Source organism: Strix uralensis, chromosome 12 (assembly GCF_047716275.1).
Source record: "Strix uralensis isolate ZFMK-TIS-50842 chromosome 12, bStrUra1, whole genome shotgun sequence".
NCBI lineage: Eukaryota > Metazoa > Chordata > Aves > Strigiformes > Strigidae > Strix > Strix uralensis.
This window is the reverse complement of record NC_133983.1, coordinates 18,045,005-18,189,183: the sequence shown is the minus strand read 5'-3', so window position 1 is coordinate 18,189,183 and position 144,179 is coordinate 18,045,005. Positions and strand designations below refer to the sequence as shown.

The 144,179-nt window shown below is 39.0% G+C and overlaps 3 protein-coding genes across 4 annotated transcripts in view; all 3 read right to left on the bottom strand.

The window, feature by feature from the left end:
• The window catches only part of WWOX (WW domain containing oxidoreductase), a 531,587-nt gene extending 500,078 nt beyond the window's left edge, over positions 1-31,509 (bottom strand). For both annotated transcript variants that reach the window (XM_074882172.1, XM_074882173.1), the window contains exons 1-5: positions 31,327-31,509; positions 29,118-29,182; positions 27,805-27,862; positions 26,427-26,605; positions 3,063-3,169 (exon numbers count right to left, since the gene is read on the bottom strand). In XM_074882172.1, the coding sequence (XP_074738273.1) occupies positions 3,063-3,169; positions 26,427-26,605; positions 27,805-27,862; positions 29,118-29,182; positions 31,327-31,433 (516 nt within the window). In that variant the 5' untranslated portion in view covers positions 31,434-31,509. The remainder of the gene's footprint in view (positions 1-3,062; positions 3,170-26,426; positions 26,606-27,804; positions 27,863-29,117; positions 29,183-31,326) is intronic.
• Positions 31,510-51,973: 20,464 nt separating this feature from the next.
• On the bottom strand, positions 51,974-59,072 carry CLEC3A (C-type lectin domain family 3 member A). The gene is made up of 3 exons (XM_074881562.1): positions 58,891-59,072; positions 56,676-56,756; positions 51,974-53,536 (listed from the first exon to the last, which is right to left on the bottom strand). The coding sequence occupies exons 1-3, from the start codon at positions 59,003-59,005 to the stop codon at positions 53,145-53,147; spliced, it is 588 nt and encodes a 195-aa protein (XP_074737663.1). The 5' UTR covers positions 59,006-59,072; the 3' UTR covers positions 51,974-53,144.
• A 15,057-nt stretch (positions 59,073-74,129) lies between these two features.
• Positions 74,130-138,292, bottom strand: VAT1L (vesicle amine transport 1 like). Its single transcript, XM_074881676.1, has 9 exons — positions 138,008-138,292; positions 131,526-131,655; positions 127,331-127,546; positions 115,487-115,629; positions 111,839-111,942; positions 110,537-110,592; positions 108,580-108,774; positions 79,230-79,313; positions 74,130-77,175 (listed from the first exon to the last, which is right to left on the bottom strand). Exons 1-9 carry the CDS (start codon positions 138,235-138,237, stop codon positions 77,077-77,079), a joined length of 1,257 nt encoding a protein of 418 aa, XP_074737777.1. The 5' UTR covers positions 138,238-138,292; the 3' UTR covers positions 74,130-77,076.
• Positions 138,293-144,179: the final 5,887 nt, after the last annotated feature.

Below are 144,179 nucleotides of genomic sequence, written 5' to 3'. Positions count from 1 at the left end.
GTCACAAACAGACTCACTAACGAAACAAGCTGGATGGTTTTCCTAAGTACTGCCACATATGCTGTACTTTAATTTTAAATGCTGCATTACAGTGATTTGATTTGGGGCTTTTTTTGTTTTGTTGTGGTTTGGAAGTGCTGATTGTTTTGGTTTTTTTTAATAATTACTTTTCTTTCAATATATATTTCAGGCTTTAGTTAATACACACCATCAATCAGATAAGTGTATCAAAACTTGAAATAATAAGTTGTTTCATTATACATTTCTCATTATTTTGTCTTCTTGCACAATAAGCAGAACTCTCTTTTGCATCAGACAACGAAAAGAATGAAAAATGAAATATTGGTTGTCTGACATTTAAACCTTGAGTATGAAAGCATACTGTCCCACAGAAAAGCCAGCATAGGATACACACTGCTTTTACTAATATATATGTTATTATAGAAATACCAATTTTATTACCAACACACTACACTTAGGACATGTAAACACATTAGAGTTCAATATGGCAAAGATTTTTTTTCGCTATAAAAGTATAGTTCATGCAAATTAGAAGAAGAGGGGGATTGGACATTCAGTTGAAGAGTAGGAACATATTTACACCAAATTTCCACCCCACCCAAAATACTGGAGGAAGACAGTATTTGTAAGTGTAGCTCAGAGACTTAATCTCAAAAATTTACAAGAAAATATAAAACAAGTAGGTAGCACTACTGTTGCCAAAAATACTACCTAAATAACATGAACATGAGGCTTTGTAGGGCTGCAACCTAAAAAGCTATATTTTTTAAAAAATTTATTCTAAATTGAAAAGTAAACCAGTTTTCTTTCAATAATTTTGCTTTCCTTAGGAACAAGGGAGACAAAATACTGTGGATGCTCTGCAGTTCTTTATAGCAGGACAGTTGCAGCCACACATTCATCTGAATCCTATGCAGAGGTTGTTGACATTTTTCTTAAACTCTTTCATTTTAGGAAAGAATTTTCAATTAACAACTTCCTGCTCTGTAGTTATACCTATAAGCTAAAAATTAATATTTTACATCAGTATTTTAATATTAGTATCAATCAATCAAATTAATCTCTGTCTCTTTGTTTTCAGTAACTGACTTTGGGGCAGGTTTTTTTTTGTTTTCCCCAAGATTGCTTACAATTTGATGTAAATTTTAAGCATCTTGTAATTCATCAACTAATTCTCTCCTGGTTACACACTCGAAGTAATTAAAGTTCAGTAATAACTTATTCTTTCTGCTCCAGCACCTGCATTTCATTTGTTTATTTTCCCAGAGTCATAAATCTGAGGGACTGTCAAAGTGCCATAATATTAGTGCAATAATCAAAGTTAATTAGTCCCTCTCAATAAACAACAACAAAGCCATTACAAAGATGCACTGAAGGTTTTCCAGCTACCCAGTTTACAGATGAGATTCTTTTCTGAACAATTAGAATTTGAAAATTGTTAGTAAATAAATGTAATTTTTCTGAAGTAATTTGACCTTCAGTGATCTTCATTCAATTAGCAGTTCATTAACTTTTGGTGAGATAATATAAGTATTAAGACAAGTACTCTTGAACTTCCATTGCCTTCAAAGTGCTCAGAGATAAGCTTACATTTAAGGGGGTAACAGGATATTTCTGAAATAAAAAGGTACTTAGTATTGCCTTATTTTAGATGCATAAAAACCATATATATAACCATATTTAGCGGGACTAGGACTACTAAATTCAAAAGACATATCATCACCAAACCCACTTCTATTGAAAGAGAACATACAGATGAACTTTAAGCAACACACGCTATGCTTGCCCTTATTGGAATTCTCTCGGAATTCCACACTATTGAAATAAAAAACAAAGAGAGAGCTTTAATGTGAAGTATTGAAGGGGAAACGAAGATATTTTCCCCTCCCATTTATTTACTGTAAATCATTAATATCATCTGGGCAGGAGAAAAAGGCCTAAATCCAAAGACTGTTTCTTGAAGAAATTTGTGGTTAGAAAAATTAGCAATATTATAAGCATCACTTATTTGGAAATACTTACTTGTAAATAAGCACTGTTTGCTTTGCACTAATAAATATTATAATTATCTGTAGACTACTTATGTGTAAATATTAATACTATTGAGTGCTCTCCCATATCATCTGGTAGCAGTTGAAATACTTTCAGATCTTGGGAAATAAAGCTAAAACACTCATCATTAATTTTACCAAGAAAAAAATAAAATTCCCAGAATCTGATCCTGTGGTTTATTATTCAAGTAAAGTGTATAGGACTGTGTCAACAGATTATCTCCTGAAAGTCAGCAGTCATAGCAAGCTCAGACAAAAGTAGCCTGCAATCCTTACTAGCAAGTAAATGATTGTGGGCGGAATAAATTAAGAACACTGAATAAATTTTAATGAGTACCGTAGAAGAGAGAAAAAAAAAAAAGAGAGGGAAAGTTAGGAGTCAAAGAGAAACAAGGGAATAGACAGTACTGAAGAGCTTGTATTTGCATGACAAAATGGAAGAAAAATGAAAGAAAGAGGGAAGAAATAGGAAGGAAAAATTGTTGAGACAGACTGCCCGGTAGCAGTGCTGTTGGACCTGATGGACTAGGAAAGAAAAGGAGGGAAACATTCTTGATTTTGAAAGCATAAGAATGATCCTCTGAAATATCTCATAGTATAAAAACTATGGCCAAAATAGCAGCTGTCTCTAATATCCGAGTGTGTACATTCTCCTTCAGTCTAGTTATACACCTTGGTTCTGGAAATGTCCTGTCTTATGAACTATGAAACATGTCTCAGTGGTTCCTTCAAACATTTTCACCCTTACAAAGCATCTGTATGTAACATGGATACCAGCATGTCAAGCCTTACAGTTCAATACAGTCATATGAAAAGAAAAATTTCTATCACTGATTTACCTGTGACTGAACAGGATATGACAAAATAAGACCAATGCATTCTTCCTTAGATTCTTGCATGGCAATGTACTATCTATTAAACTACTTGTACTGCAGAAAAGACTTCACATCTTGAAAAAAAAAAGCTTGGTGTTGGACACTATTTACTTACCCATTCCACAAGAATGCGTTGTACAGCATCGTTGCCTCTTGATGTATTTCTGCAGGCCAGGATAACATATGCCCCATGCAGTGCAAGAGACTTTGCAGTTTCAAAACCTAAGATAAAACATTTTCTTAGTCAGAAATAGATCTCACTAACAAAACAGAGTTATAAAATTACCTGAAAAGGTGAGCCATGCACTTAAGTACACTAACACTACCTGCAGTCTGACTACCTGTTTGATAGTCACCTGGACCCAGCTTTTTAAGAGCACATATGAAAAAAGGTGGACACCTCAATTTGAGCAGGTCTTTGTGACAATTACTGTATGTATTTTGTACAAAATGGACTTGGGATCTTCAAAAAGCAGACTCACATTTCTCTGCCTTGGTGTCTTCAGCTCTTAGAAAAGCAGGATTATACTTACTCCTTACTTGTTTGACTGTGAAGAATGAGCCTTACAGTGAGATTTCCAAACTATTATGCGTGGCAACATCACACTGAAAGTGAGAGAGTATTCTAAAACAGAGCTCTGGACTCTTCAGATGCACAGTTAGCCTTTGATTCATCAATCTGAGGACCACCTGTGGCAGGCGGGGATCATCCAACGGGATGTGCGAGGAAATAAGAATCTAAATCACATGGAGATAGCTACTCCTTTTTCCAATCCGAGCATGACCCTGCACAAAACCAGGGACCAGAAAATTATCTAAGTGTTAAACCATTCCTGGGAGGGGGTTGTCAAGCTCATTCTTAGAAAACAAGATTCTACCTAAGGAGATCTGTAATCTACATGGATGTTTTATTATCTACACACTTTAAAATTTTTGCTAAAGTTTTCCTTAAATTATCCATGTAAAATCAACTCGGTTTTTGTCCCATCATCAACTGATATATAGAGAACAATTTTTCACAATTGTTCTCATTATGAATAATCAATCAAATTTCATGCAGCCTCAATATAATGGTTACAGTATCATGGGGCTAAAAGGGTTACTGGATGTACCAGGTTATACAGAGCAAAATAATCCATAAAAAATTCTCTTTTGCATAAATCACTGATATGATTTAATCTGCAAGCACATTCTTTCTAAATCTGAAACAAGTGGACAGCCAGTTCACACTTTGCTGCAATTATCAAGTGCAGCATGAATACAGATCCCCAGGTTTTTTCTTTCATCCATAGAACAAAGTTTCAAAGTGAATCTCTAAACGACCGTACACAACCTTTTTTTGCAATACTGTTAATAATTTCTTCCCCATTCTGAATCGGGGCACTTTATTTCTCCTAAAAGGAGACTTCAGATTTCAGATTAATTTCAGTCTATTAATTTGGGACTACAGTGCAATTTAATGAGATCAGTTAAAATTATGAAACTGTCCACCAAGAGCTGTAACTCTTTCCAACTTGACATCATCTGCAAGCTTTGTAAGTGTACTGTTTCATTGTTCAATTCATTAATAAAAAGTTGCAGAAGTTGGTCCAAGGTAAACTTCATTTAAGAGGAAAAAATCTGTGAGAATTTACACCCGGAGATGATGAGTTCTTGGGCGTGCAGAATGCCCATAAAGTGCAGAGAGCTGAGCCAGAAACTGGGTTTCTATTAAGGGTGAGCTACTACAAATTTGTGATGTATTCAATAGTATCACAGGGTTCCCATCTCCATGCAGAACTGTAACAATGACAGAAATTTTCATCTAGCAGAAAGAGGCATAACGTGACTTAATGAGTTCCAATTAGACAAGCTTAAACTAGAAAATGAAGGCTCAAACTGAAATGCCCAGCAATTTGAGTATGTGAAGAAGTCAAAGAGAAGAGGTATTTGTTTTAGCTTTATGACATTTAAAGCATGTTCATGTTTTCCTTTTAAAAATTGTTTACCAAAAAGCCTATTAAGATGGGCTGTCTCACTTCCAAAACACCCTGGAGCAACAAAATTCAGTTACAGCACAAGACATAACTTACATTATAGAAACAACAGACACCAAGACAAATTTATACCATATTCTGCAATTACATACTTACAGTATTTAAGTCCAAGCAATTTTCCTCTATTTCTTTTAAAGCCATTCATTGTACCAAGCAACTTTAATTACCTGGGTAATTCATTGCACGCACATGAATTCGGCTACAGAGTATGCAAAGATTTCCCCTGTTCCTAATTCTACTTTAAGCGTATTTAACCATAATTTTTCATGTAACTAACATAAGACTTTAACCAGAGTACTATTAGCTAGCTGTATGTTTCTTGTTTTGCACAAAAAATACACTTATTTTGACCAACTTACCGTATTATTAAAACCTAGTTGGAATGCCTGGGAATACAGTTTTTCTACTGTTATACAAAGATCTACAGGTGACAGCCAGTTTAATTAGCTAAGTGTGATGATGTTTTGCTAGCTCTAACTCATGTAACACTGTGCAAAATAACAAATTTCATGCCATTCTCTGTTACAGTTAACTTAATTCTCATTATAAACTAAACTGAGAAAGATTAAAATTTAACCAAGTAAATTATATGCTGCAAATTTAGTTAATTTTAATAGCACCTTGGTTTTTCCTGCAAACTTGGAGATCAGAGTTAAACACTTCTCTTGAGGACATACTCCCTCCTTTCTGGGCTACAAAAGGATGATTCTTTGCCCTTAGCCAGACATGTTCTGGATCTTTCCATGAAATTACATGCTTAAAAAAACCCCTCTTTTCAGAGGAAATTTAAGCAGCAGTCCATCCTTCCATTCAAAATACTGCCACAGGTCAAGTGCAGATGTGTCTCCCCATCAGACATATTTTAAATCACTAACTCATTCATGAATGCTCCTGCACTGTATTTAGGACAGCTAGATTTATGCAAAAGGAGAAAAACAAATCCAGGTACCCCAAGCCACATAAAGGTTCCAATTCAACTACTGAATTACTGGCTATAGGTAAGGATTGTATGTAACTATTACTAATTGATCTTTCTATCACTTTGCATGGAGCGTAATTTGTAAGACACCTTTTCAGACCATCTACCAGATGAAATATAACAAGAAGAAGAGGTAACACAATGTCATCTTCATAGAGCTCACTGGGGTTTAGGTATGATCTACCTACCAACTTGCTCACTCTCACTGAAGCTTTTTTATATATATCCTTAAAATAAATCTTCATGGACCTGAAAATCCTCATTAAGCAGTACAAGTACCTTCACACTTTAAGAAACGGCTATGCAGGAGCTTAGAAGAATGCAACTTCTAAAACACCTGAAGTAGGAGTTTGGAAGCCGCTCAATATTCCAGCCCTTGTTCAGCTTTAGCTCTTTGTTTCTTCTGCAAAAACTAATGCTTCTTTCCTCCCTCAGTGTCACATAGCTTAAACAGGTGGGGAAAGCTTCTAGCAGGGTGGAAAACATTTTTAACAGATTCACTGTGTTAAACTAAGTTTGCCAACTACATTTGTTTTTCAGCAAAACATAGCCATGTTTTTAATATAGAGTAAATTTTAAAACCTCAGCCTAACACAGGGATTGAGTATTTCAAGTACAAAACTATTTAAACTCTGTAAAGCAAAACCTTGCCTATCTGTAAAAAAATACATTGAATCAAAACCCACATTGAATGTGCTTTCATACACCAAAGTTATACCACAAAGACCATAAACACCCAAACCGTAAAACCTTAAAAAAAAAAAAAAAAATCACAGTAAGGTTAAATATAAAGAGAAATCTAAATAACTATGTTAAGGACACACATAATTAAGAAACCAGAGCAACCTTAATTCTACCCTCAAGAGCAACTCTGTGGACTTAAAAAAAACAAAAATTTCTTTAAAACTTCACTTAATCTGAGACTGCAGCCACCAACGTGCTCTCTTACAGTGACACAGCCCTTTCACAACAAAGGAACATTAACAGCAGTGATACTAATTTCCTTCCAAGGAAACAAATCATATCCTCCGGTAGTGAATCTTCCTCCTACCACAGTGCTAGGGTATTGCAGCAGCAGAGCTATTTAACCAAGGTAAAACAGACAGCAGAGCCTTCTGCCAACAAGAACTACTGCCATTTATATTCTGCCTAGCTGCAATGGCTGGCAAAGGGTGCACATGGCTGAAGGAAACTGTGCCCATGCTCAATGTATTATTGTTCTGTGCTTCAGTTTTCAGATTTCAAAGTAGGCAGCTCAAAGCTGCATAACTTGAATATCATCTTATAGGAAAATCACACGTTATATACTAGTTGTGGTTTTTTTAAAGTAGGAACAACTACATTAGAAAAACACCATAGGATAATCTACTTGAGTGTCAAGGACAAAGAATAAGATAGATACTTCCTCCAAATGTTGACAAAACAACACACTTAAATAATGTATACTTTGGAAAAGCAATCATAGTATATTTAAATAATCTATACAATACAATGTTGAGTTAATGCTTTATAAAACTAAAATAAATTTCAAGTGATTGCCCTGGAAATCTCAAGAGACAAGACTGTCCTGAGACCAACTACTCTTGCTGCTGTTGCTCTAGCTGGGTGAGCTCTAATCTGACACCCAAAAGTGAAAATCCTGTTTAAGAATAAGACATACATGAGGATAAACATTGTGGCACAGCTCTCTACATCAGCAGCTAACCTAAAGGACTGGTACCAAAACTAACAAGAGCTGTACAAGTGCTTGGGATTTGATACAGACATTTAAAACCCATCAGCCCTTTACTTACAGCATGCTTTTCATAAAGACTCAGAAATTAGCCCTCAGTTTCCTTCTTCATCTTCTATGATGACTGTTCAATTCAACACTTTCACATTCTTGTCTATCTGCATTCAACTACTATCACTGAATTTTGGGACAGATTTTCAGCTAACCATCTCAATTAACGAGCAGTTAGTATCGCTCAATTAATGACAACCACACTGTGTCAACATACACCAGATGAGTATATGGCTCTGTCAAACAGTGCAACCTCCTCTATAAAACAGAGAAAGGGATTCACCAAGTGGAAAAGTAATTCAGGAATTTCTTGTTTAAATAAAGTAGACAGCATACAGTCCGTTTACCATTGGGGAACATTTTGTAAAGAATTTGCATCAAGCATTTACATGTTTTAAAACATTCCTTTATTTCAAATATAAGAAAGTTTGAATACATGAGAAGAAATTCAAAAACATATCAGACAATAGCAAGTTTTCTTCAGCTTCTCTACCTTCTCCCAAACTCTCCAGGATACCTTGGATCTGTCATTTACAACACATTTGAAACACAGTGATGCTATCTTTCTTTGTTACAGCTTAGTCCTCAATGTAAAAGCCTACAGGGTTTGTTCACATTTAGTTTCTTCAGAATCATTTCTTCCTTTCTCTCCACTGACAGAAGAGCTCCGGAGGCCCTGAGATTCTAAAACATCTTCACATGTGCTTGAGTAATGACTTAAAGCTGTCATGAGTCCAGCCTTTCTTGAGCCCTTTCACAGGCAGTTTGAATGTAAACTAAAAGGGAGTCCAGAAGCAAACCTTCTTCCTTTCCACTACAGCAAACATAGCAAGAACAAGTAAGTGAACAAAAGTGCTCTGTGGAATTGGAAGTGAAAAGTATTAGTCTGCTTGTGTTACGTATTTCTGGCCTTTCATACACTGATGGGATTACTTATGGACTGTAGACAGCAGAAACTAACTCAGATTTTGCAAGCACGACCGTATTGTATCACTAAGTGTGTATTACTTTCACAGCTGTGTTAAGGTTTCTTTTTCCCCAATACATTGTTCTCAAACTTCCAAGCTGCTTTCTGAATTGCAGCAAATGTCTATTGCAGCAAATGTCTATTCTTACAGAGAGACAGATGCCCCATTTGCAGAGTGAAGTGAGTTAATTTTCAGAATACATCTGGGGTTTTTTGGAAATATTTATATTTTCTTTCAATATAAAATGGGTAAGAGACTTCTACAAAATCATTCTTTGATAAACTAGAAGCTGGAAGAGCAATTTCTTTTCCATATATGGTATTATCATATTGCTAGTAAAAATCCAACTTCCAGTGAATAGGAAGTTTTTTATTTGTACAGTTTGGTGGTTCTTGGGAAGGATCAGTAATTTTATATAACCTTCATAACATAAAAGCAACAGCTTTTTAAATTAATTCTGCAATCCAGAAAAAATGAAACTTTAATTAAAACATTCTTGGCACTGAACGTAAAAGAAAAAATACTTTCTGGCCTCTTTCACTCAGGGCTGTACAGCCACTAGTTCAGGAGTTCACATTTAAACTCTGGTAGTGTACAAAACACAGGTTAAGAGAACTCCTTCCTTCAGGCAGAAGCAACCCAAAGGAGAATGTAAAAAGAAGGATGCTATTGTCTTGGTTTGAGTTCTTTCCAGAAAAAAAATAATAAACTTCTCAGACACTTCCTCTTGAACTAAGCATAGGCCAATATGTAGCACTTCCATTTTACTTTGGTTTAAGATCTCTGAGAGAAGAAAAATATTCTCACTGTTTGGCCAGTGTTTCTGCAATACAAATCCAACACCTTACCTAGAAAACCTATAGCATGCACAGAACCACCAGTCTTGGCAGTTTCATGCCATCAGGAAGAGGCCAGTATGTTTTTAAACCCTTAACATTCCAATAAGGTTCAATTTTTTTTACTCAACCATCAGAAAGTTCATCTGCAACATCTGATCATCATCCAAATCAACTTGATTTTTTTTTTAATGCAGAAATAATAAAAGCATCACAAAAATATTTTTTCCAGGTAGAAGATGTTGCTCCCTTCAAATGCCCTTTCCTTTGAAAACAAAACTGTATTTCCCTGGATCAAGGGTAAACTTGAATTTTAGCTAAAAAGGAAGGAAATGAGAAAAACCTTAAGAGCAGAACCCTGACACAATATACAATACTAACACTTCTTTTTTAAATACAACATGTAAATTGCATTTCATGTAGATTAAGTCCAGTTTTACTACAGAGGAGAGTTGTGAAAGGGTTAAACACTCAAGAACTTGCAACAAATGATCTTTATAATCCAAAATAGACTCTCATCCCAACTGCTGCATCTCACAGACTAGGTATGTTTTGATTTTTGGTACCCAAGAGAACTACATATAAATAGAAAAGAGACTTGTCTCCTAGACATCACTACATTTATTTCAACTTGGAAGACCTAAACACCAGTGACAGTGAATCAGATTATCTTATTTAACACTTCCTCAGAAAAGGAGTAAAGCAGACTCAAATGTGCTGAAGAAAGTGATGAAGAACTTTGAGTTACATAAGCTTATTTTCAGGTTGAAATACCGCAACAATGACGGGTGATTTAGGGAAGAATCTTCTGCAATTAAGATCGCTGTTGCCTGTGCTGGTGGTTTAAAGGGACAACATCCATCAGATCTTTCACATAGAGTGATGGCAGCCATGTGCAAAACACCACATCATTGACAAATTCATACTTTTCAGAGCTCAAAAAGCACCATGCATTCTGTATCAGGATTGCTTGGCCACAATCACTCCGCTTCAATACAGATATTTCCGATAAAATCTTGGTTGTTTTATTCAAATTGCTCCAAATGCAAGTTTTCTAGCAAATAAAGCATCAAGATATTTTAAAGAGACTAAATTTAAAATACACAATTCACATGAAAATACCAATGCTGCCCTTGTTTCTGTATGTTTGCAGGCACATGGTAATGACACATACTGATATTTTCATTGAAAAGTTAGATGTTATATGAAAGATGCATCCTGCTTCTCCCTTTGTGTGTAAATTGAACAAATGTGTTTTTCTTGGAGCCATGACCCACAGAAAAAGCCAACCAAAACGAAACAGGATGACTAATGCATTGGTTCTGTTTTCCATCTAACCAACTTAAAAATATGCACTCATTACACATTACACTTCTTTGCAATATACTGCTCTGGGCAAGGCAAAGTTATTCTTAACAGTAAGTGCATTGCCACTGTCACTGACAAAACTCAAAATATTTTGTTTCATCTGAAGGGATCACAACATTAAACAAGTATGAAAACACATCTGTAAATTGATGGGATTATAAAATCTGTGACTCATTATTCCTGTAAAAAATTAAAAATGCATTATTTGAGTCAAAGAAAGCTAAATTCATAAGTGAAGACGCTGCAAGCAAGCAAAAATACAGAACAGTGACTACGTCAGGCACATACATTACAAAGATGCTGTGTGAGGAGCCACAAAGTTGCGGTCAGATCTGGTATCTAGTTTGTACTGTCCAAAGAACCCCACCACCTCACTTTAAAATGCAATTACACAAGACATGAACAAAGCTTGGACTTCAGTCCTTTCACCTCTGTTAAAACCAAACACAGACAATTCTCAGCTATCCAAAAGGCACAGCCTAGCAGCAGATTCAAGCCCACATTTCCTATCCTTTATGTTGTAGAGGTGCTACTATGCAATATAAATATTGCAATAACAGTCAGGGGAATGAACCCTCTTGTAAGATGCAGCACATTAAACACAGAGCCAAGCTACTTATGCCCCATGATAAGATGTTTTAATTGTGTAAAGGCAATTCCCACCAACCATTAAAAGTCTGTCCCCAATATACATGGGGATGACTACTGTGAAAAACTGTGGTTTTGAAATAAGTTAGATGTTCTTAAAGAAGCTTTATTAAAACATTAGGGGATATAGAACCAAAACTGAAATTTATACTAAACTGCACAGATCATCCCAATCAAGATTTTTTGGTTTTTTAGTTGCTAGGTCATGTAATGAAAACCAAGTCCTGTTAGGTGCCTGAATAGATGAACAGTGGCCAGGGATTACAGTGAAGGGAAGAGAAGGAGAATCAAGAGATAAGAACTGAATTTTCAGTGAAATCTCAGTTTTATCTTTCATATCTACCCCTTGCATTAGACGTACATCAGCAGCCAAAAATCCCAGTCAAAGAGGATTCAGACACGCATCTTCCATTTCAGCTAATCCCAAAGCTCTGTTTAAACAATATACACTCCTGGGGGGGGGGGGGGGGGGAGGGCAGTCTCAGCTTTCATGTTTCATCTTGCTTTTCTTCATCTATTAAATGACAGGATCATGCTCCTAACAAATCCCAAACAATTTTTCCTGAATTTTTTAAATATATTGTATCAGTCCAATGGACAGTGTCAGAGTGGCATTTTACCAATACTATAATAATTTGCAGAAATTAACACTAGTCATATCTTAGCATCACATCTGCAACTGAAGATTACTCTGTTTGAACTTTTTATTCTGTGTTTCTTCAAGCATAGAATAAATCCATGTTTTCTTTTGATTGTCTTTAAAAATGACAGCGTGGTTTATTGCAAGCAAGTCAGCCAGTTTTCCTAACACAAAACAATTATTGTATTTTTAAAAATATATCAGAATTTAACATTTGGCTTTACAATTTTATGTCTAAGGAGAATTTATTAGAAAGTTTATTTTTCTGTTTGCATATCATTTTTCCCTTGTAACAGACAACATATCACAGAGGAAGATAGGCATCTGAATATGCAGCAACTCAGCATACAGCTTCATATTTTCTAGACAAAAATAACCTTTCCACCTGAAAGTGCCTCTACATGTATTATTACCAAGTCAAACACAAAGTTGTATACGTTTTAAAAGAAACCTGAACTACAAACTTTGTCTCAAAATGAGCAGAACTCATTTTAGTGTAATTCATATTCCTAATTTTAGTAAAAAACTAAATTACTGTATTCAGAATTATATATGTTTATATTCATAAGGGATAAAAATATCTTGTTAGGCTACAGTTATATTAATACACTACTTCTATTTTTATTGCAAAATAAACACTTCCAGAATAAACACATAACTGAAATCTAGAGTAGCCGAAAACAATAAATCTGCCCACAATGTAAGTCAACATCTCAATGAAATCTAGATCAGATCTGAGTAGTCAAAGTTGGTGTGACATTTAGGGCACACTATTTTCCAGTAAGTAATCATTCCTGAATGTTTAGTCACTACAGGATAAGTGACCATTTTTTTTGTTTATTTGTTTAAATAAAGCCAGTCTATTTATAAGTACCATTACTTGAATACATTGTTAAGGAAATAAATAACAACATTTTTGTGCATGATACTGTAGCTTCATCTCTATTTTACAGCAAAAGGGGAGACAAGCTAAAAAGAAGGAGTGGCAACAAAACTTAACAGTCACACACACACACACAAAAATCATTAAGGATTTACCTAACATCAGTAGCAAGTACCAAAGGCTAATGATAAAGAGACTCCAGTTTCTAGCTAATCCACACACCCTCGAAGGGTTTGTATTCTGGAAAAGTGCCAGCATTAAGAGCATTCATAACTGGGTTTATAAAGTCTGATCAGATATTCAGTATCAACTAGGTTTTAAAAGCTGTTTTGAGGGGCATATGGTTTTTTTCCAACTCATCCACAAAACTTTGGGGCTTTTCCCCCCCCTTATTGTTGCTATTTTTAACATACCTTCTTAGACAAGCTTATTCAAGTGACTGGAAAACAAGCCCAGAGAATTTAAAATTTATCTTCGACTGCCTCTCTCAGGCTTTTTTTTTAATCATATAATTTTAAAAAAAAGTTCCTAGTTCAGAGAAATGGGGTTGGCTCTCCTTCTCTAAAGCTGCTCTTTGCATCAGCAGTACCTTTAGGCAACACAACAGCTTTTCCCACCAAAGCAAAATTGGAGAAAAAAAGCCAGTTGTCTAGTTTCTTTTCAAGTACACTTCTGTTCTTCTGTAAGCCAACAGTATCACAGGTTTCTGTACTGCTGAGCTGAGCCCTAATTAAACATAACAAAAAAATTAGTTGCCTGTTTTGAATCTCCTTTTGGCAAGTACAACAGTGCAATGTTAATAAAAAAGTAAATTTATTAAGGCAGAATACCTCATCCAAGGCAGAATAATTAAGAGACATACTGTGCTGTCAGCTAAAGTGCGAGATCCTCCAAGTCTTAATCCTTATTTCATAAGAAATACTCAGTTATGTAAAGATACCAAGAAAGTACTACAACATAAATCAGATCAAATTTTTTCTTAAAACAAACAAACTCAATATTTATTTATATCAGTTATACAAACAGCAAAGGATTTAAAATGTATACTAAGCATTTTACAGATAAATAATAAAACAAGGTTCTGTGCTAAATAGCTCACAATTTAGGTTACAAAAAAAGATGTCTTAGAGAGTCAAACACACATCGTGTTCTAAAGAGCTCACAGTTTGTGTCATGGGGGAAAGGAACAGACAAGCAAACTGAAAATTAAAAGAACACTACTTGATTTCTGGCAGTCACTACCCACCTCTGCCTTTGGGCAACATGAGATAAGACAATTTTTTAGTTAGGCAGCAGAGGAAGATTTTAATACAAGAGTCATTTCAGGATCCCGTGAAAGGAACTCAATACAGGGAAGATGTAGTTCATTGTTCTTTCTAGCACAAGCAAATAAAAACAGCAGATAAGAGACAGCTAGCAAAGGGCAAGATAACAAGACACGGAGGTTTGGGAATTTATACAGTCCTGGGTTACCTCCTTAAATTCTAGTTTTTCTGGATTAGATGGTATTCAGGATGGGTACCAACCTCCCAAGGTTCAAAACTGGCAAACCTTTTGGGCGTACTTTAAACTACGAAGGAAAGAGGGAGATGGGAAGCTGTTATGTAACTCAAATGATCCATCATGTGGTTCCGACATACAAAGTAAGGCAGGAGATGGAGTTCTGAAACAAAAGATGAAGAATAAGAACAGTATTAACAAAAAGCATCTATACACAAAAGCAGGGAGAATGGAAAACAAGCAAGAATTAGAAGTCGTTAAAGTATAATGTAAGGCCATGGGCAAAAAAAAAAAAAAAAAAAAAAAATCAAAGACCTCTTTGCTGCACTTTCAAGAAGGGCATGAAAACATATCATGCATCTTCTCACACCAAAACTAATTTATATGTTTTTTAGATGACATTTAAGGTCTACCTCCTAACAGCTGTAAACCAGCAACCCGCCAAGAGCTCAATGACACCAATCTTCTAAAGCAAATGACTGCTTACAGCTTCACGTTCTATACCAAGTTAGACCTCGCCAGTTTGGGGAAGGAGACATTAAATCCAAAAATACATATGCCTACAAAACTTTACATCTGTAAAATAGGAAAATCTGCCAGCTGAACAAGCACACTAAACATTTTCTAAAACCTACTGGTTTTGTGACAATACTGTACCCTAAACTCGAGTCACAGTTTGCAACATTACTGTGAATTAGGTAAAAAGCATTAATTCTACTGATAGTCAGAATCTAGTATTGAATAGTTCAAGATCACTCAGAAATCAGGCTGTAAAATTCCTGATCTCATTCAGTCTGCCTTGTCCATGTCATGTCCTCCAGTTAAATGACCAGATCTTAGTTTGTGTGTATAAAGTCTAGTAAGTGGTATTTATTCATCAAATTATATCATATACCATTATGAAGCATATCTCTGCCTTACATTCTAGATAAATAAATTTTTGTTTTGCAAGAGACAAGTGTTTAAAGTACCAAATACAAAGAACAGGATCAGGAAGTCCAGGTCTCTATTCCTTTGACCACAGATTAGATTCAGGAACAGAGACAGTAAGATATCTTCTCACAGATCACAATCTTCATTCACTCAGGATGCCAAAAGTGTGCTGCCAAGTAGGTCATGCACATTTTTATGTACTCTTCATTGCCTATCTTAGTAAGGCACAAAATAGTCCAAATTTATCTTCAGAGTTAAAAATCCTTCAACAAGATTTATACCCCTCAGCAACTGCTCACAGCTGGACACGGACCCAAACAAATACAGCACTTTTTAGAAAAGCTTTCTTTACACATTTCTACTCGCCATATTTCCTGCTCTTAATATATCTTAATTATTCCTTCTGCTAAAGAATTAGAATAGCTTTCAGAGGAGTTTTTTTTTTTTTTTTTATCGTGTGACAGAACAATCCAACTCCCACTTTAAATTGCAATATGGACACGGGCATAACCTGTAAACTTAGGTTTACAGCCGAACTGCAGCCATATGTTGCTCCAGAAGTAAAATATCACACATTTCTCAAAATCTTAAGTAACATAGTTAATGTCTGCGATGTCCAAATGTATAAAAGCAAAAAATGCTGCTCATGCTTCCCAATGGCAGAAGAGGAACACAACCAGAGCCTCTCACAGTCCCTGGATCTCTGAATACACAATATAATATTGTTTTCTTCAATTTTGTTGTGTTAGAAGAGAATATAGATCCTCCTCACAAACTTAAGCAAAACGTGAATTTTTGCACAAAGGCAGTTTTTTGACTAATCGTCACAAGAGGAAAATGCCCCACAAGTTTTATGAACTTGAGTTTAGATGTACAAATAATACATTTACCAACCTCCTCTGTCCCTACCATCTAACAAGCATTCCATGAAAATACAAATGCACAACCCCTGCAGCACCATTAGCTTTCAAAACATGAAGACACAAGATGATGCAGAGTAAGGTCTGTGTTGCAGCAAGATAGACTGAATCATGCAAAAGGTCTTTTCATCTCTGGACTATGAAATATGTGTAAAATAATGAGAAAAACTTTTGTGAGATTCAAAAGACAGAAAAGCAATTAAGTTATGTAGCAGCCCATTGAAAAGTCTTTTTAACACTTAGATAACAGACAAAAAAGTAAGCACCACATATGAAGGCTCCTCTTCTACTAATATGTTATTCCCCTGTAACAGCACTACCAGAAAGTGCAACACAGGCATATAGCTCAATCCCATCCTTTGTGAAGAGATTCCATTACAAGTAGTAATCATTATTGAACCTTTTAGCCCAGATGTAATTTCTTACACGTTACAACAAGTTTCACATGCATTGTGAATTTCAGCCAAGGTTGATGAAGTTCAATAACTTGGCTAACCAACCATGTGTACTACTCATTACAGAAGTAATAAATAGATTCATCAAAATGGACATGAAAAAGCAGTACGAACATCTGACACCATTTTCAGCTTACTCAATAAGAAAAATAAATTACAGAAGTCCAAGAGGACCTTTTAATATTTACAGTAGGTAACAAGTAGACATTTGGAGCCTTATGTAAAGCAGAGTAATATTAGTATTCCACAATATTAAGCCTGAGTTAAAACAAGAGTGATGGCACTCATGGAAAACTCAATCACTATGACCTACCATAAGTTTCCAGAATACAGCACTGCAAGTTTAAGAGAACCCTCTTCTATTAACATTATTCAGTGTTTGAAAATAACAGCTTTTAATAGTTTTTTTAATTGTTCAAATTACTTCAAGTACTAATCCCTGACTGACAGCTACTAACATCCCACAACAAAATGAGTTAAAAGTTCCACCCCACAGGCACACTCCCCTCCATAAACTGTGCTCTTCTACATCTATTACCCAGATAATATACTCTGGCTAAAAATACACTTCCTCCAAAACCCAGGTTCTTCTGGAAAAGCACTGTACTCCCATTCCCCAAAAACACTGGTACAACAAAATTCATGCATGCTACAAAGTTTTGGACTTCCATGAAGAAAATGCCTGAAAAAAATTAGCAAAGAGTAGGTTTGTTTCTTAATGTGTGTTTAAGTAAGAAGCAAACAACAAAACTTTTGTGGCTTGAAATGTTGACACCATGTTGATGGTGTTGACACCAACATTTTTATGGTAGGACTACTCATGTGGTTTAAAATAATCCATGCCAAGTTTGGTCCATGGCACATGGATCACAGGACTCCAAAAAATTCAGCCTCAAATTTTTCAGCATTACTTTTCCCGTGAATTCTTCATTAAGCAATTTTTCCTCAAGAGAGTGAGTAAGTCTGTTGAAGCCAGAGTAACAACATGAAAAGAAAATACATAGCTGCATATACAATACCAAACTGTATTAGGCTGAAGGATGATTATTTTCTCCCCTCACCCTCCCCACCCACATTTTAAAAGGGCTTAAAACCAAACCTTCATTGCCACCGTTTTGCTGGCAAAGGATGGAAAGAAAACAATCCCTAAACAACACAACTGTGCTGGCAGAAGACCCTGCTGTAAAAGTTACATCTGCAAAACAATATTTTTATTGGGTAACTTATTTTTCTCATGAGAGGTTATTTTCTTCTACCAGGGCAAAGCATGCACACACTGGCTGCACCCAGGCCAGTCTGTTTTTCAGTGCTCCTTGTAATACTGAAACTATGGAACCTAGAATTCACAGAAAAATTAAAATATACATCAAGGAACAACTCTTTCATGCTTTTAAAAGCCCAGTAAATACAGAAGTATCCCATGAAAACAATCCCAGGACAGCTAGGACTTGGCCAAGAAAAATAACCTAAGGTATTGCTGATCTTTCTGTCTGCCTCACAATAAGCTTTCAGCCCAAACCTCCATAAATAATATCCAGATCTCCACATGTGAAACACTTCCAGCATGAAACAATACAACCGTGCAAAGGTTGTAATAGTTTGTTCACCACAAGTTATACTGGTTTAGAGAGAACATAAGATGCATCTCCTTCGCAAAACTCTACTATTTCACTTCTCTCTGTACCATCAAGCTACAACAGAATGACATGCAGAAATTTTTCTTAATGAAAACAGGCAGAAGTTTCAACTTATTAATCCACAGGAATTCATGCATTTTTGAACACTTGAGTCAGACAAACTCTTTCCACTCAACTGGGGAAAAGATCTAGATAGCAGGAAAAGACCATTCCAGAAGCATTATCACAAGCTTGCTCCCCCATGTCACATCCCTTTTTTCTGCTCTCATAAGAAAAAGGGATGCAAATAATAGACAATTACTGGAAAAGAAAACACCTTGCTGTTTATTCATCACAATAAAACATACAGAAAAGAAGTTTACACTTAGAAATCTTTGAGAAAAGTTAACATATGAGTAGAATTGAGAAAAATAACAATACAGACCAAAACCAGACTGATGTATTTTCTTTTAAAGATTATTTTTTCCAAAACAATCCAACAAAAACAGGCTGATTTTTTTCAAGGCTGACAAAATTCAGGTGTTACAGCGCAAGAAAAATTCCAAAACCATATAAGAAATCATGAAGTGAATCTGAAACAGCGAACTATCCTGAGTAGTTCCTCTGCAGAAGTGCCAGCTGTATAACCTTTAAATACTATTTCATCTGGAAACAGACAAGAGAAATTAGAAAATAAACTTCACGCTTTCAAAGAAAAATGTGCACATTTTTCAAGGAAAATTTGCAATCTAGCTCAAAAATAGAGCTGAACAATTCCTTACTGACAGATTCAGACAAACATCTGTGGGCTTAGACCACCAAACTCCATGCAATACAGTGAAAGACAATGAACATATTTAAGACAGTCAGACTAATACTATTAAAATGAGAGTTCTCAATGGTATTTGTAAGGGTCTGTTTTATTCCTCCCATATGATCCAAGTTTGACTTAAATGAGACCATTCACTGGTCTAATTAGGATTCAGCAAATGTTACCTTCTTTGTGAAGGCCGATAAAGCCAGGCTCAGTAAAAATACTATGTCGCCCACAAATAATCTCAGTAACTTCTGCAACTAGAATGGTTCCCCATATTCACAAAATTCTCTTCTCTGCAGGTACAGAGCAGTCAATTTTTAATTTCTTAAGGAGTAAAGGTGTTATTTTGCATCATACTTTTCTGGTCTCACCATTGCCAATAGACTTAGGGCATAGTGGTAGAAGCTAGTCAGCATCTATTAGAGACCTGAAATGGTCTTCATGAGAAATTTAGATAAGCTTTAAAAGTTTGATTTTGCTCCTCTTATAAGTAGTAGCTTAAATAGACATTACTCAACTAGCTATTACTCAACTAGCATAAGAAATACAACAAAGGCTAACCACACCTGCCTCCATCAAGGCTCTGAAGGTAGATTCTGCTTTTTAACTACCAGAAAGATTCAGAACAATACTAATATAGGAAGTGGTTGAACACTACTACACAACATACAGAAACAATAGCTCAGAAATCAGGAATTCAGAAATTCTGAAGCTATGCAATATGTCACTCCCCCAGTAAAACAAGTTTTCATTACCTTTCGCCAGTATGAAGCACAAAAGCACACAGTCACAGCACAGCAGTCTGGCCATGTGTCTTGTATAGTTTATGTACAAGTTTACTTATTTTTTTATACTCCTTTGATAAACAGAAAAAAGTAAAAAGCTACTGAAAACACCCTTTTTTCATACAATAAAATGATGACAGAAAAACAAATATCTTGGGATCTTTCTGAATTAATGTAAGCACTGTGCGCTTACTGAAAAGAGAGATTCGTAGCTTTCCAATAATTTAAAGTCCCATTTCCACCCTGACAGTATCAGATCTTAGATGCTGTTGGTCTTGAAATTAACACAGTTAATCCCACATACCAGACAACTTAAACTTTACTGGTTTTTTTCCAGTAAAGGAGACAGAAAAGTTTCTAGTATTTTGGGGTCAGAATGATTTAAGAGGGGTAGCCATTCTACATTGCTCACAGAGGTAAAGTGTTCATATAATGTCCCATACGAAAGAGATTTCTGAATTAGATGCAGGTGATACAGTGAAAGGCACATGATAAATTGCAGAGCTACGTAATTTGTATTTATCACAAAAACACCACCATGTGTGAACAAAATCTAATCATCTACGTGTTACCACGATGATTAATACTAAGTAAATTATCATGTTACCCATTGTCAAAATGTTACCTTCTACAGTTTCACAATGTTCAGTTATGTTTGTGGACATATACAAACCCACACTGCAATTAACTATGACATTTGATATTGGGAATACAGCTCATTAAATATACAATCCATTTCAAAAGCCGCATAGGCTCTATTCTCATAGTGGAGCTCAAAACAGAGTTTTAGGTCTAAGTGTCTTCCCCTGATTTCATACACCTGATCCTCAAGTATTGGCTACATTTATTTAAGGGGATGCAAATCAGTCACTGGTGTAGCATAAATAAATTTTAAAAGAAAGAAGGAAAGAATATAGCTGCTAGCTGTATTTTAGTAGTTAAGAGAATAAAAATAGGAAAAATTGTGTTGCATCTCTTTGGTTTGTAAAAACATGTTTTAATAAAACATGTCATCTTCTGCTAAAATTTAGTAATCATTTTTAGTTGTAACTTAATCAGACTCTTAGAGTTTAAAAACCTAAGTGGCATGCTACAATCTAACTTCCACAAGTTTTGCAGTAACCATTCTTTTTTTACTACCTCTGTCAAGCCAGCTTTCCACACTTAAAACATAATACACCAATAGAAGTCATCAGGAGAAAAAAAGCTATGAGAGGAATAAACGAGAAAAACTTCTGTTTATCATTTTGAAATTAAAGGGCCAGTTATTCAAAACAACTTTTTAAATCATAAAGCAGATGTTTAATGGCAATAAATTATAAGCATGTTTCCCAACCTTTGCATCAGTATGACAAAAGTTGCTAATACTGAAGTTCTGTACAAGAAATAAAAGAAATACGAAAACTTCTCACACCAAAAGTATATGCAGGCCAAAAGCTCACTGGAGCAGTGACTCCTCTTCTAAGCACTGATTAATAGTACCTAATATACAACTTTTCTCCTGGCTAAAGCCTCTTCATTGCATAGCAATAGAAGTGATAGAAAAAAAGAGAAATCCATTTAACCAAGCATTAACCAACAATTTTGAAGAAATAATCTAAAACATTTCCACAGTTATAAAATTAGATGCTTTACTCTGGTAAAACATAATCAAGAAAAGCAATATAGCAAGCCACATTATGACTGAAGCTTCTGGATTTTCATCAACATTTGAAAAAAATTAAGCTGCTCGAAGCCAAAAGTGGTTTTAATTTTCTTGAGATAATTTGTGCTTGTTCCGGGCATCCCTTTCAAAAGCAATTAACAGATTTCTTTTGACCTTCATATAGCAGAAAAATCAGAATTGCAGTTTGAGCTTTGGTTTGGTTGTGATTATCAATACAGTTTTGTGATAAAATCTTGGAAAAGCATGAAGAAAAACACTACTTTGTGGAATCTGCCTGACTGCACAGACCATACAGATTCTGCCCTTCTGTAATATACTGCAATATTACTTACATTTTGCTACTCATGCATACTCTGGCAGTCACAATAGGTTAGATACAACTGCACACCTGATACAGAAAACAGGACACATTGTAGTTTCAAGGTCATATAGCTATATGAATCTTAAAAACAGGTAGTAATATTTATACAAGTCATAGAAAATCTCATTAGCTACACAATTGTATTCCTGATATTAAAACCAGGTAATATTATTTTTTTTAAAATGTGATTTGAGGAGATTGCTTACATAGGCAGTTGAAAATACCACATCTCTTTATAAAGTTAAACCTAGATGAACAGCTGACATGGTTTTTAAAATTTCGAATTCTAGCCCTAATAATTAAGAACACAAACAACAACATTACAGAAGCATTTACTAAAACCAGGAAAAAGCACCAGGTCGCTTTTGTTTAGTATTTTCAAAGATCAACACAGCCCTCTAGTGGAAAAATTGTAAAGTGTGACTTTAGAAGCTCGTTAGGGCAGTATTTTCTCTGTAACGTAAGTAATGTTGAGAACTTTAAAACAGAAAAACAATGCACACACAAGATTACACACTATCTTCAATTCCTCACAGTGGAGTAAGTCTCACTGACTTTAAGAGAACAAACTGACAATTTACACTACTCGTGTTTAGATGTACATAGAATGGTAAGTTTTTAAAGATTAAACTGTTCAGTACATCTGTCTTACTTCTTTTTACTACATCAGCTTTACTGTGACCAAAAGTTACTGTGACTTCTAATGTGATACTCTGACTAAAATTTTGATTGAGTTTAAAAAATAGATGAGAAAAAAAATTGAAAGAATAGTTGGACCACTGTCAGAAAAAAAAGCTTCCAAAATAAAAAAAATAAGAAAAAATTTTACTAATAACTCTTGATCTGCTATGATCTCTTTATATTGTAGAAACAGAATAATTCATTAACCTTTTCCAAGTTACTAATGAAAACTAAGGAAGTGTTCATTAATCTAATTTTTTTAGTACATTTTTTCCCCCCACACTTTTCACAGCAATTGTAAGGACTAAGTTAAGAAAGTGGGTATGTAATCTAGGAAATCTTACAGTCCATATTTGTAATCAGTAATTAAGAGAACCACCACAGGGCAGACAGTTTCCCCATTTTACAGACATGTTAAGAGAAGTTAATGGCAATGAAGTAACATTTGAGAAGCCAGTACCTGTGGTACAACTAAAACTCTACCACTGTTGAAGTCATCCAAAGTATTCCCTCAGTAATTAAGGGAGCATCTCTATTTTTCAGAAGTTGAGGAGACTTTTCAGCTATAAGAAAAAGAAATAAAATATTCCTGGCAAGCTACACTGAATTCCCTGCATTAGATTCACAACTGAATTAATTAATATATCATTCCATCTTTGTTGATCTATTTTTAACTTTGCTATCTTTAACTGGTATATATGGATGAATAAAAACCTTCTACGTTCATCCATCTTTCAAGGGATTCTCAGCATTTTCCAAACTTTATCTTGAGCATCCAGCAATGCAGTAATTGAAAACGCATTTTTCTGCATTTTGATACACTGCAGTTTATCAACTTACACGTTGATCTTTGTTCTACACATCTTGAAATGAAAAATTTCTCAACAAATGTACAGATATCAAAGTTAGTTTCAAATATACCATTGAAACTAATTTTACCAACAGTGAAAGGGTTGAGTGATTATTTTTTTCTTACATTATTAAGTACAAATGCTCAACAAGTAATACATTCTTTTTCAATCACTTTCTACTTAAGGGACAGCAGTATTTCCTTGGAAATATTTACACTTACCTCTTAAAGAAAGCAGTGTTCTAAAAACACAGTAATTGTTTACTCCTCAAAATACTCAGGGAGGTAAATATTAACTCCAAAATACACAGAGAGTTTAAAATAAATATCTACAACACAAAGTGGAGCACAGCACTGAAATCCTAAAATAACTGGAGAATAAGTTCCAAAACTGGTAAGACTCCACTTGAGCTAGCTAATTAGTATTTCTACATGGAGTCCCAAAGAACTGCACAGACATATTAAAGCTTACAGGGATCTCTACATTACAATGTAGATGACACCAACACATTCAAAGCAGTTTTGCCAAGAGTAACAAAGCACAGTTAAGAGTTAAGATAAGACTGATATATTTTAAAGACTCGGACAACAGAGTTTCAAGAAAACTTCAAATTCTGCCAATTATGTCCAAATTAATTGGACAAGAACACTATTAGCCAACCTCAAAGGAGGAGTGTTCCCTTCACACAACACCAAGCAGTTTGAACCTTTGCTTTCTCCATCAGACAGGTAAATCAGAAGTCACAACCAGTCTAAACCCAGCTCAGATTATATCCTCTCTAAGAAGCCCTTAAAGCTAGGAAAAAAGAACACAGATTAGATAAAACCCTAGAACTGCTTTCTCCTTAACCCATACTCCATGGCAATTGGTAAGTAGTATCAGACACAAAGACTAGGACTACAGCAATTCTAAATGCAACATGGTATTGCAAGAGCTTTGAGTTATACAGGCCGTAACACCACCTTAACCATATATTTCCTACGTCACCTTCATAGTTTTGGACTCCTTGTGTCCTAACCTCATATAGCAGCAGCACAAGCCCAATGCTCCCACTCTTGGTGTGCTTCTAACCAGGGGTGATAGCCTGCCCTCACATACTAATAGAAATCAAGAAAGTATACACGTGTGTGCATATATGCCACAAACAAAGGTGCTCTGGTACAAAGACATGCTCACTTACTTGTGATCAATCTAGATTATAAAGTAAGGGAGAAACGGGAGAAAGAAAATCTCGACAAAAGCATCGTACATCTTGGATTAATCTTCTGTCATATATGAAATACTTTCAGCTAATTCAGCAAGTCTGAACAGTAGCTCTTCTGGTGAAGGCAAATCATCTGAGTCCCAGTAATTCTTAAATGTTCTGAGGCTGCACAGTTGCACGTAAAGCAAATTCTACTGCTGGATGTGATGTAAAGACATGCTGTACCAAGAATCTGGAATGTAAACCTCACTAGAAAACACTAATTCCTCACTGAAACAGATAACTACAACACTTGCTGCCCTAACTGCAATACCAATCTGTAGGAGCATATCATGCAATGACAGCAGGACATGTGCTGTTAATGCCTAAATTGCAAGCCACAGTAAAGCTCTAAATTCTTCATCTGACTCCTGTGGGATAACACTCCCTTAAATAATTAAGGGATAACGATCGAGAGAATTCAGAGTGGTAAGCCCTGCTATTAACCCATTTTCCAGAACATCTCCACGGTTTTCCAGTGTCCTCATAAATGCATTTAAGTCAAGATCCTGCACTAAAAAAAGACAACAAATAATTTGCATGAAGATCCTTTCAATATTGATGTAATCCCACCATAAAGAAAAATGCAAACCACAAAAGGGAACAAAACATTAACAGTTATCTAGGATTTAGGTAGATCCCTCATTTACCAAAAAAGTTCAAATCTAACATCAAACCACACCAGTGTTTTAATATTTATGGCTCCTCCAAACTTAAGCCAAAGAAAAAGACAGATCCTGTGCAGATTGCTGAGTGAAACTTCAAACTGCCTAGCAAATTAAGTTGGAGAAGAAAGGCAAAGCCCCTAAGCACCAAAGCTTCATTATAAAACTGAAACAAAAGCAGCTAATTAGAATCTCTCAAATACTCACTCGCTATAGAAGTAATACTATCTAACAGATACCTAAACAAGCTCAGTGTCTAAGGATTTATGAACCTGCTAGAAAATACAACTAACAGGGATTTCAGAAGGTCATAAACATATTTCTTTTGCCATAAAGGAACACTGAATATGACACTCCGACACAAGTTCATCATCAAGTTGACTTGAAAATACCTTCAGAGATAAAAATTTCACAGCCTCCTTGGAAAATCTTTACCTAAATTTACTTGCTGCCATTAGAAAGCTTTTCTGAATATCTGAACTCCCCTGCAGCCATACAAACCTTACTCCTTGTCCTAGCCACCAAGATCATACAAAGAAACTTTCCTTCCCCTGCACAGCCATCCTTTTTATATTTACATAATGTAAAATGCCTCTGTCAATATTTTTCTAGACAAAAATCAATTGTTTCAGAACTTCATGTCTTTCCTATAGCTTTCCTCTAAGCTCCAAATTCTCCAATTTTTTAAAAAGCAGTACACAAACCCGAACACTTTTCTAACTGAAGGTTTTATATAGAAATAATGCAAACCAAATTTGAATACCAAATGTACACAGATATCTAAACAACAAAGCAGCCTGTAAGATAAAGATTGCCATATTACCTTATCTGCAATGTGAACCTACCTATTCCTGAATTTGCTCCTGTGATTATAACCACTTTCCCACTCAAGTCACGACCCTGGAGTATTTCCATTGCAGTACTGTTTCCGTCATATTTTTGTCTTGTAGTAGGTTTTACTGGATTATCTTCAACTGTAAAGGCCAGTCTTGGGTCAAGGTAGGTAGTCCTTTTGTTTATGTGGCTGCAAAAGAACACAAGATTTCAACTGCTTGGACCCTTCTGTACCCTGCATTTAGATTTTAAATGTATTTCAACTACTGTTGTGTACAATTCCAGTGGATTATTGAAATTCCCAAAACTAATTTTTTTTTTTTTTCAGTTTTGTTAAAATGATTCCAATAATTGGAAAAATGTTTGATAAAAATGGTAGTGACAGCATCCATTAATAACTGTGCTCACACACTTCACAACACCATTCTGAACTTCATGCGAACCCCTGACACAGAAAGCAGAATTCTGTCAAGGGAAAAATCTCATTATATTAGGGAAGATCATGTTCTCATAGGAGGTCTATAAAAGGGGCCTACACTACTCCCTCGAAACAATATACCAATGAGAAATGTAGCTCAGTACTTTTTTCTCAAACAACTGAAAACAAATAGCTTCACATCAGCTCAGCAAATGGCACAATTTGGGTCAGGCTCACCTTTCTAAAACCGAGTTTTAGCTTTCTTCAGACAATTACCACAGAGACACTAGGCAACAACTTTCAGTCTTCAGCCCTTAATTATAGGATGGATAGGCTACACTTACTATTCTGGCCTGTGAATATTCGTCATTCTGCCAAGTCCCTTTAAGGTAACTGCCCCATTTTGACCCTGTCATTGAAAAGACACAAAAGGAAATGTTCCCAGAAATCTTCTGGCTTCTGTGAACTTCCTCCTCCCTCACCTTTCCAGAAATCTTTGCTAGCTCAATCCCTGTCCTCTTTTCGTTCTGTGCTTTATATTGCAAGTGAGTCAGAGCTGCAATTTCAGTTTCATCTTGTATGTTTAAAGCACTACTGCAATGTTGGCTATCAGCCACGAAGTTCTGGATATGTTTTCAAGTTGTGTGTACAGAGTTTATCCAAACAGGTATACAAACAAAATGAGCCTACATAAACATTGCCTGAGGGTCAGGTCACATTTTGAGATGTGGATATTCAAGCCACTTCAATCTGCCACCCAAGCTAGTATTTCTGGGCACATGGAAGAATTCAGAAAACCACAAATGGGTGTTTAGACACTGCTACAACTGTATCTGTATATGGATTCTGAGGTTGTACTTATTAATTTGTCTTGCCAGCTGATATTGTCACAGTACCATAACTCAGAAAGGCTACCCAACTTGAAACACAGTTGTCCTACTTGTCCATATTCTACATTTTGACATACTTACTCTACAAAATAGACTTGTCCGTTTTCATCAGTCTCCTGCTCCCATCCATATGGCAGACCTAGGAAACACATAAAACATGATCATTTTTCAGGCATCAGAGTACACTCAGATTTGACATTTAAGTGATTTCTCAGACAGACGTGGCAAAATTCTGCATTATTTCTGTAGGTAATGCAGCTACCTGCTGCATTTGAGTATTGGAACTTGAAAGAAGGATTGATTCCCTAATCACATGCAATTGCTCTCTAATAAAAGTACAATATACAGGAGATCTGGTACAACTGTAATGACTCGCATATTAAGTATAAAGATAATCTAAAAATTCATTATAAAGATTATTTCATGTTATAACACAAACCGGCAAAATGCAATTGTGCTTCCTAGTACATACACATTTCTGCACTGCACACAGTTTAGTATCCCTGATAAATATCAAAAACACTGAAGTAAATGTAGGAAAAGTTACATGTAACACATACGAAAAGTTGGAAGATCAGAACCCTCAAGTGGGTATGGGATACATTAAATCAAACCTAAATGATTCTATGAAGTTGGAAGGACAGATAAAAGAACAAATGTGACAAATCTTTACAAAATAAATTCATATATAAAAGACCCTATGGAAGTACTTAACAGATACCATTCCCAGTATTTCTAATCCTGACTGAAAAGTATTCAATTATAATTCAACCAGCTCAAAATCTACTGAAAACATTCCAGTTACAGTCACATTACCAATGCCAAAAGAAATGTGGCTTGCCAACAGTACAATACAACCCCTAGGTACGCCATCTAATTTAAAGCACTGATCCAAGATCCTTAAGAAGTCATATACCTTTGGAAGTGTCCTGCAACATGGGCTGTCTTCTGTTATGGAACAAACATTCAATTGGCTTAGGGAAAACAAGTAAAATGAAAACTAACGGGACTACTTTCTGTGTCAGGGATATTCTTTGAAGAATATAATCCAACTATAAATAATATCTGATGGACACCAGGCTATCAGAACCCAAGCAGAGAATTCCAGACTTTGACTATATGCTTTACAAGCCACAGTAAAACAATTCCTTTATCCTGGAATTAGTACTTCAGCTTTATGGAGCAAAAGAAAGCCATAAAACTGCAAAATAATCGCTCTGCGCAGACACAGCTACACAAGTAAAACCCCACTGAAACCACCTGTTATTTTGTAAACTCAGTTTGCCTAGGTGACTCGTGTCAACTAGAAGATCAAAATGAGATCTAGTTCCTGCACAAACTCCAACTGACATTTGTAACATAATTTCAGTTCATTACAACAGCTTAACACAAACCTCCTGCAACACGTTTTCTCTTCCCAGACTTAGGATGTTCCCACTGTGTTTTTTCTTCGAGGTGACTGTAGGGAAAGAAAAGCTTAAGATTAAAAAAACAGCCTAAGAATTTTTCCAATGTAACCCAAGATTTTTGTTTTCGTACAGATAAGTTTATCCAAAGACCTTGACTAGCAGACTGATTAATATGGGTGATAATGGTATCACATCTCTTCTAATTCAGAGATTTTATTCACTTAAATCCCTATAACAAAACTAATATACTCTATCGTAAGGCTTTCTGCTCTACAAACCAATAAGCAAAGTGATGTGCACATGAAAAAGGTCTTAAGATACCCAAAGTGCTGAAATCAGGCTGGATATTAAAATCTTCCATTAAATATTTTAAAATAATAACCAGGTTTTTAGATCGAGTCAGGCAGATATTACTTCAAAGAGTGTCCAAAATGACAGCTCCCCAAGTATGAAATAAAGACTGATGGCATTACTGAACAACATACACAAATAATCACTAAACTACAGATCTAGCACCACCAGCAATTTACACTTAACTTTTCCTTCTTATAATAACCACGCAGTTAGCCCACAGTGACAGCATATTGTATTATAAGAATCACAGCTGGTGGTCTGAGACTAAATAAGTACATATGTGTGACCTACAGTAACACTTGAACTTCAGGACGCTCATACACTAAAGATACAAGACTCTGAGTTACTCCTGGCTGATGCAAGATATATAATCAAATTATCACAGCTTAACAAACAAATGCATGCCCACCGAGCTTCAGTAGCTGACTGTGTGCATACCTAACTCATCACAAAGAGCTTTAAAAGTCTTAAACCAAAGTAACCCTATTCCAGCTAAGTTTAAAGTTCATATTGTTGATGAGACTTAAAAACAAATTTCAAGAATGTGCAGAGGTATTGCAGATATAAAGCTTACATTATGGTAGCAGCAGTGTAACATCTCTTCATGTCAAATATTTTTTAGACACACTGGGCAAGATTTTCAGCCAGTAAAGATATATTAATGTCACGTCATTAAATTGAATCAGTTAAGTTTCACAACAGTTAAAAAACAGACCTATTGAATTGTTTGTGTAAAAACTACGCTCAGCAGTATCTTATTGTTTTGTAGGTTTGCTACTTTCACCAAGCAATTGTTTTCTGAAAGAGCTTTTGAAGTCAAAGGAAATATACAGAAGCTTGACCTAAGAAAAACAAACATCTAGAGAGAATTTGCAGTGCTTACAAACCAAGTGCAGATAAACTAAAGCATTCTGTCCAGTGTTCCTAAAGTAGAGCTTGGGAGGAAGATGCCAACTTGCCACAGATGAGAATGCACTACACTTTTCCCCGTTTTTGTGGAAGGGAATAAATCTTGCAGCTTTAAACTGACTGAAACCAATTCCAAAATCAGCATAGCTACAGAAACCACAAGAGAGAAGATAAATAAATATATATTCCACTAAGTTAGTTAGCCCTATAGCACAGCTCCTTCTGTAACCTGTGAGGATGTAATAATCACTTTCAGAGTGGCACAAGTAGATGGTGCTAAACGCAAATTTTTGTCTCTTGTCAAAGCTGTGGTACGCTGAAGAGCTGAGGCCGAGCGTTTACAGCTTTTAACTTTCACGGTACCTGTTTCTTCTCTATTCCTACAAGGAGGAAAACGAATAAAACTACAATATTGGGTAAGGCTTAACTGTCCACGCGTGTAAAGATGACCCACAGACCCACGAGGCGTACTGCATCAGCAACAGCGGTGTGCCAGCTCACTCCTGCACCCGGAGTGCCTTGAGCTGCTCCAGCACCACTCCCACACGAGGCAGGCGGCTGTGGCACCGCACAGACCCACCTATCCGCTCCTCCCCAGCCCCTCCGACCTCCGCTCCCGCTGCCCGCCGACACCCGCGGGGCCCGGCAGGGGGAGGCTGCCGCTGGCAGCGCCCAGCCCACACTCGACGCTCCCAGGAGTCAGGAGGGCACCCCACGCGGAAACCGAGTCACGCGGAGACCAAGCCCGGCTCCGGCCCCAGCCGCCCGACGGCGGCAACCCGCCCCCCGGCAAAGGCCGGGAAATGGCGACTCCTGTCCCCCCTCCCGGCCCCCCACGCTGAGGGGGCAGCAGCAGCGGCGGCTCCAGGGACGCTGCCCCAGAGCGAAGAGCCCATCAGAGGGCTCCAGGGGCGCCCGCCCCCTCCCTTACTTCGCGTAGTAAACCCAGCCGTCCTTGGTGGTGCGCTCCTCCCAGCCCGGCGGCAGCTCCTCCTCGCTGTCCGTGTCCTCCAGCCCCGCGTACTTCAGCGCCGCCATTAGGACGGGCACGACGGGCACCCCGCACCGCTCCGCGGAGCCCCGCGCCGCCGCCGCCAGCCGGCCTGCGGGCGCGCGCCACACCGCCCCTTCCGGCCGGGCCAGCCAATGGCGCGGCGTGGCGGCCCCGGGGCACTATGGGTAATGTAGTCCGGCGAGCGAGGCGATCGCCTCAGCCCACGGGGGGCGTGGCTGAACGGCGACCCCGCCCCAGCCCCGGGGGTTTGACCGCCGCCGCCGAGCCGCGAACCGCTCAGGGGCTCTGGGCGGGCTGTCGTGGATGGCCCAGGGATCCCGCAGTTTGGGGGTACTCAGTGTTTCCAGCCCTCAGCTTTTGGAGACAGGCACGAATACAAGAAGGTGTCAGAAAGCAGTAAAATCAGAACTGTCTTTAAGCTTTTTGTCATTAGTTGTCACCTGCACTCCCGAAGGAGATTCTTCGTGGTGGCCATGTCAGTCAGAGCTCCTCCGCGCTGCTTTGCTTGGTGAGGAAGGCCTGGCTGGAGAGAAGTACCTCACTGCACTGAAGGCCTGCCTGGGAGGCTGCAGGCTGCCTCACCCACACGGCTGCACAGGCCCCGTGCCAGGCCTGTGTCACCTGGTGACATAAGCACAGTCAGCTGCAAAGACTGAAGCATTTCAGGTCAGTGAATTAACAGCAACTTATAGTTACTCCTCTCCTAGCAGCTGAGGCCCTGAGCTCTGACAGATGAAGAAGTACCTTGCCTGTTACCAGTACTCAGCTGACATGGCGTACACCCCCTGACCTACCTCAGGGATTTTGATCCTGTACCCATATGCTGACTTATCTATTTATATAACTAAACCCAACTGTCAGTATTTGTAACAGCATCTTCCCATTGCAGTCCTTTGGCAGGTGTTTTAAGTTAAAAAAAAACAAAACCAAAAAAACCTCAAACCAACAAACCCAGTGTTGGACAGAGACTGTAATCACTGAGGACTGCACCAGGTGGCAGTGCAACCCCACAAATGCAGTAGAGTGCGCTGACGCCTTTGGGTAACATTTTTATGCACTATTTGAGACACTGACCTATATGGCTCGCTCACTCCCCACTAATGGCATGCATATCTGCCTAGAAAAAGCAGCCTGAACTTTTTATGCCCTACTGCTCCCACTGCTTTACAGGTTCCCCTGAGGAATTATACCTACTAAATTATCTCCTCCTGCTAGAAATAAAAACTCGTGCATCATCAAGAGCCAGTTTTCATGTGAGTATTACTGGGAGTGTTAAAAAAGGCTGTGACCACACTCTCTTGGGTAAACATATGGGAAGGGAAACTTCAGTGACATGCTCACTTCTGGTCCAGGAAGCTGCTGAAATATTCCATAGGTGACTGAGGGGAGAGATGTGCCAGGTCTGCAGAAAATAGATTGTTTAGGTCAATATTTGAAGTACTGAAAAAGATCATTATTTTAGCAGTAGTACTGTAGGAAAAGGTAGTTGTTAGTTTTCTTCCTGTTGCAGTCTGTTAGTATTCAGCATAGTGTTCTATGAATTGTGTTCAGTGGGAATGTAGAAATCATTTGTCTGACAGTTATCCTATTCCAACCATCTGTATTGCATAAAGTGTGCGTTATGTTCTAAATGTAAAGAGCAGCATTACATTATTTCAGTGCTAAGGGTGTACAGTATACTTTAGATTAGAATGAGAAATAGAATCTTTGAATTACGTGTATGTTTGTGTATGTGTGTATACTCATTAAACAGAACCACTGCCTTTCACGTAAAAATATTTATTGAATGAAAAAACAAAGGCTTTTTTTTGACAGAGCAACATGGATATTAACAAATTGTCTTGAAGTCCTTGGTACATGAGTAATCTGATACCACAGAAGTCCTATGGGTTTATATTGTTTTCAGTGCAATTTCAGTTTCTACAAAAATATTTAAGAAACCCCACATTTCCCTCTTTGAAAATTCAGAATCAACAGAGACTCCAACAGTTATGATATTTTTCACAAATATTTCTTCCCCTCTAGTTTTAGCTACCTCCTACTTTTCAGGAAGTTTTCACTGGGAAAAAAAAAAAAAAAAAGTCACAAGTTTTGATAATTTGGTGACTCGTGTTATTTACTTAATTTTTACAAAGAATGTTGAAATTCGACCATGTACTTCAATTTCAAATTCTGGAAAATGTCTCTGTTCATTCTCTTTCAGAGTCAGAGAACTCCTTTCCCATCTTTTCCAGCTTTTTCTTTTTGCACAAATTACCTACATATCTTACCAACATAATCCAAATTACATCAAGAAACTTCATGCAGACATACAAGATTTAGGTATGATTTCAGTGGGGGTCCATGCAAGGTCAGGTTTCTGTCCATTTGTATTAAATTGCAGAACTAGTTCTGTTGGGTTTCTCAAATGGCAGAAAACAATGGCCATGATTTCTGTAAGAGCAGGACTGTAACCTTAGGACACAGACTGAGGCCTGTAACAGTTTTAACACAAATTAAGACACTTTTTCAGATCCTAAAATGATAGGAGTAATGCAGTCTTCCTCTTTATCACTTTTTCCCCATCAGCTCTGTTAGGAAAGCAAGCAAGCGAATTTAAATGGACTGAGTGTACACACTTATCTTTGAGGTATACAATATGTGCATTTTTCTGGTTGGGTTTTTTGGGGTTTGGTTTTTGGTTGGGTTTTTTGTATTGGCACTTGTATAAAGTTACTGTCCATTTTCTTGCACTGCAGAAGAAGAATGGGTCTCTGTTATTACAGTGATCTCAGTCATCATATTCATTCAGGCAGGGTGTTAAATAATCCATTCTGCTTAAAATCTTCTGTCACTTGCTTTCAGAGCCATATTTTAGCAAATAGAGCTTCAAAGATATCATTCTGATCCATTGCTGCAGCAATCCTGTAATTAATTCTTCTGATTCTAAGCATTGCAGACCAAGATTAATTCCACAGACTGCCGGAAAGTGGATAAATTGAAACGAGAAGACGTTTAGAAATGGTTGTTGATTTCACAATAACATAAATGTCAGTTAGAATCTTAATCTCATTTTCTGTTAGCCATACTTTAAACCATCAAAATCAAATATATTTGTCTAACTTCTCCATGAGAAACATTGACAAAAATTTGGTCATATAATTACACTGGCAAGACTAAGGCAGCAAAAACTTAACATTTCTTTAACATTAGTCACAGGTTTATACGTTTGCTGAATCATGGCTGTTGTATGTCAAAGATCTGAATACTGATTTAGCTGACAAGGGTTTGGGCATTGAGAGTTATCTGGGCAAGAGAAAAATAATTGTGACATATTGCAAAAGCATGCAGATGACAGCAAAAGGTTGATTCACCCTTTTGATAGAACATGTGTGTATTTGTTAGAAATCATGATTCAGGAATATGACAAAAATCTGAACAGCCCTCAGATCATAATTTTTCAGCAGCTGCCAAAACATGTTCGCATAGGTTACAGCTGTTTCTTTTCAGGTGAAAATCCTGCCTCCATGACTCATGCCTTTCTTACCTCAGCATTAGACTGAAGCAGTGTAGTCTGCATAAGGCTATGATTTTAATCCACTGGGAAATGATAAATGAATATTTGAGCTACTGCCTAGTGTGAATGTGACATGTCCTTCAAGTGCACAAATTAATTAATTTATTTTTTGTTGAGTTAAACTTAGCTTCCCATAGAACGTTTACAAGGTCACTTTTGAATTTCTTTCAAGTTATGAAAACTGTTTAAACCTTTAAAATCCCTGACTTTTTACCCAAGTTTATTTTTAGAAATGTCAATAATTTTGTCCTCCTTCATTACATATAATAACATCATTTTCAACATAACTTCAAAGTTAATAGGATTCAAATTGGCCTTGCTGTTGATGATCTTCCATTTTCATCTGAAAACAACATAAAGAACGTTTTGTATATGTAATCTATCTATAAAAACTCTGTGGGAAGAGCAGAGTTGGAATCCCAGTCATAAGAGTTTCTGCGTCCATTTTTTTTAAATTCTATTTCCAGAGTAAACAACATACTAGTGAGATGCAAAAACCTGTGGAATACAATTGTGCCTTGAAATGCTTGTGGCATCAGTAACCTCTGATAGGCTGCTAGGCCCAGAAGGCCAACCTTGTCCTGGGCTGCATCAAGAGAAGTGTGGCCAGCAGGTCGAGGGAGGGGATTCTGCCCCTCTACTCTGCTCTCATGAGACCCCCCTGCAGTGCTGTGTCCAGCTCCGGGCACACCAACAGAAGAAGGACACAGACCTGCTCGAGCGGGTCCAGAGGAGGCCACGAAGATGATCAGGGTGCTGGAGCACCTCCCCTGTGAGGACAGGCTGAGAGAGTTGGGGGTGTTCAGCCTGGAGAAGAGAAGGCTCCAGGGAGACCTTAGAGTGGCCTCCCAGTACTTAAAGGGGCTACAGGAAAGGTGGGGAGGGACTCTCTATCAGGGGTGTAGGAATAGGATGAGGGGTAACAGTTTTAAAATGAAAGAGGGTAGATTTAGATTAGACATAAGGAAGAAATTCTTTCCTGTGAGGTGGTGAGGCCCTGGCACAGGTTGCCCAGAGAAGCTGTGGCTGCCCCCTCCCTGGCAGTGTTCAAGGCCAGGTTGGACAGGGCTTTGAGCAACCTGGTCTAGTGGAAGGTGTCCCTGCCCATGACACGGCATTGGAACTAGATGATCTTTAAAATCCCTTCTTCCAACCCAAACCATTCTATTATTCAGTCTATGATATTTGAATATTGTAAAGTCTACCTTTTATATTTAATTTAATACTCATTTTTTAAGAACATGCACAGTGTGAAAATTAATGTGCGGGGTCATATTAGATGTCTTTACCTGCAAATTCTAATATGTTATTAATAGAAATACTGAACTTGTTCAAGATAATTTAAAAAATAATGGTAGGAAGTGATATATAACAGTTTTGGTATAAATGCTATAAAGGACAAGATTTTATCTTTTTATTCATCATTCAGGTAAGAACTTTCTGTCCCTCTCCAGGAGCAAACTTCACCCACTCCAGAAAAGTAAAAGTTAAATAATCCAAAAGATGAGGCAGTGTTCAGCCAAACTTTCAGCCTATGTATATGTTATTTCAAGAGCTTATAAGTTTTTGCCTTATACGCTAGTAATTTTTCATGCTATTTGTTTCTTTCTAAGCTTTCAGTATGCTTAGCCTCAAGTGCTCTGGTTCCACCAGTAGTGGCCCTTACAGGGACAAACACAGCGATAATAAAGCATTTCCTTTCTTGCATGTTGCATGATCAAGAAGTTTCTTTTTTTCCATATCTTTATATGTACATCAGCATGCATAAAAGCCTGTAAGAGAAATTCCAGACTTAGCAGTGTCAAAATTCATCATTCTGGCAACTTATTCTGCAATAACATTGACCCCCTCACTGGAGGCAGTTGTAAACCTCCTGTGGGACACCATATCTCAGCCAGTCCCCTCTACACTGGGTGTGACACGAAGTCAGTTCATTCAGCCTGGATTCTATAGCCATCCTGGAGCACTGAAAGATTGATGGAATGTTCTTCATGACCTGGTTAAACAGATCAAACAATAGGAAAGCCTCCCTAGGTACAAAACCTGTATTTGAACATACAGAGAAGTATTTACTTACATCTACTAAGTAATTATTCATCTTCCAGGCTTTAAAATTGGACACTGATAAGCCAGTAAAAAAAAAAAAAAAAGTGGAAGTCAGCTATCTAAACTCCTTTAAACATTTGGCTTTAATTGCTTTGCACAGGAAAGTGAGAGGTAAATAAAATTAATAGTGAAAGAACAGATTAGTGGTAAAGTTCTTATACGTCCATGTGATGAACACTTTTATTCACTCCTGATTTCACAATCTCTCTCTGAGTTCAGGGATACTACTCACACATCTAAAGCTAAGTTTGCAGCATCAGACCTGGAGGGTATAGGAAAACGTCTGGTTCATTTTTTCATTATTAATGCAGCTCCTACCTGAGGCAACAGTGAGAAAGATAGACTATGCGTGTGCAACATTACCGGCAATGGAAGAAGGGGAATTACTATTATATTTGAAAAAGAAGATGAAAGTTGATATTTGACCAGAAACATGAAAAAGATGAAGTTTTCATTCTGAGAGACTTAAAAACATTCAGATGACTTGTCTATAATTACTCAGGAGAAAGCAGAGATGAAGCATAACTAAAAGAAATAGAAAAATCATTATATCTGTTTATAAATATTAATCACTGGTGCCCTTTCTTAATCAAATTAGCTATCACTCCTGATTAATCTCATGTTTAACGAGCTTCTCCACACTCATAACAATGGATGTAGTCCATGCGCAATGAACACAGTTCAAACACAGTTGTTGTTTAGATTAAACTCTAGCATTTCTTAGAAAAATTGTTCTCTCCTAAAAATTGTTCTCTCCTAAAAATTGTTCTCTCCAAAAATTATTTCAGCACAATAATCCATTGTAACTAAGTAACTGCATGCTTCTTTCCTTGATCTAGTAGGTTAGTGACCAGGTCTGCCTTATTTATGAAAGCAACTCGTTAGAATAAGTATTGAGCACTGACAATGTGCAATCACTTTACAGCACTCTGGAAGAAAAGGTACTATTTAGGTACAGTATCAAGAAGATCAGATGGAAAAGACACTATCTCTGCTGAATAAAACGTTCTAATCCACATCAAACTGCCAGGAAAAAAGAGACCTGCTACAAAGAAAAACTATTTCTGATCAATTTTGCGAAAATATTGTAGTGGACTTTTTTCTCTCTTCATAGGTTGGCTGCTGGATTATGTCAAGAAAAAACAGGACTAATACGTCAGAGAAGTTAGTGCAGTATGGACTGCAGTAAACTTATTTTGGAAATACTCTGAAAAATCTTGAGCTGATTCTGATTTTGCTTAAACTATTGCTAATGGACATAGTGACCTTTCAGTTGTGAGAGATTTGAATCCAGCTTATATTTTAAAGGAATGTGTAATACATTTGCATAAAGTATCATAAGTCCTTCTACACCCCCCTCTCAGTTACCTTTGGATGACCATACACTGTTTGTTTATCTGTTTAAAAATCTTGCGTTTGTTTCCTTCTCTCTCTGAATCTCTAACAGTCATCCCAGTGAAGCACATCACATCTGGTTTGCGGTAATAACTTTATTTCCTTGGTAAGACTGTGGGAATTCTTCCTCAGTGCATGATACTCACAATCCTGTAACAGCATTTCAAGATGTCTGATAAGAACTTGATTTTAAAGGTGCTTCATCAGCCAGTTCAGGATCTCCATACGCTTGGTGTGAGTGACACTGTACCTCTTAGAAAAGTATCCACGAATGCAGGGGAAAGGGACCAACTATCTAAATTCATCTGGATTTCATTCAAAGTGCACATGACCTTCTGCAAAAAAATGTGTTATGCAAATCATGGTGGAGGGCCACCTATAACAACAAAATCATGGCAAAACAGTTCTTAGGGCTGGCCAGCAGGTTTAGACAGAATAGAAGAGGGCTCCTTATATGTTTACTGAAGGGATAGAGAGAAGCCTGGCAGCACAGGCTTGTGACACCTTGTTTTTGTAAAATTTCTGTGTCAATCATTAGTCCTGTTTCTTTGTTTGAAGTTAAATGGTCTACAGTCTCACGGAGCTGAAAATGTGTCCTGCAGAGTCAGCCTTGTCATCTAAATAAAATAAATTAAATAGCATGAGACTTAATGCATGTCCCTGAGGCATTTCACTGGGTACTTCTCCTCAGAGGTCTATTATCTTCTGTTTATGGTCCTTCAGCCAATTTTTGTTCTGCCTGAAAATCAGTCTGAATTCAGTAAAAGGCTAGCAGTACATTCATTTACATTCCTGACGTCTACTGATTCTGTAATTCAGTAACAAAAAAGCAGTCACAGTTGCTTAATCTACTAACAGTGTTAAGATGATCTAATGAGAACAAAAGCATTTATGGAAGTGCAAATTAATGGATACAATGGATTTCATTTCAAACGTTACATAATGACCTGGAAAACACAGTGCCTTTCACTGAATGGTATGTCCCTATTGGAGGAAAAAATTCAAATGGCTAAAATCTCATGTTGGCACCAAGTAGCTAGCTGGATTTTCAAAAGGGTTTAAGTTATTGAGTGTTCTATGCTGTTGAACCTTGGGCCGTCAGTCTGAATGTACTCTTAAAAACCTGGTCATGAGTTCCCTTGAAAGTCTAGCTTTTATTGTACAAGATGTTTGAATTAAGGTATTCACCTTTCCTTGCTGAATGAGAATATATGTTCTGTGGTTTTGCAGAGGGACCAAAGGGAAAGTTACTTCCAAAAATAGTCTGTGCTTGTGCAGCCTTTAAAAATGAAAAATAGATCTTTAAAGAGTAATGGTTAACAATGTGCCCTCATTACTCATGTTTAAATTGCTTTTCTTGGCACGAAACATTTCTATGCTGGAGCCTCTATTCTCTAGCTGGAGAGAATCCAGCAGTTTAAATCTCTGATCAAACTCACAAAACTCTTCACAATTACTCTATCTTAGGTGGTAAAATGAAACCCTCAAAATATGTTAATAAAAATCTTCAAACACACACTTTTGTATCCCTAAGCCAGATACAACCCTCTAATGGGGATCTTCTGCTACAAATATTCAACAAGTGTTTGGAATACTCAAATGTAGCATATGACAGTGTTAAAAAGCAGATCTCAGTCCTCTCAGCTAAAGATCATATTCCTGAATGTTTTTCACATTATTCACTAGCTTCTAATAACAAGTGTGATTCCCTTGGAAGCAGAGCTTGATGACATACTATTTAACTTTTTCCTCAATAAAATTCAGTTGTATCTTGATCTTACAGAAGAATGTGAGGATCCATCCTAGTTCCTGACACAAGAGGGGGAGCAGAGATGCCTCTGTAGTAAACACACCACTATTGAGCAAGAAGGTGGGAAGAAGCACAAGTAAGAGAAGCAGAGATTCTTACCTTACCAAGATACTTCCAGCAATGTTTACTGTATCACGACAAAAAGATAGTATTAAAATCACCATTTCATACTACCTGGTTGACATGGCACCTGAGGAAGACTTGAGAAACAATCACAGATTATGGCAGTTGGTGTGCTCTCGCTTTCTCAGAATTGAATTTAAAGACCAAAGGTGCACCTATAGCATCTGAGGCAAACAGTTGTCAGCTCCATTCTTATTGACTACATAGCTTCCAAAAATGGAACTCACATCTAGCTGTCTCAGGACATGTGTCTTAGAGGATTTGACACTGTAGACATACCCTATTTGTTCTGTCCTGAAAAGTATCTGTTCTCATCAGCTGTTTTGGGGACAATAGCCTGTACAATCACTACCAGGCAAAGCTGATCAGAGATTTTTATACTTTTTACCTATTCAGCTTTTCATATTTTTTGCTTCCTTTCTCCCTACCCCCCTTCCCTGTATCCACTTTCTCTTTCTTTTTCCCTCCAAGAAAATAAAATTTTAAAAAAACCTCAAAATTTTCTGCTTAGTTTGATCATTTTTCCCTTCCTGGTTTTTTGGTTTGACCACAAAACCAGACAACCCATTATTCACCCAGGTCTACTAATGAGCTCCTTTCTCAGAGTTTTTGTACCGGGCATAATGAAGAACATCTGCATCTTGTGTATGACTTGACATTTCCCTGCCTATTCACCAATGGCCTTTTTCTCTTTTCTTTCAATGACTGAATTAACACTGCAATACTACTAAGGCAATGTATGGGAAAGGAAACTGGCAGAGTCTCCAGAACATTCTATTCTTATCACCTTCCCTTAATATTTCAGTAGAATTAACCAATTCATATGGTAATCATTTCCTTCTAATCAATGTTTCATATGTAACCTTGCTTATTCACTCCTACTTATTCCTATTTGCAAAGAAAGCTGAATGAGACTACTGGGGGTATGCGTCTTTCATGATATTGAGAACAGATTAATAACGCTGACAGCATGCTAACAAAAAGATGTTTTTCATTAGTTAACACTTATAAATAATCTGTTAAAGGTTACAGAGTGCTTAATGTATGCCTTAATAAACAGCTATTACATGGACCAGCCAACCAATAAATTGCTTGTAACTATAAAAGCTTTTCTGATGTGCTTAAAGTACTTCTCAACCTTTCTAAAAACAAAGGGCCACCTACTATCCTGAAAAAAATGCTGACTGCCTAGTCCTGTAGAAATGGACTATTTTGTGCATCGCTGCCACAATGTGTTTCATATTAATTTATTATATTTTATTATTCACATTAACATATCTCTTTTTATTTTGCCTTGATGGCTTGGTCATGTGCATAGGATAGTTTAGGAGACCATTTTTTTGAAAGGGAAAGAGACCGTTTTGCAAGCTACCTTGTGATGTCTGGCAAACCATCAGTGATCCAGGTTGAGGCACAGTGATGTATGGTACACACTGCGCATGTAAGGTGCTATTAGCAGTTTCTTTATTAACTCTTACTGGAAGTGTATTCATGGACTTAGATTCCAGTCATTAACATTATTGAACAGCTGCATACACACACACGTGTGCGTGCAGATACAGTTTCTATTTCCTAAGAAACCATATGGTTTTAATTTAACACTAGTTAAACTATGGAGTTTCAGTAGGGCATCTAATGAAGAATGAAAAATCTGGATGTAAAATTTGAAAAAAGGCAGAAAAGCTTGTCTTATGGTGGGTAAGGACTACATTAAGTTTCCTGGTGTCCCTGCTATGTCAGCGAGATCCAGTGGATGTTACTTAATTGCCATATATTGGCAAAATATTGTAGGAAAAATTATAGTGCTGTGCAGACAATAGTTTGGGAAGATTGATGTGCTTATAAAATCCCTATGAGCCCATTTATCACACTGTCTCTATAGTAGAGTATACAAAAGAAAGCTGAAGCTGTTTTCTTTGTTACCTGTCTCTTATCTCAAAATCTGCATTTGCTCTGTCTGCATTCCAAGATTCCACAGTGTAATCTGGGCTGATCCCAAGACCTGAACTGGATTCTCCATGAGGTCCATTCACTGCCATGGGTTTTTTTGGCTAGTCCCAAGATAAATGCTTCCTTACAGAATCACCTGAAAAATAATTTTTTAAAAAGGATATTCATATATGATTATTTTAAATTTGCTAGGGAAAATGCATGAAGTAGTTTATGTTCTTTGTAACAGGTATACCAGCAAAATGACCTATGAAAATGTAGTCCTATGTCAGTTAAACTCATTAGGAATAAGTTCAGGAAAACATAAATAAAAACATTACACCTCATTTGAAAGATCCCTTGTCCAGACTAAACACACCTGCCAAATCTTTAGAAAGATCTCAAAGTACTGCAGCAGTATTAGTAAAATTTTGAGCCTGATAACACTTTGAACGAGTTATGTATGTTCCATTTTATAGACGTGGGATGCAGCCTAGGAGATTAAGCAGATAGATTTAAATTTCTTTTAAAGCACTGGAGAAATTCCACTGAGGTCTTTGCATAGAATTAGTACCAAAGTTTTCATGAACTGAAGACTAAACAATATTCACGTAGTTGTCTTTACACAACAGATTTTATGAAATGTAGGATTTATGTGGCCAAAGGGCTTCTTAGCAATGTCTTTCAACTATCTTTTATAATATTCAAAAATGGTTACAGTGATTCTTAGTAAGCAATATTCTCAGCAAATGTTGTGTTTTAATCAGCAAAAGAACATACTAGGTGGTTGAAGGTAATACGTATGATGATTAACAATAAGAATGGGTTGATAATGTCAATAACTCCAGAGCCAGGATAAAGTTAGGCATGAGTAAACATCTTTGAAGATAATGTGTGAACCTCTGACCTAGGTGCTTGGAACAGAGGAAGCTGTTTCTCCTCTAGTGTACCAACATAATCGTGCCTAGAGACTACAGACTACACAGTCTTAAGTCTTTGCATTAGCCGTATTCTTACAGGAAATGGTTTAACTAATGGTGTAGCATGTATGAAATTTAATTGCAATAGGAACAGAAGTAGTTTTCTCTTCATTTCTCTAATCAATTAAAATTGTAACATTATAAATACACAATACATATTTGAACCAAGACAAATATCTCAGTCTTCAGCAGACTACAGTGAAATTAACTGCAACAATACCTTCTCAAACTTGGACAGGTTTCCTAAAATAAATTCACCTTCAGTATCCCTGTTTGCACTTCCCCATATTGTTCCCTGCTTAATTAGACACTAGCCACAGTTTGTTTCATGCTTTTAATCTGGGTATTTTTCACATTGCTTTAGCTAGCTTGGACTGATTGCTCAGCTAAATATGTAAGATGATAATTAGATTAACAGCATGTTAGATTTATAGAGCAGTTCAACGGTAACTCATTATTGGCTACACTAATCACATAGCACACACTAACATAATTACTGTAGACATACTGGAGTAAATATGAAATATAATATTTGTCAATTGAATGCTTGGCATAGCATTACCTGTCCCAAGAATCAAAAATAAAGTTCCTTTGATATGGGCTTTTTCTTAGCAGGGAAATTTGGGATCTCTGTCAGAGGACAGGGTAGCTCTGGCAGGAACAGTCCTTGCCCTCCTCACCCTCCCAGCTGCCATCTTTGTTACGTGGCACCCGGATCCTTCAGCCTGGGCAGTCCCTGTGCTACTCCCACACCCGCACACTCAACTGCTGCACTGGGGATGGAGGTATTCGTTAGTTATAGTGCATCACACACCCCAGGTCTGACTCTTGGCAAAGAAAGATAACCTAGTGGCTGAGATACCGGGTCCAGAAGATTTCCTTTTCTTTTCCTTGCTTGACAGTGCTTTATTTCAATCCTTAAATTTTTAATGCTTCATCTTCCCCTTTGTAAAACAGGGATAATAATCTTCCTTCCGTCTGTCTAGACAGTAAACTTTTTGGAACACTTTGTTTTGCCATGTACAGAAGAAAGCCCTGAGCACAAGACATGCCAATATTTTAAGTTAGAATATGTAACTCTGATTACATATAGGGGAAAAGTTAAACAAATCTGTCATCTTTTGAAAAGGGCTGGTTCTGCAGCTGCTGGACGCTTCTGGTTAAAGCTGATTCTGCTCTGGGAAAGCAGCTTGGTTTTCTAACTCTTACCTCTTTTCTTTCTCAAGAGTCCCACAACTCATCCTTCTCCTCCTTCTCACACTCCTTTTGCACTCCATTCCTTCAAAAGCAGACAGCAGGACTAGCAGGGATACATTTTCCTACCAAAATGTTTAATCCGTGGTAAATACCTGTTTGTCTAGATAGAAACTGTGAGTGAAAACGCGTTTCAAGTGATTTTCTAGATGCCTTGAACAACACCGCACGGAAGAGCAGTGCCCCTGATATTGCACATTAACCCCAGCCCCACTATCTCCGCTCCTCCGCGGTGCTCCGCGGGGGTCTCGGCGGAGACGCGCTCCTCGCCTCCAGAGCCCCTCCGCGGGCAGCTTCAGCACCGGGCGCGGCGGACAGCGCCCACGCAGCACCGCCCCCCGCGCCTCCTCCACCGGGCACCGCGGCCGGGGCCGGGGTCGCCGCCACCGCCGGAGACCATGGCCGGGGACAGGGGGCCGGGTCCACCCCACCGCCGGGGACCGCGGCCGGGGACAGGGGGCCGGGTCCACCCCACTGCCGGGGACCGCGGCCGGGCACTGGGGCCGGAGCCGCCCTCACCGCCGGGGGCCGGGGCCGGGGTCGGGACCCGGGGTAGCCCCCACAGCCGGGGCCCGGGGCGCTGCCTACCAGCCGGAGCCGTCCCGGCGCCCAGCTCCCTGGCGCTTCGGCAAGGCCACGTCTCGATGGCGGGTGACCTCCGGGGACAAGGAAATGATCTTCCCCCCGAAAAAAAAAAAAAAAAACCAGCAGGTGGGCGGTGCGTGCTGTCTGCGTGCGTGGGGGGAGCGCGAATGCAGCGTGGAAACAGTTCCTCCAGCCCGCTGCGGCTTCCCCCGAAAATTGCCCTTGCTCTTGCCCACCCACAGCTCCCTCTGGGCCCCAGCAGAGCAGTCAGGAGAGCCGCTCTCACGGGGATTTCTGAGCAGGGACCGTCGAGGGCCAGCGGCGATGTAGCAGATGGCATCGGTATTTAGGGCAGCCAGCACTCACGGGCGCTGCTATGCTGGAAGACGAAACCTCTTGCTGCTGAGATACCCCCTTGGCCCCCTGAGGATTCACGCCTCTTTGGGGCTGGGAAATCATAGGAAAAATACCAGGGTTTTCTCTGCTTCTTTCCTTCTTGAGCTGATGTCTGGGTTTACTAGTTTAAACACCTCCAGAAATGAAAGCAGCGTAATAGCCAGTAACAATAGTAGAGGAATGACAAGTTCCTGTTTTGACCCAAAGTCTGTTGAAGTAAATTGAAAAACAGTCTTTTTCCTTCAACAGTTTGCAAATCAGGCCTTTGCACCCTGAACAGACTGAAGGATTTCACTAGTGAATACATCTCCAAAGCAAACAACACTAAGACCTAGTTCTGCTTCTGTGTTTCCCTCACTGGGAAGGAAAAATTCACTGCTATTGAAGGAGGAATAAGTATTTTCATTTACAGTTGAGTTTTCTGAAGAAGCAAAAGACCTGGAAACACTGTCTTTTGAACAGCCATCTTGGGCAAAAGCACTTGACAATGCTTGCCTTAAAGCAGATTATACTTCAGCATTTGTGTAATAAGAGTTTGAGATAATCTAGTTGAAACCCCCTTGATTTCAACAGGAGTCTTTCCATTCACTTGAAAGAACTTTGGGTCATGCCCTAATAATGCAACATTAGGAGGTTTCTGCTCCACTTTCCCTAAGGATGTATGTTACAAAATGATTACCATTACATGGGCAAATAATGTAGTACTTTAGTAGAACAAAGAGAAATGCCACTGTGCTACTGAGGAGGTTGAGTAACCCTGGAAAAGCTATCTTTCATTATATTTGTTTAAATTAAAGAGAGAGAGGTGTCTTTAATTTCAAAGGGTTTATTAATTACTAGCAGTTCTTATAGCTGTGTTACAGTACAGGGAAAAAACAGCTCATTTAAAAGTACATCAGTTACTTTAACAACTAAACCATCTTTAGAGTCTTGTCCCTGCTGTGCTGCTGCTTTTCTTTTTAGCTGCACCTATACTCATCTTTGGCTATCCTGATAGAAGGGATCTATGTTTGTGGGATTTTCCACATTGCTTCTGCATAAGCATAGAAGAATAAATCATGGTGCTTTAGTACTTGTGTCATGTTCCAATGTTTTAGGTTTGAATATATTTATCTTACAGGCAGCCTGTCTAACTCAATGTGCTGTCGGCAGGCACCTGGCCATGCTGTATCAGTAACAGGCTTTATTCACTACCAAAAAGGTTTTAAAACTTCTTTTCTACTTAGTTGACTGCAAGGATGAGCCAAAGTAGTACTCTGAATGTCATAGGGTGATTTTCTCAAGAAAAACCGTAAGTCTTACAAGTCTGCTCAAACTAGATTATTTACTTTCACATCCCTGTACTACAAATACTCCTTTTCCACACAGGCAGTGCAAAGAAGCGACTCCTTGCATGCACCCCAGCCTCTGGGCTATTCTTCTCCAGCAAGCAAGAGTTTGGCCATCTGTACCCTCATCTCAGGTGCTGCTGGAGGAGAAGAGGGTATCTGGCCCAGTGCAATACCGTGTCCCTCTGTTTCTCTGAGCCTATGGACAGCTGCAACCTGAGAGAGCAAAGATATCTTTAAAACCTCTCAAGCTGTTCCCTCCTGCCTAAAACTCGGCTGGGGGGAGGAATGGTGTATCAAGGCCATCACTCCAGGGAAGTTATCTCTTGTTTAGACAGCACTAAGTGAGATTGGTGTTCTATTTATCAGGGCAATAAACTGTTTCTAAGGTACCCATCATTTAGTTTTCAAGATCTAGTACTGCTTTACCCTTCTCTAAAGTGATCAACAAGATGGAATTTCACAAGAAAAAAAAAAGCTATGGAGGCTTTGTAGGAGAGAGTCTATAAAAAACCTTCTATATAGTAAATAGAAAATCAATAAAGAAGGAAATATTTCCAAACTTTGAGGAGTAATTGCAGGTCACAGAGGGGAAGAAATAAACAGAAAAAGAAGCAGAATTCCTTAGAGAAGTAAGTTAAGCCTTTTTTTTTTTTTTTTTTTTTTTCCTCCCAGAAAATAGTGCCAGAACTGTTAGAGTTTCAGCTAAGCCTATGTGGGCCAAATTCTGCCTCAATTTGTAAGCAGTCATCCAGCTGTTGGGACAAATAAAAATAATCTAGATTGTGCATCACATTTTTATTTTAAAATGTGATCTTTCACAGCTTACCTGCAAGTTACTTGGTCACCAGTAAGGCTAATCTGATTCATGGCAGATATTTCTTTTTCATGTGTTGATGGTGATCAGTAAGAGGATTTGGGACTCCTTGAAGCAGATTGTTTGCCTCTTTCCAAAGGTGGAGGGACAAGGCTTATACTAATGAGAAAATTCTCGTGCAGTTCAATGAAGCACAGCAAACCCCCTATAGTACTTTTGTTCTGCATAGCACATTTCTCAGAGAGGTTGCAAGGCAGGAAGCTACATGCCTGTGGTGCAAGTAAACAGGATTTTTGTGTACAGGTGGTAACTGTGCATGTAACCCCCATCTGTGTCCTATGCTCAGTAGCCTCCTGCTCTCAGCGGGCTAATCCAGCTCCTACTGAAGGCTTTAAGCTCACCTAGGTACACATAGGCCTGGTCTGCTGAGCACAGAAAGGCGCTTCCAGCTGGGACACAGAAATTTTATCTGGGATTACATCCCCCAAACCCCTAGCTTGGAGTTTGGTACAAGAGAACTTTCTCCTTTTATAAACAGTGGGAAGAACAGAGCTGCAGTAGGAAGAACACAGTTTTCCCAATAGCACAGCCATCTCTGTGGTCTGTGGAACTAGCTTAATCCCAGAAGAAGGCTTAAATTGGAGATTAAGACCAAGAAAGCAGAAATTTGAAACCATTTCCCAAATTTTAATGGATTTCCAGTTAGTTTTAGTTACCAAACATTTGACTGTTTTCTATTTTTAAAGCTTCTGCTGCTGAAATCCACAGCACACTTCAATTCATCAGATAACCTGTGCCTCAAGCACAGCTGAAAACTTTTCACTGCAATCCAAGCATTCAAGTGCGGATGAGTGCTTGATGTATGCTAACAAGTTTAGGCTGAGCTTAAATATGAGCAGAGCCTCCAGTTGAGGTTCTTTGTTCCTACAGAAGAATCCCCCTTACTCACTGCTATTCGAAGGTAAGGTCCTTTGAGGTTGTTTCATGTTGTTCAGATACAATTGTTATCCTTCAGTAATTACCTAGGTTTAGGCAGTTGCAGTGTGTGATTCAGGCAAATCCTGTGTCCCTGTAATATAGCCATAGATGACTTCATAACTGGTCTGAGCTTACTGGGGCAACATCAGTGCCTCAAAAACAGAGTGCCCCACAAGGTACTAGGATGTTGCTGATGGATGGAAGGTGAAGGTTGAATTTTGTACTGCTACTAGGGTGAGTATTTGAGAATAAGGCTGTAAAGTTTTTTAAATTATAGGCCTGGCTACAGAATCAAACATCTATGCTCCAGAAAATTTTCCTTCCCAGGCGGTTAATGTGTATGCCTGAAGACTATGGAAAAAAACATATGGAGAAAAACAAAAGGAAGGAGTAAAGGTCAAGGGAGAAAGGTGAAAAAGGTAAAGATGCTAGTAAATAAAAGTACTGTGCTTACATTCCTGTGTGTAAGGCCAGCTCTAGACTTGGTTTTGAATTGTAACTTCCTTCCACTCCAAATTGCTCTACTTTAAGTTTTATACTCCCTCGCAAGTTCTCTAATGAAGGTCAGGGGCAAATCAGCAAGCCTTGGACATCTGTGGGAGATGCTCCTGAGCACCTCTCAACTAATATCAGAACTTGCCCTTCAAGAGCAGACCAAAGAGGGGTAACTCTAGTACAGCTAAGCTCTCAGCTGGGTGTTGGTAGTCTTTCTTCTGCCTCAGACTCTCCCCTTGCTGGCAGGCAGTGTCAGTGGGCTCACTAGGATGGTGATCAGCCTGGTTTAATATACACAGGCAGGGCTGAGCTGGTCAAAAAGAAAGAGGAAGAAATGAAGGTGAGTTGTCAAAAAGTCTGTGAGATGTAGCACAGCTGAAGCCAGACCAAATGATACTGGGTGTATATCATGTGGAATGAACAGGGTGAAAGAGTTTCTCCTTCTGACAACCTCTTGTAACTACCAGCTCTTATGCCAGAAACAAATTACTGCTAAAACACATTGCAACGGAGAAGCAAAGAGATGTGAATGTTGCAAGGGGCAACCTCTTGCTCTAATAAGAAATGAGTTGCTGAGGGACAGAGCAGAGAGTGGTGACCTAACCCTGTGTCACCCTGTATGGTTACTTGATTGTGAACATCTTCTGTTATCGAGACATAAAGCCTGGGGAGGAAACTCACTCACTTAGGTGCTCACAGCCAGCTTTGTGTTCCCTTAGGGCAGGAAGATGGAAGAATGAGATGTTGGTGTGAGACAAAGGAGAAGGGAAACCTGTGAACATGTCAGATGCAAGGTAGGAGGACAAATATAAGTATGAAATAAGTGTGGAGAAAAATAACATATCATTTAACCTGCTGCAGTGCTGCAAAACAAGGAGTGGTTTTATGGCTTTTTTATGTTGTCATAGCGTATATTCAGGGCACCATTCCCAAGCTTTTTATCACAATGACTGCTTGGCCTATCAAGATAGAGTCCATGAAAAGTTAAGAATTTTTTTAAAAAAATCTTTTTTTCTAAAATGAAAATATCCTAATGTTTGTTATAAAAAATAAAAAGAATGTAGGGTTACCAGCTGAGTGTTAAGCACTTCTGAAAATTTGTATAAAGTCTTTTAAAAAAAATGTATTTTCTATTTTCTTGCAAAGATGCTAGTAGCTGTTTGGGCTTGTTACACTGGGCTTTTTCTCTTTAGCAAGCAACTAGAAGCAGTATTTGTTAGAGTAATTGTATTTAAATAGCACTTCAAACTTTGTAAACCCTGTATTCTCCTGTTGGACCACTAGGTGTAAGTGTTGGAGCTTTTTCTGTTGGTTTGGCAGTAATGTTTATAAAAAGTTGCTATCGTGTGTCCTGTTGAATTCCCAGTCACCCAAACAATTCCCAACTGCACCCCGATGACTATGCAGTGAGCAGATGGGAAATCACGAAGTGGCTGCCCACTCCGTGATACAGCACCCCTCTGCAGCACAGAAAACCCCAGCTGCATGTGGAACTCCAGCTCTTGCATCCCTTTTGCCAGCTGTCCTGGGGAGCAGGGGTCCCTTGTGCACAGTTTTGTGTGACTTTTGCAGACATGAGGAACCCAGAGTTGGAACTTGAAGGGAAAACGTCACTGGGAGACCTCAGAGGATTTCAGAAACTATTTGTGGGAAACTGGTGTGGAGAAGGGAGCCTAATCTTGAACGGCAAAGATGGGCAATACCACATTTACCAGGAGAGAGGAAAGGTAGGGAGTGAAGGTCTGGGGACAAGAGCTGGTGCAGCAGCAGGTCAGAGCAGGCCCACAAATCAGCAAATACTCATCCTCACTCCGAGCGCGCTTCACTCAGGCATGTTTGGTCATTGAGAGGAAAGATAGTGGCAGTTAATTTGACAGGACAAAGTTTGTCTCCCTACTGTGTTTCTATTTTGTTTCCTGTCTGTCTTGCCCTCATTGCAGGCATTTCTGGAGGAGTTTATCCTCCTACTGTCTCCTCTCCAGCTCTCTCCACCTGAGTGTTCCTCCATCATTTTTTCCTGTTTGCTTTATGTCCCTTTGTTATTTCTTAACTAAACATTCTGCTGGGAATCTTCAAATTAATTACCAATTTCTGTATGGTGGGTTTTGACTTTTTTCAGTAAATCACTGATAAACAGTTATTTCTGTCTGTGGTATCTGTATCTGATTGATAAATGTCCACCAATAATATCTATAAACGCTTCGATTCCTGCGCACAACTTCTGAAGCTTGGCTGAAATAGATTGAATAGGACATAAATTTATAAACTACTGAAAGGCAAACAAGTTCTGGAATTTGTGGTTAATTTTTAATTTGATTCTAGCTGTAGGGTTATGCTGAGATACTGACCTATTTCAGATGAGTCGGAGGTAAAGAAGCCATGCAAAATTATTGCAGACTTTTAATCATGTTAAAATATGGGTAAAAGGAATATTGATCCCAACCTTAGCAAAGGTTGGTGTATTTTGAAAGAAAATTGGAGATATCTGGGGCCTTTTTGCTCCTTTACCTGAACTCAGGAACTAAGTGAAAGAATTCAGAATCAGGTCTATTTTACAAATATATTAAGTGTTACAAAATAAAATTAATTACAACACATTAGTGATGTGTTGAACAGTTGCATCTCGTGCAGCATTTAGGCAAGCAGGGATCCAAATTTTGTCCTGTGACATGTAGGTACCCTAGTAAAAAAAAAAAAGTATAGTATAATATGCCCAAAGACAGTACCCTTTTTGAACCCTCAAGAAAAGTTCTAGGAAAAAGTGACCTTCACATGGATGCATAAGCTGTGAAAAATATTACTAGAGTTAAATACCAGTAATCACAGATTTATTGCATAATTTAAGAAAATCTTGCACAACTAAAAGATAAAAAGTAGGAATTAGCCTCCAAGCAGCAATATATTTAAATATTTAAAGGAAATTCCTTTACACAAGAGAGAAACTGCAATTTATAACATAAAGGCAAATCTATTGTGAGGTTAAGAACAGCAAAAAGTAACCAGCACATTTTACTTTTTCAAATGTCAGGTGTTAAATCAGCCAAATGAACTGCTGTTTGGCCCCACTCTTTTGTGCCAATTGGCTGTGCTGCCTGCCATGTGGAGAGGTGAATAAGTGGTGATGTTGTGCCCAGAAAGGGGATCCTTCCTCTCTACTTGTGTTTTCAGGCAGTGTTACTGTCTGAATTATAAAGCCTCTTTCTGATCCTGCAGGAGAGAAGGCTTTTGCACATCTTATTAAGGCATTACATGTAGAGGTATGATGTAGTCTCAGGCTGGTTTCTTCAACGGAAATGTTCCACATGACATCATCTAATATTTAACCATAATTGAGACATTTAGAAGCAAACATGTTTAGACTAACTGATGTTTTAGAACAGCTACTTTCCCCATTTTCTAGCAGTGTGTCACTTTTAACTCCATGCAGTTTAAAAATTAACATCAGATTTTTCTGTTTCATTTGGCTTTCTTAACACATAAGTAAAACTCCTGGTCACAGATCCACCCTGTTAAACTCTATAAGGATGTTGGTCATTTTTCACAGGAGCTCACATAACCCCAGAGTCCCTCTTAAGCACTGGAACTGAAAGGATCCCTACACCTTATTGGCACATGTCACCATACAGCAATCTTTTGTAAACTTTCAATAAATTCACTAGAGTTCTGAGTTCAAGTAAATACTATTCTACCGTGGAGATACAAAGTACAGAAATAGGAGGTGAATTCCAGCAACCCGAACATCAGGCTGAAATAATACGCCCAAATAGGATACAATGTAGGTCAAAACTTAGTATCTATTCCTGTACATAATGATAGCACTCACTAAACATAACACTTTTAGCATCTGAATAGAAAATAAATTAATAGAGAAGTACAATGCAGGAGATGGAGATTTTTAACTTGCCACTGTCTAAGTGGGAGGGGTTACTAACAAGCAAAACTGCATGATAATAACCTGAAACATGGTTATTTGTATATGTAATTATGGGATCAGAAATTCACAAATATATCTTTTGGCAGTACGGCAGACTTCATCCACCCACTTGCCTTGTGATGACTGCGAAAAAAAGACACAGTTTTCACGCTTCCCCCCATTTGGTTGGGCGCGATCCCAGTTGAAGTACTGTAGAGCCATGCCATTGACATCAACAAATTTCCCTTCATTTATCATGTCATTGACACCCAACCAAAACTCAGACACTCTAGGCATACTTTTCTTGGCATAATCTTGAAGAGTGTTTGTTTCATCGTTATTCCTCGGGATAGCCAGTGTCCCTCCCTTGGCTATGCAGTCCTCGTGGGCTTCATGAAAATGTTTGGTGCCTTCTGATATGAGGTAGCACTTCTTATGGGCCTTTGTCCCACGAAGACAGACTGTGAATAGATATTGGTTTGCATGTTAGTAAAATTCTAAAGCTATTCACCCTAGCTTTAGGCTATAGCTTTGAATAACATTTCCTAAAATGATAATTTTTTAAAGGTATGTTGGGAATTAAGCAAACAAGTCCCTCAGCAAGTGAAAGACTCTTGCCTCCACAGAGCGGGCCTGAAAGTAGCAGTAAGATCAGACTTCCCTGCTATTCCTCCTGTTCCTGTAGGAACTTGTACACAGCCAGTGTGTTAGTGTGCCTTTGGGAAGTCTGAACAGACTGCTCAGAGGCACCCTGCAAAGTACCTTGGACTACAAGGGATAGCCAAAAGCATAGCATGCTTTTAGAGCTGCTCCAGAGAAGAGGCACTTAAGAGGAAGGACAGACATAGTTGTGATCTTAACACCATAAAGTGCTTTGGAGAATCTTTCCTGTGTTTATGTTGATAAACCTCAGGCATGATCTTGAGCCTCAGATTCCCTCCAGCAGTGTAATTCTCAAGTTTTTTTTAAATTTATTTTGCTGTTTCAGATCACTAAAATATAACCCGGCCCTGTTGTCAGTGTAGTTTATGTCTTTCAGCAAATAGTTCTGCTTTCACACATTTTTACCTTATTTCATCAGTCTTAAAACTGATGGAATGGATGAGGTATGGATGTTTGTATTGTTGGCAGATGCGAGCTGGTCATCAGGAAACCTATACTTGGCTTTATAGTAAAGAGACAGATCTAAAGGTCTTTTCATACTTATGGTATTTAAGTGCCAAAGAAAAGTAAAGTTCTATGCATTAACTAAGCCTAGTTCCTAGCAAACAAAGGCAGGACAGAAAAGTGTTATTTTAAATGTGTCCTGCTCACCAGAAAAATATTGATTTGAAATTCATAATGCAAATTTCTGTCTGGATGATTGATAAAAGTGTATTTCCACCTTCAGAAGAGTACATATTTGCCTCTTTAGTTCTTTGTTTCTGGTCTTTTCAGCAAAGTCTAAGCCTTCAAACTCTAAATGCAAATGAGGTAAAGTGACTTAAATCTATAAACAGTTTTTTAAAGTGTACACTTATTACTGAGCTTGCATGACAATCTGGACCAAATAATCTAAACATTTGCATTTATAAATCTGTTTGCTTTTAGTTCTACTGGAACATATCGGGGAAGTCTTGATGTAAAGTCCAAATGTACTAGAACATTAATTTGGCATATGCTCTGTAACTGGAATTGCCTTGCAGAACCGCTGTCAGAGTTCTTCCAGCCGTAGGCAGGCTTGCAGGAATGAATCCTTAAACTTTGCTTTCCAGCTCTCCTACTGCAGATATGTGAAAATGGATTCTCCCAAGAAAAATACTTAAAAGAGAACCCTCCTCGCAGGAGTGTTCCTTCTGAGCTGAGGAAGGTAGCAAAGGCCTTGAATAAACTCCTGTAATAATTATTTTTAGAATCCTGCATGTGACTACTTCCAGATTATTTCATTTATTGCTTAAACTCATCTTGTACTTAGAAATTAGAAATATGTTGTGAAATAATATGAACATCTTCTGTCCTGATGTTTTCTATAATCTGTTTCTAATTCCTGTCGTCTGTTCTTGTAAAAAAGTAATTATATATCTGATCAACAGGATATGGAAATCCACTTTGGCCCATATCCTGTATGTCTCAGGTTTTTAGTATTTCCATTTGTAGTATTCATTGCATTCCTTAGCTGCATTTTCAGGGTCATCAATTTATATTAGGGTTTATCCTTCAAGTTTTATCCTTTCCAACTGTTAATAGCCAGAGAAAAGTAATGAACATATTTGCTAAATGTTCAATTCTTTAACAAATTTATATTAATAGAAGGGATCAGAGAGACCTTATCTACTTCAACAAGGCTGCGGTAATGATGGAGACCAGCCCTCTTTAGGGAGAAAGTATGTGCTGCTAAATGGTGTGTGGCAACATTTCAGTGTGCAGAAAGGAGACCTAGGAAATTCAAGCAAAAGAAGAAATCAGATTGTGATGTGTGTCTTGGAAATGTCCATATGCTAAAAAAGCAGCTCCTTTTTCAAGTATCATAAGGCCATTAATAAACACAGTCAGAGCTAGAGGGGTGATAGATTTCTTTTTTCCAAATTTGGTATCTAGTTGAACAGCGTAGGTTCTGAATTTAGAATATAGCTCAAAATAAGTTTTGAGGATAGAAGATCTCTTGGCTCTGGTTTCATTTCTAAGCCACTTCATGCTTACTCTCAAGCTCCTTCTGGAAGCAATACAAGTACTTTTAAACAAGAGTTACTTGTCTAGCACAGGCTCCCTCTTTTAAGAAACTTCTAAAGTCTTATAAGAAATTTAAAATAAAAATATTTTGTAAAGCTCAAAAAGCTCTATCTAACCCAAGATGTAAAACAGGACAACCTAGATATTACCATCCCTAAGGAAAATATGTTCTGTTTCATGTGAATGATGTAATTTCCTCTGTAGTGTTCTCCTGTACATGTTTAAATGCCAACAGTCAACAGCTGCGAAAAAGCACAACTGTCTAGTCAGTGCATGTGTATTTACCCTTCTTATTTTGTTTGGAAATTTCCATCTGGCTATTTAAATACTTAAAGGACTTTGCACATTGATATGGGATATTTCTGAACCCACAGTGGGGATTACTTTGAAGTTTTATGGCAACATTCACATTTGAATGTCACAAACTGCACACTTTGAAAAGGCTCAGTCCTTTTAGCTTCCTCCTGGGCGTATTCTCAGCCTTTTCCATGAATATTTTTGCCTTGATAGTTAGCCCATGTTCATATCAAAGGTGAGGACCTAACTCATTGACCATCTAAACTCTCAAACCCAGCAACCCTCATTGTGTTGCCTTTGATTATACCTAAAATCACAGCTTGGGTTGTGCAGAGTAAAGACAAAAGTAGTTCTTGTTCCAGACTAATTATTGCTCTTAGTGAAGAATTGTCACTCGTATGCCATTAGTTCAGACTCGATTTTACTTGAATGCTTCCTTCAACATTTGTCTCACCATTACAGCTATAGCATACCATGCTCTTAGAGTTGTATTTCTCAGTCACAAATCCCCATTAAAGAGAAGGATGGGAGTGAAGGAGAGAGGAAAGGCAGTAATAACTTTTGGAAACCACTGACCAGTGTAAGCTGCTTTACCTGTCTGAAGTGCTTGCATTTCTTTCAGAGCATTTACTTCTCGCCACAATTTGTCAATCTGGGTCTTTAAGTCATCTTTTTCTTAAATAAAAGGAACACAGAGAAATGAACAGATATGCATGCAAAAGAAAAAATACTTATAAAATTACATGTTAAAAGCTGTTTCAAAATATCATGAGTTTCTGCATTGCTGAGATATGTTTTGATTTCCTTGAGGATTTTTCTTTAGTGAAAGGGTTCCTGTAGGGTTCCCTTGAAAAAAACAGGAGGAACCGACCTTTACCTTTCACCCTCATGGTTTAAATCTCATTTTCAGTTGGGCTGTATCCTAGTAACAGTTTGAAAACCATGGATTGTTACAGCTAATTGTTATTTAGCATGCCAGTATCTAATTTACAGCAAAATTTGCCTATTTACTTTTGAAACTGTACACCATGGTATCTATATGTGACATACAAATAATAGCAGGACACAAGTTGTGTTTATTCAAATAAATGTTATTTCTGTGAGCTTGACAGTTTCACACAACTCTTGATTTAGCACAGTGAGGAACAACTAATACAATCAACTTCACAGTCTGAATGTATGCAAATAAGCTTGCTGAGCTGCAATTTCCCCTCCCCAGGAGGAGCCTTCCCCTCTCTGTCAGTAAGGAGAGGGCCTGGTGACTTGAGTCACACAAATTCAGTCTGAATCACCATTTTGTAGCACTTACAAAAGCATGAAGAAGGTGGTGGGACAAGAAAAGAAGCAAAATTGCATGTAACTCCATTCTCATGTTCTCTTTTCCATTCTTTTTTCTTAATGATTGTAATATTCCACCACCATCAAACAACTAGCAGACATGTTTCCATTGCACAAGATGACAATTTGATTGCAGCAGTAACCAGACCTTCCAGAAGCCACAGTAATGAACATGAGGAATCAATAAGCTCTTTCACACGTAGCAGAACTAATAAAACCACACTTCCTGCAGATCTGTGTGACATCACCTAATCTTTCAGCTGCACCCCAGAAATCGCATTGCTTCTCTGTATTCCCTACTGCCTGCGGGGACATCCCCAGCTGTCCTTCGTGACTCCCTGGTTCCCTGAGGTAGGATTCCCAGTTCCTCAATCCATGCTCCTCCCTGTGACTCCCAGTTCACAGTAGCTCCCTCATGTCCCCATCTGCTTCAAAAGAGGCAAAAAACAGAACAAGCTGAGCTCCTGGTGCAACCTTTTCATAGTGGGACACTAATGCAGATATGTTGTTTTGTTTTTTGGGGTTTTTTTGCATCCTCATTCTGAATTTCATAAAATATTGGAAAACATATCTTCAGGAGTTCCATTTCTGTAGTGGAAGGTTCACATATAAATGTGCTGGCAAAACAGTTGTATAAGTAGCTGGTCCTTAGGACACCAAGCTAAAAGCTATAGAGATTCAAAAGGAGAAGGAAGTATACATAACTATACAGCTCCAGAGCAGTGTAATCATGTTGTACAATGGCTTTATCAAAGCTGCGGTTTTTATATTGACTAGAAGTTTAAATATTTGCCATTAGTGTAACCTTCATCATAACCTCTTTTATTAGAAATAAGTCTTTAAATTAAATACACAGACATTTCCAAACAACATTCAGCGGTCTTTTATTTGCTCTGTAAGCTTTGCTCTGGGATTTTATGCTTTATCTTTTTCTGCTAATTCTTTTTCATGAGTTTGACTTGCCATTTCACGGTACTTGTCACACAGGTAAAGTAATATTCCACAAATATTAGACAGACATTCTGTTAAAATTGGGAAATGGTGCAGAAACCTGAACAATAACCCTTGGAGACTGAATATTTTATTCTGCTCTTTTCCACCATATGTACATGGATTTCTATTCTTCTGATCTTAGTCAATATAACTATGTAACTAAGAATGATCGGCCAGAGTCCTCTCTCAGCTGTACCTGAGTCCTAAATAATGTTGACAGAAATGATAGGCATAACAGAGCAATGTATTTACAACTGTTATACAGCTCTCTTTCCATAACTCATTCTGCCACCTTACTTTTAGCTTTGTTAACTCACATAAAAATATTTTAAAGACAGATGTAATCTAGACTTAACTGTCCTTTGTTAATAAGCATTTGTATAATGTTAGTTCCTGTTTCATGCAATGTTATGTAAGTACATAGTAAACTTTCGTAGTCTATAAGCTGCTATCCCTCTTCCCGGTTAAAACCCAGTACCTTTCACTCTACGTTTGCTGTGCTTCCTGGCTTTGAATTTGGAAGCCTGGCTGATGGTCTGATCCAGCAGTAGTATGCTTATGAGTAGAAAAATCATAAGTCCAGTTTGTGCCATGTCTCTTCTAAAGAACTTAACAGGGAGCTTCAAGCGATTCTCTTTAGCAGCTATGAGAGCAAGTCACATAGACACATCTCGGTAGGGACTGACTGAGGTCAGTTTTATAAAAGTGTCATGATAGGATTGGCTGTACTCCTTGCTTACGAAATGTGTTTAATACTTAAGCTGGCTGTAGCATAAAGCACCCTCTTGTTCTCACATCTCATCTGAAATTCCTGTTTCTGCTTTGAGTTCAGCTGGGACAGGTTGCTTTTACAGAGGCTGTACCAGCACTGAAAAGTGCACTGATTGCCACTAATGAGCACTGTATCTCCTGTTTTAACTTTGAAACCAAAACGTATGGAAAAGCAGATGGATGCTCAAAAACACCTTGGGCAATGCCAGCCTCAAGGAGGGGGTAGCAGAAAGATTTCTGCAAATATAACAGGCTCACCCAGCTTGGCTCTGACCCAAGCTGGCTAAGTCATGACAATGGTCACAATTCTATTTACATTAAAACAAAAGAACAATTTACTCATTCCTGAGTAAATGCTAACATTGCAGCTACACACACACACATATACATTAAGATGACATAATGAGGAATGCATTTATTAATTTATTAAATACCTAATAGATTTGACTGCATTTCTGATTAAGAACAGTATGAGCTATCAGCAGGGTCTAGTCAGGGGAAAAAAAGATAGTGATACTCTTCCAAAGGTTCCCAAATCCTAACTCTATGGTCAGAGGAAGAGATTCTGCTCTCAGTAAAGCACAAGATGCTTGAAGCAGGCCAGTGTCTCTCTGGACTCTGGAGAGCTCTCTGTGTTTGGATCTCTTTCATTTGCCCTTGGGCTCTGCTGAGTTTTATGGGCTGCCTTTTAACTGGGATTGCTATGGACATAGAACCTCTCCCCGGTTCTGGTGGACAAATGAAATTGTCACAATAATGCACCCATCCATCACACTCTTCTTCCCCCCACTGCCATAAGAGAGGGTTTGTTTAAAATGTTGACACTGAAGCCATCATTGGTGATGGGTGCTGGCAGGCACAGTTCATGCCCCTCAGAGCTGTTGTTTCAGACATCTAGTTGCCATCTCTGCCTTGATTATATTCTGCTCACATTGGCAGATTTTTTCAGAACTGTAACAGTAAGAAACTTGTTACTTTGTTAAATGAATACTGAGATTTAGGGACATGCTGTTATACTATATGAATGCATGCTGGCTTTTTCCAACCCCCACATACAGTCTAAAAACACTTCCGTAATTATAATGTAAACCACACCTACATCAGCTGTTTTGGATACCTTTAAACAACTAGCTGTGTCCTAATAATCTATAACTAGTAAGCATCTATTAATCATTAGTTAATAAACTTTGCATAAATGCAACCTGATATGACAAAATGTAGTTTCAGTGGTCCTGCTTCAAAATACTGAAGTATGTTACATTATGGAGGGAAACCTCTGGATCAACAATGCAAAGTCCTCAGTGCTGTTACAGAGCGTAGCACACCAGAGATGGTTACTCCAGGGTCCCACCCACCCAGGACTGTCTAACAAATCACTTGCACAGCTGTGCATTTCGGTACACAGTTAAATGTGGAAAAGGCTATCGTTCCAACTAGCACACCAGAAACTGAAATGTGGACTGTCAGAGAGGAAAACACAGAGCTTTGCAAGGGTCTAGTTCAAGATTTAATCTGTCATTTAGAACTAATGCTAAATTCAGGATTGATCCATATTTTATCCCAGTAATACTGGGGCATCGATATAAGTTAATTAAAGGCAGACAGCTGAATCAATAACTGCCTCCAGTTACTTTTTCACTTGGTCCCTTCTCGGGGGTTGTGGAATTGTACATGAAGCTGATCCTGAACCACTGCAGCTTTTAGCCTGACATATTAAACCAGCGCTAATTTTGGGTTACCTCAGTAAGGGAGCTGTAAACCCCTGGAGCTGTTTCACATGGAGCTTAGCTGTCCCACGGGCTCTGAGAGAGGCAGGACCAGCAGCTGGGGTCACCAAGCATTTTAGTGTGCGTGTTTAAGGACTCAGTACCAGAATGTATTTGCTCCTGCTCCTAGGAACTTGAGTCTTCCAACACAGGCTTTCTTTTCTTTCTGTGAAATAAGTCTGACAGAAAAAGATTTGTACTCTACTGAGGGAAGCACACAACTCACTAGAAACAGAGGTATAAAGAAAACAGATTTGGTATTCGGAGAGTTCTTGGCCAAAAGCCTGAGTAAAAACCTGTGCTTTTTGGAGTATGCCATGTTATGTCCTTTTAAGAACAGACTGAAATTCTGTTTTGAAAGCTTCAACTCCCTCATTCAGTAGTCTCTTTGAGCAGTTTACCAGCCTGCAAGTAGCTCAGCTGGACTTCACTCCTAAAACCTGAATCACAAAACTGTCCTTGCAGCTGCTGTGAGAGACCACAGGGTATAGGGACTTGTTTGTCTAGAATTTGTCTAGAGTACCTGACAAATAGGTTTCACACGACTTATCTATAGCAACTGAGGAAGAAAGTTTAGTTTCTTGTATACAGTGTGTGGGCAGGAGAGTCAGAGAAAAGTCAAAATATGTGCTGAAAAGATGCAAACTCCCAGTACTACTGGGTGGAAGCAGGAAATGGAACCACATAGGAGGCCTAGAGCCTCACTGAAGTGAGCACCTGGTCTGTGTATGATCTTAACCAGCATTACAGTGTCATTTAGAGTTGTAATTTTTCTTTTACTACCATACTTATAGTAATATAATACAGCCCAGAGAGTGATAATACAGCCCTATACACCTATGTGTAGGTGTAATTTTTCCTGGGACAAATGATTCCTCTTTCCACATCAGAATGTGCTATACAAGTATAAATAGTCTCATACCTTTATAGCTGCATCCAGACTAGGATGGGATTGCGCTTTTTTAATTTACACCAGTATAGTAGAACTTCTGTGTACAAACAAAATCGTAGTTTCTCTTGAAGTGCTTAGTTCACTTCAAAGCACTCTTGAAGTGCATTGTTTGATAAGAGACATCTTACAGAAGCCATAGTTGCTGTACTGCACAGGCACCTGGTTTTATGGCTACTGAATCCCCACCTCATTCCATTTGCTTTCAGACAACCGAACCATTCAGAGCATAAGCATCCTTTGGTAAAAGGTTTATTTCAGTTTCTCCACAGAGGCTTTTCAAGGTAAAAATTCTGTTCCCCTTGGAGACAGTTCTACCTTTATATGCTCCTGTAAACTGGCTCAGAAAAACTCTTCATACAGTTGTTTTTTCCTCTCTATTCTCAGCCGTCACTGGGTTTGTGGAAAGAACATGCAATTGGGCACAGAGTATGAGAAGTCGGTGTGAGATGAGGACTGGATGCTGGGCTGAGATCCTGAAATAGGTCTGGCTGCAGAAGCCATTTCCTGGTGTGTGGACTAAGATCCTATGTAGACAGACCATGTCCTTTACTTATCTCCTGAGGTGGTAGAGCTACAAATAAAACACTACTTGTAAAAAATATCTTTAAAGAAAATTAATGCTTCAGTCTGTTGGAAAGCAAGCTGCTCATGTATTGCTAGCAGACTGGTTATGTTTTACTGAGATCTGTAGTCCCCTCCATGCTTCAGAGCTAATTGTGTTGTGCCATGTTTGATCAAATGGGAAACCGACGGGCTGTATCTGCTACTGAAATCATAGCAAACTCTTTTTTTTGCAGCATTTCAGTTGTGGAAAATTCAGCTCAGCATAGAATTTGGAAAAAAGCTTGCATGTGCTTTTGGAAAAAAAATCTTGTATGTGTGTTGTCCCTTCTACTCAGAGCGTAAAGAGAAAATGAAAACTGATTAGAGCTGTTGGCAGGCTAAGGAATTTCAAGTTGAGCAATCTAAAGAGCTAGTAGAGTCAACAAAAGTAGATAACACAAAGGTTATTAATAAAAGGTTTATCACCTCCCATGCATCAGTTTTTATAACTGTCTTGGGTGTTGAATGGGATCCATGGGTTGATTTTCATTTGTTTCAATTAAATGTAACAATGTTGCAAGTTATTCTAGTCATGGATTATGTCGTGCTTGGAAAATTACTGTATGCTTGGTTTCTTTAGCCCTGAAAAAAAGTCTTGCAGTCTTTCTTAAGGACTTGATCTCAGTCCAACCAGGTATGAGGCGGGATTATGGCTGACATCCCAACACCAAAGTTATTTTGGGGAAATTTGTGCAAACAAACCATGTGTTTAGAAAAGGGAAGGGCTAACCTTATGGTATGTGAAGTTCTGTGAAACTTATTAATGATATTTTGGGTTTTTGAAATCAGTTCAGGTTTTCCTGTCATGCTGATTTTCTCTTCTGAAAGGAAATGTTCTGGCTACAAGTGATCTAGTCTATTAGAATCAAAGGAGCTTCCAGGTTTATTGCAAAACCAGGCTGCCCACCAGTGACCTGCACTGAAGGTTACCGAAGGTAGAAATGAGGGCATTCGTGTTGTCTTTAGATATGTGATGCTGCTATCCCAAATGCATGCCTCACCTTGGTGCTGTGGCACTGCTAATGGGATTGATCAATAAGTGGGCTTCTCGAGGTGGTATTTTTCTGTTCCAAACCTAGCTGTTATTACCTACAGGCCTGGGGCTTTTAAATTCCCATGCAGTAAATGCAAGCTTCAAAAAATGAAGAAATTTGAGATATAAATACTATACGTGTACTGAAAAGATGAATTAGGGCAGTATTTTGAGCTTCCAGAATATATGTTTCTTGTATCTCTTATTTGAAGTCTTTGTCACAACAGCATCTTGCAGCTGGGTCTTCCCAAGCTGAGAGAAGGGTCAACAATTTGCAAGAGGCAGCAAAAAGACTTGTATTACATCTATCACACATATTTAAGGCAAATATCATTATATTGTCTATGTGACCAAACTGTCTCACCTGTACTGCTTTCATTCTTTTGTAATGGCAGTGACTATAGAATATAAGCTGTAAAGCTGAGAAAATAATGCTCATCAAAGTCAGAAGAGATGCAGAATTCAGAAGAGATTCACCAAATCTACATGAAGCAATGTTCACAAAGCCATTGCACTCTTTTTTTTGGTTACGTCCCCAGTGCCACTCTGCACTGATAAAGTTGCCTTCTTGCAGTGTTCAGGTATCTAAAAGGGATGGCACAGTTGCCAAATCCTTTTTACTTCAGGCCTTTAGCTGCAAAAATAAGTAGGTGCTGAGTGTTTTGCTGACAGTCAATGCCTATTTCTTTAGGCAGGAAGGACCCCAAAGAAATAGCTATTTATTTAGAGATAAAATGTTTTGATGGCTATGTGAAATGTGCAAAGAGAGCAAACCATAATCCCCCTCAAACCAAAGAGTTTTACAGATCAGCTGACCCTGTGTCATCTCTAAAGACAAGAGACTTTAGGAGAAAATTTAAAGCAGTTTCTTTGCAGTCCAGGTGCAAATAGGGTAGTTGAATGGGGTCTTTTAAAATGCTACTCCTGCGGTCTTGGCCAGGTTTCCATGTTGGGAATTACTGGCAGCAGCTCAGCTTGTTTAGCCCTTGGGATGTGTGTGACAATGTGTCTCTTTCTCTTTTGTAAACACAAATTACCTGTTGTGCTAATTTTTCTCCCGTAATGTGTGCTGCCTTTTTTCCTTCCTGGAAATGATCTGAAAACATCCTAAACATTTCATTTCTCCCTTTAAAAATTTTATTTTTGATCATCACAGTTTCCCTATATGAGGTCTTCCAGCTTCACATTAACATGATCTTAATAGGTTCCGCTCATCCTTACATGTGCCAGACAAAATGATTTGGACAAAGCCTTGATTTAGGCACTGTGAAGCTCTCCAGACAGTCTGAATTGCACATTCACAGGTTCATAGCAGGTCATACTGCCGGTAGGGCTGGCCAGAGTGAGGATTACGTTTTGGCTTGTGTAGATGTTTGTAGGATTTTCCTACACCAGATGGAAAAATCAGACTTTCTCAGGAGTGTGATCATGTCTTCCTTTGGTGTCTCCACTTCACTGAAGACTCAAAGGTTCTGCTCAAGGGCTGAGGCCTTCTGCTTCACCAACCCAGAAACTCGAGCTTCCACCTCGTGTATGGCCATATGACCTTTGAAGTCGCGAAATCCTGTGCCATGGCCCTTCTATAGAGGGGCTCTGAGACACTCCCAGTGCTACTGCTCCCACCCAGCCAGTGTGGCTGCCCACTGACAAGGGGATGCTTCAGCTGGGGGCTGCCAGCCTGGCTCAGGGCAAGAAGCCAAGCCACAGCTCTGCAGTTCAAGGCTGTCACAGGATCTGCAAACAGCTGACTCTGCTTTACTGTGTCTTAGAAGCAGCACTACCCCATGCACAGGCATAATCAGCTCATGCACCAGGCCCCAGGGTTGGAAAATGTGTGATGTGGTCCAAATAAAACACTGTTCTTTAAAATGTAAAGGAAATTTTTAGCTGCCTGGTCAGGAAGGAAAACTAGTACCTAAAGGTAAATGCTTGGGAGATTTCAGCTTGTCTCTGCAGATAAACTCAAGCACTGAGAAGTGGGAAGTGGCCCTGCCTTGCTGGAGGCTGTGGAAGGGGCAGTTGGGAGCAGACAAATACTGCAACAAGCCCTACCACCACTGGGAGGTGCTTACACAAGGATGCTGAGAGTAGGAAAGAAAAAGTAACCTGTATCACTGCAATTTTCACTAACAGTCCAATACGTCTATTGAGAAGTACCATTTGTTTCTGGGAATGCTGCCCTCTTGTGAAAGGTCAAGAGTATAACAACCCCTCCCATCCAGCTCTCCTGCCCTTAAGGCTGTATTTTGATGATACACAGATGAGTTACATGCTGTTACTGTATTAGATGTCGCTTCAAATGCTGTCCCTAAAATTTTCCTGATTACAGCACAGAAGTCTGTGAGAGCTTTTTTGAAGTCTTACTTGCTTTTCCCTGCTGAATTCTAGCTTGGGCAGAAAGAACCATGATGAGGTAGCATAGCATCTGCCTTTCCTGTTAGCTGCTGTCTTTAAGGATTTCAAATCTTAGTACATGTCATGGATGGGTATTGTAGCCAGAATAGCATGGCCTCCAGCAGAGACTAGCAAAACATATATTTACCTATCTTTTCTGATATGTTCTGTAGCTTGCTTGCTGATACCACTCAAGCTACCTAGTATAAAGCCAGCTTGTTAATGTCTACATAAAAGGCACTCACTGCACTGTCTGCAGTGCAGACAGACCTGGCTGAGATACTGGGCAATATTTAGTGAGTAGGATTAGTCCATTTCAGAAATTGCAGAACATCCCAACTCTTGCACTAAACAGGTCTGGGAGAACCCCAGAGTTTTTAAATGAAAAACTGAAGAAATCAACAAGAAGGTGGCTGTAGTTACACCTGAGAGGGTGGATGCATCTGCATTTTAGGGAGATTTCAGAAGCAGGGGTTATGGGTCTGGATATAGCATGCTTCAGAACTGAAGGAATTTGTGTTGTAACAATAACTAGCTAAAAGTTGCTGTTGGTCACAAAAAGGGGGATACAAATCCCCATTTCTCATCTTCTTTTCTTCCTGAAAAATGAGATTCCTCTGGTGGAGTTGGGGGTGCTGCAAGACATGTGACTCTCTGCACTGCTTGGGCTTGTATGAACCTCATGTCACACTCCTGGATCGTTGTCCATCTCCCATGTGTTTCCAGCCCTGTGCAGCATCCTCTCCCTGCACCCTGACCCTGCAAGCCAGGTGCAGCCAGAGAACCTGAGCTGTGGGTTTATAGCGTGGGATTATGCAGCTGGGTAGGTGCAAGTGGCAGGGCCACACATCCTGACAAAATATACAATGTTCTGGGAAGCTCTTTAAAGAGGACTTGGAATCACAACGTGATTTGTAAACCAGATGTTTGTAAACAAGATTTGTAAGTAAAGAGGGAAAGAGAGATTTGTGTGATCCCCCGTATCCAACTGCAAAGGCAGCTGATGCCTACATCCATCCAAAGCCTGAAACCTGGCCTGTACTTTAGTCCCAGCACACGATGCTACATATTGTGCATGTATGTCTGTTGCGTGACCTTACACATCAGGGAAGGAGGGAGTTCAAAGACTGCATTCAGACTTGAAGTTTTTTGAAACTGAAATTTGATTCCTTAGTGGCAACTAGAACAGCAGGAATAAACAGGCTATTTATTCAAATATTTTTCAAATAATACTTTCAAATGGAAAATATTCTGGCATGTGCCAAGTAATTTAGACATTGTGTAAGCATAAACTTCACAGAATTTTTCATTATTTCATTATTCATTGTCATGTACATTTGTACTGCAGTTTATTCTCATTTCCAGCAGATGTCTTAAGTGCCCTAGGAATGATTAGGAGAGCTCTGATTTTTATATTGCTTATCCATCAAAATAAAAAAGACCAGGCTCTGTCTGCTTAATACTCAGAGTAAATCCACCTTCTTGTATGGCCTTATACCAGTGTTACCCAGTAGAGGATCAGACTCTGCTTGATTATACATTTTCTAGATGTTTCATTATTGTAGGAAGAGCAGTTGTGGACAGACACCCATCAGGTCAAACATGCTTGTACAATTGGGGTTTCGAAAGGAATGGAGGTCGTTTGTCCTGGCTTTGTCAATATCATTTCCTAAAATAATGCTATGGACTCTGCCTGGTTTAAATCAGCTTCATGTAACAAGGTGACATCGTTTCACAAGTTATATGGACATCTGGCTGATTAAATTGGCTAATTAATCTTTTACAGATCTTTGAATGTCAGGATCACCTGTGTTTGGTACCACTTTGTTGCAGTGGGAAAACGAACAGGTTGGGTTTACCTGAATTTGACATTCACTGCCCATGTTCATCTTCAGTGCCTCTCAAGCCACAGGACAAAACTTCTTTGCAGTTCTCATACCCCTCCCCACAGGGCCAGGTTGCCCATGGGCATGGAGGCCTGCAGCTAAGGTGGACCTGCCAAATCTCATGCTTTACCTTGCTCCTTGCCCTGTGCTGCTCCTCGTGCAGTGCTGGCAGCTGTTCACAGCTGCACTGCTGGGCTGGCAAGCACAGGCTCAGGTTGCAGCCATGTGCCAAGGTTCCTCGCCCCTCTCATGTGCTGGGCAATCAAATAGTGGAGAGAGCTGCTTTTTTATGGCTTTATCAAGCCCTGTATTCTTCCTTGCTCAACAGACTTGCATGTTACTGGAAGTCTCTCGGCCCACAGAAATGGGGAAGGGGAAGTTCCTGTGAGTTAAATTCTCACTAAAGGCAACCAAGTTTTACCTGCAGAAGGCCAACAACCTTTGCTCCTTCTCTGATAACTAATGGCAAAACAGGCAGGGACTATCTCCCCATGCAGAAGAAAAGTGGTGCCAGGTCACCAAAGCTGGACATGTACAAGTGAGCCAGTAATATTTGTGCAGCACTAAATCTGAGCTGGTCCAGCCTGTTGAGGTGGTAAGCCTGCTTCCAGATAAGAGCTGGCAGGTTTGTGCAGTGCCTCATGCTGCTACATAGACTTAACAATTTGGGTCTCCATTAGTTTGAGGAAATAGGCACTGCACACTGCTATGTAGATGCTCTCCAGGTTGCAAGCAATGAATGGTCTCTATCAAGGCAGTCCCTCTGCAAGGGATCTAATGTGACCAGGAAACAAAACAGCTGTTCTAACAAAAGGCTACCAAATTCATGTCTCAGTGCAGGAGCTGTAAGGCAATTGCTTGCTTTGCATATCCAAGCTTCTTGTACAACCTGGCACTTGATGCAGGAGCTTGGCCGGCCTTTGCAAGCTGCCTCTGGTAGAGCGGAGGGCTGCGAGTCCCCTGGAGCATCAGCAGCAGCACAGCTGCAAATGCAGAGGAGCAGCTGTATTCTCTGTGCAAGGATTTTCCATTTTGTACTTCATTTACTTCCTCCAGTGGCTCCATAAAACCAGTATAAACCAATACTGCATCCTCAAGAAAGATAATTGGGTTTGGCAGTGTATGTGGTGTACTTTAATATGGAGAATTGAGTAATGATTAGAAAAAGTATCCTGTGTTTTTTTCCCCACCAAATAAGTTACAACATGGAAATAAATATTACTCCCTGAATTTTTAATACTGCAGCTATGATTAGGTTCATTTAGAGGACCAATCAGCTTGATGCTGTCCCTATGAAAGCCAGTGGTAAAACTCCTGTGAGATTCCAGCTTGAGTTGAGTTTACCATCTTAATGGGAATAAGGAAGGAAGCTTGCAACAATTATCCTTTTATTATCCTGTTTTGCCTGATGATTAGCAAACAGAACATTGTGTAATAACTTTATACATCACTGATATGTTGAACAAAGTGTAGATCAAATATCTCATATGAATTGTATTATGTATGCTTTATTAAATTAATGTACAATGCCAGGGAATGTGCTGCAAGAAAGACAATATTGAAATGAGACTAACATTGAATATGTGAACTGTGAGAATGGGTTAGAGCAAGTGTCACACAGCACAGCCAATAGCATCTTATATGTTTAGGTGAGCAGTTGCAGATAGATCATTTGAGTGAGACCTGAAAGACCATTCCTTCTGTAAACTCCTGTCACATGCCTACGCTGAGTCTCTGAGTACTGCCTCTCCCTAGTGACACACTGCATAAACACACCACTGATGTACAGGCTCAACAGCAGCTGGCAATCAGACTTCATTATGGCACTCATTCTTACAGCCCAGCATGCAACACCACTTCCCATCTGATCCTCAGATGGAGCAATCCCAGTTCCACCCATGAGGTGAGGATGGGCCAGAACAGCTGGATCTGCAGCCTCATCTGAATCCAGGCACAGCTCTTGTTGGAAAAGGCTGGGCTCAGGGATCTGGGTTGCTCGTTTCCCTCTGATGCCCTACCAGAGGCGATTGCTCAGATATGTGTGGAGAGGATGATCAAGAAAATAGTAGAAAATGCTTACAATGGCCACACTCAGTGTTGGTTTAGGCTCTGAGCTATCCTATCTGATGAGAAAGCAAGGAAAATCTAGACTATTGTCTCTCAACTGTATATATTTCTATGGGGCTTTGCTGACAGGGTCTCAGCTGAGGGCATTCAGCGTAAGGTTCTGTGCATCTCCTGCATCTCCTTTCCTTTGGAGCAGGTATGATTTGAGACACAGCTTTCAGCCATGGAGGCAAAACTTCCAGCTCAGCTGCTAAATTTAATCAGGATTCCTTCAGTAAGTGGAGAATTAAATGCTAGAGAACCATAAGTCCTTAAACCAAATGGCAGAATTATGGCATTGGACAAGTCACTTAATTTCATTTTTTCCTGTCTACAATAGAAATGGTCCAAGAACTAAAAGGGATGCCTTTATACAACTGGTGAGATACTTGGCATGTCACAGGAGATGTGGTTTAATTTATTTTTTTTTTTTACAGTGGGAAAATATTCCTAGTATAAAATGCAGACACTAGAAGGAAAAAAACAGCAGCAGGAGAAATAGAAAAATTATCTGCCAAAGCAAACTGATTTAGAAAAGAAATATGCTTCACTTGTCATCATTTCTCTTCTGTGTTAGCAACAAAAGAAATGTTTTCTCCTAGAAGCCTCTGGAAAACATCACTGGTCTGACACATCCTCTGGGCCACACAATGCCTGTATCACCAGAAGACACCCCAGTCACCATTCAGCTAACTTCACCCACCAGCCTTTACAAATATTGTTTGGTTATTAGCTTATCACCTGGCCAGCCCAAGGGCTAGACATTTCAGGGAATGTACAGAAATCCTTATCATAAATAATGCATCTAGCATATCTGCCATCTCACTCTGTTCTTCTAGGGCAGCTAAGATGCTGCATCATTTACTGCTGCACTCTATAGTGAAACACATCTCTCCATGTGGGAAATGTATTTACAAAGATTACTCAGCAGAAGAGCACAAAATGATTTGTGCTGGAACCTGCAGCTTATCAGGAAAATGATGTTTGGCAGGGACACAGCTAATGTCTGGCAGAACGTAGCATGTTTCCAGTCCTGGCAGTTGCAGAGGCAGAGCTGCTTCCGGCAGGGCTGCAGGTAGCAGGAGGCTGATTGATGGCAGCCGGGCCTTGGGCCTGGGATGGGCAGAGAGCAGGAGCTGTGGGCATGGGTGGCACAAGTACCTCATAGCTGTAGCTCTAAGAGCAAACCTGCCCCCAGAGAAGCACTCACTTCCTATTCCCCAACCCCTCAGCCCTCACAGTAGAACAGTTTTTCCTTCACTGTTTTCCCCAGTTCTTTTCGGCTAATTTTAGCATCTCAGCATGGTCACTAAGCAAGAAAAAAAGCAGCTCTTCCAGACAGATCAAAGCCCTCCTCATTCCAGAAGGAAAACAAGCAGGCACCCACCCCTGCAGCCTTCCCTCAGTCACAGACCCCATCCACCCACAACCCTTTTCCCCTTTTTATAGCTGGCAGCTGCTGTTCCTAAAGTAACAAGTGCCAGTGGCAGCTCTCAGCCCACCCATTTAATCTGTGGCTGCCCAGTTTGCAACTTTGTCTAGTGGTGTCTGTACCAAGCATTAAACATCAGGGTTCAGAAGCTGCAAGATTAGAGTTTTCCTTTGTCATTTTAGATGTTTTAGTTCAGTCAGTTTTAAAGCTTTTACCAACAACTGTGAAGACTGTTCCTTTTTAAATGAAAGCTGATCTTATATGATAGCTGGTGTTTTTAAGAGACAGGCCAATCACTATGAAGGCTGTCAATGCTTGTTGCTGGCCATTTTTTCTCATCTTGCCCAAAATGCCTGCAGTTCCCATATGTGCAGGGTTAATCTACCTGTGTTAAGTCCACTAGGAGTTTGTGTGTCACTCTGTGGGGGATGAAAGTAGACATGACCCAGTATTCTTCAGGAGGTAAAAAATTAATTTTCCTGAAGTGCTACCAGAGAACAATAATGATTATTGAGTATTGCAGGGACTGTAGAAACCCTGCAGAGAAAGGCTGGGATGACCATGTGAAACACGGTGAGAGGTGGGGGGCTGTTAAAATAGCTCCAAGGAGGATACTAACCTCAGCAACGGCGGTGTCAGTGTCAGGCACCCCTTTATACAGTAAAAATCAGCATCTCTTGAATCTTCCCTTTTTTGGCTTTGCAGAGGCCTGGCTGGCTGGGGTAGGAGGCGATGGTGCAGCTGCCCTGTTTACCTCCCAGGTCTGTGTTGATGGGCTGTTCTGCAGCCTGGTAAACATGCATGGCTTCGTACAGAGGGACGGGAGCTAAACTGAACTCTGAGTACTGAACACTTGCCCTGAAGTGAGTCAAGTTTCCAGTGATGTGGTAAAAAGCAGGGCAAGACCTTAGAGGCTGCCACAGAGGGGTGCAACAGTCTGGGCAGTGACCAAACCCCACACCTGTAACAAACCACCCCACAGCCTCCCTTTCAAGCACACAAATAAATCAACAGATAACATGCTGCAAATTCTACTCTTCGGCAGAGACATACATGATTCATCTCTTTTCATACATTCATCATCTTAACTCTTTATCGTCTGCACTGTTCTTGCAACACCTTGCAGTTTTTGTACAACATACTGGTGGTGAGGTGCCCGACACAGCATTGTCACAAATCAAGGCAATGTTCAGAAAACCGCGCCATTTGCTGCAGAAGTAGCTGACACGAGATAGTCAGGTAAACATGAAAGGAATGGCTTAGCTAGGATCAACCCAGAGCAATCAATCAGCGTGACAGCTCAGACTGAGGAGATAAAGCTGTATTTGCATTTATACTCTAACCTGTTCTCTCAAAGGAGAACGATAGGATGTTTGTATAGATGTTACAAATTACTTGGGGAAAAACGTGCCTTGATGCAGATAGCAGTTACAGTGTGTTGATTGTTTTGGCTCTTTCTGCAGTGAAACAAAACACTGGCTCACACCGAGGGACTTAGGTGCTGCCAGGGGGAGAAACTCCTGCACGGTTCTCTCGGAGCTGGAGGTTTGAAGCGTGTTGTGTGCTGGCAATCATGGCTGGACTAGAAGAATCTTTTCTGACAAAAGCCAACCAGGATTAATCACTAAGCTCACAGAAAAGGAGAGGGGAAGCACAAAATGGAGGATGTGGTGAGGCCCAGGGATACTCTGTATCCTAAGATGATTTTTGCATTTTATCTGGCCAGATGCCACACAAAAGCAGCCTGCTGCATCCCTGCTTGCCTGGCAGCAGCCTCAGGGTGTTAGCTTGTATGATAGTCGAGTATAGACGGCCCAGTGGGAAAGCTGGTAAAAGGCAGAGCTTTATTAGTAATCATAGAGAGTTTGCAAAAGCTATGGTGGTTTGCTTTCAGCCTTCTCCTGACCCTGTGATAAGGCATGCACTGATCATTATTTGCTTATTAAGACTTGAAAACAGAGGGCAGAAATTTATTCTGCTCCTCTTCACAGTCAGCAAGTGTTCATATGAGCTTTTAGATTATAAAGCAGATGCAGTTAAGTACTGAAATGAGATTTTTCAGGGACATTACAGGTTTTAGAACATGTCCTGTGTGGCTGGAATAAACCAAAGCTAACATTTCCTCATTGTTTAGATATTAAACTGAAGTTCATTGAAGCATTTCTTCCTTTCATGCAGGGAGACCTTTAAAGCCTTGTACTCAAGTACAGGCTTGAGATGACCTGTAAGTTTGCTAACTGTAATCAGTTCTTTGAAAGAAAAGGTGTAAGCCTCCTTGCAGCCCTGAGTTAAGACCAAGACCCAGGGAGTGGGATTTCAGATTCAATCAAGTCCTCCTGCTTTCTATTAGCTCTTTGGTGGTGGCTGTTTTGGATGCTATTTTAAGATTATTCCCTTAGAGTATCTTAATTTCTGAAAGGAACTGTCTCTCTGAGGATAACTTGTGTGTCAATCTGAGTGCTAACATCTGAAAATTAGTTTCTATCTGTATCAAAATACACTTTGCTGAACACTTCATGAATGGTGCTTATATAATGTTTTAAACTTCTTAGACTGTAACAGTCAACATTTTATATCTAAATTGTTAATGTTCTGTAAAGTAGCACACTCACTCATTTTAATAACCTTGATGTACTCTATAATAAAAAAAAAATTCTTTGTCTATCCCTCAGTGACCAAAATGGGAAATGAGACCCCAAATTTTCCTTTTAACTGATTCCAAGTCAGTTCCCTAATGTGTCCATAATATTAGAATAAAACATGTAAGCCAATGATAATGCTATGCTCAATATTTTATTTATATTTTTATGTAAACATAATTTGCTTTGTAGGCACAATATAACAAAAGCTCTAAAGCAACAAATACAATTAAACAGTGTTTCAGTTCACTTCAATCAGGCTTAAGTTAAAGAGAAGCTTTCACAGTTCCTTTAAGGCAAATTGAGAAATAATTTGTTTCACTTGAAGAAACTATCCAATTGTCTTAGAGTTGTTTAAACAACAGTGTCAGTAGTAAGCACAAACCTTCATTTCTACTACAGTAAGACTTGGTCAGTAACAAGTCTCAGCATCGTCATTTTGAACAGTATGCCCTCTACCACTTCAGATGTGATACTACCGTTTGTGGTATTCTAAAAGGTACTTAGGGCTTGTGGGCCAAATTCTGCTAGCACAAATCCTGCTTCCAGAACAGATACGTGAAAAATTTCCATTCATTTCAGTAGTAACCTTCATATATGCCATATTAATACCAGTAAAACAGAGAGCAGAGTTTAGCTTGCTGATGGTAATACTCATCTGTGTTGCACTTAGGTAGATCCAGAAGTATTCCTTTGTACTCACTGCAATTACCTGATATTCTGCTGATCAGAAAATGGCCCTAAAATTGGTATGAATTAGCATGAAGAGTATTTTTGCCTTGCTAACAAAACCAGAAAGAACTAGCCAAAATTATTTAATTTGATTGTTGTCCCTATGGTGTCTGTGGCCATGACCAAGATCACCCATCTTTCTTTATCTTGAAGGGTAATTCAACCGTAGAGCCAACCATACTGCGGTTTCTAACAGAAGAACAGATTTGCTATTCTGCTTGCCCTACTAATTTAAGGCCTTGAGAATGCCACTTTACTGCCAGCTCGAAGGTCACCAGCAATATTGCTCACTTTGGCGTCAAATCAAAATTCCTAGTTATGTTAAGGTTTGTTGCAGGACAACATCATTACACCAACTGCAAAACAAAATTGGGCATGTTTCCTACCATTGTCAGCTTATGAGTCGTGAAAACTTAATGGCCTTTCTTAAAAGCCCTATTGGCAAGCCCAATATATGGAAAACTCTCACTGAATATATATTTTTTTTCTGATATGGCACCAGAAGCGTAGGCAAGTCCAGCTTGAAAAGAAAATCAGCTATAGTGAATTTCTGCATCAACACCTAGAGAAAAATGAAGTTCTGGTTCTATTAATATTTCAAAAGCTTTTTTGGCATTTTTCTCCACAGTTATTTCTTCTCATTATTTTTGAATTTGTTTAACCCAAGGGAAACTCCTTCAGAATGAACATTCTGCACAATTATCTGGTATTAGAACAGCAACTTCATAAGTACAGTGTAAAGAGATGGACATTAATACTCAGGCAGCAAGATGAAACAGAAAAAACAAGAGAGAATCTTCTAAAACCACACATAAAAGTCATCCAGACCCACAAGTTCTTTCACATTGAGAAAAGCCTGAGAAGCCCTTACTCTCCACTTCTCTATATTAGTTTTTAACTTCTATCACTACAGGATACTTGTAGATTTAGGTGAACAACTAGCCATGCCTGCGGAAATACTTTCTTTTGGAAAAAATATATTAATTCAAAGATATATGGCATTATACAAGGTCTCTGACATTCCTTTAGCATTTCTACTGTAGGTGATTGCAGTCATTTTAAAATAATTGTTTTAACGAGACAATTGAGGACCTGAGTAGCTGCTGCTTGGATAGGTGAAAGACCTGGAAAAAATATTTACTTTTGTCATGTTTAGATATAGCTTCCACTAGTGGGAGGTAGATAAGACTAGCTGGTCTTTGAATACTTGATCCTGCAAATAATTACAAACATAACTGTACATATGGAGCAGAGCTTTCAACAGAACTACTCACCTAGATAGTTATCCCTGTGCATAATTTCTGATGGGATTAAGGCCTAAAACTCATTTTTAACAGGGTTAACTTCTGTAGGAGTTCAGCTCCAGCTTGATAGCTGATCAACACATCAGTGATTTAGAGCAATGAACTCCCATCAACAAATTTCTTTCCACATACTGATGAGTGATCCCTACCCATGTGATTTAAAAATGAAATTTAAAATTGGTTTGGATTTTGGACACAGACGAGTCAATGTGTCCTTAACAGAAGATGTTGATCTGTCAATAACAATGCTAATTGCTACAGGCAATTAAGGTTCTGGGTCTAAAAAGAGTGGCTCACTGACCTTCTTTGCCTGTAACATACGGGGTGATAGCTCAGATCAACAGGAAAGCATGACAGTTGGCACTCTGAATGAAGGGTTTAATTACTGGTGCTGATGACTAACGTGATTATACAATACTAATCAAAGTCTCTCAATTAATGATTTCTTGCACAATTTCAGATTCCACAATTCTAAATGAGGTACTTTTGAAAATGAAGACAGGATTGCTTCTAAAATGATAAAGCATGACCAAGGAAAATGAAAATTCATCTTTTTGCAACTTTTATCTGTGGTTCATAAAAGGAAAACTATTTTAACACTGAAAATCCACAAACTTAAAATCCTCCCTCCAGTTGCTAGAATCTTCCAGACAGCAAGTGGGGAATTTTTTTTTGTTACTGTTTCCAACTTGCAAAAAAAGCCCAACCCCCTCAAATAATTTTATGCAAAATGTTGGAATTTGCATGAGAAAGATGCCCATCTAAAATTACACAGTAAATTAATAAGGCTTTTAAGCCAGAACAGAAAAATCCATGGGACTCCTACAGGGAAATTGGGTATTACACAGGAATGTCATAATACTGCACTGGATGAGAATGGCACTTGAGTTCAAAACAACAATGATCAACAGCTCATAGCTCAGCTGACTGCAGACAAATACAACACACACTGTACTACAGCATTTGTTCACTGATGCACAGAATATATTTCCCAGTCTTGTTCCCTTCTACTTCATCAATCTTTCTGCTTCCACCACCTCTGGCTGTTACTGGATGAATGGCATGCGCTCTTTATTCTCGTTGTCACCTTCATGGTCTTCTTCCTCTTCTCCAGCCTCACTTGTCTCTGTGCTGTCATTGGCCATCTGTAGGATGAGAGACGAGGGACATCTGAGAACCTTCCACATTGTTTTATTCATTCTGATTTCAGTTTGATTCATTTGATAAAGTGGCTTTAAAATGAAAGAAGACATGGTTGCAACATGAAAATCAACACTCTGTCCGTGCAAAACTTTTGTTGGCACTGTACCACTTCCAGCTGAAATTGTAAGCTGCTCCCTCACGGCTTACAGCCGAATTACCTAACAGAGAGCTGCTTTGTAGGACAGTTGCACAAGCAGACTCTGATCTGTGCACCTGCAGCAAACTGATAGTAAGGCTCTCTGATAGGAAATATGACTGTGTAGGAAGTTTACAGAATGTGTGAGATCTCTGGTTTACAACCCCTTCTGCATCTGCTCTTCCAGAAACAGGTAACACTATTCTGTTACGCTGGCTAATGGATGGGATCTGGTCCCACATGAGGCACAGTGTTAGGAAAACTCAGACAGCAACTGTTTTATGTAAAAAACAATGAAACTTTGTACAGCAGTGGGCATGTAGATGGTGGCAGAATATACCCATGACAGAGTGCAAATCTTGGATCATACAGGAGTGCTGAGAAACTGCATTTGCATGTTTTATTGAAGACACCTGTACAGGTAGTAGGCAACTGTAGAAATCTATAGTTCAGGATAGCATTTAAGGAGCACATTGTGTTTTTTCACATGGGAATGTATATTACAAGCTGTGTCAAGGTGCAAGACTCTCCTGTACTTCACCTTGTCAGGCTGACTTGTCTCTGGAGGCACAACAGTCTGGTTAACTGGGCAGGCAGTAGTGTCCAACAGCACAGATTTGTACGACTGAATTCTCTCATACACCAACATTACCTCTCTTAGGACACAAGAAGATTCTTGTATTAGCTTATGACGATTTCAAAATGAACTAAGCAAGGGTCCCGTTTACTTTTTAAAGAGAAATGCAGTGACATTATGCCTTCCCTGTTTGATTACTAGCCTCTGCTGGAAATAAAAATCTCAATCAAGACCTGACTTTAATGGAGAAAAGCAATGCTCTGAAGTTACCCATATTTTTGAATTAACACCCTTTTGTGAAAATGTAGCAAATTTGTTCTCACCTTCTAACCAATGGCTACCTGTGAATACACAGTATCAAAAGAACAGAAGGAACAAATGTATTCATGTTGTGTTATGGATTCTTGTTTACAGTTTTAAGATGCAATTCAGCTACAAAATAATGCCCAGTTCCCATAGGTGAGATCTCAAAAGCCTTCCTTTTCCTTGCACTGAATTGGTATGAGATATGGGGCCAATTTTAGAGTAAGTGCAAGTAAGAACTTAACTGTAATTCCAGGTTTTTTTCTGTTCTTTTGAAACAGGAGATATCTCGGGTCTGAAACCAAACTTCATACATCAGTATTGATTTGAAGTCAGTTCTTCATTATCTTCTTTACTGCTATTTCCTACATCATCAGTGAACATTTACGTGTGAGCCCGACTTTGATTTGCTCTGCTCTCTGTAATGATTCAGTACCATGTTAAGTGCTCCAAATCCAGTGGACCAGAGCTCCAGAACATTTCTAGAAGGAATATTTAGACATTATACTTCATGTATTATACAAAAAGAAATTCCTACCAAAGATATACTCTGCCTTTTGTATGGGAATCAGAAAGCACTTCTACGTTTGTACACTGCAGTAACATTGACTGTGTCTTTTTCTGTTCAATCTACTTACTCTTACTAATACAGGAATTTTGTATTATGTGAAATGTCCATTTGTTTTCCATCACAGGGACAGAAACAGATGTGGCAGTTTTACCCTGATCTAAGACTTGCAGACACAGCTTTGGAGAGGCAGATAGCCATTCAGTATAGAAAAGTAACTGCTGGGACTCCAGAAATTATAGTTGCATTTCACTTTGGGTTAAACACATAAATTATGATTATTGGTTGTATTTAGGTGCTGTGGATTTAGAAGAGAACAGTATAAAAAAAATCATATGGGCTATGTCTCCAAAAGTCACTACCATGCTTTAAGTTGTGTGACTACACCATGTATGTAGTGTTTTGCACTCACCAGGGGAGTGGGTGCTTTCTCCACATCCAGAATTAGTTTTCCTATATTTCCTCGGTCATGGATTCTCTGCATGGCCTCCTTCACCTGAAAGAAAGGTAACCTATTAATAATTTTCAGACATACACTAAGAAAAGCCTGAATTCCTTCCTTCCAAAACCAGCAATACATTTAAGGCATGTTATGTGCAAGGTCCTTCGAACAGCTGCTTGAAACAAAATTAACAGTTAAACATTTTTTAGTGAATTTGTAAGGCCTGATTTTTGCATTATTTTTGCCAAAATGGGATGTGAGTCTTGATGACAGTTTCTGAATAGTGTAATACATACATCAGGTTAATGCAGTACAAAAGTAATGGTTAGCTGAGGTGCAGAGAGAAATACAGGCTCGGGGGGTTAATCCTTACAGCTTGTTCATTAGATTGTCCTTTGCAGAATATTTATCAAGAAACCCTACTTTCACTGAAAGTATGAAATGTTTTTCTAATTGACCTATGATACTTTTCAATTAATTTCTTCTGTGTTCCTATAGAGGGAATGCCATATCCAGGCAGTGGCTATAAGTAATGCAATTCTGTGGTACTCATTGCATGAGCAAGTATTTCTTTCCTTCCTTCTTCCACTTTTTTTTTTTTTTAATTTTAAATAAGTAGTGTCCTACAGATACCCACTAAGACTAGACATTTAACAGCTGGCTGCAATTAGCACATGTGAGAAAGGAGTAAAAACCTCTTCTTACTAGTGCACTGGAGAGGAGCTTATTTTGATATATGAAGTTTCAGAACTCATGAGAGCTCAGTGTTGATGAATTGAAATTCTGTGCGTGTTGCACTGAATGTTCAATGTGCAGCATGCAGACCACTATTAAATCACTGAAAATTGGAAGATGTCAAGAGTTTCCTCACTTTCATGGTGGGAAACTTCAGAAACACATAAAGGCTGTTTCATATCCTCATCACACTATTTTTTGATGGCATAACAGGATATGTTGAGACAAGAAAGAGTTTTATGTTAATAGGATCTACCATCTGTGACATAGTTTTATTGAATATTTTAAGAATAATGGCATAGAAGTTTGAAACAATATGCTGACTTGGGAACAGGTGGGTCCCACAGTACATTTAAATGCCTAAATTGGGGTCCAGGCACCTAAGATAATTACTGAATGTCTAATACAGAAGGAGGTATGAGATTTTTAAAGATGCTAAGCAAATACAGCTTTCAACTTCCAATTAAATTTAATGGATGCTGGGCACAAAATGTCTTTACCATCTGTTGGCCTTATTTTAAAAGCTGACTGCAGTGAACTCAATATTACAACCTTAATTTTGCAAAGTGGTTCCCTCAATTAGTAAATACGAGACTTGAAAAAAATAAAAATCTGTTAGAACAAAAGAAAAATTGCACCGCAAAACACAATGATTTTTCTAACTTAGGGCATAATTGTAAATTAACCTTGGAAAACAGAGTCTTATGAATCCCACTGGGTAGAAGGTTGACCTCTAAACGTAATCCACAAAAATCACAGTAACTTTTATGAAGTTACCTTACAGCATAAACAATACCTGACTATCCTGTAAGACTTGCTCTGCACTATGGACAATATTCCTTTAAGAATATCCAACAAAGACTGTGAAGAAGTATTACTTTTTATGACTCTTATTAGCCAAATCAGGGTTTTAGGAGTCTATAGCACAGCATAAATAACCAACATAGATGTGACAGAATTGGAGAAATCAGCAAACACACTTGCCTGTCCATTGAAATTTATTATCAGAATATCAGGTGAAAAGCAGGGTATGCAACATTTACTTTAATTTGTACCATATCATATTTAGCAAGGCAAATTTGAGAAAATGTGCTTTCCCTGCATTTTTCACATGCACAGTATCAAATTTAAGACTCTGGAGAAAGGTTCAGGAGTTGTTTCCAGGACACTTGTAAGTAGCTTGCAAATGCAAACAGCAGGCAGAGGCAAAGGGAACAATAAAACTTATAACAATAATAGTGGCTATGGGATCCAGATGGAGCTATTACTATATATAAAAAATTTGAAAAAAGTTTGAAGAGCTGATACAACATCTGTATATTTTAGTGTTATTTGCAACTTACCTACCCAGTTAGTCAAATTCAGTACTAGTGCAATGCCATTCAGTACACTATGTCTGAGTTAAGAGACCATGAGCCATTTTATAAATGAGTAATTTTTATGTTTATGGCTGCTAACAGTCCACTTATTCAACCAAGACTACAACTACTCATTTCCCAAGGTGCCTGAATATTAAAACCATTCCCTCTTATGCTATAGAGGGCAGAGCGCATTAAAAACCTTCTTTGCTATGCAAGTATGGTTAAGGCTTAAGATATCCTATGCAGACTATATAAAAACATTTACTTTTTCATGTGAACATTTAAGTGCTGTGTATAGTCTGTCTTTTGCAGTGTGGTATGGAGCTTCTGCTGAGTCAGTGCCTGAGTGTTTGCATGTTACCAAAGAAGAAAGTTAATCACTCTACACTTGGTTAAAATCAGACCCAGGCTTAACTGGCAGTACAGTGAGGCATGTGGAAATCCTGGAATTTACTGGAGGTTCTCTGAAGTGGTTAAAGTTTGATTCAAAATAAATACCCCTTCTAGAAGCAAGGATCAAAAAGATTTCCCTCTTCTTACAGAATTGTGTCCCTAAATTTCTTTTCACCAATTATTCTATACTGGTTGCTATTTGGATTTGTCAGTTCAAATCCAAGTAAATGGATCCAACATACTTTTGTTTATCTGGATGAGTTAAATGAATTTCTTCTTGTGCAGTATCCTCAGCAGAGGGCTCTTGGATTGGAAATAGTGCAAAGGAGTGTTTACTAATACAAAGAGTTTCCAATGGAATAAAGGACAAAAATTCCGTGAGCCTTTGTCTGCTTTCAGAATAGCTCAGCACTTAGAGGGTTTGTGTCTAAACTAATGCTGAACTACAGATTTTAGCCTTTAGAGCCCCAAAATTGACACAGTATGTATCCCTGAGCTCGGCACTGGAATCGGAACTATTTTACACATTAGTGGACAATTGGAAAATGCTTCCACTTTCCATGTTATTTATGTAAGGAAAGTTCACAAACTAGTTACTGAAAACCAAGAAAGACCCAGAATGTGGCACAGCCATGCACTGTCTGATGAATCCAACTTGGCACTCCTAGGCAGCCGTAAAGGAATGATCAATAGCAAAGGAGAAATAAAAGGAATCCCATGTTTGCCTTTTCCCTCAAGCACACTTGCATTAACTCATATTTTAGTTTGACATGCTGTTTTTAAACATACTCTAGAGTAGAATCATCTTCTCCTATCTGTTCAGTCTAGTAGAAAATGGTAACAAACACAGGAAAAGGACCTAACTCAGTTTGAAACAATTTGTATTTGCTTTAGGGAATATGCTTTTATAATTGGAGAAACAATGTTGAACAAGTATATTTCTCCCATCCCTACCATCAGTACAGTCATGGATACGTTATCACATATCCTCATTTGAGTGTTTTTCAGCAATGACAGTGAATCTGGAAATTAAGATGACCTATGCAATAATGAGTTCATCTGTAAAACAAAAAACATGGTCTAGAAAGACAAAACCAATGTACCTCAAGGTCTTTTACAGGTCATGTTTACTATGCCCTGTGGGAAATACTCAAATTCTCATTTTCCATCATAACTCCCCAAGTGCTGCTGATTTTTCTGGGCCTTCTACGGGCTCCTTCCTCATACTGTTCTGCTGGACCCAGACAGAGAGGCAAGGAATACAAAATATATAGAGCTTAATTGGGAATGTACTGAACTATTGAGCTGTGTTAGCATTACAGGCAAAATTTAGTAGCTTTAACGTTTCTTAGAAATTTTTAATCTATTAACACACACTTGCACATTTAAAAAAGGTGTTATGCTACCAATAGCATTCTTCAAAAAAGTCTTGATACAAACACCAGGATTAAAAAAAAATAAATCACAAAGCTGGCAAAGAAGGCCTGTTGTAAAAAAGCCTATTCAAGGATATTTTCCTGAGGGGATGTTATGGTTGGGCTCTCAGAGCTTCTCTTGGATCAGAGCCATTTCTGTCCATCTGCACTGTGTATCATACTGAGCTGAGCAACAATTACTGTCAGTAGACCTTGGTAGGAGAGTAAGGGGAGAAAAGCCTTCAGGTTATGGTCAGAGAATCTTCTAAAGAGGTTTCATGACAGCTGTGTTCTCTGGAAGTATGAATTTTCACAACTGTCTGAACACCACCGTAGTGTCTCTCTTGGGGGACTCCTCAAAACTCTCAAGAACTCTGAATATTGTGTCCTCTTTAAAATTTTTTATTCTGCTTCAAATAGGCTCATCTTCTCCAGCCTCTAATCTTTTCAAAATCAAGCCAAGGCACTTATCTTAACCAACAGTGGTAATTTTATTGTTTAATACTTTAATCTCCTACCAGACTAGATTTTCTGTCTTCAAAAACAAGCTGTTACAAGGCCTCCCTCTAACAATTTTTATACAAGCAAGTATTGCAAAAAGTTAGTATTTTTAGAAGCCTGAATACAAACTAAAACAGAAAAGCAGAGCAAAAACAAGTTGACCAGGCACACTGTGTTCTAGATTCAAGAGACAGATATCTGCCTCATCTTCCCTACGTTCAAATGTCTGAGCTCTACAGGCTTTCAAAGACAAGGCAGGTAATGATATATAGTGAAGAATAAGATTTTGAAAATTCTAATGATGGATAAATCTGGAATTCCATGTGGGTCTAACAGATTTTTAAAACATGGATTAAGGAAGCTCAATACTCATTCCTCCCAATGAGAACGTTGGCAATTAACTGGCTGTGCCAGTAGTTGTTTGCAAAATCCAAAATGATGCCACGCTCTGGGTAATGGCATGCAACATTCTGCTCAACCTTCACCGATTAAAAAAATTAAAATTATTGAATATTATAATCCTGTCCAGTTCATACAAGTGCAATACAAAGAAATCAACAGGAAAATCCCAGCACATCTCAGGACAACCCTTTGACTAGATGGGTGTATGCATTTTGGGGTATTCTGTTTGTGTGTTTTGGCTGAGTGTTTATTTCTGTGCTTGGTGATGAAGAAAAATATTAGTCTGCTCTTTACTTCGTGGGGTTTTTTAAAAGGTATCTTTCCAATGAAATAGGTTGCTAAAATGATTCACTCAAGTGTTGCTGATTCTATTGGATTTGGGGAATTTGATAAAATTTTAGAAAGGCTGATTATGTACGCTGAAATTACTGATACTTACGTCTTGATGCTACCTATTACCAAATTAAGCCAAAAAAGAAGACACAAAAATTAAGTAATTTTTAAAGTTTGTCTGTGAAATTTTAATATGGTATCTTTTTGTAAAAAAGATTAAGTTGTCACTGCAGCAAAGAGAATGTTTTCAACTAGGCTGTCTTTCACGGAGATGCTTATATAGTCTCAATTTAACAAAACAGCTAATTTAGTAGCATCACCTTAGCTCTAGATATTGTTAAAGAGAAATAGCATAGTATTATAAATACAAAAGATTTCCTGTTCCTTGTAGCAATAACACTAAATTGATATAGTATCTCTAAAAGAAAGACAGATTTCTACATTTCTTTAGCTAATATCTCATGGCAGACCATATGACTTGCAAAGTTTTTATTTCACTAAAAACAAAGAATACTCTTTTAACAGCCATAAATTATTTTCCTCTACTGAATACACCACCAGTGTATGCACTGGGAACATGGTATCATTTTATTGTAGCCATTCTGTCATTAGTGAGCTGATAGCAATTCTAATTTAAAATAAAGTACAAGCTTGCATTAAAAAAAAAGATAAAAACAAAAATTATTTTGGTTTCTTACTAGCATTTCTAAAACAGTAAAGTACTAAAAATAGCAGAGTACTCATAGTAAAGTACTGATACTGCAACCAAGAAACCAGCCCTTAGGAATGCCATTATATCCACAAATGACTTACATAAATTTAATGAAGTGCTCTGTCAGCACTCTGGACTAATTTGTAATACATTTCTATGTGAAATATATGTTAAAAAAAGGCACAAAATTAAGCATGTCATTACCTGTAACCATTCGGACCAGGAAAAAGATTTTCATACTGAAATTAAAAATAGCAGCCACAACATATTTTTTTACTCAAATAGTTTCTGCAGATCTAAAATCATGAAATACAAGGTGTATTCCAATCAGAGCAAGTAATATAACATGCTATTGGATTATGACATTACTTTTGGATGTTTGCCACTAGCTTCTGATTACATTGGTTTTTCATAGCTTTTCATGGGAGTGTGTAAAAACAGTCCATTTTAAATTGTCTAAGAGACCTTTTTTCCAGAAACACATCTTGTACACCTGCCTTACTACTAGTTTTTTTCCTATGTTCTCCTTGGATTTTTCTTGTTTGTTTTTAGCACTATGTTCTCCCCAGGTGAAATTAGTAACTGGGACAGATTTCTTGTCTGGCTTTTCATCTGAAGTCATTCATTTCATATCTACCTCCCTTCAATTTGCTGAAGCCTGCAACTGAAGTGAGATGAAGTGAGCAGCGTGGTGCCTTCCAGAAGATATCTTGCGATTTAACCTCGGATCCCCATTACAGAACAAGCTTGAAAACTGTACAGAGACCGTGATTACTTTGGAAAGTTCCTGAATAGAGATGTTTTCCTGGATGTAAGTCTGACTGTTTATAAATAATACATGCCTGAAACAAATTATGCTCCAACTCTGTATTGCTATAGTCAAGCCTCCACTTACTTACCCATTTTACTTCAAACTAATTTGTTGGCTGTTCCGCATTTGAAATCAAGAGCCAACAGTAATCTCTACTGCGGTATTCATAAATGCTTGCTGACATTTAGTTGTCTCTGGAACTTCATTTTGTTTTTAGAATATAGCAAATGCAATCTACTGCTTTATAAATATAAGAAAAGTTAAATGGGAAATATATTACTAATTATCTGTTGCACCATTTCACAGTGTGAAAGATAAATGCAGCCTGCCTAAGAAACGGATGCTATTTTCAAGTCTTTAGATATTATTTTAAACATAATGACCCATTTCTGTATTTGGCTCTTATAAGGAACCAATTTCAGGAGTAAAATAAGAGCGACTGCAAAGCTGGAACACTAAACTGCTCCCTATGCCAATATAACACACTGGGGGCTTTAGGCCCATGTTACTAATATGGATGTTTAATAGAGAGAAACAATGAAGGCAACATGCCATGGAAAAACCTCCTAGTGGATATGTCAAAACATAATGCTTTCATCATCCTACATGAAGCTGTTCAGCTCAGTAATATCACAAATGTTACCAATTTTTTTTTAAGTAAAGTTATATATTTACTTTAAAAAAAAGGAATTGAGACACTGGTGTAATAGAAGAGTGGTTATTCTTTTCACTCTATGAGGTTGAATGCAGTTTCTTGCACAAACTGCCATCTACAGATTACAGTTTCATTTTTGCAGACAACTTCTTTACTGCCTCACCCTCAGCTAATGCAGGTTTGTTGGATGGTAGCAGAAGACTGCATACTTTATTTTCTTGGGCCCCTCTGGTGACAGTGGGTTTCCCTGAGGTATATGAAAGGATTTCTACTTACAATAAAGGAATCCCTCACTCTTTCACTCTTTTTTTCTTTTCTTTTTTTTTTTTTTTAAACACATTAGGCTGTAGTATGAAAGGCTAAAGCATCTTATGATAAGGTTACAAACCTAATCCAAGCCAGAAGGGAAATAAATTAGATAAATTATCTCAGTGTAATGTGTCAAACTCATCAACCATTTTAATGCTGTATCATCACATGTTATCAAAAAGGTGATCAGCACCCAAATAAAGGAAATGTCCCTCACCTCCAGATGGGCACAGTGGAACAGAGCATCAATTTAGTTTATGATCTATGACAATAACTTTTCCCTCTCATTAGTTCCACACCTTTAGGTTCAATATTGCTGTTTATTTTTACACATCATCTCAAAGAATCACCTTTTATCCTCTGTTTACAGATTGAAAACATCCAAGCCTTCCAGCACATCAAGATTGTTCCCCTCCAGCCATGAAATAATCCCCTCATCCATTGTAACCTGCACTGCAAAGATCACCCCAAAGTCTTACTTTTCTAGCTACATCCCTTCCCTCTTTAATCCTTGAGCTGATTCTTCAGACTAAAAGCAAAGACCTAAGTAGCAACACTTGTCTCTGCATCTGGCCATCAACCCAAGTCTTTTCTGCCCACATCATCTCCTATGAGCACTTTTACCCAGTATTATTTTAAGAACCTACATGATTTTTCCTGTGCTCCTGTACACGTAAGAGAGAGTCCAACAAAGACATCTCAAAGCTGGTGCTTTCGTGACTCTTTACAGTAATCCCCAAAATGGCAATATCACTAAACCCCTCAAATTCTTCCTAAGTCTCTTTTGGTGTGTATAGGGGAGGCTGAAAACAGCTGATTTGAGAAGTAGCTGCCATAGCCATGTAACAGTTACCCCACACTCCCTCACGTACTGGCTCAGACCACATGATGCTCTTGGACTGTTTCTGAAGCAGGGACTGTGCCTTCTTAGGGGTGCATATATTATGTCAACAGATCCCCCACGTGAACATAGTCAAGCCTGCTAATCACAGCTGCAGCACACAGAAGTAGTAACAGCACCTTTTAATCAACTGTGATAGTACAGCCAATTTCATACGTAAGTAAAAGAAGTGGAACAAAGCATTTTGCAACAGCAAAATAGCTTTATCCTCAGGCTCTCTTACTTCTGTTCTCCAAAGGATATGGGGAGAAAGGAGGGAGCACCCATTTAGCCTGCCTAGCCATCAGAAACAGAATCATATCTTTTCTCAAAAGTTTTGTTTGTTTGAACTGTATTGTCAATAGAAGAACTTTCAAGTTCAGGAGATAATGAAATAGCAGTAATGTACAAATACAAGAAATGCAGAGATTTAGATAATTGTCTAAATGTACAGGCATGTACTAGAACTTAAAAGTTAGAAGCCCTGGTTCAGAAACAGGTTGGAAAAGACAAAGATAAAAAAGACAAAAATATTAGATTATTTAATGGGATCTTTCTAACACTCAGCATGGTCTTTGGTTTGGTAGTGTTGTGCAAAACAGGTCCAAAAATCTACTTCACAGTGCTACTATGAAGTTCAGTAGATGTTGGAAAGCACGTAGCATGACACCTACTTTTGGAAAAGAATTTGGAATATTCTGCATATACAAAGAAATTTCAGTCCCTGTTCCAAACTTCACTCCTTGTTCCACTGGTGTAACTTCCCTGACATCACTAGGTTGCATGTGACTGAGAAGAGCAGGTATTGGGAGAGGATAAAAGTCTCAGTTGATAAAGGAATACTAGTAGTGTTCAATAGGCTTTAATTACTCAAACCTATGTTCTGTCAGTATTATCCTACAAACATGGTTTTCACACAGGTCAGAACTTTCTGATCACTCCTCCAATCCTGGCAGAGCATGAACTTTCCATTAGGAGAACTCAGTATTTTCCTTATGAAAGCCAGGAGAGCTTCCTCCTATTAACCTTGCCCTAGTCCTCTATGTGCAGCTAAAACATTAAGTAGCTTCTGCATTACTTCTGTGCAGGCACTCTCTGGCAGAGAGGAGCTGTCTGCAAGAGCCTTACCAATAATTAACTCTTCTCTTGCTCACTGTCGTGTATTTGAGAAGCCCGCAACTGCATCATGTCTGCAAAAATCACATGGACAGGATCTCCATGGTGATAGTGTCATGCGGTATGCAAACATCAGCTGGCTAGTCAAGGTTACTTTGGCAACCCAAGTGTCACAGGTAATGATCCAAATCTTGTTCAGATTTATGCAAGAACAATCTGAATTAAAAACTTACCAGTTTTTCATCCTAGGACTGGTTCTGTTCTGTTGATGTTCATAACAGACAGTATTTCAATAAGCCCAGAGCTATCTCCATTAGAATTATAAACACTAATATCAATAATATTTAAACATCATTTGTATGCAGTAATGAAGAAAGATGCATACTGCAGTCTATTCTAGCTGAGATACTGCATAAACTAAACTTTAATACTATAGCTTTCATTAGTGCTATAAGGCAGCATGATTTTTATTATCAGACTCACTGCTGTGGTCTATTACAAAGCTATCTTGTCTTTAATATGGATTGTAAGCTGCATTAAAATTGCAGAGGCTTTTCTCAGACCAGGAGAAGAGTTTTCTTTCATGTCATTGGCATATATGCCTTTTAAAATGGAACACAGCACTCATACGAGGAAAAATCATGCAGTCTGTCTTCTGGATTATGTCTTGTTTAGCTTTGGTCTGTGGAAGGGAGGAAACTCAAGAAACCAAACAATTTCTTACCTTGCTGGCAGCTCTGAGAGAAGGGAACTGGTATACTACTCCATGCAGATTTTGCCAGGGCATTAGGGCACAGGATGTATAGAACAGAAGTAAATCTCCCTTTTAGGCTACATTTGCCATGGCCCTGTTAACATGGCTTGGGCTAAGAGAAGAGACAGGACATGGGCTCCCTGGGTATCTTGTGACACGCACATGGTGAGCAGTCACTGGGCTCCTTTGCACTGATGACTATCCTTCTACTCTCAAAGGTGACATCTGTCAAAATTCAGTCCTATTGTCTTGCTGGCATATTTCCTCCTTGCTAATCTTGAAATGTCTCTCTCATGTTTATGCAATATGATTTAGTAGAGTAATATTTCATTGGGAAACATGCTGACTTTTTTTGAAATTTTTTTTTTTTTTAAAAAAAGAGTTTGCAATATTTTCCTTTCTCAGGCTAAGTCTTCTGTACAAGCTTTTGTAGAAAAGCTGTTTGTCTGGGTCTGATTACTGACAATTACCCTACACAGACACAGCTATTTGGACAAAACCATCCTTTTGTTGGTAGGGATTATTTCCCTTGGGAGCAATGGAATAACCTGCACTGACCACAACACACTTTCATGGAGATCTGCATTCATGATAGGAATATTTTCCTTGCACTGTGTAGCCAAACAGCTGGCAGAAGAGTGCTTCTAGTATTTAATTGACTTAACTGCTATGACAAAATCCTCCAGTTATCTGTTTGCATGGGAGCTGGATATATGGGCGCTAGCAGATCCACATCTGCAACTGGACTGGATTATCCTCTCTTTCCCGCACCATTAATTCTAAAGAGACCTCTCAATCTCTGTGTTCTCCTGGACGCTGAGGGTATGCAGCATCTTGCAAGACAGATGGAAAAGCAGCATAATATTTACAGGATTTTGACTAGGCTCTATTCCTGCCCATGGTGAATACAGCCAGCTCTTAACAGGCAGAAACCAAGCACTGAGCATATGCAAGAAGACACATCAAACTCGGGGTATCTGGGGTCCAATTTTTACAAACACCTACTGAAAAAAAAAGTGCATGAGGAAAACAATCAAAATCAACTGCTAAAGTGTTAAACAGTATCGTTAGCAATGATTTTGAGATGAGTATTTTAGACACAGGAGTAGGAAAATAGGCCATGGAGTCTGTTTACTTGCTGTGATGCTAACATGTCATGTCGTCCAGCTAGTATCCATCTGAAATCAAAAATTATTTTACCCAACTCACCTGTTCATGCTCTGTTATGCTGCACTTTTGTACCAATGGTTTGGCCTGCATACATGCAAATAGAAAGTGCTTTTAAAATCTCTTTCATTCCTCCATTGCTATTCACAGCTGTAAACAGCAGCTCTAGCCTCTATTCCCTTCTGCTGCCTGTCAGCAAGGAGAGACCTTTTCTCTGGAATACCTTTTAGCCTCACTGTATGTTGCCATGGCAGCAAGACTAAAACCAGACCCAAGATGAGAAAAATGTCAAAGGAATAAAAACTGACGCTACAGGCAAATTCTGACTCCGAGTCCTCTCTTGGCTACTGAAGATATCTATTAAGTTATACATCTTTTAGATGGAGAGCTACGGCTGCAGAATTGTGCTGTTTTCACTCTTTCCTTATTCCTGTAAGCTCCTGCTGACGTCAATGAGTATTTGTTTTGTCTCAGTAAAATTCAAAGAAAGAGATTTAAAGCCTTGTAATTACAGAATAACTGAGCCAAGTCTTGCCAGCTTTTGCTTACGGAGTCAACAGGAATAAAGCAGAAAAAAGGCAGAACCAACATCAAATTAAATATTTAGAAGTACTAAACAGCCATGCCTAGATTATCAATTTGGTGGGAGCTTTCCTACATGGTAAAAGAGGAGAAGAGACCTTGAAATTTGATCCATCAACACAGACGATTCCAGCAAGTTAGGACAGCTCAGGGGTATTCAGCACTTTGACAGTTAACAACTAGTGTTTTGGTTGCGAGCAAAGTGCTATAGAAAGAACATCTCTATAAGACTATATGTATTATCTTAGAAAAACCTGCACAGAGTGAGAAAGAAAGCTATTTTTGATTTAAACAGCCACAGCTTTTCTCATTATCACTTGTTATTAACATAAGCTTGAAGAAAGAGGGATTTTTTTCTGCACTAGTATGGGAAGTAATTACCTTATTACTTTCAAAGTCAAGGGGTGTTTCCGAAGGGTGGAGATTTGATGAAGAAATCCCTAGAACACACGTGAGCAGAAAAGCCACATCTTGTGAATCAGGACGAAGCTTTAAGGATCCTGAGCTGGAATTTCTTTTAGAGCAACAATAAAGCCAGAACTCCTGGACCCAGATCTTCTGCAGCAGTCTGGCTAGTTGATAGCACAATACAGTCCTATTGACTCTGTACTGCAATTAACCAGGCTGAAGACGAGCAGTGTTGCATGGAAGGGACATAGAACTAGTGTGATAAAGTTAAAATGTTCCTCAAATCCACTGACCAAAGCAGGATCCCTCCTACATCACACTTGTGGTTGCCACTATATGCCTCTGAGCCACTGACTCCCAGCTGCTGTCTGAGTCTTGGGATTGCTGGTAGAAATTACGACAGCATGGTCCCAGTTTACACTAGGAAGACAGCTTTTAGCACATCAAAGCCACGAGCAGAGGAGCTCAGAACTGGTCACCTTTATGGTACCTTTCTCCATTCTGAGCAATAATGCATCTTATAGTAAGTTGCAGCCAACTGTGCATGCAGGGATGCCCCAGACACTCCTGAACCTTGGGAATCAGGGCTCTATAGTCCCAAGCATTCCACACCAGAAGTGGTGTGGTTCAGATTCTACTCTAGTGAGTCTGGTTCGGTCTGCAGCAGCTGTTCTTACACTGGGGAAAATTCCTTTGGCTGCAAAGGAGCTTTGGCAGTCACAGGCAAAAGAAAGAGTCCCTCTGTATTTGGTTAAGATGCAGCAGCCTCCTGCCTAAATTTAATTCATATATAATGTTCAGTTCAGTGTATTCCTGTATTCCATCACAATCTGTTATAACAATTTATGGCAGGAAATAAAGTTTATTACATTCATCACTATGCAATTAAAAAAAAGACATTTTATGTTGTTATTGACTATCAACCTCCATGACATCAGTTTTTAAAAACTCTTGCCTCAGCAACGCTGCCTTGTGATCTCCTTGAAAAAACATTTGGAGAAAAACTGCACCAACCCACAAGTATGTCTCATTTGTTCTCTTTCACATAAGCATGTTCTAATAGTTAAGAGTGTCATTAAACTCTCCCCCTCCTCCACCCCCAGAACATGCAGAGGTAACTATAAGCATACTGCTTTGTGTAGCATTGCATTGTTGACTTTCTAATTATAATGCCTAGACTGTAGAAGGTGAAGGTTGTTGATCTCCTCTGCACAGCCCTGCAGCAGCAATCCTGTCTGGTTACCTCTCTGTGGGAATCTGGCAAACAGAAATCCCTCTTCACACACAACTGAAAGATCAGACGGCCTTTCTGGAACTATATTGTTTCACAGCCATACCAGAACTCCAAGTCTGAAATACTTCCAGAACCACAGCTTTTCACACAGACTGTCTAGACACTTGCAGGACACTATTTAAAGACAGAAAAATATTTTCCTTGACACCATATTCTGAATTGCCTCTGAGCTAACTAGCTTCAAGGAGTTCCAAGTCAATCTATGTCTTAACTCCACCTCTGGGCAAACGGGCACAAACATTGCCACTTTGGGGGGAACCCAGCAACTCAGTTTGCAGAATATTAGGTGTGGACATGCATTTATCAAGAATCAATGCCAGTTCTACCATGTTATTGTACATGTCTGCAGTTACACCAGAACATAAACGAAATGCCAAAGACTAGGCTCTTTCCTGCAGGAAATGCTTGGGACTATGGAGCCCTGATTCCCCAGGTTTCCAGGCCCAGCAGACTTTACATTAATGGCAGTGTTAAACCTTCACAGTGACAGCATCTGTGGATGCTGTTTGTGTATTTAACACTGCTTCAGTTAAATGGCTGTTAAACAGCTGCATGCAAGACATCTGAATTACATGCCTTAGATCCTCTGTCTTTACAACAACACACAAATATTTACATAGTCCATAGGAATATTGTTGTGTGCTAGTGCATCAATCTGGTGGCTCTTTAAACCATACCACAGGTTTAGTGTACAGGCTACTACAATTTTTAGTGTTGAGAGTCAAATACTATAAGAAAACTATTCCAGAAAGCTCAAAGTGCCTTTCTATATGCTGTTTCTTTTATTGTCTTTTTAATCAACAGTCCTTATCATGTTAGAAGCTGGATATTGGTGTGGATGAAACCCTGTTCTGACCTCACACAACTGTTCATATGCTCCAAATGCAATCAAGTTCGGGATAATGCAACCTGAGCTTACCCAGGTACATTGAAGTTTGAGGTATGAATAAAGATGGACATTTAACTCCTATGTGTTATTAGTACTGGTTACTCTGCCTCACTCCAGGATGCAGACCTATGAACCATTTGGGTTTCTGTGTGTATGCAAAAGATAACTTGTACTATCACTTTTTTGCTACTATGGTGAAAAAACAGCTTTTTTTTTTTTTTTTAACAGTTGTATGTTTAGACCAAAAGCCCTTCCAAGGACCTTCTGGATACAACAAAAACAAAACCCCACACGTGGTTACTTTCTTGCTCTTTCCCAAGCTTTTATCAGTACATGTTTATTCAAAGTTCTGTTTATTGGCAGCAAAACTGTTTACTTTATGTAAAGGAGGTATTTCTTTGTGTGTACCTCACCAGAGAGGATTTGCTTTGTTTTAGCAAGCTTCAAATCTACAGAAAACTTTCCAAAAGGAAGGTCCTTTTTTGATCTCATTTGACCAGCACTCCATGCTGATGGCCTATATTACTGCCACTTCATTTGTCTTTTAGGCTTGTTCCAGTTCTCTAATCCTCCAGAACTATGATTCAATAATGGGATCTTCACAAAAACCTCATTTCTACAGTCTCACTATCAGAGACTTCTCCACAGCTTACCACCACCACCAATTTTTTCAGTATTTCTCACCAACACTTTTAAACCCAGTCTTAAAGCACTACAACCTGTATGACAGTAGTTTCCTTTTCTTCTCCCTTAACCTTCCATGTCATAGCCTCTCTTCTTTGTCTTGCAGTAGTAGGGGTTGCTGACTGTGCCTTGCTTTCTTCTACCTGAACCTTGCAATAAGATCCTGTCTCATGAAAACATGTGCTTCTTCCCCTACCTTTCCCAAATGGCAGGTGATTTTTTTGGAAGTCAGGCACAAAAGCTGTGACCAACATGACTTCTCCCACTCTAACTTTTCATCATATTTTTCTAAACAATTCAAGTGAGTCAAATATTTTTACTCCCAAAGACCACCTATCATATCCCTCAGACTCTTTCTTGAGCTCTATTTTGAGCTATTTATTTCACGATATGGGATCTTAAAATCAGTAATAAAAAATTAGAAATTCCTGTATTATCTGTCCACTTATTCCAAGGAACTTTAAGTCTTCCTTTATTGCTACTATGGAGAAGAAATTCTGGTCTATTCCAAACCATGGGAACTAAACTTAGTGGTTACAAAATACAGTAAACATTCAGTCTTCCAGATAGTAAAGATGTATTCATTAAAAAGCCTTGACACTATGATTTCCAAAGTCTGAGAAGCTTCACATACAAATCCACCTACTGGGATCAGATTACACGAGCACATGAATATTGTGTCTTTGAAAAAAACCTCCATGTTCTTTTGTAACAATGGATTCTCTCCAATAATATCCATCCCTAATCAGTAAACCAAGTATGTAAATTCTTGAAACTCATCAAGGTAAATCCCAAAGGTCTCTAAAGATCCGAATGAAAAAATATTTCTCCTTTGATTTCCTGTATAATTTTGTTTGTTTGTTTCAGAAAGTAGTACCATGAGAACTGCAAATCTAATTATTCATAAGACATCATTGTATTTTTTGATTATTCAAAAAGCCAAGTCTGATCCTACCATAGGGTGCCACTCTAACTTCGTTAAAATTATACTTAAACAAAAAACACCGATATAATAAACTGTAATATAACAGTAACAGTTGTAATGTTAGAGAGTGTGATTCATGCTTATCCTCAGTTTGAGCTACATCAGTTTACAGAACAACTGAAATCATTCATCTAGGTAAAATGAAGGGTATTTGAGTTTATCTTGTTCACTAGTTGACAGTTTTACAATATATTTTGCAGTCCTATTTGCTTTATTACTTAATATTTCTCCTGACACTGTTAAAAAATGTCTCATTCTAAGCCTATATTAAAGATCTTAACTCCACCTAAGTATTGTACCAATGTGATTGCTATAAAAATTGATTTAGTTTACAACAAGTTTAATGCTCATGGTGAATACTCATTCAGCTTAGCATTACATTGTATCAACTGAAATCAAATTGCCATGTAATTGGTAGCAGAGAGCCAAAGCAGAAGTGTTCATGGGACAGAACGTCACCGATTCAGCCGAGACAGTTTCTAATCTAATTCAATTAAACTTGGATGTGTAGATGCACTAAAAAAGCAAACTGCATATATACTAGCTACAATAATTCAGGAAAACAGGCAAGAGCTTTAGTAACCCATATTTTGCTAGCTCTAGACTAATGTAGGCTTAACTGTAGGAACTCTTAGAATTATGCTGGATGTTTCCTCTAAATCAAAGGAAAAGATGAAGCGTTGTGTTAGTTCTGCTAAAGAATTCAACAGTTATGCCCTTTTTCCTCAGGAAGGTTCAAGATCTTTATGATATTTTACCCAGGACATAACCATAGCATATAATAGACAAAAACCTCAGGTTCTTCTCAAGGTTGTTGATATTTGGTGATGGTAGGGAACCTACTTTTACACAACCTTTATTCTATTAAACTGAATGCATTTAAACAAAGATTTGGAGCTCTGTGATGTGTGAGGCTTTATTTCTTATAGATATGGTCCACGTTTTCAAGTGTGTGCACTTTAATAACACATTCAAAGCCTGAACTTTGATATTCAAACTAGCATATTCAGTAAAATCAAACCAGTGGAAAATCAGTTGCTCATTTAAAAAAAAAATCTTAAATTACATTGCTTCCTTCTAGTACTGTTTTCTCTACATCAGTGATTGTAACATACAGATTTGTCCTACAAAATATCTCTGTGTTCAGTCATTCACAGCAGGCTAATATATACAGGAACCTTTTAGTATTGACAATGTATCTACTTTGATGCCTTGGTGTTAATTTATATCATTATCTGTAATGAGCAATACTATTATTACTAAACTGCAATACCACATAAAACTCTCAATTATCACATTAAATTTGGATTATATTATGCTAAGAGATGTCTTTATGCCCAAGAGTAATTTTGCTTTTAAAACTCATCTGTGTTTAAAACAATTGAAAAGAATATATGAGCCATTTTCATTAGGTGAGAACATTTACCTTGATTCATGATTGGTATGCACTAAAATAAAGTGTTAGTTTTGATACAATCATTGCATTTTGTTCAGGGTAAAATTACGTAAACCAGAAAGTTCCCCACTATACTTAGAAAGGGAAAATTTAATCATAGTATGTATTAATGTTGTAAAAATCTTAAAGCTTTAAAAATCACATGACAGGGAATTTTGGATAATAAAAAAAATCCAAACCAGAACATCCTAATAATCAGGTGGCATCAAGACAGAGTTGTACATGGTGTGTGCTGCTACTACTACTAAGCGTCCATGACCAACTTTCACAGCTTCTGGGGAAACTGCATGGGTCTCTTGGTGAACCCAAGAGTGGGCTTAAAGCACAGCCTGGAAGATGCTGGTTTCCACTGGCTGGGATATTCATTCTCTTCCTCTCTAGAGAGTAATGAATTGGTCCATGCTGTGATGATCCAGTAACAAATCTCAAGGTATGTAAGGTAGGACCCAAACGCTGCAATACACTGGCTCATGAAGTTTAATATTCAACTGTCCTTCCTAATTACAATCAACACCAGCAATGGATCATCTGGTCACTATGTAGAAGATTATCTACTTAAAACTACAAAAATCTCTTATCTAGAAGAGTAATAAGTGCTTTTTTTGGGATATCAGCAACTTTGTATGAAATAGAACACAAAACTTGTCTTTGTAAAAAAGAGAATCTAGTAACCTAAATAGACTATTAGTATGAAAATAAAACAAAAATAAAAATGAAACCAACCCAGGAGATTAATTTTGTGCTACTGCTCATGAGATTTCCAAAGATTCTACCAGTCTGCCAAAACTGGTCATTAACATGATGAGTTGGTGAGAGACAAACTTGGGTTTGCTGATGGAACTAATAATTTACTTTTTCTTTGGTTACTGTTACATAGATACACTGATAAGCAGATCCCAGGAGAAGAGCTAGAATGTTTACTTTAGAAAGGTACTTCTAAAACCAGAAAGGCCCAATTGATTTCATTTACTAGACTTCTGTGTATACTAACAACTAAACATCCTTCTACTATAGCTAAAAGCTTATGTCAATGTCATCTCTTTATAGGCCAAGCACCCAAAATCCCCAAGAGCAGAAAAACGTGAGCTAGAATATAGAGCAGAAATGCTGAAGGCATAGTATCTACTGATGTTTCTCACCACAGTAATTCTGCAGTCTCTGACAGCATCTCCTTCCTTCTGCATTATTAACCTTTCTGCTCACTGTCAGTCATGGAAGGTAGACACAGGGACCAATGCTGACAATGCAGCATCTTTATACAAAATGGACCCATCACATTTAAATATAGAGAGATATTTTCCTTATTCTTATCTCCCACTTCCTTTTGATTCTTTTCAGTAACTTCTTAAATGGCTTTCTAGGTATTAATTGACTAAAGAAGTATTACACTCGTAGGTTATAGCCAGGAAAAAACCCCAAAATAATGAGTTTGATTTTTTGCAAATCAGAGGCCAAAACCTCATCCAAAATCATCAGGGATTTCTTCCCAGTCTGAAAATGGAAAGGTTTCAAAGGCAGGAGGAATCTTAATTATTTGTATTCTTTATTGTGCCAGACATATAAGGATGACATCTCTCAGCTCTGTCAACATCATGAAGTAGACTTCAGTATTTCTATTTTTTTAAAATCCTTAGCACCTGGGAAAATACATCTTTTTAAATTTGAACTGAGACCAAAAAAGTTTGAGAGAATGAAAACAATCAGTAGGAACTGTTAACACAAACCTCAGACTTCTCCTTCATGATACCCTGGGAGAAAAGCTGAATTTCTCACATTAGCAGTCCCTGCCAGTTCAACTTGAACAACCAAGAGCTTTCTTTCCAAACCAGTCAACTAATTAACAAAGAAGCGTGAGTGGAATTTTTTGACACAGAGGAAAATCCTAGGTTCCATTCACAGGCTGTGTGGCTTAAACTAGACAAGGTAAGAGCGCACAGCACAAGAATGAAATAGCATCTAAATGCATCCTTGAAAACTTAGGGTCTAAAATTTTCCCTTTAGTACCTGCTATTTATCTAGTGTTTTTCATTTATGGCATCCAATAGTTATTTCTGAGTGACAGAAAACACTCACTGTTCCAAATCTTGAGAATTCCTTGCCAGTTAGTGGTACTACCAACCCTGTAGAACAGGAGATAAAGTAAACTTTCTGTTAGAATCCATTTTAAATTATTTCTGCTGGTGGATGTAATGTATTGGCATATATTTAATCAACCTGCATGCAAGACTGGGAGAAGGAGGCAGATATTTCACTGCATTACCAGGCAGATATAAAAAGGAATGGATTGAAGCATGCTTGGTTCAAGGGTATAAGAGCAAGTAGCTTTTGTTTTCTAACACTTCACGAAGAGTCTAGAAATTGTTTTTGACTAGAGAAATGACTCCACAAAACTGTTTTTCTGACTCTTGAGAACAGCTTAAATTCTAGGGCACAAACGAAGCATAAAACAAACATGTTAAACATTCAAGATAAACACAGAAATATACTCTATCTCCTGGAGTTATGCACACATGATCTTTTTAAAGGTGTCCTTGATGCCTAAAGTATATCCCCTTTGCTTTGGTAAAGCTTTCCCTAACCAGCACTCTGGTTGTTTTCTTGCACAGGTATAGTACTGCCGTATCAGCTCAATACGTAAGGGATGCGTGCCAATTCATTACTCAAAAGCCACCTAATACAGTAAGCAGACTACGCCTGTAAAATACTGCTTCTTCACAGTAATCAGCAGCTTGCTCCACGTTAACAGGTTTGTTCTTACTTTTTCTAATAACTGACAAATCCGTTTTTCCCCACATGCTTTAACTGGAAGCACGTGACTGGTTTATCTTTACTAGTGCACACTTTCTTGAGTGGAATCTATCAATGCTTCCTGTATTATTTTCCTGCCTCTCTCCCCCTGCCCTCACATACCAATCAGAAACCAAGTCTCATGTTGTTTTCCTTTGGCCTGCAGTTACAGGAAGCTATTATCTCTGTGGAACACAAGGGCAAATAGAAATGACAATCTGTCCTGACCCAGAAACATGTATCATGACTCACCACTGCACTTGCAACTTCCAGTGTCTCATGCCTTCCAGAAAAGAATTTTTTGCCTGTGTATCTCCATAACTAATTAATTCTTAGCAGAGTTCTTACTAAGTAGATTAGGAAAGTGCTGTAGCTGCAGGCTGTATTTATGTTAATTGAGAGAGGTTTAGTCTCACACCAGGCAGCTTCTAACCTTTGTGACAGCAACATTTGAACACAGAATCAATGTTAATCAGAAATACTGCCAAAATACTTTTCCATGTCTGCTACTTCATTCCAAAACATTAAGATATCATTCCCCTGAAATGGAACAGCTTACTGATATTTGGTAGAACACATACCATTCTGAGATTAGAGCCCCCAATGACCGCATGAATCACAAAGGCTCACAAATATGCTGAGACACACCCCAGGGCCCTGGCTCTTAGAGGCCAGAACTGAAGAGATTCTCAGGCTGATCCATGATCTTTCCACTAACGTGCTGCGTAGCATCAGGCAAGTGAAGATATCCACCATCTCGTTATTTATCTATTAAATGAGTATTATGGCATGAATATTCCCAGCATGCATGAAGAAACATTCCGAAAACTCTAAGATGGCAAAATTGTTTAAACAGGTATTCAACTGGCAGGCTAGATGAAACAAGCTAAATTTCAGAAGCTGTAAAGAACATAAAAGAAAGCATAGAGCTGAAATAAATTACTCGTTTAATTAAATTCCATTCATGTAGCTTGAATTTCATGCAGTGTTTATGAATAATATATCGCAATTGAAAATAATTGACTTCTGCTTACGTACTTATCAGACTTAACAAGTGAAGCCTGAGTTTCCTAAAACAGCTCATTTACCCAACCTGATTTTGCGGTAATCATAGCTAATATCATGTATCTGAGGCCTTATTATGGAGCCACAGTGCCTATATCTAAGTTGCCTTGTTTCTTTATATCTCACTCTTAATCAAATCATAATCACATTACACTGCCATCAACAGTGGGTGAAGCCAAAGAGACTACTGGGTTATGCCATCACTTGCTGATACAGTTAGGAAGGGTAGAATGAATTATGACTATCAAGTCCTGTTAAACAGCATTAAATGGGGAAAAAATGTAAATGAAATTATATATGCATTTAGTAGGAACGTAATTCATGCAAGAGCAGAGAGGATCCCATAATCAGGTATACGCAATGGTTTAGAGGGAAAAATATTGCAATACCTAATTAATCTCCAGTACTTTCAAGGTATATTTTATTCCTCTAAGCATATAGCATTGAAATTATTTGGAGTTTTATTTAATATTTACTTCAGATAAGCATCTTGGTAAAAATTCTTTGCAAAAATCACCTTATTCATGGCTCAGTTTTCTTTCATTTAGAACTTGTGTTCATTACATTTAATGTCGGTGAGGTAAAATTCATGTGGAATAGTTTTCCCCTTACTCTTACCAAAATTTGAAAGATATTTTGGCCTAGAACTGTGCATAATTTGATTGTGAACATACAAACAAGCTACCCTGAATTATTCAGGTTTTGCTTCTCAGTCTGTTTTCCCCACATCTCAATTTTGAAACCTGTTACATCAGTAAGACATAGCTCCTTGCATTTTTGTATGCTTTGATATCTGCATGAAGCTTGTATTAAACTTGTGTTAGACTTGTTTGTATACAAAGAAGCAATGGTGATGTACAGATAAAACATTTAAATTTACTTTGAACTACAGATGTTTATTTTACACAGTCAAAGGGAATAATCTCACGCATCAGAACAAAGGGAGTTCTAAGGCAGTATCACAGGACAGTATATATGCAGAGCTAATACCTGTAAATCAGGAAAACAGCTCATGAACAACTGCAAATGAAGTACTGTCAGAGAAATATTCACAGCATCAAAACAAGCAGACTCTTCACTGTAACGCTAGAGGAGCGATCATAGCAAAGGAAACACCGATATGCTTGTGGGAGTTCACACAGAATGAGTTACATTTCCCTCCTTCTACAATATAATACTGCAAAGTAAACTGGATTATGCTTATGAAAAAATTATTCTTTTCTGTATTTCAGGGTGGGTTATTACTTTGATTATAAATGAACTTCCACTTTTATCATGTTACTCTAGATTATTTTGCCTATCTTGAGGAACAATTACAGATTCTAAATGCTATAGAAGACACTTCAAAAAAGGTGTAGTTTGTTCAGCTGAAGAATGTCTTCATCAAGCAGAAAAGAGGAAAACTTGCACATGTCATTATTATATTATCACTTGAAGAAAAATAAAATAGACACAAGATGGCATTTAGTATTCATTACAAGGTACCAGCCTAATGTGATATTATTAGATTGCCCTCTATGTTAAGAGTAACTAATGGGTCAATTTTCTCTATGTCTTACTATATATATATATACACACATACACACACACACACATTAAAGGCTTTTCCCCCTAAAGCTAAGATCAGTGAAAGGCATGAATAACTTTTGATGAAATTAAAAGTCTCTGCTTTAGGGGGTTCAGTTATTATTCTGCTATCATGGGTTTGAGATTTCCCATCCCTCAGCCCTGAATATTGTTGATATTATCGATATCTAAAAGCATGCACTGAGATAGTTATTTATACAAGAAGATGAGTTCAGTGGAAGAAACCAGGTTTATAGCACCTGAATCCTTTGAAGCCACAGAGCAGTGCTAAAACCAGACATATTGTGATGAGTTTGCCCTCTCCAAAACACACTATAAATTCTGTATTGAAAGTGTTCCTTTGTCCAGTGCTTGTCACTGGATTGCAGCTTGATAAGGCTGTGATCTTTGATGTAAGGTTTCTACTGCTTTCCTTTGCATGCTAATAACATTGAAAGCTAACGCAGAGAACAAAAAGTATGCGAGAACAGCAACATGTGAGAAAAGGTTTCTTTTAAAGAAAATTATTGTATCAGCAGGTATTCTATAATGTTACTATAATGTAATCATTTGCACTGTACTCCTTTAGGTTTAGGTTCTTAAAAACAGTTTGGTTTTTCCTCAGCAATTTACTATAGAGAAAAGCTCTGTCTACAAGACAAGGAAATCTCACTTGTATAAAAACTGTATTTACAGCTAGACCTGCAACATCTCTCAATTATTCAGCCAAAACCAAACAGTGACTGATAGTGCAGTGATCCTTACAAACTAAATTAAAGGTGCAGGGCTCTTTCCAGCCAACAATATTCTATGAGGCACATCACTAGAGTCCTCTGATAGTCATACCAAGATCCACAGGGCTTGATCCATAAATGTATTTAGTGCCTTGATTCCATTGAGCTCAATCACAGCTGAGAGCCACAGTATATTCCTGGATCTGGGCTGCAGTTGTTGCGCTGTTATTTGCTAAGTAAGGAGTTGCTGAAGACACTATTACGTTATCACTACAATACAATGACATTGGGTGACATTTAGTGCCTACTATAAGGTACTGGCCTGATCTTGTAATAATATCAGATTATCCTCTTACTTTTTAAGATTAAGTAGCAACTCTATTCCACAGGTTTCAACATTTTCATCATTCTTACCGGCCTTAAGGCAGTACAGGTCTTTGATACCATTATTAATATGTAACAGTGCACTCCTGACAAGAATGGACCGAATCCTTGGTACACAGCACAGATCTGCAGTCAGGATGTTTCTCCATAGTCTCACTGGTCATCCATATGGACCAAAATAGCCCAAGTCTGAAAACTTTCTGACATACTGGGAGCCCTTTTTGAAGCAGGTAGTCTAGCGTGAGGAAAGGGGCCTAAGATATTTTGATGACACGGACCATATTTTGCGCTGTCACCTTCCTGACTGGCAGTTCACGTGCAAGAATTTGTGAGTTTTGTTTTCCATGCTATCAGTGCTCCTGTGAACTGCTGTACATCACTAAAGGTACACATAGCTTCTGTATCAATTACCCGTTCTCCCTTGACTACATATTTTCTTTTGCAATTATAAAAAGCTGAAGAAAACAATTTTAAAAGTGCAACGTGTACATTTTTATTCAATACACTAGGTTAAGAACCTTCAGTTTTCATCCTGCTTTTAATCTAGAATTGTCTACTCTGCAAAGCCAAAGATTCACAGACCCTGAGGAGAATGCTAATGCATAAATGCACGCTACAAATTAATCAGTACGAAGAAGAGTGACTACTGCAAATTAAGGATTAGATAAGTAGTTACTAACAAAGAAGCAACCACAAAGCTCAAATATTCACTGAATACTAATTCTGTTTTAAACTCTACTATTTGTAATGAAATGCAATCTTACAAGGCAATCAGCTTTTTACTACAGAACAGCATTTTAAGCATGCACCATCTATAAATTATCTCATCTTTTAAACACTTGAATGCATAAACAACTGTACAACAGTGAGATATCTCAACAGCTAATTTATTGTATGACTTCATGCATCTCACGATGAGTAATTCCCCAGTTAGATTTCCATTTTAAAGTATCTATGCATTTTGTTACTGTCTTTCAGTTAAATCTTTCTTACGTTAACTTCATAAAGTGGCTCTAATGGCCTACTTAAGAACAGACTTGACTTTACTAGGATTAATGGATGTAAATGAGATAAAAATTACACTTCCCAAGCCAACACCAACAGATAACAGCAATACAAGTAGTTTTGCTCCATAGCAGTAGTCAATATTCTAGATCCTGATCTCCCTTATGTCAGTAATAATCTGATGCACTGAAGAAAAAGTAATTTCTAAGTTTCCATCCAGAATAAATTCTGTCCTACTCTCTCTTCAGTCAATTGGTAAACTCATTTAAGCAGCCTGTACTGAAGAGTTAGGGCAATCCTCATCCTAAAAAAAAGGCCAGTGAAACTAGGAGCTCTTCCACTGATTTTCATGGCCTTCAAATGAGGCCCTAAAACAAGAGAGATCAGAACACCATAAGGGATTGTAATTAGAATGATCTCACTGACACTCAGACAAACCTTTATTGATCAACAGGAATAGTATCAAGCTAAGTCTGCCTAATAATTTCTGAACAGTGCTATCTTGAATATTATTTGACAGCCAACTAGACATCACTTAACATACACTATGTGATAGACAAACAGGCATCTAATACCTTTCCCTAAACTCTGTATTACTGCCACTTCAAACACTTTAAAAAGCAAAATTTCACTGCAATTACAATATTCTCTAATCAGTATATTCTTTTAAATTCAAACTGTGTCCTCCTGCAGAACGTATTAAGAAATAAATGCTGTTCAAGGAACCATACCAGGCTCTTAGAACAATGAAATCTTTTTTACACAGTTCACGGAGACCTATTAAAACAGACACAAAACCTTTCTCTGGCTGTTCTCACAAGGACTAGAACTTAAAGCCCTCAATTCTGAGGTTATCATGCAAGGAAGTGGTCCTGTAGCAACCAGCCTTAAGCAGCAAAAGGGAATACCACTGTAAATACAACTCATTGTCTTCTAAGACCGCAAAGATGCTTTTCAGCTCTGATATACAGATGGCTACGGCAACTGATACAGGATTGAAAAGGTAAGTATTTGTACTGTAATACAGTTTTGGAAGAAAGCCAGGTGTCTTCCATGTTGGCTTTAGAGAGTCCATATTAATTTGTGAATTGATATTTGCACAAAGAAGGAATACATGAAAACAAATGCAGATGCAGAGTAAATAAAGCAAGCTGAAGGAATGTTTTGGGGATATACCTTTCATATATAGATCAAAACTTTTATGTATGTGATGATGCATTCAGGTATTTAACATTAAACGTTTGGAAAGGTGTCCCATGGTTAAGACTCCTCTGAGATTTTTTTCCTTAAAAGTATTTTCATTTTGAATGTCACTTACTGGATTCAAGCTCATCTCTATGACAAAATTACTAGTCAGAGGACAAATGGATTCTCCCGTGAGCCTCTGGAGAGGGTGATATTCTTCCACAGAAAACCATTCAGTCATTCGTTTTCAAATGCCATGCAGGGAGTCTACCTTTCTGACAATCTCTAGTTAAACATTTATTCTCAGTGCTCTTATGGGTCAGATTTCCTCAGAAAACATCAATGGTAAAAATTGGTCATATTGGCTTAGTCTCCCATGAAGACTACTGAGAACTGTCAAATAAAAGCGGACATTTGGAAAAAATCAGGCTTACTCAATAGGAAATGAAAAGCAATCAAGTGTCAAACTCTGAAGGGGGGAGATGTTAGAGCTATGGAGTTAAAATAAGAAACCTCCCAAAACAGAACAAAAATACACACCAACCTTTCTTCAGTCTGGTTCCATTTAGTCCTCAGCTATGACACATTTTTCTGTGTATCTTATTAACTTGAGAGTCAGCCCTCAGATATTTTTATACCCACAAAAATATATCCCCAGAATGATAGTGCCCTGAATGAGTAATATTTCAGTAATACTTTGCAATTGATTAAGGACACCTCTAGCACTGTTATACCCCTGCAGATACTAGCCAGACATCTCCTTCGTAAGTTTCCAGATAGCTCATGGAAAGTGAGCAGGCATGATAAATGAGCTGTAGTTTTCTAGACTGTGCTTTTTAACAGATGTATTTACACATTTCACAATCTACCGGTAGGGATGGTGCGTGTTACTGCCAAATGTTAAGATGAAATGTTATCAAACAGAAGTCTTCCAACAAATTCCCATCATGTTGACTATTAAGATCAGCCTGCTGCATGTAATTTTTTCATGTTATGTCCTTGATCAAGGCTTTTTAAACTACTGTTACTATTTTAATTATCCTTTCCTTACCAATACATGGAAAGTACATACTTACATGAACACAGAAATTGCAGAATGCCTAGAGACTTGTGCCACTTAAAACTTTTAAAATACCTCCTAAGCTTATTTAATTATTAAGTTTAGAAAAACCCACATCAAAAACCTAGAACTGATCCCATTTCTATTTTACACTGCTCTTCAAAGGGCTCCCTCCCTTTCAGACAATAGCAGAGGATTGTGTCTTGCCTGAGCCAGCTGCTCTTTATCACAACATCTGACTTCCCTTAAGCAGTTCCATGGTGAGAATTAGGCACTCCCATGCCACTTGCTGGTAAAAGCCCGAGGTGTTACTGGGTTGCTGTCAGTGACAGTGTGGCCTCAGGTGGATGTTTTAGAGAAACAGGAAGAGATTCCTGGGGAAGTTGTCATTCCTCTGTTTTGCTGGAGAGGAACAAACGGAGCCCATATCATGCTGGACTGTTTGCATCTGCTGTACCACACAGAGTGGCATGTTGGGGTACACTGAGACAGATGTAATGATAGCACGGGGAGACATTAGCACAACCTAAGGCAGTACAGGCCTTGTCACATAAGCTGGCCCAGGCACATACAAGCCCCAGTGAAGGTGCAATGCATCCTGCTCCAAGAACTGTCACAGGCTGAGGCATCCCGCCATACAACTCACAATATCTTACCTGTGTCCATGACAGTGGGGGTGCTATAATGCCACTCGAATAACGAACAACACGCTGGGCTCAGACCCCTGCCCACAGGGCATTCAAAATCTTAATACATTAATAATATTGTATTTTACTAACTCTGATGGTTACTATTTCCTCATGGATGCATGGTAACACCACCTAACGTGCTCAGACAGAATTTTGTCACAGCACCTTCTGAACAGCAACCGTACAACGATACAACCACAATCCACATTCAGCAGAGCTCTTACAGATCATCATCTTAAGTGATGTGTCTGGCTCAGTGCAGTTCACAAACACATGAAACAAATATTAATCTGGCAGTGCTACTATAATCATGCTGTTTGTTTATATGTTGATGTCTGTTCACACCTCCAAAAATACTTACGTCCATTTTTCAGCATCTTAAGTATAAAGGTCTCAGAAATAGTGCTCTGGTGAAGGGGCTTATAATTGGCCAGGCTATGATCATATTAGTTTCTTTATATGTCTAAGAAGAGCTGAGCAATTCGAAGGAAAAAAAGAACCAAAAAATCCACACTCCACAAACGTAACTTACCTTAAAAGTGATTTCTGATTTGACTGCCTGTGATACATTTTCAGTAACTTCCTGAAAACCTTCCAAGGTTTGCTAGCACAAATATAACACTGAAACTAAAGCTTATGTATTAGATCTTTTCCTCAGAATAGATTTTAAGTTGTTTTCAATGATAATGTCTGCATTTCACACCACACTTGTTAGTCATGACTTAGGAAACAGAAACAATTTTCTAAGATTGAAAACCCACATTATTAGTATTTTCAAGAACTTTGCACAGAGCATTTGAAACTCCAGAAATATTTATTAGAGAAATGTGTTGATAACTCTGAATCATGGAATTTCTAAATAGCAGGGGCTTTGGAGTTAACTTGTGCACAAACTAAAAAGCAGAATATATTAATAACTAGAAAACATATTTAAATCTAATTTCACATCTAAAAGTGCATGTATTTCAGGCATTTCAAAATGGGGAAAGAATTTTGCTCCTACCTCTTCCAAAGCCCATAATGAATCAACCACAGGCTTGATCTTCTTATTGTTATATAGATTTAGGAGTTTGTCCATCACACCCTTGATCAGGCCACCTCGATTCTGTTTGAAAAGTAGATTCAACAGGGAAAATCCAGCAATGACTTTGTTCTCCTCATAGAGCTTGATAGGATTTACTTTCTCAACCTGCCACCACTGGAAAGCAATAAACAACAGCAGGTTAGAAAAACATTATTCAAGAAATGTATAGGAAACTTCACAAGAAAACTATCTGGGCAGATGTGATACACTACTCATCTGTCAGATCTGAACAACAGCCAAGAGAAGCAGTAAAGGTTTTATTTAAGGAAAAGGCAAAAAAGTATGCAGCTGACTGACATGTGGATATAAAACACAGACATGTGTTGCATGAGATTAGGGTGTTCCAAGAATGGTAAACAGATCTGGGTTTAGGATGTGGGTCTAGAAGTACAGAATTTGGACCTCCTTTCTTCTGCTATTCTTTGTTATCTTAAGAGAGCCATGCAAGCTTCCCAAACGTTCACAGGCAACTCTTGACTATTATTCTTCTCTCAAAGCCAAGGAAACGATGCACTGCTTATCAGTTTCCATTTACTCTTCACCCATTATTACATTTGTGATATTTGAGCAAGCCTCATAATATCTAATGAAATTATTTTATCTCATTTAGCCCAAGGGCATCCTTGAGATGGAGATCCCACCTCCTAGCAAGTTTTATTTGAATGGGTCAATTTTTAATTAAAATTTTCATGCAATTTTGATGAGTTAGTTTTGCAGTATAATTACATAAAGAAACTAGTTCTACTTTTATACAAGATTTTATATGCTTTTTTAATTAATTCAATTTGTTCATATTTATTCAGTCAATAAATACCAGTACTATCTGAAAAACATTTCAGTTTAAAATCGATTTCGTTGGGTCACTCTACCCTATGAATTATACACATCTGCATATGTTTATATTAATAGTAAAAAGGCTGTGAAGTAAAGATTATCTTGTTTAAGTTCACAAACACATGACAATAACAAAAATCATGCCACTACAACCATTAAGAAAATGTAGGAGGCAAACAACAGCTTCTTGCTACAGTCTTTGACTTATCTTGTTCTCAACTACATAGAGACTTTTTAAGCTAATTTCTCCTGGGAAGGAGTTGTTGCTGGAAGCTGTAAATGAGCTCTTGGCAGAAAGAGCGTATGACAGATCTTCAGTCAAGATTTCTCCCTCTGTTTTTCTTGTCTGAAGGAATCACTTTCACTCCTGGTTAATTTATTTCTCACCAGCAGTTTATTTGATATATTTGTCCCTTAGTCAATCTCTAGGATTTCTGAGCAGATTTTTGTTGTTGAAGGAAGATTAAGAAAAAAATTTAACACTTGAATTTTGGATCTGTTCACATTATCAATTCGGAAACAAATACAACATCATTATCTCTTTGGTGTCACTTGAACATGGAGAATTGAAAAATGCATTTCTATATGGAACTAACTTCTGAAAAGCTGAAAATGACTGGACACAAGCCCCATCTTAAGAGATATATCTCCTTCAACATCTCCTTTAATTCACCACACTGTCCCAACACTGTTTTCAGATATGAGGAACCTACAGGGTACAGTTATCCATATCCGTGGATATGATATCCTGCCATAAGTAAATAAATAATGCAGTCTAACTTTAAACTTAGCTGTAAAAGAGATATACGTCTAAGAGCTAACAATTTAAATATGCACTGCACACAGATCCAATTCCTGTCTAGCTGTTGTATCAGAAGAAAACACATCAGACCACATTGCAGTTAGAAAACCACTCTCTTTAGCAACATCAGAAGTAACAACTTCTGATATCTGAGATAAATGAGAACGATAAAGATGAAAATGCTACAGAAAAGACTGAAGTTAAGAGGAAAGAGCAGAATCACAGCACTGGGACACTTACGGATTTTGCAAAACTGAAGAAGCTTTTTGTCTCCCCAGTAACCATGTTAGATGAACCTGTAAAAAGTAAGTACGTTCACACACAACTTAGTACATGCTGACAGGCAGACCATTTATTACACGTAAAATCATTTCCACAATGCATATTTAAGAAAAAAATATGTTTCCCAAGTTTTAAAAGGTATTAGTAGACACCCTTATACTTTGGGAATAAATAACAGAGGCCCAGGTGATTGAGCCCTACAAGTTCATAGGTATTCTGAGATGACAAAACAGTCTATCAAATCTTCCAAAACCAGGAACAGGTTAAGTGCTACTAGGCATCTTGAGACCAAAAACTCTTCTATAGCTCTCTCCTCTGCATTAAAATGCCGTTTGTCTCTGATACGCTATTATTTAGCAGTGACCACCACACAAGTGTCCTTTCTCTGTATCTGTAAAAGATACATTTATCTGACCACTACACATGTGAACACATATGTCTGCACACTACAACCTGTTAACAAACGTAATGACAATTCACTGGCAGGGACTTCATTACAAACAGGCAACCAGGTTGGCTTGTACAGTCCAGGCAGATCCCCAAGTGACAATGCGTTCATTGTTGCCACTCTGCTAGCCATATGAAAGCCCAAAGAAGCAGGTATGCTTATCCAGGATGCCACTGCACCTTCCATGGCGATACAGATATATTCTTCATTTCAAAAGTTTAGCAATCCCTTCAGCTGTCCTCCTACAGAAGCCTGGCCTGCTTTAGCAACACACAGCATGGCAACCTGGCAGAACTACAGGAAAGACATGTTTACTTGTTCTGTGGAGCAGTCCATCTACATGAATGGAAATTTGTGAACAGAAGCCTGGGCCTGAATTCCTCAAAGTCATGTCAAATAAAAACTATAGCATTCTTCCTGAAATCCTTCTCCAAGTTTCCCTCCCACAACAACTATATTACAGTTTCCTTGGCCATACCGATTCCTATGGTGTGTAGAACAAGAAATCCAAGCTTTCTCCTACATTTCTCCTGTATCACCCAATAACGTTTAACAATCTGAAATATATGTTCAGTTTCACTTTTGGATTTTTTTTTTTTATTTTTATTAAGAGCTTCTTTGTATTACCTATTGTTTTTCAATAATTTAGTCCATGCTCAGCTTCACTAAAATCCTTCATTAGAAATAGTCAAATTGAGAAAGCATAACACTGTGGCCTCCAGCTCTGGAAGGAGTGGTATGGGTGATTTAAAGAGATTTTAAGCTTTGTAAATCTTTAGTTTTGAAATATGTACCTGGCTTTTTCCACTCACCATATAAAATGTAAGTCCCAAGTGGTTTGAGAAGACTGAGGCCTTTCCCAGTATTTTCTCCACAAAGACAGTCCAAAACAATATCTACGCCATCTGTCGAGATTCTAAAAAGCAAGAAAGAAACCTCACTTTGCAGTAAGAGCCACAGGACTGGTCAGCCAGCATGATACAGGCTGATTGTTAACATAATACTAACATTTTCCAGGTACTTTAGAAAGGCCTCTAAGGCTGAGGCTTTAACTACATGAAAACTTTCTCCTCATCAAAAGACAATTCAAACTCATTCAGTGCTGGAATGTAAGCTTGTTGGGCTAGCCCACCTACACCCTTCAGGCTTAGAAGAGTGGGAAACCATCTTGTTTCCCCTTCTGAGGGCTTTCAGTAAAATTATATTATCAAAAAAAGAGGTGGTAAAGTTCTTTTTGAGTGAATGCAAATGTAAGAGAATGTCTTTTGTTTGGTCAATGAATGTCAGAGAAAAAGGACTTTTTTGTTATTCACATCTTATATTCTTTTTCTGAATTCGTAAAGAAAGAGATCTTATCCTAGTTCTTCTCAGATAAAATGATGTCCTTGTAAAGTTATTTAAAGAGTCTTCTGTTTCAGACTTTGTATCAACTAGATATCAGAGTTAAATCAAGCATAAAGAAAAATTACCAAGAGCTAGAAATCCAGCTCTAAGGATACAATCAGGCCATATTATAGAAAGCAGAAAGTATTTATACTGTTTCAATAAATAGTTGGCATATTTATAATTTTTCAACAAACAGCTTTCTGAATGCAATGTCAATATGATGCTGAAGAAAAAAAAAAATACATCCAAATATCCTGATTTAGTTCTTTTTTTCTGGCAAAACATCAGCCTGCAAAGTCCTATCACTAGTCTGATCTAAGTCTAATATTCTACTTCCTAACCAAGTCAACAGCCAAGCAGTAGTAAATTCCTGATTAATACTCTTAAACAATTATGCAAATAACTGGTGCAGACACTAAAAGAAAATTGCAACCTGGAGACTGTCAAAGGTTTAAGGGGCATCTAATGCCCAGGAACACTCAGCCCCTGATGCCCATGCCTTCTGCAGTGGTACAACTGCAACCAGAAGTCACAAAGTGGTAAAGCTTTATGGCTTGTAATGCATCTTTCTGTTTCCTCACAAAACAAAGGTGATACTCAGACATCCACTGGTTACAAACAGCAACAAAATCAGACAACTTTACTCTTTGGTACTGCTGCCATATGTGGGGTAATAAATTGTTTATATTCAGGCCACTGAATGAGCTTTCACTGTAAATGAATAATGACTTTGCAACCAAACAGCTTTTGGTGGCTTCCACGGTTGAACTGATTCCTCATCCCCTAGGAACATTTCCACATTCCTATCACCTCTGGGTTTTTTTTTTGTTGTTCATTTGTTTGGGGTTTGGTGTTTTGTTTTGGATTTTTTTTTTTTTTTTAAACGGACTTTGCTCCCTGGTGAAAGCTCTTCCCTTGAATACCCCAGTTACCTGCAATAAAGCAGGTTCCTATCAATATCCTTTTTCAACCAGGGACCCACCCTTTCGTGCTCACAAACCCTCAAGAAATGAAGAGCCTTCCCCTTCTCTTATGACTCCCCCCAATCCAGCATGCAACAAGCAAATGCAGGCTAGCTGTCCTCCCTGCTGGCCAGCCAAATATCTTAAGCAGATAGTATACAGCTAACATACAGCAAACCAAACAACTACACTATTCCCCCCACTGCCTCCTTAAAAAGACAATCTCTCTTTATAGCATTCTCAGAATTACCACTACGGGGTTTTTTTTATTCTTTCAATGCAAAGTGAAAATACACAGATCTGAGCAACAAATCAGAGTACTGGCATATTCTGCAGGGTGCTAATTCTGATTTTTAAGGAGAACTATCAATTGTGCTAATACTATGCACCTCTATACCAGGAAAAAGAACAAACTAGCTTATTGCATCTACATTTTATCTTTTGTACCCACTGGTTCTCTGCCTCATTGGTCTACGGTGAGGTAAAAATGTATGTGAAAATGCAGGATCACTAAAAGGGATTTTAACAGACTTTACAGAGGAGAATTCCACCCCTTCATAACCAGATCTCCTTTTGATTTCAGTAGTTACAGTCTGTTACACAGAGGCAGGGTGGTGTCAGGGAACTGTCCCAAGAAGAACTGTCCTGATGAAGGGCAGAAGCAGTCAATGTTATCTGCAATCATAAAGTTATCAGAAGTTAGAGGGGCTTTATTCCTTTTTTTTTTTAAGCACTGATTTCTATTGTATCTGCTCCCACATCCCATACCCACTTACATCACATCTGCTGCCCCTGCCAAGGTTGGTGCTGAACTCTGACTAATGTTTTCAAGTGTTCTTTCTTGCCAAATCAGTGTTCGTCAAGTGGGAATTGCTAGAATTCAGTTTTTACCTCACTACAGCAATTTTCCAGGGGCAGCAAAACACTCATATATATATACACACACACACACACACACAGAGACTTCCCCAAGAGAAAGGCTATCAGAGGGCTGAAAAATGTGCGGCAATTCTTCTGAGCTGTAAGAAAATGGTAGGGGTGTCATCTGCTGGACAAGTCTTATCTTCTGTGGTGAAGCTTCCTATATGGAAAAAATCTTCCTTTGATATCAAACGTCCTTTGTGATCGATTGCTTCAAATGTTCTCTTAAGCCCTTGGGAGTGCTCCAGAAACAGTAGCAAGACACCCTGTTTTCAGCTCCAACACCAGTCTGGATTGCTAACAGCTCAGACATAAGTCTGCTGTATACTGAAGGGCCTCTTCGAGGGCTAGTAACCCTCATACTAAGAGACTTTGAGACGTTGCATGTCACTCTGAGGAATGCAGAAGTTTGACAGGAAGCCTGTCAACTGTACTACCTTGGGGTGCCCCTTTGAGAAATTTCTTGGTTTATGCCCAGCTACATAATCTAGTATTTTGACAGATATAAGATGAAGGGAAAACATTATTCTTATCTGTCTGACAAGTAAAATCAAAAGGACATTTTTTACTAAGATTTTTCTTATCAATTCTAAAGTTTTGCCACCTGTATCAACATCAATATCTAAAAACAGACAAATTGGAAAACAAAGTATTTGAAAGCATGTAAATAGAAACACACATGATGACTTCAAAAGGCAACAGAACGATTCTAATCTGAATGCAAACAAACAAAATCTAAGGATCCGAAATTAAAACAGACATCATGTGCTCTGATATCAATCCCTGGCAGAGGATAAAAACCCAGGCAGATAGAAACACACCAGAGAACTCCAAAACCTGGATAACTTACAGATCCACTGAAAATTTCTTACTCAGTGCATTACAGTGAGCTACTACATACGCTAATAATAGCGGAGTACATCCTTCTGTTAAGACCTTTACTCTTTTTCACTTACTTTGTTCAGAACAGATGTCCAAATACAAATATGGACTAACAAAGCTTATGTTGCTTATAAATAGGGAGATGCTCGCTATCTTGTCCCTTGTAGTGGACAGATGGAATATCTGAAATAAACCACAGTTCCCAAACTCACAAGTGTAATCTCTTCACATAAATATGATCAGCCCGGTGTCTTTCACAGTATTTTGCCAAATGCTATACAAACCTTTTTCAGGAAAATAAAAGATTACCTTTTTACTTCTTGAACATAGTCTGCATTTCTGTCAAACAGGTGAGTTACTGAGTCTTTGATGGCTTCATGTTTGAAAGATGAAGCTGTTCCAAAAACGGTAACATTGGGAATGGTTGAACAGAGCTGAGCAACAGCTTGACCCTGCAAACACATTATTATATTAGTTCAGTGACATGGAAATTGGTTGACAGACTTCACAGCTGCCAATTCACTCATGACACAGCAAAATCCAAACCCAAACATGTGCAAGGACTTCCCAAACTAGTTTCTTAACCAGTGCAATGCAGTTCAGCCACAGGAAAAAAAATACACTTAAATCAAAAGGATGTTCTGAAGACAAAGCAACTGCAAGGACAAAAGTAATTTCATGTCTCAAAAATTGTACTGGAAAACAGTTCTTCTTGATCTTTTAACAAAGGCAGTGTAATTTAAGGAAATGGCATTAATTTATAAGGACCACCAAAAGTGATTACTCAGAGTGCTAGAGAAATATTTCTCATTTGCTACTTTCATCCTATGTGCATTTTCCCCAGAGCCCCTTGAGTAATGTCAGCAGCACACTTTGCACTTCACAGGGTCGACTGCTTCTGCAACGTGATTCAAATCAGGCTTGGGGAGGAGTGGCTGGAGAGCTGCCAGTCAGAGAGGGACCTGGGGGTGTTGATTGACAGCCAGCTGAACATGAGCCTGCAGTGTGTCCGGGTGGCCAAGAAGGCCAATGGTATCCTGGCTTGCATCAGAAACAGCGTGGCCAGCAGGGACAGGGAAGTGATCTTACCCCTGTACTCAGCACTGGTGAGGCCGCACCTCGATTACTGTGTTCGGTTTTGGACCCCTCACTACAAAAAGGACATTGAATTACTGGAGCGTGTCCAAAGAAGGGCAACGAAGCTGGTGAAGGGTCTGGAGCACATGTCGTACGAGGAACGGCTGAGGGAACTGGGGGTGTTTAGTTTGGAGAAGAGGAGGCTGAGGGGAGACCTCATCGCCCTCTACAACTACCTGAAAGGAGGTTGCAGAGAGCTGGGGATGAGCCTCTTTAACCAAGTAACAAGTGATAGGACAAGAGGGAATGGCCTCAAGTTGTGTCAGGGAAGGTTTAGGCTGGATATTAGGAAGCATTTCTTTACAGAACGAGTAGTCAGGCGTTGGAATAGGCTGCCCAGGGAGGTGGTGGAGTCCTCATCCCTGGAGGTGTTTAAGAGTCAGGTCGGCTTAGCGCTGAGGGATATGGTGTAGTTGGGAACTGTCAATGTTAGGCTAATGGTTGGACTAGATGATCTTCAAGATCTTTTCCAACCTAGATGATTCTGTGAAATCCTGTCTGTTCATGGGGAAGGCCTTGAAGCACCTGTCACCAGAACAGAAGTTCTGGCTGATAATGTACAACCACTTGGCTCCTCTAGTACTCAGACACAGCTTTTATGCTTCAGGTTTTTGAAGTCCTAATACAGAAGGTCTAGTGTAGTCAGTCCCAAGACAGCATGTAACCTACGATTCCTAAGCGACCACGTTTTCTTACGGTTTCAGTGGGAGACAGCAACTTGACATAACAAATACTGCATAGTAAAGCAAATCTGGTTTCTCTGTTATTAATGACAATAACTATTACTGATTTTTCAAAATGCAGAAATAGCCTTGAGTCACACTAACAGGTCTGCTTAGGTCAGTGCCCCAACACCAAAAACTGATTAACAGCAAAGGGGATAAAATGACCTAGAGCATGTGTAGGAAAATCATTCTCCCAGTATATCCCTGTGTCTGGGCAGGAATCCAGTGGAGTCAATCAGATGCTACGTTGGTGCTTAGGTAGGACTTGGGGCATTAAGAGAATTTGTGCACTCAAATGCCTGTACTTTGACTTTCCAGTTTTGGGCCCCAGAAGGCTTCTACTTCTGTAAGTTTTAACCTCTAATTTCATGAGGCTGAGAGAAGAAGGGAAGCACTGCGTAAATGCTGAGCCATCTAGATTTCAAAAAAGATCCTAACAGGTCATCTTTTTACAACTGCGGGTTTTGTTTTACTCTTAACACACTAACAAATGGAGACAGGCTTTTGGTAGCCACATCCTGCCTCTTGTCGTAACCACATTATTCTGCTGGAGCTAGCACAGTTACACAGATATGCCCAGAAGCAAGAAAGGGCACCGTCATTCTAAAAATAATGTCTGAGAATTCAGCAGATTCTCTACTTATATTTACAGGCAAAAGATTTTAATCTGTAAACTGTATGCATGACCAGTAAAATCATCCATGGATAAACACATTTCTGTTCATTTCAACCAGAAACCCTGATTATTACTATGTAAATACCAGTAACCAGTGCTTGGGTTTTATTTACAGTAGAATAATTAGATAACCCTGCATACCCTGGGGGTCTTGGCATACTCACATATAATGCGGAATGTAATTGCTCCTGACAATCCTCCGAGCTGAACAGTGCAAGACAGAACAATATTATTATTTATATATGGTGGCATCCAGGAGTTTTAGATTGGTTTCCTACTGGATTAATTAGTAAACAGCTAGACAGCAAGGCACAGTTCATGTGATCCTTTGGGCAGGTACCAATAAACACAGAGAAGAGAGCAGGAGGGATGCATTCTCATTCTTACTTTACAGATGAGAAAATGAAATAGCACAGAAAATTGAACACCCTGTCCAACAGCTCACAGAAACTTATATCAGGATCCAGGTACGAATGCTGATTTGTACCTTGGTAATCCAATACCAAACATAAGTGACCTTTTCTTTTTAAAATCATCCACTATTTTCCTGGGTTGGAATCCCTAATGTCTTAGAAATCATAGGAAAATCCATTCCTGAGGGGCCTCATCTCACAAGATGTAACATCTCCAGGGAGCAGAAAACGTTTCACTCTTCCAATACTTCATTTCTCTATTACTTACCCTCTCATTCTGAAACCTAGGTTTTAGTCGCCACAAATATTGTAACAAAGTTACAAGAAAAAATTAATCAGGATTTTGTATCTCTCCTTTTCTTAGTCATTTTCACTAGCAACCCTCTTTTCTCACTTTCTGTGTCTCCCAGAAAAACCATCACACACAGTGATTCAGGTAAGTCAGGGTTTTATAATGTACGCTAGTTCAGTGAAATTCTGACATTATTGATCTATTCTCTTAATTAGCTTTCTGCATTTTCAATCTAACTTGGGAAGACAAGGGATAATGAATATATCCTGAATCAAAAACACTGAATGTTTAAAAGGTCAAATATTAGAGTAGAAAACATGTTGATTTTTATCCTGCAGAAGATGATTAACATTTAACAAACTGACAGTCAGATGAACAGGAGAAATGCGCAAAAACCTAGGATGTGCATAACCTATTTTGCTCCTGACTCAAACTCGTTAGTACACCCCTCCCTCCCCCCACAGAGATAAGCTTATCTAAAATCCCAGATCAGAATACTTTCCAGCTTTCTGTAGATATTTAAAGCCTAAAACTGACTCATATGACCAGTACGTTTATAACTGGATGAACGACATCACTGAAGTATTTTGAGGCAATTCCATGAAACATTCTTCTACAGCTTTCTGAAGATCTTAATTTGACATTGACTCGTACTTATTTTTGTGCAATCTAGAAATAAAGGCTGATAACGGACTTTTCATGCTTCCCCCACCAAAATAGGAGAATTGAACTCAACCTATGAGCTCAAACATTTCACTAATTTCTGTGGAATTCAACTAAGCTCCAAAACAGCACTGTGGCTACGCAAGTCTCTTAAATCTCTTTGCTAATCCCTCAAGTCATCTAGCTACCTCTGCATCAGTAGTTAGTGTTTAGAGGGCTATACATTTTAATTGCAAGTATGTGAGGCCCCAGTGTTCGGAATGCCCATAGCTCACAAAGGGTTCTGCAGCTGGAAGTAAGAACATCCTCCTCCCAGGGCTGACGACATATCCATGCGGCTCCCGTCCCCCCGCACACTCTCAGCAGAAAGCACCTTTTGATCATGGGGGCACACAAGTCCTGTCTTGTCTTTTGGATTCCAAAGCCGCTCCCCTCCTAAAAACTGCTTTGTGGTAGACAGAGACTAGAGGGCTGTCTCCTCTCTGCCAAAACAAAACCACATCATCTCTGCTATCAGTTTTCACCATGGAGATCACATGGATATGGAAGCAGGCACCATATCATCAGAAATAGCCTATGAACTCTAAAGACTTCCAAGAGGGTGTTTAATTAGATAGGCATGATTTAAAATATGAAAATAAAACTCTTCACACATTTAACTTCTCATATATCATGCAAATTTCTACATATAAGTACTGACTAGATTCTTGCTTCCTGAACCTGGGAAAATTAATGAGTGGCAAAAAATAATTCTCACTTGGGCAATTAATTTTACCTTTAACAGGATTTAGCAGTCTTTGAAAAAAATGATCAATTGCTTCACTGAAGGGACAGACATGGTTACAAAATATTCCCTTAAAATGGAATTAATCTCCTTTAAAATACATGTATTTTATATACTACTTATCATGCAGTACTCTACACAGTGAGTTCTCAAAGAAATTAATAACCCGGATCTGCGTTCTGTGGAAATGAAGCATGTCTCCTAGAACTGGATTTGGCATAGAAGTCTTGTGTCTCTTTAGCCTCAAAGTCTGTTTGATGGATTCCTTTTCAAAGTGTCCCGTCAATTTACAAAACCAGTACGTTGAACCTGATCTACACATATGATTATTACAGACTGTACTATAAATGGATATTCTTATAGTAGTTTTAGATCCAGTAAAGAGATTGAGATTTCTTTACATCCCTTTGCTCTAAAGCCCAACTTTAAAACCACAGGACTGGAAACTTCTGCTACTGAGATAATCACATAAAAGAAAAGTAGATTTTTAAGAAGTAAAAATGAAATAGACTGTTCTGTGCATTTAAACAATTTCAAAGTAAAAAAAAACGTCATTGACATTTAAAAGTCAATATAGAAGGCATGTATAGAAGAAAACATAGCATTAATAAACTATTTAGATTATTAACTTAAAATTGGATGAAATACAAGTAAGGGGTATAAGTTAGCAGATTTCTGAAAGGGTCTGACCTACTGGCACAAGCCAGACCTCAATCTGATGTGCAAGCTGTGCACTGAATTACAGCAGTTATAGATCAGCATACTTTCAAGAAAGCATCTTTTTAGGTATTAAGTAAACTGAAGCCAGCTTTATAGCCAGACAGAACAAACCATCTAAAAGATACCGCCCTGCAAAACTACATCTATTAGAACCAATAGCATCTGTAAGAAATTACCATTTCTATGATATATTTTTGCAGCCCAAAGGTGCTACAGCATTTTAAAAAAGTCATTCAGACTTAATCTTGCACAAGAAACCTGTCTGGAACTGAACGTGAGAAGAATCCACATTTCCAAAATGCTTCGATGCCACATAACCATATCGGAAGGTGGTATGAAGTACACAAACATAGTAAGAAAACTGCAAGAGAAGACATCTACTAATCTCCCGGCATCAAGGAAAACTTCTCTAGTGTTAGGAGAAGTCAGATATACAACACTCCATCTCCTGAAGGTGTCATTTTTCCAATTACAGCAGAGGAAATTGGAAACCAAACACTAAGGTGAACATCGAGTGGAGAAACTGAAATGTAATTCCTGAACAATTGTAAGGCAGCATCTGCTACACTCAGTGCACCACAAGTAAGTTCTGGAGTAGAGGGAGGGGAAAAAAGAGTCACCACAAGATAATGATCTCTTTTACCCTCAAATTCTCTTGTTTTCTGCAACAATTAGCAGGGTGGTTTTTTTCCTACTCCATTGCAAAATTGTGCGGTTGAGGTATATCTAAAACTCAGGGCTGAATCTCCCATTTAGTACAAATCCTCTTCCATTTAGTGGAGCTACACCAACATACTCCAGCTGAGATCCTTGCCCAGAGGACATAAACTTTATCTGAAAAGGTAGAACAGCCAAAGAAGAGTTAAGCACTGCCCATCTGTGACATGACTCAGCAGGGGATTCAGGGAAGGACACTCCTCTGGGGAGCACAGGGCTGCAGAGGCCTTCAGAGACTGCAGCCTGCTTTGGTCAGGGAAATTGCTTTTTGTGTATGACTCGCCAGGCCTCTGTGTTTGATTAACAGATTATGCTCTGAGGCAGTGTCTGGAAATAGACTCTGGCATGGCACTGGGACTCTCCTGCGCTGCCGAGGGAGCACAGCCGCTGCTTTAGAGCCATTCAGCGGCCCGGGGCAGCTCAGCGTTCAGATAGCCTGTCTGGCTTTAACTGAGACAGCCTGGGTACTTAACGCAGCCTAGACTTGGTTACTCAGAGCTCTGTGTGAGCTGATTTATTCCCTTCCTCGGCTGCTGGAGATGAAATAAGAGGGAAGCACTACATCAAATGCAGAACGGCTATGAATTGCTACTATGAAAATAGCAGGTGCAGTCCCGGGAGGTATCGGGTAAAGATTTCAGCAAAGTGGGAAGTACTAATGCCATTGTACAGTATGCTGGCCAGGACCATCACAAGAGCAGAGTAAATTCTGATTATTCACATTCAAGGAGGACTGACTCAAACACAAGAGTGCTATTTAATGTGCTCCTACCTGCTAGGTGCAGACAGACCTAAATTCAGTCTACCCATACAATATTTAAAAGGATCAGGGATGCTGTGAGACCTGTTTTAAAAGGCTCTGGCTTTCATACCAGCTTACTGCTGTTTTGTTGCCAACCAGCTTAGAGCCCAGGAAATGTGTATGTGTCTGCCTGGACCAATGTCTGTAGGATGACTGAGGAAACAGACTTATAAAAAAGCATTATGAACAAACCAACCTGCTTTCAGCCTGAAAAATACAGGCCAAGGAGAGATTTGATTCTGAGCTTGTTCTAGCCATAAACACATATACATCCTACCAAAAAGATCTGAAAGAAGTGCCCCCAAGAGGAAAGAATAGCTAATTTTAATTAATGGACAACACCAGCAAAACAAAGATACATTAACTGGCCAAAAATAAAGTCTGGAACCCGAGAAAGATTTCTCACCGAGCAAGAGAGAGCAGAGAGAATTTGAATGGATAAACATTAGGGTTTTTTTTTTTAAGAAGAAATTTGATAATTCTCTTGAAATGGTTCCTATATGCCTATGATAGCGGGTGACTAGATTTACTAAGGAGTGCCAGTTCTTTGTCAGATAAAACATCACCACTTCAGTGATTCAGTTTGGAACACATCCTCAAATATTTGCAATTTATGCAAGGGAGACACAATAAAAAAGAGGGTTCCTGCCAAGCAGTAACCAATCCTGCCAGGATGACCTATATCTGCTGCCAAGTCAGATTTACCCTTCAAATTCAAACATGAGAGCTGCATCTGTAACTTACTCTGCTTGCACTTCCTCTGCTGCTGAGCCTGAAAGGGAAGGTCAGATCACAGCTTCAGGGTAGCAATCAATGTTTCCGCATGAAAGGCAGCTTAATTTTAACATCTGTAAGATCGAAATGCTAAAGAATTGGCTAAAAATTCTGCCTTACATCTGAGGGGTTAAGTGATGAAATCGAAGTGTTTACACAATCCTGATAAATGACTAAAATTCAGAATAGGAAGTACATAAAGAACAAACAAATAAGCAAATGGGTATAATGGCTGTCTCTCACAAACCTAAATCCCTGAAAGAATTCATTTTCCAGGTAGATATCAGAGATAGAGACAAGATTCATTAAAGCTAGAAAAGAAGAGCCTAAGGTTTTTTTGCCTTGTGTTTTTTTGGTTGGTCGAGGCAGGGGGGTGGGGGGGGGAGGGAGGGGGTGTTGGTTGTTTTTTGTTGGTTTTTTCTTTTATATAACAGTCCTGTATTTATACTAATTCAACTAATCCAGGATACAGTTTACAAGTTTACATGAAGAATTTTAAGAGCAACTTTATAACCTCACACAAGCCTGTGCTATGACTTGTACCTAATGCACTGACTTAAACAACCTTCATTTTAAAGAACTAATTGCTTCATACAGCAGATCAGTCCCAGCAGGGTGCATGCTACTGCTCAGTTTTCTCAGTGTATTTTCTTCAGTTGCCACTTTGCTTCACTTGAGAAAAAGACGTGGGAGTATATTTGTGAAGGGAGCTACTCTGTCGTTGTATTACAGTCATTTCAAACATTAATTACAGCATTTTACAGTTAAAATAGGCGAATATATATCCTACAGTAAGTCATATGTTCTTGCAAACTCATATTTCTAAGCATTAATTTCTACGTATGGATAATAGGAAGTTTTTGAAGTTCAGTGTTAGCTGATTTTCTCCTTATTTTAGCAATCAGTTCAGAAGAATGCTTAAACATTTCCATAGCTTTAAGCATTTAAACTCTCTTCATATTACACAGTTATATTTTTTTGTAAATTATCAAACTGCCCTGCCACTCAATATAATGGTTTAAGCAGAAGTGTTAAGTGTCCTGCTAAGCTGAGGCCTGAAAGGGGTGTATGACAAGTGTTGTCCTTGTTAGATCTTGGTCAGTAGCAGCTCAAGCAATAACAGAATGCTTTGCAAGGTATTAATTTATTGTCAAGTCCGATCGAATCATGCAATGTAACTGTGAGCCTGTACCATGCTTTCCTAGAAGGCCCCTAAAATTTCTCCAGCCTGCTTCACTGTCCAGGTTGAGAGTCGAGGCTCAGTCTCACAAACTCCCCTGTCTCAGGGGGGAAAGAGAGACAGGCAAACCAAACCACCCCCTAAAGCAGCCCCCTTTCTAAACAACCAAAATCAACAGCCAGCCCTAGGAAACAAAACCAAATACAATCTCTTCTTTCAAACCCCCTTTCTAAGCACTGCAGCAGGTCCTCCTCTTCAGATGGAAGGCTACCGTGTACCAGTGTCAGACGCAGAGTTTGTGAGTGTCCCCCTCTCTCCTCCTGGTTCACAGAGACAAAATGCTTCCCTACAACTAGCAACATTTCCTGCCATGAACAGGGAAGATCGCATGATGTCCTGACTTTTCAGCTCAGTGCGTGGCAGGGAGGGTACACACTTGGTATATGGAACAGGATTCAAGTCTCTGTAACAGAGAGACAGGTATGTGAGACTTTCTTCAACGCAAGTTATCTTGGTACATTTCCTTTCTCTCTACATCATCTTCTGATGTCCCCTGGAATTTCTGGAAATAAGTAAACTGACTTATCTAAAGCATCCTGTGAGACATTAAAGGATACTGTCACATTCTAATCATATCCCAGGCACAGATGGAAAGACAACTGCTATAGTTACCTCACTACCAAAAATATCCATAAACAAAAATAAGACCACATAAATAAACCAAGGCAATATATAAGTAAAGGTCCTAGAGAATTTCTGCTGACTCAATTTATTGAAAAAGTTGCAGGATCCTCCTAAAGAGGACTGAGGAGCCAGAACAAAGGACCTCACAAACATTTCTAAAGCAACAAGTTCTTTTTCATAAACTGCCTGAAGCAGCTAAAATAATGATCTTGCATAATGAGAAAGGAACAATTATAAACTCCTAGTCCCACAGGGAGCCTATTGTCTCATTAAAGTGTTCTGGAATTTCTATGACATTTAGAAACAAACTGGACAGGTTTCCCACTTGCTGAAAGTGGGAATGGACCTTCTATCTACTAAAACAACAGCACAAAAAAAAACCTCTTCCTGTAGTGATTTCAGTGCCAGTTTTCTGTTTTATTGAGAACTTTGTGAGAATGATTTGTTTGATCAAGACTGTTGAATTTTTCAAAAGATTAACCAACAGATTATTAGAGTGGTTTAAAGAGTAATACAGATCCTTCTGAAATCTTTATGTCTAGTTAGCAGAAAGGGGAGGATGGAATCAATCTGGAGATGCACAGAAATTTTACCTGTAAGACCTATCAAGCAGTGGAAAGTGTCTTTCCTTTCCAATTCTAGCTCTACATGATCCTCCCTTACAAGGGCCAACAAGCTACATGAGGCACTCCCTTGCAGGCCCGCCAGCCCTGTCTCCCTCTCATGTGCAGGCCCCCCTGGATCATACACAGACCTTTACCAGTTATTGCCCAAGTTGGCTGCTCTTCCTGCATCTCTGGTCTTTCCCTTGGAAACTCTGTGTTATTTAACTACTTAGCAGGTGATGGATCTGGTTTCTCCTTGTTCTCCCGGCAGCCAGCCAGGACTCATCCTTCCTTTAGCTTCTCTCAGAGAAGGTCCACAAGCAGCCACAGCAGAGGACCTGTCAAAAGCTGCTCATTGAGCATCTGTGATAGAAGAGAGGAAACCAGCAGCTCCTTACAGGAACAGCCCAGCACAGAGGTTGGGCACTAGTGAAGAATACGTGAAAGTTGGTAGAGAATTATCAGTCCTTCAGGAAGAGAAGGAAGAAATAACAGAGGCAAGTGAGGTTAGAAAGAGGAAGAGAGAAAGAAATAAAGAAACTTACCACGGACATTTTATCTTAATATGGAGAAGGAGTTCATTTTCTCTAGATACATGCAAGGATTGTTTTTGGGTGTTTTGCTAATTCTGTACACTCTGCCTGGGTCTGTATAGTGTCAGCTGGGCAAATGGCCTGACAGCTAAAGCTGAGCCTTCGATTCCTGTACAATATACAGTCCCCAAATGTGTGGTCTCATGTTGCTTTAACAGTCCTAAATTCCACAGGAAAGCATTTAATATTAAAGAACAATAAAGTCAGCCATAACACTCTAGGTTGTACTGTGCCAAAGCATAATACGATTATAAATTCCATTCGTTTACAGAAGTATTCCAAGAGGACCATTTACTGCAAGTAGGATTATCATTAGATAAAAATACTTTGTACAGAGAACTCATGAATTTATTCCTTTGATTACAGCCTTCTTTTATGAGAACCTGAAAGGTCTAAGGGCATAGAATTAGGGATATGGTGTTTGGGGCTGCCCACCAGACCTCAGCAGACAACCAAATATTAATTTAGCATAAATAAGGCATAACAGCAAAATAGAAGAGGTATTCCAATTTGCAAGGCTGAGATCTACTAACGTTCTCAAGTCCTAAAATCTGTTTTATGGAAGAGGACTGCATAATTTCAAATGTAAACAAACTCCTGTCAGTATCTTAATATTTTGCACAAGCTTAAATATTTGCGAAAGGAGAGAGATTTTCCTAAAACATAGTTCAAGAAACTGGTAACAAACACAAAACGTTGACTTTTTATTTCATTGTGTGGCTTGGTATTCCACCAAATTCATCCTACTGTTGCTTTGCCCATGTAACACAATGCCTCCTTGCTAATGATCCAAACTATGACATGCACCAGCCACCACTGACTCAAATTCAGCATTTGTGTATTTTCCCCAGGGTTGGTATGATAATGTTTTTCATTGCTTTCAATCCCTCTACAACAAAGGGAAAAAAAAGTCTTTCCCAGAGAAAGCACCACACATTTGCACACGGTATTTGCAGGAGTATTCCAAGAGGGATATTTACTGTAAGGAGGATTACAGTTACCTACAAATACCTTGTCCAGGGAGTTGATTTATTTTTTCCTTTCATTACAACCTTCTTTTACATAGAAGTACAAGGTGTGTAAGCTCAGGAATGCAGTGCTTGGGACAACACTTGCTCCTTGATCTCTGACAACCAGTTAGGGGGTTTTGGAGAGGTTTTTGGGTAGAGTTTATTGTCAGAACATTTTTATTTCACCAGAAGCTCCTGCCAACCATTCACATCAGCATTTTGATGGGAAAACAGATGCAGTTCCTCCCACCGCAATCCCTCACATAGGGAAGTCTGATATCAAATCACACTGCAGGGTCTGGCTCATTTCACAAACTGAGATGCATCAGACTGCTTCAGTTACTTGGTGACAGGAAAGTAAGAAAAGTTCCAACTTACCACCCCACCTCCTGCCGAGTGAACCAATACAGACATGCCTTCTCTCAGGTTAGCAACTTCAAAGAGCATCATGTAGGCAGTTACAAAGTTCATGGGAAATGCAGCAGCTTCAGAAAAACTCATGTCATCCGGGATCTTGTAGACAAATTCTACTGGGGTACATACCACTTCAGCCCATGCACTGTAGTTTACAAAAGCCATGACTCTGTCTCCAATCTACAAACAAGGAAGAAAACATCGTTGAGGATATGGCTGCAATTGAGACTGCAGAGAGCAACTTGTAAGACCTGCAACTCTCCTGTTCAAGCTGTGGGTCACTGACTGAAGATAATGGTACTTCACACGTTTGGCAAAATAGCAGTTACGCTGCTCAGCTTTGGGCTTTTACCATTTTTAGATTTATTTAAAAAGTTGAATTTAACAAAAATATCCAAAGAAAGTTAAAGCCACCTGCTAGTTTTTGCTACACTGCTTCTCTGATGGAGCAGTCCTCCATTGTTACTATTACAGATCATCTTTTGCTAGCAGAGCTCCTAAATAACAAATAGGGCTGTAAACAATGAAAAAAGCGTTCTTACTAATAACCAGGAAATTTGCTTACAGAAAAAAAGGGGAAAAAATATTATAATGATATTGATGTGATGCATGAAATAAACAAAATTACACCCAAGATAGTTTCCACTTTGCTTTCTCAGTCTTCACAGTAACGTAGAGCTCAATCCACAGAGAGCAAAAGTAGAAGGGGAGGCCTTGTATTCTGGCAGACAGAGCGCGTGAAAGGGTTCAGAAACCACGCATTTAGAAGATAATGCCATCTGTATCCACTCTCTGTTTTTATTATCTTAATAACTGATTCTACTGATACATTTCCATGACTGTCATTTCTACAGCCATGTGTCAGAGCAGGATTTGATCCTGCAACTTCAAATAAGCCACCTTAAACATCAAGAATACACCTCTGGATTCTGAAGCACTACTAAGCCTACAAACCGAATTTGGCAGGATTTAAAAGAGCAATGAAACATTCTCTTTGAATGACAACATTTCTCTACTCAATTTATTTGGAAAATATATAGTGGTGAAAGGGTATTTCACTACGGAGAAATAAAGATTTATGTTAATATTACATACAGTTGGTTCCTCCTAGGAACCTTCCAGAGGTCCAGGCACATCAAATTCATACGTTTGCATCGTGGCCTTCATTGCAGCTTCAGGTTTTTAAACTTGAGATAGTGAGTCCCCACAGATAGACAAGAATAATAACAAGGCAAGTGGAGCTCTGAGGCTCCTGCAGGGCTACAACCAGACTTGGAAAGCAACACTCACGTAAAAGTAGAAATAGGTCTGCTGGGGCTACTAGGGACAGCCACAGTGAGCAAACGTTTGGCTAGTGTATATTAAAACTTTCACAGGCACAACTCTTACAAACTCTCAATAACGGCTTGCCACCAGCAGCCCCTGTGCATCTTTTACCTTGTCTTAGGCCTCTTTGCCTTTCTATAATACACCAACAAAACCAGCATCCTTAACTATGAAAGGAGCTCTTCAGTGGAGGCACAGGATAAGTAATAAGGCAGGAATAACATCAAACTTCAGGACTTTGTTTTAACTAACAGTCACTGTCCCTCAAATACCTTTGCTTATCTGCCTGATATTCATTATCTTACATTCTACTAATACTTACTAATGCTTTAGAAATACTACAGGTTGTTGTTGGACTATTTCAACTATATTCCACAGCAACGGAGTAAAGCACAACACTTTTACCTTCAGGCAAACATTTATAGCACAAGCACATTTTGGTCTCTCAAGTACTTGTCATCACTTTGGCTTTGGGATATTGCGGGTTTGCTAAACGCTAAGGTGCTGCTGACAGTTCTGAAGGGTTTATTTCTTTTAAAATGAGGATGCTGAAACAGAACTGTCATTCCAGTTTCAACAAAATGCCTCCTCCTTTTGAAAAACACATTCAAATTAACAATGCCTCACTGGTAACCACTCTGTGGTTCCCTTCTGCTGTTAGAGAAGGGTCTCAAATCTAAAGCCTGCTAGGATTAATTAGTGAAGATATTAATATGTCCTATATCCTTACAAACAGGCATAAATGATTACCAAAAACAATGCAGAGAAGTCCCTCTTGGTGATTCCCAATGGATTTCTTACTAATAATAAATATCGTATTTTACTACTATATAGAGCCTAGTCATCAGGTCAGATTAGGCTCCTGAGAATCATCCCCACAACTAGCAAGAGATCAGGCCTGATACATTTGGGCTCAGTAAAAACCAGATTTTTCTTTCAGTGGGAGAAGGAATAGGATTACATCATTATTTCATTAAAAAAAGGCTTTCAGTGTAAAATATATTCTTACACATAGCTGTCAAAAGGGTCTGCCATTCAATGCTGTCATTTGTCACACAATAATGCAATCACAGCAAACAAAGACAATAAATGGCTGGCAAGATCTCAGGTATAGTATCTCAGGTAGTACAAGCTAAGGGCCAGTAAGACACATTTTCCCAGAGCAGGAAATGCCCATGACTTTAACGTGACTTGAGGAAGAGCTCTACAAAGGGAAAAAAGGTCAGAAGATGTAGGGTGCAATCTTTGCCATTCCTGCCATCGCTATGGCTGGTGGTAACAGCATATGTCAAGGAGACAACAAGCATCTGGCGTGCTCCTATTCTGTGCAAGAAACCCATAAAGAACCTGGCAGAACATTCCTGCATCTCCCTCATGGCACTCTCTCCTGTTGATGGGTTCATACCTGTGCACAGCAGTTATTGAGTGTCAACCCTTATAGATCACTCAAACACTACTGTGGCTATGCAGATTATAGGCAAAAAATAAAATACCACGGCTTGTTTCAATTTCAGGGAGTACAGCAGAGCACAAACACGTTCTATAGTCAGAACAAAGATGTAACTTTAACAGAGTATACCAGTATATTCAGTCAGGTGCAATGTTATTCAAACAAGCACCATATGCTCATGATACCCTTCAAAAATAGCAAGAATTTTTAAACTGTGAATGCTGATCTAGAGCAGAGACTTTCTATACTCCTTTCATAGGTTATTCTTCAATATGGAGCATAACTGTAAAACACAGATACTAGAGCAGAACAACTGAAGCAGTAGAGTTTTTCAAACCGCAGTTACTGTTCGTCACAAAAAACACTGGAAGATTATGACTCGTTTCAAGGCAGAGATGAGGCAGGAGGAGGAAGGTAGAGAAATGTCCTAAGAAGAGCACATCACTGAGACCCTACTAGAAACTAAATTGGCCATTATCTTCACTCAACTGAGAAATTTTCGCTCTTCTAGAAGAACTGTAAAGTGTTACTTTCACATAAAAATATTTTAGGTAATTGCCTTCTTAAGATCAAGATACAGTAAGAATTCAGAAAATGCAATTACTTGATGACATGACTGACTCAGCAAATAACTAAGACAGGATTGACGTGCATTAACTCAGTTTTTATCTCAAAATTTTTCTATCTACTTCAGAAATAAAGTGCAAGATTGAAGGGAATATAGATGTTTAACATCAATAATGGATTAGGAAGCAAGACAGAATGCTGTTTATATGTAATAAGAGATACCAAAGCGTACATAATGCCAACCAGTTATGAAAGCTTTATTATATACATTAACTATTTGTCATTTATCACTATTCTGTTAGTTGAAACAGATTCTTTTTCTGAGTGATCAGAATAAGTCACGTACCCAGAACCAGGACCCCAGTTTTAGCACACAGTTGGAAGCAGCAATGATTACTGTAGATGGGGGTCTCGTTAACTCAAGATCAGAATTTGGAACTAGAATCAGCAGTGCAAGGGCTTTGCGGAACAGAGGAACAATGATAGCAAACATGGCCAAGAAAAGAAACTCAACTCAATTTCTCTTACTTTCTTAAAGCACATCAGACACGCTTTACAGTTCTTATTTAGCCATGAGGATATGCACATGGCACAAGTGACTTTTCAGGAAGGATCTGAAGATAACAGTGGTGGCTTTAGAAACTAATTCAAGAGGTCATTCTCATGCTTGGGAAGCAGCAAGAAAAAATTGCCCTTTCAAATCTCAACAGGGTGGTGAAGGTTGCTGTTTCTGGCAGACCAGACGGGATTAGGAACAACATACTCAGCGACCTGGTGATTATTTAGTCTTGCTCTGTAAATAAAAAAAAACGTTACCTCAAATCCTTTCACGTTATCTCCAAGAGCTTCTACAATTCCAGAGCATTCAAACCCAGGAACAAGTGGTGTCTTCGGAGGGTTGTCGATATTCCCCTGTCGCACCATCAAATCAATAAAGTTCAAACCACTGTAAAACACAGGAAAAAAGTAAAATCAAAACTATTACCGTAGATCAAAGCAGAAGAAGAAAAACTTGACCTGAGTGATGGGAAAGCCAGAAAACTTGAGGGCAGCATTAAAAAGCTGGGCTCTACAGCATAAGAGGGACCCAGCAGACATTCACATTCTGTGTGAGTGGAACAGAGAAGACTCTACACTGTGCTGTACAGCCTCGGGCAGAAGAGTACACATGCAAGGCAACCACATCAGTCAGCAGCCCCAAAGCTTACAAGACTGTTTAGGAGTCACACGCAGAAATTTCCAAAGGGCATTTAAAAACTCAATGTAAGTAAACTCAATGTAAGCTGGCAAGTAAACCCAGTTCCATTTAAGAAGAAAACCCCAAAAACTCACACGTTATAGATGTTTTGGGTCAAGAGCAACCTGATGTAACTGTCCTAATCTCTGATGTGACTCCAGGAATGAATATTAAGTTCATCCCAGGCAGGAGTCCAAACTATGACATGAACTTATTAAGTATCAGTTAGGCTGTTGTTTTAAAATTGTCCCTCTTGGATCACTTCTGTACAGTTTTGCAAAGGTTATTTAGGTCTCTGGAGCCCTCGGTGGTGCCGCTCAGAAAAAATACAGGTCTTCCCCTGTAGTCTCAGTGTTACAAAAATCTTGAAGCATCTTTGCTTTGTCTTTCATATGCTATCCGATTTTATTAAGGAAAATTCTGTGGTTTTCTAGGCAGCCACAAGAGGAGCAAACAGAACAGGTACCGTGTATCTGCCATGTGCATATACTGGTTACTGGCACAAATGCCATACATAGTTAAACTTCTAAAACTCTTAACTAGCTAAAATATGCTTCAGTATTAATCCATTGTTCCAAAACACAGCCCTGTATTTACTGTTAGCCAAAACGGCTGCATACTAACTCCCCCGACGCTATGAAGCTATGCACACAGTCAGTCCTACTCATGCATATGATACCAGCAACTGCTTGGATACATAAAGTTACTGGTATGCCCAAGTATTTATAAGACATAGCTTTAGTCAGATACTAATCAAGACACAAACAGATTGAACAGACCCAACAAACAAAAAGACAGAGTAGACACACAGTATAAGCATGAAGACAGCATTCACGGGATGTAGGTCACCGGGGGTGGGGGGGGCGGAGGGAGGAATGGGGCATTCCATCAAGTGTAAATATTTGTAACTGGGGTGGAGGGTTTAAGAGCAATCTGAATCCACAACTTTTAGCTTACGACTTCGACACTCTAGCTTAAACTCAGGAGAAAAATTAAAAACAAACCAAAAAAAAAAAAACAAACCAGAAAAAATCCCAATGTGTTCATACACAAATCTCCTAACATTAACCATATGGAAGGTTAGGAGGGGTTTGGCAGAATTAAGTTAGGAGCTTTGAAATTATTTTGGAAAGGCCACTTCTTATCCAGTGACTAAGACCACCTCTTACATTGCCACTGTAATGTTGATAATGAAAGAAATTCCAAATAACAAAATGCCTGCAAGATAGTCATCATTTTGGGAAAAAAAAAAAAAATTAAAAACCACCAGAAAACCAAAAACCCCACAACATACATGGTGGCAACCACTGTCTGTGTACGTTAATGTCAGTGATGATCATTGGAATACATCCTTCCACACCATAAGCATTTTACAGAGTTAACTTTCTCTACACTCCTGCAAGAAAGGGCAGCTGGAGGCAGAACTGTGATGCAGAAACCTGTGTAGGAACATGCACCATGATGTCATAGCAAGTAGGCAACAAGCCAAGAGATGGATATGGCAAAGACTATAGCTATTTGATAGTGACATATGATTACAAATACATTACTTCTAGAAACAGTCATTCTTATGAAATAAACTTCTCAGACAATTTTTGAAAGGGCATATATTCAGTTTTGCATCTAACGACATAATACTAGCAATTCAGTTCTGTTCTAGTTCCATTTCTCTTTAGTCTGTCTATCCTCAATAAAAGGCAGCAATATTAAATCAAATAGAGTTCATCTCTATTACAATAAACATCCAAGACTTGATACTAGAACAGGTGTAATAACAAGAGAAAAACCACTACACAAGGTATGTAATACCCAAATCACATGTTTTCATTATTTAAATTACTAGCTGGAACAGAGAGTGTTGATCAACATTTCTAATCATTTCTAGTCACTTTCCTGAGAGTTTATTCTTCATTCATTTCATCTTTAATCTCCTATATGTGTACGTGTTGCCATATCACTGTTACTCTCATACATTCATTTCCATTCTTCTCCACTTTGAAATAAGGACCGAAATAAGTTATTTTACCTGACAAATTTGAACAAGCCTTATCAACACCAATAGACCTGAAGGCACAATTATGTTGTATAGTAAAATCAGCAATTTTTTCTTCTTTTTCCTTTGAATAATCTGGAAGGCCCAAAGATGAATGGCTAGTTTAGTAACTACCTCCAAGACACCCAGCCTTATCAAGTCCTTCATTGAGATTCAACCTACAGCAGACACAGGAAAAAAGGAAGTTTGGCTGCACAGAACATCACAAGAAAATATTTCTCATGAAGATTGATTCTTTTAGAGAATAAGCACAATTTATTTCAATAAATGCTGGTACAAACCAGCATAGTCTGCTCTGATGTGTAGCCAGAGAAAGCAACTCCTGAACTTTAAGGTCATATGCAGAGGGAGAAGTGTAAATGCAAAGTGATCCAGTGACAAAAAGCACACAGTTTCTTGCAGTCATGTGTTTTTAATCCTAAATCAAGAGCTGAATGCAAATGAAGATAGGGAACAATTTGAATTACCAAGATCAATACACTGACACAGGAGTTCTGCAAGAACCTTTCTGTGAAAGAGCAGAGGTATTGGTGTGAACTGCCCAGACTGAATTACCTGTGCATCTCTAGGGGCAGCGTTTATCAAATATGGAAGTACCTCTGAATCTGACTTAAGTCTGCAATGCTCTGCCTTAACACCAATGTTGAGGATCTTGAATATTTTCTATACTTGTGGTTTAGCTTTGCTGCAATTTCGTTTTCTTTTTTTAAAGCGTGGAAAGTCCTGCTGATAGAAAGCTGTATTCTAGAGTCCTTTCACCACCAGACCAGCAATGGTCAACCTGGTTCTCCTTGCTTTGTCCTATGCACTGGAGGATGCCCAGTACCTTCCACTGCAAAATAACAAATCATGCAGGCCATCCTTCACACTTTGGGTTGGAAAGGTGCTGCTTTTGATCTGTCTTTCTTATTTCACTGTAAGACTCCACTGAAATTAATTACTGAAGTTAAAGAAATACAACAGAGCAAATAAGACAACCACTGAGTTTTACATTCTTAAATTCTCCCTCTTACCCCTAGCCAACAAATTGCCTGACAATCTTTAAAAGGTTTAAAATGATCAGATCTCATGCTTTTTATCCAGAAACACCCACAGTACATGAACAAGACTGCCTTTAAGAAGAAAATTGATACACTGTCTGCTACTCTGCTATACTTAGGATTTCTTTTATCTGCTACCCATTTTTTAAAGTGCTGTTATCTCACAGTCACAGAGTCGGGAGGGTCACTTCTGCATCATTCCTCATGACGCACATGTGTAGCGGCACAAGGAAAAAATAATTCTAATAGAGAAAAGAAAAATAAAGGGAGGTAATTACAGGACACTATTCCTTATTCACATGCCCTATCTGAAATACTACTTCAGTTTGTTCTAGCTACTTGTCTAATCTTTTAAGCAGTACGTATACTAATGTTCTGCAGACTGCAAATTACAATACAAATACAGCAATTTCAACTGCTCCCGATTATCAATCAAAAATTATATCGGGAAATATGCAGAAGCTGTGACTCAGCTTGGACATCGATGGCTGTTCCATTTCTTAGTCACTGAATGAGGCTAACACATGACTCATCTCAGCTGACACATTTTCAATTGGATCATTGATATTCCAGACCTTCAAAAGAATTATTCATCCGGCTTAGTGCTAATAGCAACATATCCTCCGTTTATAGTACCATACTACAAAATGTATACGTATGGTTTAACTCAAGTATACATATGATTCAACTGGTTTCATCCCCCAGTGAATGCAGAGACCACATAGAACTTGCACTTTTTACTGGTATATACTATTTATCATGCATACACACACGTTCTTCTTAAAGATTATTTTTCTCCACAAGCTGATGGAGAAAAATAATCATGGTCTATAACGATGGCCAACTGCAAAACTGATTCAACTAAAAACATTATTTATTATCAGTATGTCTTACTAGAGCAGCCACCTTTGGCATGCCCAGCACGGCATGCATTAACATGTGCGTACCACACAGGGCAAAGCCAGCAGACATTTTTCTCACTCGGTCTCCCAGACTAGACTGCAAGTCCATCATCATCGTGATCAATCTTCTCACAGACTTAGAAAAAGTCTTACAGACTCGGGTCAAGAGGATTGGCAAACTGATTTTGCCTTGTTTGGAAGCACACTTCGGTGACCTGATCACATTTCAGCCCTGTGGCCATTTCCAGCCAGGAATGACAAGCAGACGCTGTACAGCCTACACTCTCCTCTGGCATGAAGGGAAGCTTCCAAAACACACATGGTATTGTGCAACCTGGCAGTACCCATGAAGCAGTTGAGCAGGTCTACTGCTGTCAAGCAGCAAGTGTGCAACTCACACAGCTCACTAGTGGTAATGCAGCCCTGGAAAGCAACTGTAGCAGAGCTGAATATTTCTATTTTACAGCCAAGTGTTCTTTTGCAGGTAACTTGCTATTTGTGATGCACACACACCTCCTGCTTTGATGAAACTGGAAGTCATACAGGTACTGGAGAGTGCTGTAAACCCCACATCCATGTGCTTAGGCATGTTAACTTTTGCTAACTCAATGGCTGAAAAAAATCACTCAGAATACAACACAGCCTATTCTCAAATAGAATTACAGCCCTGCGCGACAGCAAAATGAGCTACCCAGCAGCTACTATTTCTGGTATTATTTCTTATGTTCACCTAGCATGGCATTTCTTCCATTTCCCACTGTGACTAGTAGAGGGGAAAAAAACCAAAACAAAACAAAAACAAATGAGAATGCAAAAAATCTCAGCCCTTCATTTATTAGTCCTCATTCAGATCAATGGATATCACTGTTTTTCATGACCAACACCTTGGGGGGGCGGAGGGGGGGGAAAATACATAGGTCACAAACCTTATGACCCCCATTAAATACAGGATGGAAAGCCCAGTGTCTGAACAGGCCAAGACATTTGGCTGCACTAACTACCAGGATATTCCCAGATCTGAGGCACATCCACTGGATACAGTGTTCAAAACAAGCTCACTGCCTCATAACAGCACAATTTTTAATGCGAGTTACTTCTAAGATAAACAACTCAGCCTTCACCTTGGAATTTATCTTCTGGAAGCACCATGTTTTCACATAGCAGAAGAGGACAACAAAAGATAAATCCCTGCCTAGGCAAAATTAATTTGGTCTTTGGTACACATCAAGTTGTGTAATAAGATCCTAATGTTGCTTCTGTCACTTAGAAAAATAATCCTATTTTCATGAAGGAACATGTGTACTGAGAACCAGCTATCTAGGAAGAACAGTCTCTCCAACTGTCTGGGGAAAAAAAATGAGCCTTCTAGGAAAGCTCGTTTCAGGATGCTCCCAGATTGCTAGCCACTTGTCAGCTGGGCACAGGAATTAAACACTGGTAAGTTACCCTCAGCTCCAGCTACGCTGTCACCCCAGCTCCGAAGAAAAATTACGATGACTGAAGTAAGTGATTCCCAGGAGAAAAATAACCGCTAGTATCAGAAGGGAAAGGGACAGGTGCTGAGCAACACACACAAGCTGGCATCCACATTTCTCAGAAAGAAAACAACAAAACCCTGAACACTCTTGGCCAGTTTTGTCCCCCCACACTTCTCCCTGCTGATACCGTGAAAATCAATGACATTTTCTGTCCCTTCGCAGCCGGCAGCACACCAACCCCGCCGCCACTCCGTGCCCGCCGCTACCGAGCGACGCGGGGCTGCGCCCCGGCCCCGGGGCGGGTTTCCCAGGCGCTGCCGCGGGGCGCAGCCGGCGGCACCGGGGCAGGAAGCGGCTGCTGGGAGCGGGGCTCCCGCCGAGGGGAACCCGCGAGTGAGGGAAGTTACTGCAACAGCCGCCCGCCCCGCGCTCACCCCGCACTCCTCCGCGGCCGGGCAAAGCCAGGCGCGACGCGGGGGTGCGTGGCGAGGGACCCCCCCGCCCGCCCCACGGGGACCCGCACCCCACCCGCCCGCCGCCCCTCAGTCGCCGGCGGAGGGAAGGAGAGGGCGAGAGGCGATACTGGACCAGGCTTTGACGCGGATCTTCAGCTCCCCCTCCTGCGGCTCCGGCATGGCTTTCTTGGACACGCGGAGCTTGTTGAGCCCCCCGAAGGCGGACAGCACCACGGCTCTCATCTCCTTCGCGTCCCCAGCCCGCAGGCTGCCGGCGGCGCTGCCCTCGGCGGCTTCCTTGCCGCCCTCCTTCTCGATCATCTGCTCCGTCTCCTCCGCTCGCTGCGCTCCCTCCTTGGCCATGGCGGGGCTGAGGCGGCGGCGCGGCTCCCGCCGGCGGCTCCTGTGCGAGGCGCGGTGCCGCCGTGTGGAATGGCCGCGGGCGCGGCGCGGAGCGGCACGGCACGGCGGTCCGCCCGCCCGCCCGCCGCAATGCACCGACTAGCTGCGCAGCGCCATCCGCCGCCCCGCCGCGGCGGGAGGCGGCCCCGCGGCGCCCCTCGCGGGTCCCCGCTCCCGGCCCGGCCGATGAGGGGGCGAGGCCGCTGCCGCCGTCGTGAGGGGAGCGCCCGGGGCCGCCGCCGTGCCGAAAATCGCACCTGGCGGCCGGGCAGGACGGGCGTTCCCCTGAGGCGGCCCCGCGCTCGCTCTCGGGTGAGGGGCTGCCGCCCCGCCATGGACAGCCTCGCCTCGCCTCACGGGCCGGGCCCGCCAACGGGAGCGAAGCGCCTGAAGCCGCAGGTGGGAGCCCGCGCCGCCGCCCTACCTCTCACCCTCCTCCCCAGCGAGCAGGGACCGGTGCTGGAGGCGCTTCCACACCCCGGCGAGGCAAAGATGAAAAATCCCCTCCCGATACCTTGATCTTAGGCCTGGGCACAGCTCGAGGCCCCCGAGGAGCTCGGTGGGCAAGCTGGGGCCCGGTGGAAGGTGGTCTAATCGGAGCGGCCTCCCTCTGTGCCCCACACCTCACCGCATCAGGGCTTAAATCTCCACATAAGGTGCCCAGGCCTTGATCACCACTGGGCAAACAGGCGGGCTAAGTCGCTCCTTACCCATTCCTTGTTCTGACGCTGTTCTTGGGGCCAACTAAGCGAACGCTCTCACCATCAGGAAAATCACAGGCGGGCAGTTGCCTCACAACTGACACATGCGCTTGCAACTAAGAGTCCCAAGCTTGAAACTCCACTATAATGAACATTTAAGCCTTTAGGCAACAGGTCTCTTCCTGGTGATCGTTGCTGGTGTTTGCTGGTTTCTGCAGGGAGCTTAAGCCTTTAATGTGAGTGCAGGGTGTGCTGTAAGGCATCTACCAGCTGGAGCTGCCTGGGACTGGCCTGGCCTGGGGGCCCTAACGAGGCTCAGGCCATCAGCCACTTAGCTCCCTGTTAATGAGGGGGGTGACAGCTGAGTGTGGATTTTGGGGGATGTCTAGTTGTGGTTCCATGGGTGTCTAAATTTTGTCTGTTGAGTTCAGTATTAGGTGCCTGGATCAGTTTGTTGGTGGCCCCTTGGTCTGAATAAATCCACTTCTTACATGCCTAAAATTATGCATATATTTATGGAATTTAGAAATTCATTGCAGCGTGCTAAGTGTACGGGGAGTGTTTCTGCAGACCTCTTTGTGGACACAGTTCCTCCATCACCCCCCCCTGCAGCAACTGAGTTCTTAAGAAGTTTCAGGACCTTTCTGACTTGTGGTAGGGTTTATCATCTCTTTGGGTTGTGGATTTGTTGCAGTCTGAGTTCATCAATATTTCTTAATTTCACAGTATGCATTTCTTTAATTTTGGGTTATGTCTTCAGTGTATTGTATTTAGAGGAAGCCAAAAAACTTGGAAATGTCTTAGCTATAATGAGTAATGGGGTAAAACATTTTCATTCACATTAACAAACAAAATGAGCTAGTGGAGGAATGGATAGAGTTTTCATGTTTCTCCTTAGCGTGTAATGCTTCTGGATTTTTTCTGTCTGTAAAAAGTTTGCAGACAAAGTATTTTTTAAAGCCCATTTCTGAGAATTTGTCATCTAAGCCTGTCATAAATGAAGCAGTAAACAAATACATGTTAGGATCAAAGGAGAAGGAGTACTAGCCACAGGGAAGCTTCATTAGCTTCATTATCTCAAGAAGTTCAAACAGGTTTTATCAAAAGTGAAGTCTGATGCCTCAGACACCTCTTACGTTGTCCTTAAGATATGCTTTGGACAAAGATTCAACACCAGCTCATTAACACCATCGAGAATTTTCTGTGTGATGTATTAAGGTGATGCCATCCACTTCATTCTATTAGATTGTGGAGGGATCTAACTGTTTTAAAGGTCAGGAAGCTTTTTTCCTCCCTTGCTCCCCTGGTAACAGCATGAATATTCCCTCCCTGTTCCCTGTACTGGGCTAATTCAGTGCTGTAAGAGGGAATGCAAGGTTCTGTCACTTTAGATCTGGCCATTTGAATGCATGACCAGGCGGGCAGCAGCTGAATAAAGAATAACATGCATTTGACTACAAATGATTCACTCAGCTGGCATCTTATTACAGTTCTAACTCAAACGAATGGTAAAGTGGAGAATGACTGGGGAGAGTAAAGCCGATAGCATATGTCAACCGAGTGACATCCAGAATAATGAAGAGGTCGTGGGGCAGCTCACTCACATCACCCCAGCGGTCTGAAACATCTGAAGAAGTGAACCTGGGCCTTTAGACTGTATTTGTTTTGCATTGGTTTGTCTGCTCCTGTAGTCCTGGTTTATGCTGATGATGTGGGAGTTTTCTGATCGACCCTACCCATAATGATTTAAAGCTCTCTCTATTTCTCCTTGGTCCTGAACTAAAAGTAGTTTATCCTAAGTGATTTAACCATGTGCTGTTTGCAAGTCAAAATGATTGAAGGATGACCGTTTTGTAGAAACATAATGTCTTGCTTATGGTAGAACCAGTACTTGCACATGTCAGTTGTGGCAACTGAGGTAACACGTAGCAGATATTTTTGCATAATCCCCATTCTGTTATTTTGATTTAATTCATAACCACTTCTTTAAGAGTATTAGATGATGAAGTACAGAAGCTTACACTAAGATGTAAAAGCAGAATTTATTCTGACAGTTGACTGTAAATTTAACCTCTCTAGAAATAGGCTGTGCGATGACCATTCATATCACTTAAAACTTCAATAAAAACATTCTAATGGTGGCTTTCCATCGACTTCAGTGGCCGGTGGATTAGACGTGTAAAAGTGAAAACACAGGACTCGATTTTATGGGTGTAGTCAAGCAGTGACAATATTAATGAACATGCTGTGAGAACCTGAACAAAAGGGAATGAAGAGTTCTTTGATCACCATCTTTATCTGCTGGTCAAGCTGGTGATACCTATTCTTTGCAATAGTGATTTTTAAAAATGCTATGTAGGAAAGTAGGGAAACGGAAGAGTGTACTTGTGGATAAATGCTGGCAGTTACAGTCAACATCTCTTCCTGATTCAGATCCTGTATTTTCAGTACATAATCATTTGTTCAGCAAAAGAACCCATGTATGACTATATCAGGGACAAAACAGTCGTCTTCACAGATACTGTTTTGAGGGTTCGTGCCTGAATTTCATGGAGGGGTGCAGCCATTCAGGATAAATCTAATTGCAGTATTACCATACTTTTGGAGTAAGATAGCTGAAGACATCAAAGTTGTTATTGGAAACACAGACCACGTGAAAGGTCAACCAAAACTTAAAGTAGATGAATTAAATGCAAGGTTTGATTCTGCGTGGAGATGAAAAAAAACAAACCAAACAACCCTTGGACCTTTGTGGAAAAGAACTATCCTATATTAGGTACTTATGTACTTTGTATGAGGGGTTTTTTGGAAGAAGAACAATGAGGTTTGTGTTCAAGAATGACTTGATGTCATTGTATCAGTTTCTTTTTGTAGCAGGAACAACATTTAAGACCCTGGCTAATCACTTTGCTCAAAGGAAGTAACACATAAATGGCAAAACCAAACCCTCAGTCAGAATGGATAATATTGCAGTTTTTATCTCAGTAATTTTCTCTGTCACATTTCGTCTTAGAGAATAATGTATTAAAAATATTTTTAAGCTAAATGATGTATTTTTCTAATAGTTATAAATGACATTAGTAAAATCATACTGATATGTTCTGGCTGCTTTAATGTATAAACAGGGCAGATTTTAATACATTGAGTTTCAAAACATTGTTTTCTTTACAGTCTACTGTTATAAAATTCTGTCTAGTGCAGGGACAGAAAACAAATCCTCAAGACTCTCTTAACTTTTCAATCTTATTCAACATCTTCCCCCTACTGCTTTGTGTGCTATAAAACATCCATATGGCTTGACAGAAGATGTATCTTATGTATTATGTTTTGAGAGCATGTTCAGAGTACCTATTTCAACTGTTGTTATAACCTATAGTCCACAACATCTCTTATCAATAGGAAAATGGTTTTAGTGACTTTTCCCCCTGTATCCGTGCATAGAATGTATTAACAAAGAAAGCCATTTCCAAAGGAATCTCTAAGAGTATAGGATGCTAGATTTATTTGTTTGGGCTTTTTAAAAACAAAGGAGACCTCTATTTCCTAAGGTTAATTCACACTGAGATAATTGTTTTATTTTATTTTATCTTAGCCAGGGGCTTTCTCTTACTGGTGGAGCTACGTATGAATCATAGAAGCAATGAAGCAATTCTCTGTTTATAGTCACTGAAAAGAACTGTACGTTTCCCTTCAGTAGACAGAAGCAGTTTAAAGCTCCTCAGAATCATCAGGAGTAATGAAAATGTGTTGTGTTTTAAATTAAAGAGGAAAAGAAATCAAAGCATTCACACAGGATTTGGCAAGGCCAATATATGCCAATATGATTTATCCTGTTGACTGCTCAGTTATTGTATTCCCTCATTACTTTATCGTTTGTCTTGTGCAGAAACTGTGCTCAGATAATTCAGTGATGGGTACAATAGACATTAAATAAATGGATCACGTTATTGTTGATCAAGAAATAATACAATTTAAGAAAATGTAAATACACTGTGAAATCTTTACATCATGGTGATGACAGTCATGAATAAACATGGACAGACCAAAATAAGCCCTTTTAGCAAAGCTTCATTTATGTATTTATTTTTAGAGCCATACTATCCATTTGTTTGGCTAACAATACATGTTATAATGAAAAAAAAATTGTTCAGTATCTGTGCCTGCTGTCTGTATATTCTAACACTTCTGTTGTGTTTTCTGAAAGCTCGAGCAGTTTTTACACTGAAAAAAAAAAAAACCTTTGATAGTAAAATTGAAGTTGTATGTTTCCTATTTGGACTCAACTCTGAGAAATGAAGAAAAAAGAGGTCAGAAAACAATTACGGATATGGATAGTAAATCACAATGAGCAAAGTTACAGGAGATGAGTATGTTAGTACTGTCATTGCTTAAAAGCATCAGTCAAGACAAGTAGTCTGGCTATACTGTCCCGACTCCATCATTTCAACTCTTTATGACTTGCTTCCTTCTTTGTAAAGCTGGTGTTTACCTCATATGAATAATAACTAGTAATACACATGTACAATTCACTTGTAGTACTGCGCAAGTGTTAAGTACCCTTAGACTGTTTTAGGATATTACAGTGCCATCCCTGAATTCCAACAGGTTCAAGACATTATTCATACCTTGTTCTTCAAGGTAATTCACAGCAAAAGTAAAAAATTATTGCAGATGTTAAATCTCCTGTTGAAAGTACTGTGGTCAGTAACTCGACTGTTATGTATCTGGGGACGCACATGGTGCTTTATGTACTTAGTCATTCCGTGTGGCTCCAGGCGTTGAGAAAGAGTAATCCCGCTTGGCATTTTGACTCAATTTGGTCTCAGTAATTATGGATCCAGAGTAACTTGTTAGAAGCTTGTGAAAAAATGTCTCTGAACTTTACAACAGAGCTGAAGTGTACAAAAGAATGAGAATTCAACAAATACTGAGAATAAGTTTGAAAAGCATATCCAGTTGTTCCACTGGATATATCCAGTTATTATACTGGTTATAGCCAGTTGTTATCCCCTGTTACAATACAATGCACAGTATCAGCAGGAACATCTCTCTGTGAATGTTATCTTCTAGACTGATTATATCTAATAATGCATTGTAGTTTCAATCAAAGTTAACTTCTACAAATTACGAAGCTATTTTATCATTTTGTGGCTCTTGTTTTTTTCTCATTAAGTATTTATACATATAATACAGGTAGCTCCT

Bases quoted from the DNA above. Each gene is read 5' to 3' on its own strand.
- CLEC3A (XM_074881562.1), bottom strand. From the start codon at position 59,005: ATGGCACAAACTGGACTTATGATTTTTCTACTCATAAGCATACTACTG. The intron at 56,757-58,890 runs GTACTGGGTTTT...CTTTTATTTAAG, and splicing joins CAGCAAACGTAGAGTGAAAG to AAAAAGATGACTTAAAGACC. The intron at 53,537-56,675 runs GTAAAGCAGCTT...ATCTATTCACAG, and splicing joins AATGCAAGCACTTCAGACAG to TCTGTCTTCGTGGGACAAAG.
- VAT1L (XM_074881676.1), bottom strand. From the start codon at position 138,237: ATGGCCAAGGAGGGAGCGCAGCGAGCGGAGGAGACGGAGCAGATGATC. The intron at 127,547-131,525 runs GTAACGTTTTTT...CCTTGTTTGTAG, and splicing joins ATAACGTGAAAGGATTTGAG to ATTGGAGACAGAGTCATGGC. The intron at 110,593-111,838 runs GTGAGTGGAAAA...TACTTTTTACAG, and splicing joins TGGGACTTACATTTTATATG to GTTCATCTAACATGGTTACT.